This window comes from Carassius gibelio, chromosome A12 (assembly GCF_023724105.1).
Source record: "Carassius gibelio isolate Cgi1373 ecotype wild population from Czech Republic chromosome A12, carGib1.2-hapl.c, whole genome shotgun sequence".
In the NCBI taxonomy this organism is placed as follows: domain Eukaryota; kingdom Metazoa; phylum Chordata; class Actinopteri; order Cypriniformes; family Cyprinidae; genus Carassius; species Carassius gibelio.
In genome coordinates, this window is record NC_068382.1 from 9,701,247 (window position 1) to 9,833,746 (window position 132,500).

Genomic DNA, 132,500 nt, shown 5'->3' on the forward strand with positions numbered 1-132,500 from the left:
ATATAACTTTCTATTCATGAAAGAATACTGAAAAAATAAAATGCATCACGTTTTCCACTTTGTGTTTATTGTTTTGTGTTCAACACTGATAATCAGAAATGTCGAGCAGTAAATCATCATATTTTCATGATTTCTGAAGATCATGTGACACTGAAGACTGGAGGAATGATGATTGTATATGAATCTCTCTCTCATTTAAATGCAAAAGCAATATATCTGTCGAAGACCTGATGCCACTAACCAGGTTAGTTGTTCCTCAGAAACTCTACCAGGCAAAGCAAATTGAGATTTTGGAAAACTTGTAATTGTAATATGCATCTTTGAAACCATGCAAAAATTGAAGAAGAAGGATATTTCTCATTATTTTAGTGAGCAATGCCCCTAGACAACTGTTTTCTGTCATAAACAGCCACACATACAGACACACAGATGCAGTGTGCTCCAGCTGTGTGACCCTTGCACACAAAAGGTCAACGTCCTGTCCTTGTGGTCACCTGTTTTTTCAGCTTCCGTCAACATAATGATGTAATTGGCCCACTGACCCCAAAATTAACCTTTGACCCATGTTGCCTGACATAACAGAACCATCACCTGAAATCCCATGACCTTCTTTCTGCTCAGGAAGTGATGTTTCTATTTTAGGAGGCCAAATGAGGCCAAGATGTTTTCTTGGTACTGATATACACTGATAGTATATATATTAAAAGAATAGTTCAGCAAAGAAATACAATTCTGTGATTGTTTACTGACCTTAATGTTGTTCTAAATCAGTATGATGTTCTTTACGTGGAACACAAAAGAAGATATTTTTAAGAATGTTCACGCTGCTCTTTTGGTTATAATGCACAATGCAAAATTGGATTGTGTGCATTTTCAAATTGGATTATTTGAGATATAAGAGAAGGACTTTTTACAAAAACAAAGAGCAATTCAATTTCATTTAGAGAATGAATAACATTTGTTTAGATTTTTTCACATTTTCATTTATTTATTTATTTGTGACAAGTGACAAATAAAGGACAAATAAAATGTATGTAAATGTTTTTTCTTTTTTATTATTATTATTATTATGCAAACTCTGCAACAAATCGAAAACGCTGTTTGGAACAATAATGGCAATAAATAAATAAACTAGCATCATAAAGACAGAATACAGTGAAAAAAGCTTTTTTGACTAAGTGCTGTAATTGATTGCATGGATTATTCAAAGAAATGCTGCAAATAAATAAGCAGGATCTTAAATGAACATCTCAGAATTGGATTTAATAACCAGTGGACTTCTAATAGGCGACTTGTGGATCCAATGACAAAACAGAGCAAGAGGACAATCCGAGCAATTTCAGGGTCTCGCTGATAATAATCCGAGCAGCATCAGCTTTCCGGCATGAGTTTCAGCAGAGCACAGCAAACAAAGCTTTCTTTGAACAGAGCTAGAGAGAAACTCTATAATCTCCGTCTTCCTTATTATAATCAGGGGCTGCTCTCGACTAAAGGAGACAATACTTTAAAATCATTATATGGAAACTAAATGCATTAAATCAAATAGAGAAATAAAAATAATATGTAAAAAAAAAAAATTATAATTAAATATAAAAAGAAAAAAGTGAAATAATAACAATAATAATAATAATAATAATAATAATAATAATAATAATAATAATAATAATAATAATAATAATTAATAATAATAAATAAATAAATAAATAAAATGTAGAAAAAGAAATGTCAAAAGTTTAATTAAGAGAAAAAATTAAAAATGTTACAAAATATGGAATGAGATAAATAAACAGAGAAAATATAAAATAATAATAATAATAATACAAATTACATAAATAAAAGGAAAATGTTAATAAATAAAAAGACATTTATTAAAATATAGAATGTAAAAGTAATGTAAAAAAAAAAGAAAGAAAGAAAAAGAATATAAAATAAATAAATACAGTCATGAACAATTTAATGTTAACAATCCTAAGCATTAGCATCAGTTTTCAGCATGAATTTCAGCACAACATGCCAAACTATTTATTTGAACAGAGCACATTCTTTATTATTATATTCATGGCCTTTTAAATGAAGAGAGGGTCTGAGAGGGCGTCCTGAACGCTCATTGTTTGTGTGTTTTGTGTTTTTGTTTGTGTTGCCTCTCTCAGTAAAACACCTCCACATAGGAACGGATGGATTATGGGATTTATCCGGGAGTCATTTCTTACCGAGTAACAGGACTTTGTGGCAGGCAGACAGGCAAAATTGCAGAGTGGTAGACGTTAAACGCTGGAAAATTAGGGAGGGGTAATACTATCCGCCCACTTACAAATGTCCGATAATCCGGTCCATGTGCAGGCCACTGAGGAGATACTCTCTCTTATAAGCCCTCTGTCAGTCCCAGCAGATCTTACAGCGTTTGGCATGGAACACAAAGTCACATGCAATTAAATTCACAATCCTGACAAAGCCTCTCTGGGGACGAGCAAACCACAAAACTGGGAAACTCCTATTTGTTTGGTTAGAAGCGAGCAATGCAAGCCGCGGTGATTCAGAGTGATGCAGCAGAAGTGAGTATTAGCCCTTTTAATCCAGGCTTTAAACGCTGGCCCTTCTTACATATGCAAGTGGAGGATAAAATCACATATAGCTGATGGCTGACTGCATCTCTTTATTAATCAAACATCTCTGACGTCAATCGCATGGAGGAATACCATCCAACAATGAGAAAGCATCAATCTGCAATCATTAAAAAGCCATGCTTATGTGATGATTTATGATGCTCATCTGTAATAACGTATGATAACACTTCTGCATGCTCTGTTACAGATTGTGTTGGTGTGGGATGAAACTAAATACGGTAGATGTTTGGCATCCCATAAGCCTTATCTTTATGCAAATATTGGTCAAATAAACTTTGCATATTCAGTGTGGCTACGGTTTGCTTTGAACATGAGCGGCAGCGACACTGCATTTGTTTTCATGTTTAGATAGATGCATGGAATATTAATTAATTCATACAGTATTTATGATGAAAATATTTTTATATGCACTTATGAAGTCAGGACTGTGAGATATAAACTTGAAAAAATGTTACATCTTTGAGTTTATATCTTGCAATTCTGACTTTATTTCTCAGTTTACATCTATATCAATAAAAATGTGTACTAGCCTCATAACTTTATGGTCATGGATGTCGTGCACAGCTAAGTAGAAGAGGCTTTGAAAGGTATGGAAATTATTTAAGTTATGAAAATTAAATAAATTAAAATGGTAAAATAAAGTAAAAAGTAGAAATAAATAAATAGACATATGCATGCATACATACGTAAAAAGAGAAGGTTAAAAATATATAAAATGTAAATAAAATGCATAAATAAAAAAAAAAAAAAAAAAAAAGTTAAATAAAACAAACAAACATGTTCAAAAGATGAAAAAGTTATACTATAAACTGTATGTGACCCTGGACCACACAACTAGTCAGTTTTACAAAACTGAGATGTATAGATCACCCGAAGCTGAATAAATGATCTCTCCAGTGATGTGTGGTTTGTTCGGAGGAGAATATCTGTCTGAGATGCAACTATTTGAAAATCTGGAATCTGAGGGAGGAAAAACATCTAAATATTGAGAAAATTATCCTTAAAGTTGTTCAGATTAATTCTTAGCAATGCATATTACTAAACATAAATTAAGTTTTGATATATTTACGGTAGGAGATTTACAAAATATCTTCATAGAACATGATCCTTTCTCAATAACCCTAATGATTTTTGGCATAAGAGAAAAATAGATAATTTTAATCTATACAATGTTTTTTTTTTTTTGGCTATTGCTACAAATAAACCCCAGAGACTTCAGACTGCTTTTGTGCTCCAGGGTCACATATAAACAGTAGATAAATAAAATGTTAAAAAAAAAAAAATTCAAATAAATAAGTTGAATAAAAATAAATAAATAAATAAATAAATACCATTTTTTTTTTAGGAATTTAATTAAAAATTTAGTAATTTTAGAAATGTAATTTTCTATACACCATCACTTGTACTTATAATTTGTTGTTTGTTTTAGATTCTGTCAGTACATTGTCTATGCAAACATATGCAAATATATATAACACACACAAAAAAAAAAAAAAAATGTAAAAAGCAAACAAACAAGCAGTGAAATATATAAATGTAAAACTAACAAAATAACTGCAGGCTTTTCTATCTGCATCTCTGGTATCTGGTCAGAGTCATTCATCACTAGTGACAGTCCCACACTGAAGTTAATGAGGTTTACACCAGAGATGCTGAAGATTCACTGAACTAGTTCAAAAACTGATTCACCAGTTCATTTATGACGTCACATATAAGAAATGATAATATTAGAGCTGATGTCTACAGTATATAAAGTGAACAAACTATTCTTAATCAACTCAGATGGCTTCTAAACACCTCTTCTTTGGGTGAACTACACTTTAAATCGCTTGAGTACATGATTAATTCCTCAGAGTAAGTACGGGTGTGTGTGTGTGTGTGTGTGTGTGTGTGTGTGTGTGTGTGTGTGTGTGCCGCCCATCATTTCTAGACGTCCGTCCCTCTAAACCACACTAAAGGCTGTGGGTCTGAAGCATGTAAATGCACACAGCGCTCCTAATATTTTCCAGCATGTGAACTTTTGTTTAGTTTGACACTGCTGGTATAATGTGTGTGCATGGTTTATTTTCATTTGGAAATTTCTCTGGCTTGTTGCTGGCATCGGGTTTTGGGATCTTTCCCCCCATTGCCACAAAGCTGACACAATTCACAATAACTAAGGAATGTGGTAATTATCCTGATCAATACTGCAATGTATGAGGTCGGTTTATGATTCAAATGTGCAGATGAAACCAAATCAGGGTTTTATCACAGTAAACGAAAACCGTAAAAAAAAAAAAAAAAAAAATCTTACTTGAACATTTGATTTAAAAAGTTATATATATTATATAAATAATCTTATTTTAAGTATATTTTCCAAGGCAACATTTCTTATTTCATTTAGTTTACCTTGATGAACTAAAAAAAAAAAAAAAGTAGATTTATTTAAAAGATTTATATATATATATATACTATAATAATAATAGTAATAATAATATGCCAAACACACATCTTAATGACTAAAACTTCAACTAAAATGTAAATTATTAATAAAAACTTGAAACTATAACTTTTTAAAAAGTTTTACCTCACAATTTTGACTTTTTACCTCAAAACTCAGTTTATATCTCACTATTTTGTCTTTTCGTCTTCACTACAAATTAAAAAAGGTAATTGTTCAGAAATTTTCAGTTTTGTATCAAAAAATTTCAAATTCTGCTTTTTTCTCCCTCTCTTTTTCTACTCAGAATAAGTATTTTATATCTGCCAATTCTGAGATTATTTCTACAGAAAAAAAAAAAAAAAAAGTCGTCAGAATTGTGAAATAAAAATCCACAATTATCTCTTTTTTTATTTTGTGGCAGAAAAAGATTCCATGTAAAATAAGTAAAATAAAAATGTAAAAAAGAAAATATAAAAAATCTCAGTGATACTAAAATGACGTTGACCCAAACAATCTTTAGTTGAAAAACAGAATTTTGTATCTTTTCCAAAATAAAAACTCAAAAAAAAATGAGAAAAGGGAAGAAGCGGAGTGAAGGTCTCTGTCAGAAAGGAAAGGGAATGACAGCGAGGACGACGGTGCTGGAGCTCACAGCTGTTTCTGGACGAGGAGAGACACGAGCGTTAGGTTAAGCTCATTTCCCACAGGCAGTGATTGCTATAGCAAATGTCTCTTAATGCAACTGAAGTCATGCGTGCTGGCCTCTGGATGGGTCAGACTGGGACTGAGAAACCAGCCGCTGTAAACACTGGGACTGATCAGTCGTGTGTGTGTGTGTGTGTGTGTGTGTGTGTGTGTGTGTGTGAGAGCACAGATAATCACATATTTTCCAAATGTCTGACATCACTCTCTGGATGCAGCCAGAATGAAGCTTAAAGGTATTTAATAGGAAAATTAATAAAAATGGGGTAAGACGCCTTCAGCATCTCAATCCAGAGACAAGAGAGAGAAAGAGAAGCGTTGGGAATGATAACTAAAAATAAAGAGAGAGAGAGAGAGAGAGAGAGAGAGAGAGGAGGGAAATCTGTAAATGACCAGCAGTGGTGAGCCGGGACAAAACTAACTTTGTTGAGCTCTGTGCATCATTATTGACACACACACACACACACACACACACACACACACACACACACACACACACACACACACAGTTATTCAGATTTATTAACTAATTTATAAAAATACTAACATTTTACATGTTTACAAGATAATTAACTCAATACTACTTGTATTATCTTATTAAAAAATACAACATGGGAACATTATGTTTTATATTGTATTTGTCATAAAAACAAATCTAATCAAGTATTAACTTGGATATTATGTGTAAATACAACAAATATTTCAAATACTTCACTCAATAAAAATAAAGAGTATATAATAAAAAAAATGCATTCCCCCAAATTTCTATTAAGTAAAATTAAGAAGAATATTAAAATGAAAGAATATTAAATTAATATTATTTGTGAACTCAAAAAATATTTGAAGCGCTTAATTTTACATGGAAAAAAAAATCCTAGATTGATGGGAAACCAAAGTTTTTTTACATTAAAAAAGTGAATGAATTACCTGTTGCATTTTATTCTATACAAATTACTAACTTGGATATTATGACTAAATTTAACAATTATTTGAGAATAAAATAAATACATAATTAATAATAATTCACAACTGACCCAACATGGGAACCAAGATTTTCAACTGAAAATAAAATAAAAATAGTGACAGGGATATTACATGTATTATATATATATATATATATATATATATATATATATATATATATATATATATATATATATGAGATCTTTCTGTTAATATAAAAAAGAATAAAATACAGTAAATAAATAAATAAATTGTGTGTCCCAACAACCAAGCTTAAAAAAAATAATAATAAAATAAAATAAAAATATTTTAAAACAAATATTTTTGATACTTAGATAATAAAGCATGATCAAGAAAGAAAGAAATAAACTAAAAGATAATGCTCTTGTTAGATTGATGATGCTCTGAGAAAAACCACAGAAAACGAAAGATGGGGGCCGACAGAGTGAATGTTTTGGAGCCGAGTCTGAGATTCAGACAAATATGATTCATGTGAATGAAGCGATTAATTAGTGAGAACACTGGCTTCTGATACAATCGCTTCAACCCCAACCCCCAAAACCTTTTCTCTCGTCCTTCACATCCGCATTTCCCTAATTAATTCAGCCGAGCACTAATTACAGAAGGCTTTTCCAAAACACAGTGAGGGGGAAGAAAGATAATCAAGTCCCATTGCTCTGCAGAAAAATGGCAAAAGAAAAGAGGAAGAATGTGGTTTCAGAGGAAGAGAGGTGGAAGAATCGAATAAACAAATCTGTTTGGTTGATTTCGAAGAGCAAATTGATATTCCTGTCCACAGCTCCTTTGACTCGGCTCTCTTTGATGAAGTTCTGAGGGACAGACGGCTGAGAGTGACATCACAGCGGCACAATGCATCGTGGGACGAGAGTCGTGGGGAGTCGGCCGTATGCAGATGAAGAGCGGTGCATCTCATTTACTCTTTCCCATGTTCTCAGTCAGCGCATCGTACCGTGTTTCCAACTTTCCTGGGAAACCCACAGCTTGAACGACTGTCACATACAGAGAACGAACCAACGTTTAGCTTTGTTTGGGTTTGATCGCGCTGCCAACATCAATGTGCTTCCATCTTTACAAAACATAACGGGATGCTTTCTAACAATGCACATTTTAGATTTAAATCTAAGATATATTTTAGATACTTGAATATTTTAAAACGATGATATTATTTTCCCAAATTAATTAATTAAGTAATTTGAATGTGTCCATCCAAACAGTAAATGTGTTTTTTTACAAAATTAAAGGGATAGCTGATCTACAAATGAACTTTGTCATCATTCATATCATTATTAAATATTTGAGATATTTTATTCAGTTTTTGAAAAATAGTGCTTGATTCTCCAAAGATGGGGAGGTTTTATACTGTGAAATGAATTGAAATTAAATAAAATAATAATAATAATAATAATAATAATAATAATAATAATAATAATAATAAACATTGCAACTTCTTTTTGATGAGAAGCAAGATTTTCTATTATATTTGTCAGAAAAGAAATACAATAAAATACAAATTAAAACGGTGACTTGGATATTACATGTAAGATGCTATTTCAGTTTTTTTTCTACACCAAATTTGTGTAATTCATCTAAAAATGTGAGATATTTAAGGTATTTGAGATATTTTACTCAATACCTAAAAAAGATCAAATGTGTCTCCAAACATGAGATTTTTGATTGTAAATAAAATAAAATAAAATAATTGGATATTTGTGTAAATTTAATAGTAAAATGTAACAGTAAATTACATGATTTAATCTGTACAATCTTAAAGGGACAGTTCGTATAAAAATGATCTCCTCCCAAATCTGTATAACTTAATTTCTTCTGTTGAACACAGAATAAGATATTTTGATGAATGTCTATTATTATTTTTTTATTTTGTTTTGTCCATACAGTCAAAGTTATTGAGGTCAAATGTTGTTTCAAATCTCACAGACGTTAATTGCATGAGCAGAAACATTCTTCAAAATATCACGTGTGTTTCACAGAAGAAATAAATTGACAGAGATTTGTAAAAGTCAGAATGAGGATTTAAGGGTGAAGTTTCCCTTTAACAGCTGCCTGTTATCATCTCTTTTTTCTCTGTCACACACAAACACACACACACACACACACACCAACACACACATACAAACACACCAAATCATGACGACCAAGTGCAGTGTTGTTGTTCAGAGCAACGCAGCATCTCAGAAAGCGCAAGTGAAGGGGAGCCTGTGATGTCATTGTTCTGGGGGCCCGACGAGGGGCCGTGTGTGTGTGTGTGTGTGTGCAATCAGATCCTACTGGAATGATGTCAGCTTTTGTTGCCCATCTCCATTCATTGGCCTGAATTGAGTCCTGAGGAGAGAAGTGTGAGAAACTGCAGGCTACGGTAGAGGACATGCTAACAGCGCCGCTATAAAGATGTCATCAACCTCCACAAATATCAGACGCTGGCCTTTAAACCTGTTCACTGCAATTGTGAACTTCATTTCTGAATGCAAAATGCAATACTAAAAGACGTGGTGAAATGTATGAACATTTAATTCACATAAAACATTTGCGCAAAAAGCGTGTGCTCAAGAGAATAACGTCTTCACCTCCTGGGAAACTGGTGTGAGGTATCAGTAATAAAGTATAAAAGTACATTAATTGCGCACAGATGGAATACCGTAACAAATGCTGTTGTTATCTTGCGTTCAGATGCATGATGTTTGAGAACGCAATCATGTGGAAAAGTTCATTTTACTTTACATTAGAAAACCTCCGCTCCCCATGTTGGGAAATTCAGATGATCTTTCTGAAATGTATTCAGTAAAGTGTTTCTGTCGTACTTTATAAACATATTTTCTTACAGAATAATTTCTCCAACTCTGAGTTATTATAGTTAACCAAAACTAAATCCATTAAAAAAGGAATACACACACATGCAAAGACACACACACACACACACACAATGCTTGTTGCTAAGGCATTATTTCTCATTTCAGTTTAACCTGATGTACTTAAAAAGACTAAAATAAAATCTAAACTAAAATTTAAATGAAAAACAGAAAATCGAAAAATAAAAACATTAAAATATAAATATAAATAAAAACTATGATTCTGCAGACAGTAATTGCACAGTGCTAAGAGCACAAAGCGTTCGGCGCAAGGGTTTGAAAATGAAGCTTAAGGTGCCTGATTTAAACAAACTCAAAAATGGATTTACCATGCATTTAGCGTTGATTTTAAGGGAATAATACAGTGATTTGCAAAGAAATAAAGAGCACAAAAATGTCCTGTTTAGCAAAGTCACTCTTTAATGTGATGCAAATATGCAATATATGAGACATTATTACATTTATTAGGATGAAGAATTGAATATTAGCAAACATGACCATGATCTGGTTATGACGTAAACATCTGTTTATAAAAATATTGTTTAAACTGCATTTTCCCTCATTTATCATCGTCTGCCAGTAGTTTGTGGGATGATGTCAACCTCCAAAATGACAACTGAGTGTAATGATGATCCACGTTGAATAAATGATGGGAACAGTTTGATTTATTGTGCTTCATCGACCAAGAATCCCAAACATTATGGTTGGTGAAAATGAATCAAAAGCCACAAATGATGCTTGTGTATATTACAAAGCCACCTACAAACATTGCAGCTCTGTTTGCAACGACAGTTCACCATAAAACCTTAGAAGATTCAACTAGAGAAGCATTCGACAAATACACTTCACTATGGTTTGCAATGATGTAGTGTTTGATGCAGAAGGCAAAACAAAGCCATACATGCTGACAAAATATAAAATTTTTTTTTTTATTAATAAATAAAATAGCATCGCAAATACACATAATATACAAATGACACAAACATTATCAGGAACAGTAGGTGTATAGCAGAAGCATTCAAGAAACTGAATTAACACACATAAAAATAAATCACTATATGCACTTCACTGTAGAAACGTTCCTACACTGATTCTTATTAAAGCAACTGTATTAAAGTTTTGGTTTTGTTGTTTTATTAACATTAAATGGACAGTTCACCTCCACATTTTTAATTCTGTCATCATTTATTCACTCTAAAGTTGTTTTAAATCTGATTGAATTTCTTCCGTTGCTTTGATGAAACCAAACAGTTGCTTTTGGGTGAACTCTCCCTTTAATGACATTCGGCAGCATTTTTAGTTCAATTAGTCTGCCGTCACTTTAACATATTGCATTGTCTAGTTTTCTGAGTTACTGCTACAATTCTCAATGCAGCATGAAAGATATACGATGGGGACATTTTCACACTCACAACAGAAAATCAAAATCCTGCCCTAAACTCAATAGCACAATCCTCTTTGGGTTTGGGTACGGGTGGATTAAGGGATCTAAAATACAGTCATGCAGAATAAGGCATTAATATGTGCTTTTTAAGTAGTAATAAATAGCCAATATGCTAGTAATATGCATGCTAATAAGCACGTAATTGATAGCCAGAATTGGTCCTTAAAATAAAGTGTTACCTTTCTTCAAAAGCAGATTTTTCGGACATTTGAATCACCCACGATCAAAAATCGGCAAATCGCACATCTCTAGTTGGGTTTCATTTGAATTTTATCGATTCTGATTCTGCTTATCGTTTAATAGTTTTGATTCCAATAAAGTAAAAGAAAAAGTCAAACGTTTAAATGTCAAACATATTTACTAAGCATTCCGTTGCAACATGAGCAAAAATCAGCAGCCTACAGAACACTTATGGTTTAAAAAAATTATACAACAGCAAAAAAACTATTAGACTAACATATTTCAAGCATTAAATTGTTAAAGAAAAGTAAAGGTTCAGTAATAAAATAGGAATAAACAAATCAATAAGCATTAGCATAAATACAACTGAATACATTTCAGGTACTGAACAAACGTTTAAAAACACTACATAGTTTTCTTTTCATAAATAAAATATAGATTAATCTGCATAAAAGTTAAAATATATTCAATAGAGATCAGTAGATGGTTTTCTTTTGTTCTTTGATTAACATTAACGACAGGCAGCATGTGTTTCTTAGGCTGCTGTCGATTTAACACCAAACACACATGGATCTAAAAAAGAAAAGAAAACAACTACAACAACAAAAACTGCTACACGTGCATTTTCTTTCTCATCTGTTTACGTTCACTTAAGACAAAAAACATCTGGGAACCTACACTGGGATCATGCTTCAGACATGTGCGCGGAACGCAAAACAGTGCACAATTTCTGTCCTGTCTTGTGTTCAAATGGATTAAAATCAGATTAAAATGTGAATGCAGTAATCATTAAGCATTAAGTGTTTGTGTGTGATGTTGCGGTGCTCGACCAGGACTCCCTGGTAGAAGAGATAGTGTCTCTCAATGGGATCTTCTTGGTTAAATAAGTGAATAAATAAATAAAAATACTACGGTTGGGTTTCTTGATATCAATCTTATTTGAAATGGGATGCAGGTGTTTTTTTTTTTTCAGCTATGGGAACTTTACATGCCCAGGAGTTGATTTTAATTAAAACGTGCAGATTTTCACCCTTGTATGCAATGTGCAGTTATAGAAAAATGTCATAATGCATTAAAACTGTATAACACATAACCATTTCAGGACAAAGAGTTAGAAGTAGAGTGGAAGAAACACCCACACATCCTCTACAGTCTCTCAAACGTGGGCTCACTTGCTGAGTTTCACACTGCAAGACTCTCACGCTCTGCACTGAAACAACCGCATAAGAGAAGGCCTTGTTCCAGTTGCACTTCTTTTGTCATGCTAACGGTAACCTTTTAAAGCTCAGTGACCACAGGTAGCATAGAGAAACAATGGCATACAGCAGCATCCTCCTCTAGAGTTACTGACCTGCCAGAATCCTCCTCTCCCACAGTCCTCGTCTTCCACTCTGCGGGTGCAAATAAAGCTGTCCAACTATGACATCACGGCTAGCCATTCGTTTTCTGTACATCACCATGGCAATGCGACCGTAACCGGCGAGATGGCAGCGACCGCAGAGATGAAAGACGGCATTAGCGCATCAGGATGGAGACATGCACTAAGATCTGTCAGATTTTCTTTTTAATTTGGCTTTTGCTTTTCAAATAAACTCTATTGAAAAGATCAGAGGAACTATGAAGAGTCATGCTGACCTCCTTCTTTACTGTGGACACTGTGGTCCTTCAGATCAGGACCAATACGGTTCTCCACCAATCAGTCAGGACAGTCTCATCACTCCATCTCTACCAGCTCTGACAGTTTAACATTAACAGCATGACAGATGGCAGAACAACAGCACATATTTTACTTGTTAATCTTGACGGCAACATTTTTTGACACAAAGTTTTATTTTTAATTCTAATTTATTACTGTGAGACGTCAAGCAAGTCATTTTATCTCTTTACTAAAAACAACACGCTTTTGCCATTGTGAGTTTTGCACCCATGTGTCCCATGAGTTCATTTCAATTTCAAAAATTCAGAAATGATGCTACAAAAGACCCCTGCACAAAACAAAAACAGCAGATGTACTGAATGAAAATGCGATTTCACTCTCTGACAGCAGGTGGCGCTTATGGAACTGCAGCATTACAGCTTCTGCACTTATAAACACTACTTTAATATGCATTATATGCATTATATGGAGGTAAGAGGAAAAGAAAGTGTCATTGAAACATTTCTGAAGACGGACAGATATATCATACAAACTCCCACATATTTGTCTTCCTATATTTTGAGCATCGCGAACAATGAGCTTGATCGGCCTGGTGCAGTATTTTCTTCTCACAGACTTCATAAAATGTACATACATTTTAAATTTTTTGAAAATGACTGTAATGCAGTTTGTGTGTAATTCTGGGTTTGATTACCGCACGCACCTCCTTCTGAATTGTTTACCTATGGCTGACTGTATTCCTCGTCTGACTGCGTTAACCAAACCGTGACATCCGTACCATGACCGTTTGGGATGAATAATTGTACCGTTACACCCTTAGTATGAAACAAAATCTCAGCATTCAAATTTTGTCTTTTTGTAAGTAATTCAATCAATAAATATAGTTTGTGGCTCCTTTAATGTGTGGTGACAGATCGCTGTTTCGCCTACATCACAAAATAAACGAATGAAAATTAGAAGGGATCTTGATTTCAACCATGGAAAGACGTTAGTACACCATTTGTTAAGTTCAAGTCCACCGTCTTTACTCTACTCTCGGCTGGTTTGTTTGTTGGACAGAATGGCAGATTCTGTGTTATGATTGGCCAGATCGCCTGTCAATCAAACATCTGGCGAACGGTCAATTCATTGATTTGTTAACGTCTGAATGAACCAGAAGTAGCTGTCGACTTTATTTCAGTAAAGTCATGCATTTCAGACTAAAACAGAACACCAAAATTGATGGTAAACATAGACGGGATGAATGAAAATGCAATTTCTATGCAACTCACTTGGAATTCATATTTGTTAAGTATTCAGTAACCAGTACAGTGATCCAGACCAGTACAGAACAAAATCCTTGTAGAAATTAAGGTAGAAATAAAGTGCACAGGTTGGTGGAGCGATGTAGGGATCAGGGCTGTAAATGTCAGACAGCTCAGAAGATGCTGCATTCTTTCCCTTGGGTTCACGGTTGGATGGACTTTATAGTCCTGGATCATCTGCTCTCCTGTGCTGAGTGAGATCAAGAGCGCTTGAGTGATAAATCCAGGCTCTGTAAATCTATACAGCTTTTATTTACTGTACAGATCCTCGATAATGCCATCCAGAGCATTCTGTGAGACCCGGTGTATGTGTTTATGTCAGAGAGTTTATTTGATGCAGGAATGTGATTTTTTTCCAGACAAATGTCACTCCATCTGAACAGATGACAGCATCCTGTAGCGTCCCATCGGATTTGGGCTGATGATGCATCTGAAACAAAACAGAAGAGGTCCAGTCAGAATTGTAGCATTGAATCATCAAGTGAAATGTCTGTAAAAGACATTTCGGTTTTGTTTGCACTGCACATATCATTTTATGTGAGAGATCACTTCCGGCGCTTTCTGCGCTTGCGCAGATTAAGCCAGAGCGTGCGCAAACGTTACACGACAATAGCAAGCATGCACGCCCTCAGATCACTTCAACATGGTTGTGTATAAGAGGTAAGAACGATATAAATACTGTTCGTTTTCTCACACAACCCGCTCGTTTCATGTCTTAGACCATCAATGTGTACTTACGATGGGGAACTGTTTAATTTGGACTTCTCTGTGCATGCTCTTTGAGGTGGTGACCATAGACCTCCATTGTATGAGTCACAGACAAGAACAGTTTGACCTAAAAATATCAAAATGGGAACTACTACTAAAGCTAAAACACACCAACATTTAATTTGAAAGTGTACTATCCTTTAAAAGTCATCATATCAGCCATACTGCTTTTTGATGAACCTTATAAACCCAATTAAATGTAGGGTAGGTGATTTCAGAGAGGCTAGCAATAGCAAAGCATAAGATCCCACCCTCCCTGCAAATCACTCTCCAAAGCCACACCTCCTCTGAAACACAAGAACTGAGGCTAACCAGCGACACGATGAGAGACAGCACCAACGCTGTCAGGTGACCTCAAGTCTTCTTCATCGGTGAGAAAATGTTACTGTAGAGAGCACATAATGTTACAGTAATAACACGGACTGAGAAATATGATTGGATGAACATTTATGGACCTACACCTTCCAAATATGACATAAATACATATAAATGCATGGTTTAGAGATGTGAAGAGACTTTCAACAAAACAAAAAAACTTGTTTGAACCAAATCACCTACCTTGCCTTTAATCTTACTACTACTACTACTACTACTACTACTACTACTACTACTACTACTCTGATACGAAAAGGGTCATGTCTCACCCCAACAATGCTCCAAAGCCGTCCAATCTTTCTCCGTCCGAGTCTGACATCAACAGAGCCTCCCTCTTTTATTCCGAACAGATGGAAAAACAAATAACAGATCCAGTGTGATTCTGAAGCCAAGCAGAACCAGCCCTCCACTCCCTGTGACATCTCTATCTAATCGCACTCTATCAACTCCTCTAATCGCTCCAAACAGAGGACGCTCTCGTATCCTGCCTATTTGGTATGTTATATACGCTACCATTCATAAGTTTGGGGACATTAAGATTTATGTATCGATTCATTTATTCGAAAAAAATATATATGTATAATATTTTTGGTGTTCCTGTAGCTCAAGTGGTAGAGCATTGCGTTATCAAGGTTGGGGGCTCGATTCCCCGGGAACACAGGATAAGTAAAAATTGTTAGCCGGAATGCACTGTAAGTCGCTTTGGATAAAAGCGTCTGCTAAATACATACATTTAATTAAATTTTTAATTATTATTTACTTTTATTCCGAAAGGATGCTTTCACACCCCTGGACTCATTATGCTGTGTTTCCACTTCCCCATGTTCTATGCGACCCAGTTTCTGTCTCCTGTGTTTGATTAATTGATTAGTTCTTCATTATCCTGTCTTTAAATACCACAGTCTTTCAGTTCAGTCGTGTCGGGTCTACCAGTTACAAGGTTGTACGTGTGTTTTCTTCCTGTGTTCCATGTCGGATATACCCCTGTGTTGGATTAATTAAAGACTCTCTCTCTTGATTATTATCGACTCCATGTTTATGGATCCTGTCCTTCGCCCTGATCCCCCTCCTCCTGTTTGAACAGGAAGGATGTTCCATCGAGGACCATACAAGGCAGTTCCTGTTGCTTGCCCATCTCACCACCTACCCGGACAACGAGCTCTGCGCATTCTATAATGCAAGCATCAAAACTGCGTGCAGAGTGCCGTCGTCTTAAGATGGTCCTCGGGAGGAAATCGCCGCATCCGTGGAGTGGACTCTGGTGAGAAACGTGTCACCTCTCACTTTTTTTGCCCAATGGAGGATCTCGCCAGGTCCACTCCGGACCCAGAGTCCAGCCCACCATCTCCCCGATGTGCAGAGCGCGTGCTCGAGCCCGCCGCGACTGACAAGCCATCGCAATACAGAGCGACAGAGCTTAGGAACGTCACGGAGCCAGTAGCCATGAACTGGTTAGGATGAACTGCCCCCTGTCCTCTCTCCGACGTCTCTGCTGGTCCCATCCAACCATCCTTCGTCCTTGGTGTCCTCGTCCAGTCCTGAGGGGGCTTCCAATTCTCCAGTACCTGATCCCCAGTCAAGCCCAGGATGGGTTCTTGTTCCTGAGTTAATCGCAGCCCCAGCGCTCGCTGAAGTGTCGGCTCCTAGAAAGTGCCCCCTTGTGGCCGCGATCCGTGTGCTCTGGCTTCTTTCAGAATAATTTTCACAAATGTGATATTTCACAAATATCACAAACAAAACTGGCCAAGTTTGGCTTGAAATGCAAGTTGCTCAATATTAACAGTTTTAACAGTTTTCTTTTATTATTAAACTGCAGCAACATCACACTTGCAAACATGCAGATAACCAGAACATCTTGTGATGTGTCAGATGTATAAACAAAGTGATATCTTATGATCATTAAAATCATTCTCATACTACACCCAGTAATCACGTTCATGTATAAATGCTTCATCACTAAACGCTCAGAATAACCAGTTATTGGCAGCATAATCATCTCTGTCCACATTCACATAAGTGCTACGTTTAGCCGATTCACCTTCACGCCCCACTGGCAGATGGTGTTTAATGCCTCGTTGATAAATTACAGTAATTTTACAGTAACTATCTTTTGTAAGAATGGACATTATTCCTGGAAACAAATGACTCACCTATGACTCATGAGGGGAAACGGCAAAAGTGGTTATCAGAGGGGGAAAATAATGTTTTTTTAAGAGAATGAGATGATTAAAAAGACAATGGACATGATTTGGAGGCCTGGCTGAGCCTTCTGGAGTCTCAGATGCCTTCTGATAGTCAAGGTAAATGGGAGATGATTAACAAAATCCGATGAATTCTTAAAAAAAAAAAAAAAAAATTAAATTGGAATTCTCTTTTTCAAGAAAAAACCATGTGAAGTAAAACTGGCACACATTAGCAAACTGCTCGCCCAACTGCAGGTCTTTGAAGAATGAAACCTTCCTGATGACGGTCTAACTATGGAAAACTATAGCAAGTAACATTTTAAAAACATGAATCAAGGACTTGGCTTTTGATGTCAAGAACCCCCAAATATGATGATTCCTTTGCAAGCGTAATATAATTATTGTTCAGATGATGAATGTTTGTTCCTCCGACCACTTACTAGTAAATATTTAGTCTGTTTTTATTTTAAATTCGTGACTTTAACTTCGGCGTTGAAAAGCAATTGTTGTTGTTTTAGAATGTATCATTTATATTTGAACCCCTTTTCCACATTATGTCCAGCCTGGTCTACATGGATACATTCAAATCTGGTTAAAGATTTACACAGTTGAAAATGTTTTATTAAAAGTGACATTTTGAAGTAAAAAAAAAACGGAAATATATTTTCTTGTAAAATGTACTCCATTAATCTTTCAATTTACAACTTGAAAAAAATAAATAAATAAAATAAAAATAATAATAGAAAAGAACATATATAAATATATATAATATATAGATAGCATTGCTATCACACCATCTGAATGACCCTAAAATATTCTTACATATCCATATAATTTAGAGTTTACAATAATTCAGCACAAATATAAAAAAAATAAATAAATAGATATATAAAATCTTTAAAATCATACCCTCTAAGACTCCCAAAACAGCCAGTCAAACATCATCTCACTGAAAGCTCATTTCCTCACTGTCCTCTTTAATAATGTTTGTCTGATATGATGCAGTGCTGATGTACGTGAGCTGATGTAACTCTGATGAGGCTGTGTGTGTGTGTGTGTTTCATCAGTTTCCATTTATCAACTTTATTAAAATGCTCTTCCACAAACTGACATTCTTAAGTGGGCTGCATCTTGGGATAGCGATGTGTAGGACAACAGGGTGTTGGGATATGAGGGTGTGTTAAGTGAATTTAATAAAGATTACACTAAAAAAATTTACAAGCTTTATACCAATAACCAACCAATATAATGTGGACCACAGCAACAGCAAGAACCAGCTATCGCATTTGTATGCGTCCATGCATATCCTTCTATGAAAACATTATTTAAAATATCTAAGTGATTAATACATTTTTATAATATAATATAATATAATATAATATAATATAATATAATATAATATTTTTAAATTATATTTATTTACATTATATAATGGCATATCACAAATTCACTTTATAGAATTATTAAATTGTATTATTTCAGATTTTAAAATTGCATAATAAAAATTAATTTGCATCCAGTGCTCCTGAAAGTCTATAAAGTGCCCATCTAATTAATAATTTATAATATACTGTATACTACTAACAAAATTATTTTAGGCAAAAAAAAAAAAAAACTACAAAAAATGTCTAAAGATTTTAAATTATATTATTTTTATATTATAAATATGCATTTCACAAGTTAATTTGAATCCTAAACGGTTACAAAAAGATCCAATCTCATTAATAATATAATATAATATAATATAATATAATATAATATAATATAATATAATATAATATAATATAATAATTTTAGATCAAATTATATTATATTATTTTATATTATACAATTGCACATCATAAATTCATTTGCATCCAGGGCTCCTGAAAGGCTGAAAAAGAGCCCATCTCGTTATTAACACAGAAAACCTGCTGACATATATCTTGAAATCTAGTGTAAATAAAATACTTCCACATCACATACATGTGATGTTTACTCGATGTTGATTACAAAAAAGAAAAAAATGTGGAAAATGTATAACTTATTTTGTGTAACATGTATTGAACTTGTTTCCTGACCCTTTAAAAACATCGCGTGATGAAGCTCGAGAATATTGAGAACATTGTTAAAGCCCAAGAAGTTTGTGGTTCACTGGAATCACATAATGAATTGATTGGGATCAATCAAGAAAGAGCGTGTGCTAATGCCGTCTGCTACAGCGAGATCTCATACAAATGGAAATTAACTACATTTTTTATACATGCCATACAGTAGGAGAAACCAACCCAAGACAGCATTAAAAGATAGGGTATATAGTGATATATCCTGATGGCACTGCACCAGACTAGATCCCAGAGCGCAGGAAAGCAAGCATTGAGAGCATTGTGTTGGTCTTGTGCTCTGTGATTAAAGGCAGACCCGTTGGCTTTAAATCAAGCTTCCAGCCCAGCAGGCCATTACTGTAGGAGCTGTGGACAGATGCTGCCAACACAGATCGAGCTGGCAGGAGGCAGGGATGCCAGCCTGTTAACTGTCCCGAGGAGCTGTAGGCACGTAACGCTCTGGAGGCCTGGGGAAACTTCAAAAAAGCATTGAGGGGAGAGGGGTGTTAGCACTAGAAAGAGTAATGCGTATTGTATAGCTAAGACTGCTTTGGGGGGGGTGCGCTGTTATACTATTTTGCACATTTTGTACAGAATCAACCTTTTAACTGTTTAGATGAATGATAAGAAACTTAATTCTTGCACCAATATCTATCTCAATTCCTTCGTAAAGGAAAAAAATATATATATATATATATTGAGGTCTTATGAAGCGAAACGATCAGTCTGTGCAAGAAACTGAACATTAAAACCTGTCATTTTTATTTAGCAGAGCTGCAATTAACAGGCACATGAACAAAGATCTCATTAGATACACTAAATATAACCAGTGCACACAATTTACTCTAAATTAAATCTAGAAAACGTACTTTACATAGAAATGTAAAATGTATGTTTTTTAGCAATAGGTTTCTATACGCATTCTTGTAACACTACAAAAAAGACACCATAAATGCTTCAAAAGCTAATCGTAAATCATTCTATTGAATCAATGCATATAAAATATTAGTCTGAATTTATGATTAATGAATCCGATGAATCAAATAATAAAAAGTAGCTTTACTGCAGAAGCAACAGTTTTATGAAAGCAGCTGAATTACCATCATGCTACTCAAAGTACTGTTAGTTAGCTATTCACTGGTTCTGTCTTTGTTGTAACTCACTGTATTAATTCCCCCCAGCAGCACATGGAAAACACAACAGTCTTTATATGCTACAGTATCTGTTTAGCTCATGTCTCGTAGAAATCTTCATTACCTCAACTGTCATATGGGAGCTGCTGCTATTTAAGGTGACAGGTAGGAAGCATGCAATCACAGAAACAATCGTGTGCCAGACAGCATTCTAATGAGGAGGAAGTCGTCTGTCTGAGCTAATGTTTCCAGGCCAGAAGAACTATCTGTAGAGATTGTTTAAAATAAATTATACCCCAAATGATGTTACGTTGGTTGTTGTTCATATTGTGGCAGTTCGGAAATTAAATGTCTGGTGGATGGATCTAAAAAGTTAATCGTGTTTGAAAATGAAGTACCACCTACACTAAACCCAAGTCTAAACCTATCCAATAGTGTTAACAAAACCAAACATGAGATTAAAACACATTTGCTGAAGCAACTATGTCATTTTATCGTGAACGTGAGCGTTTCACATCACTAGAGCAATGCTGTACCGGGTGCGCAATCGAGCAAGTTTACTACGTCGGAAAAACCAAACAAACAGAGCTGCTTATGTAATGAAAACATCAAAATGTAAAATTAGTTTGCAAATAATAAACTATGGAACAAGTATATTAAACTCAGAACATTGTGCAAAATCAGCCTTTATTAATCAATGATCTGCCCTTGTAAACATAATTTGTGTGAAAAGGAACAAAAGTTGTTGGTGTTTGACTGCCATTGGTGATCATTTCAGTTTGAAACTGCAATGAATTTTATGTATAGGTATGTTTTGCAAAAAAAAATGAATAGAGACACATTTTTCCAATAAGTTGGGGTTGCAAATATCTCTTCTTAGTTTTTGCTTACACTAGCAGCTTGGCAGTAAGCGCCTTCAAATTTCGCCAAAAGACAGTATCTTAGCAAGCAGCATAAATAAGTTTCCGACCTTTTGAAACAGATCTCGCATTGGGAGTGCATCTATGATGCCTCACTAGGTTTTGGAACAGATCAAGCCTCTCTTGGCGATCCTCTCAGCTTGGTAAAAAAACATTTCAAAGATCATGTAATTGGCAAAGCGAACCCTATCCCACTGCACACGTGCGCCAGTTCGTCCACATGGCGAGATCTTGAGTGCGGAGCGTTAGCAAGAGTTTATCCCAGATCGGGTTTTAATGTTAGAGGCTTGCATGGAAAGTGAAGGAGGTGGGGGTAAGAAACAGCTCTGTGGGAGTCTTTTACAATTAGTAACCATTCCACACATCTGGAAACATCAGTCACAGGGGAATTATCTCTTGCTTCTGGGAACAGACCTTGCAGGCCAACCGCATATGTTTTCCAAATGCACATGCGCACAGACACACACACACACACACACACACACAAATACATAACTGCTAGTCAGCCTGACATAAAGTCATATTTAAGTAGATTTAATTAAACATGTTTTCAAATAGTTTAGGGATTTATAAATATATATGTTGCATACAAATTTACTCATCTTTTTTTTTTTGGCAAGGCCACTAAAAATATTGCATGTGCAAACTTTCTCTTACTTACACACAGCACAGACAAATATCAACATATTATAAGTCTGTTTTTCCCAGAAATGTGTGTAAAATTAAGCAAAAAGGCCATAATTACTTTTACTATCCAGTCCTCTTTTAATCCAATTTTCAAATGATAAAAATCTGGTGCCATGATGTTTCTGATATTATGCAGAGTGGGGCTGAGGCATTCAAGCCTTTTCATTAAAAGTTAATTAAGAGTGTTTATTTATTTCCATTTGGCTCCAAACAGAAGAGATTTGAATCAGGAACCAATTAATTTAAAAGCCTAATGATACTGCAAATTAAAAGCAGCGTTGCGCTCAAAGATCTTATAAAAGGGCCACATACGAAATATGAGGGGAAGATAAATGTACTTCTGGGGCAACATCAATCCTGCTAGCTGACCGATATCCTCTAAACATGTCCAGCAAGTGTAGAAGGACTCGTTCGCCCCACTAGAGATCGACCTTTAACCTAAATCCTAAAATGTGGAATGTTTCGATACACAATCAAGGCCAAAACTGAATGTTGCACAGGATTATGCAATCTGATCTAAAAAGAGTCAAATCTTTTACATGCTCCCACTCTCTTCTTTTCCAAACCCAAGCCAGAGGCTCCACATGAGAACAGATCAGTCCCAATGAAACTCTCCCCTCGGAACGCTGCGTGTGTGTGTGTGTGTGTGTGTGTGTGTGTGTGTGTTTTACTGGACCGGGATAAAGCCTATTCTCAGTATGCATGTAAATGAGTGGGTCGAATTCCAGGCCCAGGGATTTGTTGGAGACACAAGGGTAAGGCCTGGCCAGGACTGTGTCAATAATTCAACCCCGACCACAAGGTCTGTCTTCCGCCTCCCAACTGCCTGTTTAAGACTGTTCGCTCATTCTGTCCGCCATAACAAACAGACAGGGTGAGAAGTGCAAAAACACATACAAAAGTGAATTAACACATATGTGGAGAATCACATCAACAAACATTGATTGCCTTATACTCGAATGCCTTTTTAAGGACGAAAAATGTGGAATGAATTGTCTCACGTTGACTTTTTTTTTATGCCAACCCCAAAAACATAAACACATTCCCACATATACACACCACAATACCTCGTTTTAATTACTTGAATCAAACAAAATTAGACAAGGACAAAGAAGGTGGTCTGCAAAAAAAAAAAAAAAAAAAAAAAAAATTCAACTGAAGACATGTTTCTGTTCCTAATAATATAATATAATATAATATAATATAATATAAATCATGTTATATAGTATAGATGTTACTGCTACTGATCTGAGGCCAGCGTTACTTAGCACAAAGTTTTAACCATTTAAGAGATTCTACCCAAGACTAACTAATTAGCATCTAAGGGCAAATACAACTAAATGACAATAAACAAAACAAACCAAAACACAACACAAAGCATAAAATGTCACAAAACAGGAATAACAAGAAGGAAAACTAAAACATCACAAAACACATGGAACGAATTATAACAAAACAACACAAAACATCAAACAAAAAATATGAAACAACAATACAGGAAAGTAAAAACATGAAAAAAGAGACTAAAAAAAGTTTATAACACATGAAATGAAACCAACAACACGTGAAATTAAATAAAGCATAACACATACCAGGAAAAAAATACAAATACAAATAATTGCAAAACATAAAAATTAAACATAGTGTGTCAAACAAACAAACCAACACAAAACAACACACACAACTAAACAAAATATAAAAAGAAAATAAAAAAACAAGAAACAAAACATTCAACAAAACAACACAAAACAGTATAACATGAAACATAAAAAAAAAACAATTAAACAAAACCAAACCAAAACAAACAACGAAACAATTCTGAATTCTATTCTACAGACACACCAAATTAAGTTTCATGTTATTTACATAACATGTATCTTTAAAGTACTAATATGCAGCCTTTAAGTGTAAATAAAGTATGAAGTAGTAACGTCCAGCCACAGGGACATCAGCTGTACCATTATCTTCTGAGAGTGGAGTGGACTAACATGCATCTACACATCTGGATCGAGTGTTTGTCTCAACAAATTGAGTTAAATGAAAAGGTTTAATATTTAATATGACACACGATTCACTCTGGAAGGACGAAAGGCACCCTGCAGTTAGATTAATATCCCCTCCAGTGTACAGTGAAGGCTTCTTGACAATGCAGTCTGTGAAAACATGTGTAATGCAAGTACAAAAACACATGTGTGTCATCTGTCAATCACACATATGGACAGAAGCAGTACATACACAGATGCACGCTCTTGCAGGTCAGTGTCAAGTGCAATTTCTTTCTATGTCTAGACTAAATACATATTTTGTACACGTGCATGCATGCACGCTCTAACATTAGGCCCAAAGCAACCCGACTGCTGAAACTAGATCCAGTAAGGTGCAAGAACGTTTTCCTGGGGGCGCCCAGATGAATAAGCAAATAAGCTAATGTGGACTAAAGCACAGAGTTCAGACACACGTCTCCATATACCACAAATAAACTCTTCTCCGTTACCGCAGCGAGGCAGGTAGGGAGGTCTAGCAGTTGTTGGGGATGTCTGTTCTCCCTTTGAGCGCCCGGATCAATGACTATCCCTCTTTGCTCTGTTTGGCTTGGAGTCCGTCTCTGGACTGCAGATGCTGATGAGACCTGGCTTTCAGCTGGACCCACAAACCTGCAGGAAACTAACAGGCCCTCCTCGCTGCTCAAATCATGTGTATCATGAGCTTTTGTTGTCTTAAACCCAAGTTGACAGGTTTTATTTAACTTCTTGTCATATACACAAATCCATTTGGTCAAAATCCTAGATAAAAAGTAAATTTCACCAATGTGCTAAACCAAAACATGGTGTCCTTACTCAATATTTGTGCCTATTGTGAATGTGCAAAACAGGAAACCCCAAATCTCACACACACACACAAAAAAATCATAATTAAAAGAAATTTGAAATATTTGTGTTTTCAGTGACAGACTGGCATAGTCACAAAGCTGAGCTCAAATTTATGCAAATGAGCCAGAATACTGCTATGACTGGAAGAAAATAAGTTGTTTTTTTTTTTTTGGTTATATCCATTACTTTATTAAAAATACAAAAATAATTTTTGTAAAATAAATCAAATTAAAAAGTGGTTATTTTACCCAGTTCCACATTTAATTAATTGCAATTTACTGAATGATAAGCTTTGCTGGGATGGGTGATATGACTGAAATCTTTATATTCACAATATGAGTAATGTCATAAGATTGTTATTTTTCTGTGTGCGTAAGGTTCTTTAAATGCAAAAAAAAAATAAAAAAAATAATAAAATAAAATACTAATAATTCTCTAAGTGTACAAAAAAAAAAAAATGCCCCCAAAAAACGTTTACTAAAATATGTTTCAAAAGATAGTTAATAAAGTTATATTTATATAGTAAGTATATTTTCTTTTTCTATATATATATATATATATATATATATATATATATATATATATATATATATATATATATATATATATATATATAAATTAAAAATAAAAAAAGTTAACAAATGATTTTAAATTGTATTTTGTCCTTCATATATTTTGGTCGAAGAAAATTAGGGGTGTCCATGGTTAACCGATTAACCGTTAAAAATTGCATAACCGAGTGAAACATTTTGCTCGGTTAAGTGACGTCAATGGCGTGCATTGAATTTAGTTGTAATACATTTTTGCACCACTAGAGCGCCAGAGCGCTCCCAGACATTTGTAATGTCCACAAGAAGAAGTCATTTTTCTAATATGAAGCGGGCAAAGAAAAGTACAGCGTTGGAGCACTTTAAGATTGAGAGTGACGGGGCAAAATGCAAGTATTGCAATACATTGCTTAGATATACTTCAGGTACAACATCGTTGTTGTAATCTCAACAGCCAACACCCGGGCATCATTAGGCCGGCGACACACTTGATGCGTGGCGTGTCTGTTTTTAATTCGGCTCCCATGTTAACAGGTTAGAGCTTGCCGACTGCCTGCGTGAGACGCGCAGCTCAATGCGTGCATGCTAGAAATAGAACCGACGTATCGTTGGAAGCGTTTACAGTCAAAATATAATAGGAAAATATGTTTATATGTCATTTTGTACACAAATACATATGAATTAATGACATTTTGATATTTGAAAGTCTATAGGTTGACAAATTCAGATATAAATGTAATTAAAATAAATAAATAAATAATTATCGATTTTCAAATATTGTACCTGTCAAACATAGTCAAAGCCTTAGCGAGGCGGCCGCGGAGCCCGCTTGTTACCTTCGCCTAAACACGGAAAGTTACATAACTATTACTAGAGCCTGTTCCTTTATAACACAGCCAAAGGTCGGTGTATATTTGCTTTATACATTTTAGGCTTATTCTCAAATTCAGATTGTGTTAGGGGGCGGGATTATTAGGCAGTTTTAATAGGACAATTTGACCGGAGAGATTAAATTTTGTCGGACATTTCATTTTTTTTTTTCGGCCAATGTCCGGCAATTACCGGACAACGGAAACCCTGGCGCACACTATGGTTAACCGAGTATTAACCGCTAAGGGCCTCGGTTAACGGTTAATGAAAAACTTGAAAACGTGCAGCCCTAAAGAAAATACATTCATGTCACATCTGATGAAAACCTCAGAAATATCTAAAAATATATATATATATTTTGTTGCGCCTCACAACAAATTATATATATATATATATAAATAAAAGAAGCTATGTTTTTAAAATCTAAATATTTTGTAATAACAATATACACTACTTGTCAGTAATTTGGGGTCAGTAATTTTTTTTCTTTCTTCTTTTTAAATAAAATCAATACTTTTATTCAGCAAGGATGTGTTAAATTGATAAAAAGTGATAGTAAAGAAAATGTATTATTAGAATATATATTATTAGAATTTTTATTATAATATTTATATTATTATTTTATTTTTATAAATGCAGTACTTTTTAACCTTTTATTGATCAAGTATATTAGACAGCAGAACTGTTTCCAACACTCATAATAAATCAGAATATTAGAATGATTTCTAAATGATCATGTGATCGACTGATGTTACATGTGACACTGAAGCTGGAGGAATGATGTTGAAAATTCAGCTTTGCATCACAGGAATAAATTATTTCTTTAAAGTATATTCAAATAGAAAACTATTATTTTAAGTTGTAATAATATTTCACAATATTACTGTTTTTTCAGTATTTTAGATCAAATAAATGCAGGCTTGATGAACAGAAGAAAGTTATTTCAAAAACATTAAAAATAGTAATGTTTCCAAACTTTTGGTCAGTACTATATATATATAATATTTTGCCCACCCTAACCCAAACTCCACATGAGGAGCTTGCGAGGTTAACTGAGACACACAGAGTCACTAAAATCAACCACACTTGTCAGACAAAATGTAAAAGCGATCAAACGTCATAAACAGAAGGTCACACTTCCCGAGAATTGTCTCTACAGTTTAGATCACAGAAGGCCACATCTTTCTCTCCTTCTCTCAACTCGAGCATCGCACACTTTCATTGGCAGGACCTGTGTAATGCATCTGAGTTTCTAGTCAGCATGTGTCTTTAAACAGACAGGCAGACGGGGAGAGAAGGAAAGAGAAGTATACGTTAGAAAGGACAAGAACATTGCGTAGGAGGAAAACGGAGGCCAGAATCCCACTTATAGCCAGACTCATTACCATCCAACAAATGCAAACGCTTCCAGTGAGATCCTTCCCTTCTCTTTGTTTTAGAGAAAATCTCCTGCCAGGCCACTTTTTTTACTGTTGGCATACGTGCCCATTTGGACCAAAAAAGGTTAGTCTTTTAAAACACCTAATCCTTTCCAAATCACACTTCACCAGCTATCCATCTCACACTTACAGCTTTCCATCCCATCCCTTCTCTCCATTTCCTCTCACATTTCTGCCGTTGTCGTATCTCCAGGCAAAAGCTGGATTTCAACATGTCAGATATATGATGCTCCGCAGAAGATCTGTCAGGACGCTCTTTCCCACTGAGATCTGAATCACCAGGAAGAGAGAGAACGGAGAAGAGGGAATTGAAACAGCTTGCATTAATAATCATTGGGAACGTCCCATCCTGAACCCTTTCTAACAAAAAGCAGTCATGTCTATCCATTTTGTCTTTCCCTTTCTGTTATATTACCTCCCAGTCTTTACTCTCACTTTCTATATGGACTGTAAATACTTGCATTTAATTAACATCTAAATTAATGATAACACTGTCAAAATGAACCAATAACTAGGACCTAAAACTTGCTTTGACTAATTTTTATTGTAAAGCACTTTATGAATCCTTGTCTGTGTAAGGTGCAACTGTACATAAATACATTTTTACTTACTTACTAAAACATTTGCCATATTTTGAAAATGTACAGACCATACTGCCTAATATAAATTATAACAAATAAGCAAATCAAGAATTATTGATTATTCATAATTATCCAATTATTATTATTATTATTATTATTATTATTATTATATGAAAAGATAAATTAAATGTTTCTTTAATAATGTTTGCTTAATAATAATAATAATAATTATTATTATTATTATTATTATCATTATACACTATATATATATATATATATATATATATATATATATATATATATATATATATATATATATATATATATATATATATATATATATGTAGCCCTGGTAAAATGAACAATATTAATTGTTGCTCACAATATTAATAACTTTTGTTTGTTAGTTTTTTTCTTTAAATAAAGTTCTGAAATCGATATAGTTTGTGTGAATTGGACACAGCAAAAACGTGGCTTCAATGCAAGTTTATCTAACTTGATGTGTTCACCTGTGTTCAGCTCGAAGCCTGATTTGTGTTGTAACATGCCTATCATCTAAGAGAAAAATGTGATTGGTGGAAGGGTTGAACGTGGGGCGGGGGAGTTTTTTCTTTGGAACGTTCGGGAGAGAGAAAAAAAGATCTGCTGAGATGTGCACGCTGAGTGTTGCTCGCTGTTTCTTTAAGTTATGCTTTTGTTTAAAGTGTAGTTTTTCTCTCGTCACCGTTACGAACTGAAGCATCGAGGGACTGTCGAGATCGCACACCATTATGTGCGTTTAATGAGTCAAGTTACTTTCAGTTTGTGTGCTGCGTTTGTTCATCGCGGGAGGATGGATCATTAACCAGAGACTGAAGCCCTTGGACAATGCTAGATTTCCTCATCTAGTCAAGTTCCTAAGACGCTCGTTGTTTTGCTGACAACGTTGGAGAAGCATTCTCATCTATCTACTCATCTGCTCCGTTCTCTTCTGCTCCTCGCGGATCAATCGGACTGAGTTACACTGAAGGATCGCTACAGGTTCGTAAGTACATTGTTTATACTTGCTCATCCGAGTGAAGGGGCATTTTGTTTAATGCCACAACGCTCCCAAGCACCGTCCAGGCCTGCAACCAGTGTTTTTTTTTGTTTGTTTTTTGCCAGTTTCGGTTGACATTGAGTCTGGGCCCAGTGAATACCGTTGCTGAACATTGAACGAGAATAGTATTTAATTAAGAGAAAACACTCGCTTAATGTTTGTGTTTGAACTATAGGGTAAACATTGTACCAATGAGTGTTTAGAACTATGAATATTGAGTGAATACCACGGTCGAATATTTGTGTGAACAAGTTTAAGTGATTATAATTTTATTTTTATTTTATTTTTTTCCTTTTTTTTCCATATTTGAATGCTGTAGGAAAAAATCATTAGAGTTGTGAGATTTTTCCCACGAAATCTGTCTTGTGTACATTTCTGGAAGGCTTAATTGTTTTACTTTTATGTTTAAAAGCTAATACATCTCCAGGGTTACATTGTTAGTTGAAATAAGACAAGTAAATTCACATTTTGAAGAATGTAATTTTATTTTCATTTAATTCATACTGATGCAAGTTTTCCTCACATTTATTTAAATTGATCACATTTCATTAGGCTTAAAGAAAATTAAAGGATCCATTTTGTTAATTCTCAGTCTTTTTGTTTGTTTAATTACAGATCACAGAGACAGGTGAAGTAATCTATCCATAGAGCTGGTTGAAATTAGATCAGTTTATAGAGATATCCTACGAACCCAGAGCCCTCTTCCTCCGTAAAGTGAAGAGAGTGCTACATATAAATTGGAGGCACCGCTGGGATCCTTTTCTTTTCTTTAGCCAGATTTGTCTATTTTTTCCCCTTTTTTTTATTTTATATATATATTTTTTTCCCTTGAAAGGAACAATTTTTGTAGTATGGATTCTCAATCAGAATTGTTGATCGCTGAGTTGATTGAATGGTGTGATGAGTCACGTGTAGACCCCTCTCACGCTTTAGTCCTTAGTGGTGTACTGAGTGGCACTGAGGTAGCAGACATTGAAAATGCTGTTCAGACAGTGAAAGCCTTTGGGAGGGTGCGGGCCAGGGCTGAAAAATATAATTCAAAGCTGGATTGTAATTTAGTGCTATGTGAGTGCCGTGAGACTTTAGATCCGGATCACACTCCCTCTGAGATTATGCCGCTAGGAGGGGGAGCCCCCTGGAGAACAATTTTACTTACCCACTCAGTGAGTACCCCTCAGACATTTTCTTCCAAACTTCAAAAGTTGATGAGGGAAGAAGGCAAAACTATGGCTGATGTAAAGACTCTTTTCTCTAGTGAGCCTATGCAAGGCAGCTCCCCTGATAGTATCATCAGAGCAGTTGGAGACCTACTAGAGAAAACAATGAGGCCTAGTAGCGACAATAATGCGTTTCGGCGTTTGCGGACCTTTTCTGGGATTGTCCCTACTCCCCCTGGGGAAGAGAGTCTAGAGCACTGGCTAGCACAGGCCTACTTGATGGTTGAGGAGTGTAACTGTTCCAACAGGGAGAAGCGCACCAGAATTGTTGAAAGCCTGAAAGGTCCTGCTTTGGATATCATTCAGGCGGTTAGGCTAAATAACAGGGATGCAGATGCCCTAGAGTATTTAACAGCACTGGAGAATGCGTTTGGCACCCCTGAGTCTGGGGAGGATCTGTATTTTGCCTTCAGGTCTATGCATCAACAGCCCAGTGAAAAACTTTCAGACTTTTTACAGAGGTTAGAAAGAGCTCTCAGAAAGGTTTTGCAAAGAGGAGGTATATCTTCTCAACGTACTGACCAAGCTAGACTTGAACAGCTTGTGCGAGGTTCTTCTGAGTCTGACTTGACTTTGGTACACCTCCGTCTAAGGGAGAGAAGAGAAAAACCTCCTACCTTTTTGCAGTTGTTAAATGAGATTAGGGAGGAAGAAGAATATGAGGCCTCTCGACGTAAATTGAATCCTGCTGTTAGACAAGTTCAAGCTAGGGAAATAAAGTCAAAACCCTCTGAGATACAAGAGTTAAAAGCTGACATAAAAGTTTTGCATAACCGGTTTGGGGAACTAACCAAAAAGCGAGAAGCAGAAAATGAGCAAAAGACTGGAACTCTCAAAAACAGTTTTAGTTCGGTTATGGAAAGTAATGTTGAAGCTTTGCAGAAACAGGTGCTTCAGCTTCAAGAACAAGTCAGCGTATTAACCATTTCACATGGTACTTCAGTGTTGAAAGAGTGTCGAAAGAAGGATGATAAGAGACATTTGAGTCAAAATCGTAAGTCTCAGCCTTCAAATAGTTCCTCTGAGTTCTTTTGTTACCGATGTGGTGAGGATGGTCACTTTGCCACCAAGTGTACCTCTCCTGAAAATTCATCCAGGGTCATTCAGAAACTGATCCGTGCACTTCGTAAAAGTAAAGGGGACAGAGAACCAGAAGGAAAACCCTCTTCCTCTGTGGATAATTGCTCTGTTAGACGAGGAGCAGTAGACTTTTGTAAGCCCAACTCTGTACCAGAAGGTTTAGTTGGCCCGTGTCCTTTTGCTAATGTGACTATTGAAAGTCAGCCATGCAAAGCACTTCTTGATAGTGGCTCTCGTGTCACAATCGTGTTTGAGAGTTGGTATAAGCAGCACATTCCTCACATTCCAATTCTACCACTTACTGACCTTGCTATATGGGGTCTTAGTGATTCTACTTACCCTTATAGGGGATTTGTATCAGTTGATGTGGGATTCTGTACTTCTGAGGGGGTGGAGAAAGAGAGAATTTCGCTGTTGGCATTAGTGTGTCCGGATCCCAAGAGCCCTGATTCTGTGCCAGTTATTCTTGGTACCAATACTCCCAAACTTCGAGAGTTGCTGGCTCAGTGTAAAGAGTTAGACAATGGGGGTATTATTCGATCTTTAAGAATCTCACCTTATGACTTGGTAACTAGAGAACAGCCCCTGCCATCCTGCCCCCTAGCGCAGGGGGATACTGTAGGATTTGTGAAGTGGCAGGGTCCAGGACCATTGGCCATTCCTCCTCATAGCACTGGCTATGCTGTTTGTCAGGTGAAACAAGTCCAGCCGTTAGGTAATAACATTTTGATAGTGGAGATTTCTGAAGATAGCAAGCTTCCTGGGGGTGTGCTAGTGCCTTCCCTGGTTATGACTCCCTCCAGTCTGGATGTAAATAACTTTGTGTTACCATTGCGCAACGAGACTCAAAAGGAAACTGCCATTCCAGTGGGTACTCTTCTTGCCCAGATGTATACTGTGGACATAGCCACTGTACCACAGACATCAAAATCCTCACAAACATTTGTAGACCCTCAACTGTTCAACTTTGGAAGTTCACCTATCCCTGAAGCCTGGAAAGCACGTCTGGTTAAAAAGCTGTCAGAAAGAGCCAGGGTTTTCTCTCTGGATGAATGGGATGTGGGGCTAGCCAGGAATGTCGAACACCACATAAGACTGAGTGATTCTAAGCCATTCCGAGAGCGGTCGAGGCGTATTGTGCCTGCTGACATTGATGATGTTCGCCGTCATCTACAAGAGCTTTTAGCGGCTGGAATAATCAAAGAATCCCGTAGCCCTTATGCTTCCCCTATCGTCATCGTTAGAAAGAAAAATGGACGTGTGCGGATGTGCATTGATTATCGCACATTAAACTCCAGAACCATTCCAGATCAATACACTATGCCACGTATTGATGATGCCCTTGATTGTCTGACAGGAAGCAAATGGTTTTCTGTTCTTGACTTGAGGAGCGGATATTACCAAATTGCGATGTCAGAAAAAGATAAAGAAAAGACAGCATTCATTTGTCCACTTGGTTTTTATCAGTTTGAACGAATGCCGCAGGGGGTTACTGGAGCCCCCGCGACATTCCAGCGGCTTATGGAGGCCACAGTTGGAGATATGAATTTGTTGCAATGTCTGGTGTACTTGGATGACCTCATTGTGTTTGGAAAGACACTGGAGGAGCATGAGGAGCGCCTTTTAAAGGTGTTGGATAGACTGGAGGAAAGTGGTCTTAAATTATCACTTGAGAAGTGCCAGTTTTGTCAAGCACAGGTAAAATACGTAGGCCACATTGTGTCAGCTGAAGGGGTCTCAACTGACCCTGAGAAGGTCAGGGCGGTATTGAATTGGAAGAAACCTACCAACCTCAAGTTATTACGATCCTTCCTTGGTTTCTGCGGTTATTATCGGCGTTTTATCGCTAATTATTCCTCCATCGTCAGACCGTTAACTGAGTTGACCAAAGGTTACCCTCCAGCAAATAAGAAAGGCAAAGCTGGTCCTCTCGAAAAGCATCACTATTTCAGGGAGTCCGATTCTTTTGGTAGCCGTTGGGATCAAGCTTGTGATGAGTCTTTTACCAATATCATACAATGCCTCACAAGCGCTCCAGTGCTAGCTTTTTCTGACCCAAGCAAACCCTATATTTTGCATGTGGACGCGAGTCTAGATGGGTTGGGTGCTGTGCTTAATCAAGAATATCCAGAAGGACTCCGTCCCGTAGCGTTTGCCAGTCGGAAATTGAGTCGTTCTGAGCGCAATTATCCCATACATCAGCTTGAGTTTCTTGCCTTGAAATGGGCCATAGTAGATAAGTTTCATGATTATCTCTATGGTGCCAAGTTTACGGTGAGAACGGATAATAATCCCCTCACGTATGTGCTGACAACGGCAAAGCTCAATGCTACCGGCCATCGGTGGTTAGCCGCATTAACCGCTTACGACTTCAACATTCAGTACAAGCCTGGCAAAAGTAATGTTGATGCTGACCTGTTATCCAGGCATGCTCTAGAATTTCAGGAGGATTGGGAGGACATACCACCATCCGGTGTAAAGGCTCTTTGTCGTCAGATTGGTGTTACTGAGACTGATGTTTCCACCAGGTTTATTGATCAGTTGGGTGCTCCTCCTGATGCAATCCCTGATGTTTTTTCTTTTGCCTCCCAACTTGAAATGGGTCCGTTGGAGCAGTTAAGTCGGAAAGACTTGATTGAAGCTCAGAGGGCTGATCCAGCTATTGGTCCGGTGTTGAAAGGGATGGAGACCGGCACACCCATTTCAGATTTAAAAACTAAAAACCCTGAGGTTTCTCTACTACAGAGGGAGAGCCCTAAGATTCAAGTAAAGGATGGACTTTTATATAGAGTTGTGCAGAGATTAGACAAAAGGGTGTGTCAGTTGGTAATGCCTGGCAAATATCGATCTATGGTTCTAAGAGCCATGCATGATGATATAGGTCACTTTGGAACTGAACGTACCCTGGAGCTCATTAAAGACCGGTTTTACTGGCCCCGAATGGGTTTTGAAATCACACAGTACATTAAAACTTGTGGCAGGTGTGTGGCTAGAAAAACCTTGCCCCAAAGATCTGCACCTTTGCAACATATCACAAGTAAAGGCCCTTTGGACCTGGTGTGTATAGACTTTTTGTCGATAGATCCTGATGCGAAAGGTACCTCAAATGTGTTGGTTGTCACTGACCACTTCACGCGATATGCACAAGCCTTTACTACAAAAGATCAAAAGGCTTTAACAGTTGCAAAAGTGTTGTTCGAGAAATTTTTTGTACATTACGGACTGCCAGCTCGAATTCATTCTGACCAAGGGCGTGATTTTGAAAGCAGAGTGATCAAAGATCTGCTGGGAATGCTTGGTGTCCGTAAGTCAAGAACGTCTCCATACCATCCGCAAGGGGATGCACAACCCGAAAGGTTCAACCGCACATTGTTGTCTATGTTGGGAACCCTTGATTCAGACAAAAAGTCTAAATGGAGTCAACACATAAGCCAGCTTGTACATGCATATAATTGCACCCAAAATGATGCCACTGGGTTTTCCCCCTATTTTTTAATGTTTGGAAGAGAGGCGAGGTTACCCATTGATCTGTGCTTTGGTATATCCCCACATGGCGAAGATGAGGTAAAATACCACCAGTATGTAGACCAGATGAAGCACGAGTTGAAGAGTGCATATCAACTGGCAACCTCGGCAGCTATTAAGAACCATCAGAGGAATAAGAGACTTTATGATGCTAGGGTCAGAAATCAAACTCTTGAAGTGAATGATAGAGTGTTAATACGTAACTTAGGGATCCCGGGCAAACACAAATTAAAAGACAGGTGGAATCCTTTACCTTACCAGGTGATTGGGAAACTTCCCAACTTGCCTGTGTATCGTGTAAAGCCAGAACAGGGTCCAGGTGTTGTAAAGACACTGCACCGTGACCACCTTTTGCCCATTGGTTACATGGTGAGATTGCCGATGATAAGCCAGGGACCAACTAAGAGACAAAGACCAGTGACACGAGCATCTCAGGGTGAAAAGATTGAAGAGACAAATGATCAGTATTCGAAGGTACAAAACATTTGTGAGGGCTGGGCCTCTGAATCGGACGACGAGGGTCGTTGTACTTCGCCTCAGTTTACTTTTGAGCATTCAGGGTTGAGAGACAGATTGTCTAAACCTAGTAATAACTTATCTGTGCAAAATGAAACTGCTCCGGCTGATGCCTCGGTTCCTGATGTACCTGGGGAAGAAGACAGACAAGATGAGTTAGTTCAGAGAGAAGCAGAAATTCCTTTTTCACCTGTCCATGAGCCTGGGGTGGACTCAGGGCTAGAGGGGGGAGACGTCCCTTCTTCTAGTGTCATGGATGGGGATGAGGAATCTGCTTGTGAACGTAGAGCAAAGAGGAAAGTAAAACCTGTCATCCGCCTTAGCTATGATGAACCTGGAAAGCCGACAGATCAACCAGTAACAATAATACATAGAGGTATGATCATTCAGATCTCTTAGAATTGAGTAATAAGAGGTTCTTACTGTGCATTGCATTCAGATGACTTGATGCAAGTTTTTAAATCATAGTAATGTCTATGTAACACATGCAGAGTTGGAGTCTGATGGGGACATCCAGACCTTTTAGGAGGGGGAGGATGTAGCCCTGGTAAAATGAACAATATTAATTGTTGCTCACAATATTAATAACTTTTGTTTGTTAGTTTTTTTCTTTAAATAAAGTTCTGAAATCGATATAGTTTGTGTGAATTGGACACAGCAAAAACGTGGCTTCAATGCAAGTTTATCTAACTTGATGTGTTCACCTGTGTTCAGCTCGAAGCCTGATTTGTGTTGTAACATGCCTATCATCTAAGAGAAAAATGTGATTGGTGGAAGGGTTGAACGTGGGGCGGGGGAGTTTTTTCTTTGGAACGTTCGGGAGAGAGAAAAAAAGATCTGCTGAGATGTGCACGCTGAGTGTTGCTCGCTGTTTCTTTAAGTTATGCTTTTGTTTAAAGTGTAGTTTTTCTCTCGTCACCGTTACGAACTGAAGCATCGAGGGACTGTCGAGATCGCACACCATTATGTGCGTTTAATGAGTCAAGTTACTTTCAGTTTGTGTGCTGCGTTTGTTCATCGCGGGAGGATGGATCATTAACCAGAGACTGAAGCCCTTGGACAATGCTAGATTTCCTCATCTAGTCAAGTTCCTAAGACGCTCGTTGTTTTGCTGACAACGTTGGAGAAGCATTCTCATCTATCTACTCATCTGCTCCGTTCTCTTCTGCTCCTCGCGGATCAATCGGACTGAGTTACACTGAAGGATCGCTACAGGTTCGTAAGTACATTGTTTATACTTGCTCATCCGAGTGAAGGGGCATTTTGTTTAATGCCACAACGCTCCCAAGCACCGTCCAGGCCTGCAACCAGTGTTTTTTTTTGTTTGTTTTTTGCCAGTTTCGGTTGACATTGAGTCTGGGCCCAGTGAATACCGTTGCTGAACATTGAACGAGAATAGTATTTAATTAAGAGAAAACACTCGCTTAATGTTTGTGTTTGAACTATAGGGTAAACATTGTACCAATGAGTGTTTAGAACTATGAATATTGAGTGAATACCACGGTCGAATATTTGTGTGAACAAGTTTAAGTGATTATAATTTTATTTTTATTTTATTTTTTTCCTTTTTTTTCCATATTTGAATGCTGTAGGAAAAAATCATTAGAGTTGTGAGATTTTTCCCACGAAATCTGTCTTGTGTACATTTCTGGAAGGCTTAATTGTTTTACTTTTATGTTTAAAAGCTAATACATCTCCAGGGTTACATTGTTAGTTGAAATAAGACAAGTAAATTCACATTTTGAAGAATGTAATTTTATTTTCATTTAATTCATACTGATGCAAGTTTTCCTCACATTTATTTAAATTGATCACATTTCATTAGGCTTAAAGAAAATTAAAGGATCCATTTTGTTAATTCTCAGTCTTTTTGTTTGTTTAATTACAGATCACAGAGACAGGTGAAGTAATCTATCCATAGAGCTGGTTGAAATTAGATCAGTTTATAGAGATATCCTACGAACCCAGAGCCCTCTTCCTCCGTAAAGTGAAGAGAGTGCTACATATATATATATACAATCCTGATTCATGACTAATAACAAAATATTATATAATAATAATTATTATTTTTATTATTATTATTATTATTATTATTATTATTAACTATCATATATATATATATATATATATATATATATATATATATATATATATATAATTATTATTTTTTTATTAGTATTAGTATTATTATTATTATATGAAAAGATAAATTAAATGTTTCTTTAATAATGTTTACTTAATAATAATAATAATAATAATAATAATTTATTATTATTATTATCATTATACACTATATATATATATATATATATATATATATATATATATATATATATATATATATATATATATATATATAATCCTGATAATTCATGACTAATAACAAAATATTATATAATAATAATAATTATTATTATTATTAACTATCATATATATATATATATATAGACACACACACACACACACATCTTTTTAATTTCGTTTTAAACATTAAACCACAGATCTTTTTTACTTTTACAGGGAAAATCTCTTTTAAAATGCTTTCTTGAAAACACATTTACAAACCATTCTCATTACAAACATGAGAACTGCAACAGAGTCGCACTTGTTGATCTGTTGTAATTAAATAGCATTTGTTTTACCTTTCCATCTTACTCAAACCCCTTACAAACCCTAACCTCGCTCCTAAATCCAACCATACCTTAAACTCATTAGTAGTAAATGTGGGAACTTTCCAGAACAACATTGTAAATCCACAGACGTGTAGGTTTTTAATGTTAGTAAACAGTAGTTAAAGTCACCTCATATAAAGTGTGACCGAATCTTTAGTCTTTCCTCCTTATGTTTCCAAGTCTGACTGATGCAGTGCTTAGCGCTCATTAGTAATAGTTCTATCCTAAAATGAACAAGCTGTCCTTTACTCTGACCTAAATTTAGACTTTTTCCTCTAGTAAAAATGTACGCGCTACAGAACATCGCTGAAACCCACGTCACTGCTTACGAGGTGCGAGGGCCGCTCCCGCAACACGAGCATCTCGCTCCTGGAGACGTCAGAAAACAGAAATAAAACCCGATGGAACATTTCTTTCCACTGGCTGCTAGAAGGGTGAGGACATGGAGTAGCAGGTGACTATCGTTCCTGCAGCGCCAGATCAAGTGTTCCATGACTCACAATTAGATATAAAAGTGCTAAAATATCCATTTCCCAAATACCGTTTACGATTATTCTCGTAAATAATAAAATCGAGTACGGGCAAAGTGCTCTCAAGCAAAAATCTGCCATGTATCAATGGTGACAAATACATGGTAAATGTCAAACAACATTGAAGTAAAGCAGTGAATCACATCAGTGTCGTATTGAATGCAGTATTGAAGGCTTGCGCCACTCAGTCTGCCTGGCTGCGCCGCTGGAAGTACAATTATCTGAAAGCATCGAAGGGATTGAGTGGGTGACTAACGGGCCGCTAACAGACGGAAGGGGGAATAAGTAGCGTAACAGAGGGGAAGAAAGCGAGGGAATCCTCGGTCACGGCTCAGAGGAGCGGAGGAAAGGGCCAAGGCGCGCAGGTTAGTCATTACAGCTGCCAAACAGCTACCACCAATCCTGGATGGACAGTGGCAGGCGTGAAAGAGCGGAAAGAGCAAGAAATGGATGACTATTGCTCAGCAGTTGCTGAAAAACCAAGGCCTTCAGAAAAACTAAATCTTGTTATTTTGAGTGAGTGGGGTAAAGACAGACTGAAATGACTCCTTTTATTATTGTTTCAGCCTTGTTTCAGAACCACATTCAACATTGCATTATGAAAATCAAATACAAAAGATATAAATGACATGTATATGATCCTAAATAATAGTAATAATAATGTATTTTACTACAACTGTCTAACACTGGCATCACTTCTACCACAACCAAGAGTTAAGTCATTCAAAAGCTAACAAACGTATTTCTTTGCGAAAGAAAACCAAAGTCACATCTTTGCATGAATGTAGACATAAATAAAATATAGTGAAAGCCATTACTGCGTTTGCATAGAAAATATTTTATTGTGTATCGTTTCCAGGTAAGTTGTAATTTTGCCAAATTATGCAAAACGTGAGAAGAAAAAAAAAACATTATTGTGTGTATTTACATAAAATGCTAGCTGTTTAAAATGATGTAAAAATACATCATTTGAAAAGTGGCAATAAATAACTACATTTTAAAAATAATAGATGAAACAAACAAAATAAATAAATAAAAATTACTAAAAAAAATAAATGAAAATTACTAAAAATGACAAATATTTAAAATAAATAAATTAAAATAACGATAAAAAAAACAACAACAAACAAACAAAGAATAAATATGTAAGTCAGGCAGGCGGTCTGAGTGATTCTCTGAAACTGGAGTCAATCAAGAGAACAACAGAAAAATATTTAATTGTTCGTAGCATAAAAAGACGATGACGAAGGAAGCCAATTTATTAAAAAAAAATACCACGATTTGAGGTGTAGTGAGAATGTTTGCAATTTTCACGAAAATCTTCTTTGACTTATTCTTTGTAGGTCGAAGGAACTGTTATATAAACCAATAAAGAAATGATAAATAAATAGTCTCGTTGTTTCTCTGACATGGAGCCTTGGCACAATGCAATCTAGAAGAGCAGGAAGCTCACGCCAGAGTCAGTCAACAAAACAGTGGGGGAAAAGCCCTTGCACATACAAATACACATACAAAACCACTCCAGACTCATTGAGCGACGTCATCAATTGATATTGGACCCCGAGAGACGGCGAGTAGAGTTCCAGTACGGAGCAGAGCCCTGCTGCTAATGCATTGGACGGATCGTTCCGCCCTGGATCCTGCTGCACTCAGTGGCTGCTAAAAGACATCCAGAGCGGGATAAATGAACAGAGCGGGAGAGAGGCTGGCATCCTGGTCCAAATACTACTTTTCTTGGAGCGCCTTCAAAAACTGCAGTGCTTTTCCCTCCGAAGATTTTCTAAAACTCCTAGCTGTTTTCTTTGCATGCAGTTTTTGCCAAAGAGTTAATTATAATAATCACACTAGTATTAGTTGACGTCAATACGAATAACATCTAAAGATGATTGGTGTAAATCACTTCTATAATGCCTCCGGTGCGGAGCGATTGGATGCAGTTCGTGTTCCTTCCTTTAATAATCCAGTGGAAAACAAGTGGAAACGAGTTTATACAAGACAAAGACAAAGTCAAAGGACCTGGTTCTGATTCATTTTTCCCCACATGTAAAAGTCAAGACAGATTTGCCATAGGAGGCATGTTATGGTTTCATGTGTGTCTGCTGACCGCTAGTGAGATGAGTCTTGACAAGGTAGGGCCGCGGTGATTTGTTATGGTATTTAAACAAGAAACTTCTTTGACGAGTCATGGAAGAGAATACAACGCAAGAGACAACGCGGCTTTTCCACCTTCGCCCTCCAAAGTGTGGCTGACAATAACTATTACGTCCAAATTAATTCATACAGTATAATAAAATGTCAAGCAGCTAGCATGACTTTCATGAGAGGCATTATAGCTTGTAAGGCTTAGTTCTCTGAAATGTATTCAAGAAGCTTTATTAAAAAGGGGTGTGCAATATGATGATTTTTAATCGTGAAGCACAATCTGCTTTTGAAGAAATATCGTAGTATCGCACTACAGCGCACATTCACGTAGATTCACATCAAATGTTAACTCAACGGTAGAGTCACACACTCATAAGACACTACACTTCACAATCACAAAAGTACATTATTTGCATGTGCTTTAAAGGGGTCATGAACTGCATGTTCTCTGAGGTTCACTTATAATGTTACTGTGATTTTTTTATGAAAAGAAAAAAAACTATTTAGAAGTAATAGGCTATTTTCTATCTCATGACTCGCAAGTAAACGCCCACTGCTGTGATTGGCTAATAATTTCACTTATTAAAATAACAAATGTGCGCTGCTGTGATGTACTCTGAAAACAGCATGGGTCATTTGGGTAAACTCTGAAAACAAAGGCTTTCTTTAAAACTCTATGGAGAAAATTAATGAGAAAGTATTTTCTGAAAACATGACAAAAAAGTGGGCGGGACCCTCTATTAATGCACAAATATTTGACTGCAGAATGCGAAGACCAATTCAGAATCATGTATACAGGTCAACAAGATATAAGAGTTTGCATTATAAAGATACTTAAAATGGGGGAAAAACATAAATTATTAAAACTTAATAGAGATTTAAGGATTAACCGCGAGCCGGTTGAAAATCACTCCAAATATGTGATGATTCAAATCGGTTAAGATGCGAAACAAAACACGATTCAGTTAGGAGCTGGAGTTTATATGAATGTATGTCTGAGGGGAACTTACTGTCTTTAGAAAAGTTTAGATGCTATTTCTTCGTAACATAATTTAGATTTTTGGGTGAACTAACTAGGGATGCACGATAATATCGGCACAACATCGGTATCGGCCGATAAAAGCTTAAAATGACCATCATCGGTATCGGCCGATATGAATATTTCTGCCAATGAGCCAAACCGATATTCTCCAAGTGAAATAATTGACCTGTTTTTCAGATGTGAATGTCTGTCTACATTTGTAAAATAATACATTTATGGTAGAATCAGTACAGAAGAGATACATGGATTTCTCTTGAGTAAAATTAAAGTTTAAATATATCAGGCGAAAAATTTGTATATATATCGATATCGGTATCGGCATCAGCCAAAATTATTTTGAAAATATCGGCATATCTAATATCGGCCAAAATCCAATATCGTGCATCCCTAGAACTAACCCTTTAAGATTGTTTTAAGTTTGTACATAAAGAAATTATTAATTCAATTCATTCATCACAAGACCTGTACTGGCAAATGACGACTTCTCACCGGTGATTCCCGATGGTTTTAGAAGACAGTTACTCCTCGTCGCCCCCTTGTTGTTTCAAAGAAGAGTACAACGGCGAATGTGACAAGTATAAAATCCTCGTCCATTTGGGAAGGTTGCGCTAGCAGTCACCGGAGCCAGGCGAAATTATAAATCCTGCTTAACTTTGTTTGTTGTCGTCTTCTAAATAATGTGTGAAAGCGGCTTGAGGAAGTGACGTTGCCTGCGTCTGCGCCGTGTGACCTGATGCAGCCCTTGAAGTGAGACACAGGAAACACAAATACTGCAAAATAATAATAACACAACTAAACGAGAAAAATAGTTATATTATTTAGTTAGTCAATGAAAATGAGACATCACAGCAGAATTTTTTTATAAACCACATTTAGTCTCGTTTTTATTCGTCAACAATTTTGCATTATACACACACACACATATATATATATATATATAAAATTAAAAAAAAAAAATACAGAAATCTAACCTTTCATTGCAGTAAACAATTCAAAGTGTTCAAATGTGAAAGTGAAAATGTAATTATGACACATATAATTAATTTGTATTTTTAAATATGATTCAAAAATGATTAATTATTAATTCATAAATAATAACTTTGATATTTAAAGAGACTTGTTTACCCTGACACACAGTCATGAGGGGTCTGCAAAGGTCCATCTCTATGACATCATTTCCTGTTTGATTGGTTTTTGTGGTAGTGCTTTAAGAACCTCAAGAAATTATAAAAGACTGTGCCAAGAAATACTAAAATATTGTGCCAAACTACTTTTCATCCAAGTGAGTGCATTTTATATTTCCATGTTTTAATAATAGAGCATTCATGTTAACTTAAAGATATGAACCTGATTGACTCTCTATCTATCTCTATCTGACACTGCTTGTTTCTCTCATGCATCAAACACAAATAATACAAAAGCTCACTTCAGAATGACATAAAAATACACTGTACATCTGACTGAGATTGGTCACAGCACACAGACACACTAACAGAAGACTACAAAAGTGTGTATTTGGGTATTTCTGTGCCAGCATCACAGCAGAAGAAACCTATTACAAGTAACTCTAAAGACAACAACAACATCATCACTGACAGAATCCATGATGCCTAACACCATAATACAGACTCCGATTACGCCTTCTGACAGATCACACAATCAAGAGGTTCTTGTGCTCGTCTTTGAAGGATTGCGTCTTAAATCCCAGGCACAGCTGGTACTGCAGCGCTGTGGCACCCCGTCGCCAATTAAGACCCAAAACAAACGACAGAATCTGCCTTTTACGAGCTGTGATTTGAGTCCTGACCTTCTTCCAGCTTTGCCATCCATAATCACAACAACAACTTTAAACAGAACCAACAGATCTTTCATGTGCCGTTTTACAGCTTTTTTTTACAGTGATGGAGAGGAAAATCCAATAATGCGGGTTCTTCTGTTTTGATGAGCTGATGTTTGATGGGAAAATATGCCGTGGCGATCAAGTTCACTTGCATCTTATGTGGCTTGAGTGCCTTTGCTTCTCTAATGTGTGTGTATTTAAACTGTGGTCACATATATGTACTTGTGGCTGTGCACGCATGGATTTGCAAAGAAGAAACTGGTACTTGCAAAGGAAAGTGCCCGACAATGTTACTACCAAGAAGCTAGTGTAGCCTTGTGTGCATTCTGGCATTAACGTGGATGAGCTGAAGAGTGAGAAGCTGGGCTTGGATTTGCAAAGCTAGTGACACTCAAAGTCAGCATGCACATCATTAAAACAATCCTTATGGTATTATTCCAGGCGCTACATACTGTGCACCCCTTACAGGAACATAAGAGACGGCGATTGGAGGAAACAAAGGGAGTTCCTGCTTTTGAACTGATCGTGATCGATAATGTGGCTGAGATGGAGCACACTGCAGGAGCTGATGTCATCAAAGAGCTCGGAGCCCATGCTAACCGGGATTTCCTTCGGCCAATCCCCCCCGGAGCTCATGGGACAGCACAGGCCATCTGCTCCATTTAATACTGCTCAGCATTACCTAACACAAGCCATAACGTCACAGGCACACGTCAAGAGATGATGCAAGGGTGGTTTAGAGGTGCACACCAGTGAAGCATGTAGCCGGAACATGATTTATACAAGGGTTTCTGGATACCCTGATAATAATGAGAAATAGAATTTAATTAACATTTGAGCCACAATGGTTTATAGTATATCACAGCAAATATCTGTATTTTCTCCTGATCACTTATTCAAAAACATTAGGGGGGGGGGGGGGGGGTGCTATTTCATGCATACTGAGTTTTTAACACTGTTAAAGAGTTGGATTCCCATGCTAAACATGGACAAAGTTTCAAAAATTAAGTTGTACGTTTGAAGGAGTATTTCTGTTCCAAAAAAACCTCTTCCGGTTTGTCACAAGTTTCGGAAAGTTTTTTTTCGAGTATGGCTCTGTGTGACGTTAGATGGAGCGGAATTTCCTTATATGTGTCCTGAGGCACTTCTGCCGGAAGAGAGCGCGCTCCCGTATAGCAGAGCACTGAGAGCACAACAGACTTCACTGATCAGAGCGAGAGCGTCGACAAAAGTCACAAAAGAAGTGTGTTTTTGGTTGCCAGGACAAGACAACCCTGCACAGATTACCAAAAGAGAAACAGCATTAAGGGACCAGTGGATGGAGTTTATTTTTACAGAGCATCAACGGAGTTGTGTTTGTGTTTGTGTTTGTTCCCTGCATTTCGAAGATGCTTGTTTCACAAACAAGGCCCAGTTTGACGCCGGATTTGCGTATCGTTTATTTCTTAAGGATGATGCAGTCCCAACGAAAAAGGGTCACGATCATGTGTTGGAACCGCAGGCGGTGAGTAAAACTGCTTCAAATATCTCAGTGTTGTTAACTTAGCTATCGGCGCGTAAGCACATCAAGTAAAAAACATGCGATGTTGTCATCAAACTGCACTTTCCACATGTACAACTTAAAATAAAAAAAAAAGACGACAAAGTGGAACTTAGTCATTTTCCAAAACTGCTAAGCAAATATATACAGTTTTAGTACATACCACATAAAGAAGCCTTTGCTGATGCTGCTCTTGTTCAGTTTCAGCCTCTGGATCTGATTCTGGATCATAAATAAACGCTGAATCTGACTGTTAGCCATGGTTTGTTTTGGTTGGTTTTTTCCTCACGGTAATGTCACAGCTTCCAAACGCTCTCAACGCAAAAGCCTACTGGCGCTCGTGATTCTTTAGCTCCGCCCACACGTCACGCCTCCAGCCGGTCGTGTTTTTCCGGGAAAAATCGGTACAGACTATCTTTCTCTTATGAATATAATAAAACTAAAGACTTTTTGGAGTTATGAAGGATGCAGTACTACTCTATAGGTACTCAAGATTAACAGGATATTGAGTGAAAACGAGCATTTCACCCCCCCTTTAAAAAAAATAATATGATCAGTAAGTCATGGCAACTTATTACTTTAACTCTTCCAAATACTGTTTTTTTTGTTTGTTTGTTTGTTTGTTTGTTATTTGAAATTGGGATGACTTGTAGAAACAAGTTGATTTTATTTATTTATTTTATAATTTTTTTCACAATGTGAAAAAGGGTATGAAAACCCTGACTAACATCTTTTGTGTTTGACAGAAAAAAAAAAATTCGAATAATATTACAGGTTGGGATCAACATGAATAAATGATGAAAGAACATTTATTTTTAGTTGAACTGATTTGAAGAATCAGCAGAAGGAGTTATAGCATAATCGAGAGCACAAATGAACACAAATGAATGGCTTTCATGTTTACAGTTTGTATGTGTCTGTATGCAGCGCTACACGGCTAGAGCTGTACAGATCCCTCTCTCTCCATTATTACCCCAGTGCTTTTACACAAAAGCCTCTCATTAATGGATCTCGCAGTTCCAAGTGGTCAAGCGCCAGTGCTAAGACGGGAGGAAGTGCATTCCATCACCAATGGTTCTTGGCAAAGCTGTAAGCTACTTACTGAGGGCCCTTCTCATGCCCTGCGCGCTGTAACTCTACGCTGCACACTGCGGGAGCCGACTGCACTGATGTCCGCTGGACTAACATAGACAGGACATCTCACTTAAAGAGACGGTTCATGCAATCATCATTTACTCACACTCATCCTGCTGCAAACTCATATGACTTCTACCGTGCAACACAAAAGGTGAATTCAAATGATGTTCTTTTGTATTCAATGGAAGAAAATGTCACATGGGTTTGGAGCAACATCTTCAGCACATCTTCAGCCTCCGATACGGCTGCAACACAGCTCTGGTTTAGGGGTTAAGCTGAAGCACATGCAGAGAGCATCTACAGATGGATCCCATTCCCTCTGACACACACACACAGAGTAATTTAAGGTCAGTGGAGACCATATTAATACGGTTGGCCAGTAACAGGATGGACATATTGAGATACTTATGTAGTGCTTTACAAGAGACTGCTGCAGCAGGCATGAAGACTTCTGTTCATCTCTCTCTTTGCAGTCTTTCATTTACAGCTTTTTGCCAAGATCGATTAAGTCTTTTTTGTTTTTGTTTTTTTACTTTTTGTTACTTTGGATACATCGAATACGGAGGAAACATCAGTCCGAATTTTAATATTAATGCATCCTTAATTACAACAAATAAAAAAAAGAAAAAAAAGAAAGAAAACTGTTCAACATTTAATAACTCAAGGACAAACATACAGCATGACTAATGGATATTCATCTCGAGATGTACTGTACTAAAGATTACATTCAACATTTTTTTTTTAAAGATTAAATTTAAGTGAGCATTAAATATTAGTAAAGGTAATCTAACTTGAATAAAAGGGAAATAAGCATATACATTTAAACATCCAGTATCAGCCAAAACATGTCCAATGTGGAATGATACTGATAGATTGAAAAAGTGGAAAGAATCTAAACCTAGTAGTAATGCACGGGAACGTTTTTTATTTTTTTAGGGTTAGGGTTAGGGTTAGGGTAACCCTCACCTATAAATAAAATAAATTGCTGGATCAACACTCGTTATAACACAGAAAACATCATGGTTGTTTGGTTTCTGCCAATTTTAAGATATAGCTCATTGTCTAGCACTGATTTGAAGGGATAGAAAATTATGGCAAAGAGTTAACCCTTATTTATGTTTTTGCAAGTTGTGCATAAAGTAGTAATTTGCAATGCTCAGTATCAGTCTTTAAAATCACAAAGCAAAACGCAAATAAAATACATAAGAAGTTATACAGCCCACTAGAACCTGGAACTGCATTAAACTCTTGCTACCACTTCCCATAAATCATCTTGATATTTAGTTACCAATTCATGCATTTATCCACTGACCTGTATGAAATCCTGGGACTGACAGTTACAGTAGAAGTTATCAAAATACAGTTTATTTGAGCCCTGGAATAGATTAGCATGAATTGAGCAGTCTTTAGTATCAGTCCTCAACTCCCTACAGTAATCTTTCACTGACATTGAAATGCAGAACATGTTCAGATTCCTTCGTTAAAGCCAAACTCTACATGTGTAGGCCTTTATTTTCTCTTGTTCTGAAATAACCAAATGCCGTGTTTCTATGTCGCTAGGGTTTGTGTGGACTGTTCTGTGGACACCGTGACCACCTTTGTGAACATCAGGCCTGTTTGTGGTGGTTTAGACACAAGCCTCCTGCCAAAATCTGTTCCTGCTCTTTTTCTTTTTCATTCCACTTGGCAGATAAATGTACATCTGCGCTGACTGAGCGACGCTCACGACTGGAGCTGCTCAAAATCCAGCTTCGATTATGTTTATCTTTTCTTGATCTTCTCATGTGTCTGTTCCAGCTGAAACAATCAAGAGCTTTGCTTAGCGGTTGCTGAACATTCAGAAGGACACTGTGTAATAGCTTTTCCACTGTCTTTTGGTACACACTTTGGTATCTTAGTGTGTGGCTCGGTGACTACACGATGTGGATATGGAGCCACAGACAAACATTCACGAAATGTGCACACGTGTTTTTATATACATGGTTTATAACGCAGAATCAGAAACTGTTTACTTCTGCAACCTGATAAGCAAAAAAAATTATAATAATAAAAATAAAAAAAACATTAAAGTTTGGTATAAGTAGATAGACACACACACACACAATAAAAAAAAGTAGTGCATAAAATAAACACTTAAATGTATATTTTGGATGCTTTCTTTCAACTAGTCGGAAACAACATGTAACGAAAAGATAAATTTCCCAAAAGCTCAAAAATTGACCAATGCATGAAAAAAAAAGCTTTCATTAGATGTCAAATTCCAATCATTTCCAACCCAGCAGCTCCATCTAAGCTTCCAAGAAACTTAACTCTAAATCAATCAAACAAATTGCTTTGTAAAACTCTTACATTTATACAATGGCAACTAATAGTCTAACCTGTGTAAAAGCAATGAAACCTAATTTATAGTGGCAACTTTTCCAAACCAGTTTCAAATGTTTTCATGAAAGTGCAATTATTATATATAATATGCTAATTAAATATTACTTTTCTGTAAAATGTATGCTACTTTATTAAAATGTACTGTAGTGCTATACTTTTTTGTTCTTAAGAAGAGCTTGCCAAAATAGGTAAATTAGAATCAGTTTTTTTTATCTATTTATTTTTCATTTGTGTATTACATATGAATTACATTACAGTCAATGAATTAAAAATAAAGCTACATTATAAAACTTACCCAAGATCAGTTAAAACCATTAAATACCTGTTCACATGGGTTCACCAGATCAGCGCCATCTAGCAGTGAACCTTTGGAAATGTTATATGTTTTGCAACCAAGGCTCAAAACTGATGAATCCAACCCTTGTTTACTAAAATCACAAAAAAAGACCTGTCTGTTACTAAAACAAGGTTTAACCCATATATACACATATATAATCCAACCAAAGTTCTGAATTAATAAAGTAAAAAATATAGTAAAAATAGCTTGAGAGCAAATCTCGTAACTCCATTGGACACTTGTCTCGTAACTCCGCCTCTTCTCCACACCGCGGGAGCTTCGCAGCATAATCAAGACTGAGAGTCACAATGAATCGGAGGTAAATATCCTCAAAACAATGGTTATTCATGATTCAGTTATATTAATTATATAATAACAGTTTATATATATATTTTAACAGTTTTATTTCGAAGTAATGGTAGTGCTAAGGGGTCAAGTATCATTTCTGAGGATGCTAGATTTGTATTTCTGCTAGGTCTAGCATTGGACGGTAGCTATCTTGTTGACTGAAATCTTCCATGGTTGTGTTTCTGACGAGGATAATGAATTTAATGCACAAAAATAGCATGCTGTTGATTTAGTTTCCACTATACATTGGTTTTGTTGTCATGTTTGGTGAGGTAACTAACGCGATTTGCATAGGGCTTAAAAAAAAATCTTAACCACAGCTATTTCTGGGACACGTATGACGCTAGACAATCTACTGCAATGCAGATTAAACCCTGTGCATTGCAGATAAAACAGGATTCTATCTTACAATGTCAAGGCATAATTTAGGAAAACGATCAATTGAATTTTATTCATTTTATTTTTCTTGTCTGTGTCAGATGCGGCCTCTTTTCAGACCACCTGAAGATCAAAGAGCTGAAATTCAAACACCCCCAAGACCTGAAGGAAGTCATCCCAAAAGACTTATAAACAGATTTTATGACAATTTGCTTCACTAGCTGAATATAGGATGCAGTATTAACACAGTCAATATGATGGCAATGTTATCTGTGTTACACTTGAATTAAATTGGATGTTTTGGATACCAGCATTAAATTGTTTTTATTATTATTTTATTGATTAAGTTAAACTGCCTAACGTTACTTATAGACTATGCCTCTCTTGGCACTGTGCATGTAAAACAACCCAAGTAGCAAGTTTTTTATTTATGGGAGAAAAAAAGGCATGTCTATTGGCGCCAAGTAAGTCTCTTTGGATACAATAACAAGTGAAAATAGTTAGGTTAGATACATGCTTCGGTGCAGAAGGAAGCCCTTGAGCCTCGAACGTAAATTGGCGAGTAGATTAGGCAAATGACCGCCTATTAGACATCTTAATCAGCTCATCGTTTTTTTGTATTGCATCACTTATAGCTCTCAAATCTTTAAAATAGAGTTTAGGAAGATGTATGTAACCACAGTCGTTAGCTTTGGTTAACTATTGAAGCCTTTTCTCTTGTCCAAAGCATCAATGCGATTGCCAATTTTGCGTGCAGATTAATTTCCGCCTATTAGACAGCCTAGACAGTTTATTGTTTTATTTTGGTATTGCATCACTTTAAAATAGATTTAAGGAAGATGTAACCACAATAATTTGCTTTGATTAGCTAGTAAAGCCTTGTCTTTTGTCAAAAGGCTCAAAGTGACCGCAGACTTTGATGAACACTGCTGGCAGCAGCGACGTCTGTGTCCGTCTCATTCTTATCAATAAGGCCGTAATCTCCCTGCTCCCAAGTCATAAAACTCCTATCTCCGATAAAACATGATTTTGGGGAAATGTTGTGTTAATGTTGGTATACAACAGTAAATGATAGCAATATAAGGTATAATACCAACTTTAACAATACAATAAAATAATGCAGTTTTTTTAAATTTCCTGAAAAATAATGATTTCGGAGATACGTGGATTCCACCCGACAGCGACGATATGGTACTTTAATGCTGGGAGGCATAACAACGCAGTAGTGGAACCAAGTGCAGGCTTTTATTAGAATCGTGGTCAAAACGAGCAGTTTCAAACAAGAGCAAAGAGGTATAACCCAGGGAGAGACAAAAGAGTAATCCACAAAATAGGCGAAGGTCGGGGCAGGCAGCAAACAATAAGAAATAAGAAACCGTCTAGGGTAAAAAACAAGGCACATTAATTAATGGATAACCTGGTTATAAATAGGGCAAGACTGATGAAGGAAACAAGACACAAGTGAATGCAATAAGTGATGATGAGTCCTAAAAAAACCCTGGTCGGAGAGACCTGGGTTCGAATCCACTGAGACACCAATGTGTCCCTGAGCAAGACACTTAACCCCTAGTTGCTCCAGAGGCGTGCGACCTCTGACATATATAGCACTTGTAAGTCGCTTTGGATAAAAGCGTCAGCTAAATGAATAAATGTAAATGTAATGTAAATGTAAAAAAGAAAATGGGAAATGTTTTCAGTGATCGTGGCAAGAGTTCACAGCTGGAGATTGTGACAAGTACATTAAATGTAACCAAATTTCTCATTCGTCTTCTTTTTTTTATTTTTATTTTTACATATTTTGAAAGTTAAACCCTGAGCTTAGCAGGCTTCTTAACCTACTAGCTTAGCATAAATGTAATGTTTAATTATGCATTTAATGCATAAGTGTTTTTGTTTGATCAGGAATTACAAACAGCGACCCCTCTGGGGTCGTCAAACCCCAGTCAAATCAACTTTGTTCATGACTTGTTTCCCCTCCTTTTGCAGTTTTTAAATTCTACTTTAATTTAAAGTTAATCCATTTTTAGCTTCCCTTTTGCTCTTTTCGGCAAGACACTGCTGCCATGACAGCATGAAAACACTGAGCAGTAGGGTTTGTGGGAATGTGTGTTATCTGTACGGGAGTGTGGCGTGGAGCCCGTGGGATCTCCTGCTCTTCTATCTCCCATTCCAACCACACTATGTACAAAGACCTTGAAGTTTACTGGTTGCCAAGCAATGATAATATTCATAATTATTCTTCTTGCTTAAGCTGCTATGATTCATGTCGGGTTCACTGTAAATGGCTGCGTAATTGCACATTGCCGTTCCAGACTTAAGAGGTGCTGAGTTCTGCTGGGTTGATATGCTATCGCTATTTGCATGGCCACTTTGGTTAGAAATATGAGCCTCATTCCAAGAATGCAGTCCGAGCTCAAATAAATACACTGTAGCATATCATTCATACTAAATCAGGGTCGATGGCCTGAACCGCACCACATGACACCGTAACCAGTGTTTTGATGAGTGAGCTCGACGAGAAGTGCTTACAAATGTCCTTGATAATAAGAGCTTGTGATATAATATAAATATCAGAGTTAAACGTATCAGGCTTTTGTTTCTTTGCACAGAGAATATTTTTATAGAAACCACTGTGGTTTTATGCCACAAAGGCCAGAGAGCCATTTAGGAACAGAGAAATAAACTCCAGACTATTCCAAGCATACATCTGCATTAAGGAACCCACAGAGAGGAAAGGTGGTGTAAAACACACTGAATTGTCATGGTTATAGATTCTATTAAAGGTAAGACAAACTGAAGGAGGTAATGGCGAGCGTTCAGAGCAAGTTCTGCTAAACAGGGCTGCACAATTAATGGAATTATGGATGCCACAATTATTTAATCGTTCAAAGTGGCAATTAATCGTTAAAAGTCCACTTAAATTATTCTGACTGCTTAAGATGGGTTTTGTACCTTCTACATGTTATCATAAGGTTTTTTTTTTTTCATTATTTTAATTTTAGTTTTAGGATAACATTATAATACCATTCCTTAGAGGTGCTCCGATCACGATCGGCCGATCGTTATGCGTATCTCCTCAGTAAAGCCGGTTTTCTAATCAGCGGTTAATTCCATCAGGTGCGTGATTTCACATAGAGCAGCTGCTACTACACAGAGCCGTTGTTAATAGAGAAGATGCGCAAATCACGTTAATTTTCAGCGTTTATTGGCCCATCTTCTCAGTTAACAACGGCTCTGTGTAGTAACAGCTGCTCTATGTGAAATCACGCACCTGATGGAATTAACCGCTGATTAGAAAACCGGCTTTACTGACGAGATGCGCATTAACGATCGGCCGATCGTGATCGGAGCACCCCTACCATTCCTATTTTTACTGTTTTCATAATTTAAAGAAGAAACCAATCTGATGTATAGTTGAGGCTTAATACTAAAGGAGAGTACTAAAGGTTTTTCAGCTAGAGTGTTTTCAGCACGCAGTGTCAACGATGATATAAACAATAATGTCAACGTAAATTGTGATAATTGTAATTAATAATTGCAATTACAGTTTCAAGGGAATAATCAATAATTATATTTCTGTCATAATCATGCAGCCCTTCTGCTAAGCTCTGCAAGTGAGTATCCTAGTAAAGTATATGGTTCTTAAGTGAACATGAACAGCTGAGAAAGAAACGTGTGACGCAATGTGTCAAGAAACAATAGAACCCATTATAATCAGTGATATTGTCTAGACAGGATGCACCGCACCATGGCGCGACAGGACAAGACAAGATGGATTAGGCCCTTGATTGATTGATTGATTAATTTTTTAGAACTTTATGTAGCTTTAAATACAATTTTGAATTATTTTACTTAGTTGCTTTTTTAAATACATATTATAAATCCTATTGTGAAACATACATCCATGTATAGGATTAATTTTGTTTTGTGTTTTATTTGACCTCAAAATGTTTAAATCAAAATGGGATATTCCAGTGAAAATGATAGATTCCGATGTGTGTAAACTAGGGCTGGGAAAACGCATCGAGGTCATTGATGACATTGACGCAAAAAATACGTAGATACAAAATATGCTCATCGATTCGTCGACCTGTTTTTATTTCTCTAAAAAACGTTTGCAAAACAATTACCTTATGTGGGCTGAATATACGCGATGGCCAGATCAACATTCTGTCCAACGTTATATAACCAATCCAGAGGTTTTTCTGCATTGATCTTTTTTTTTTTTTGGCAGCTGTCAAAGCCTTATTTGATTTCGGTGCCTGACAGGGCGCACGAGAGAGAGCCCCAGCTGCGCGCGCACACTCACAGTCTTCAAACAACACGAGCGCTTCTTGCTCTCTCTCTCCCTTGTGCATATTAATCAAAATCATTAAACACGATATAAAAAGGGCGAAACACCAAAGTTTCACGTGCGATCGCGCACTCACAGTCTTCAAACTACACGAGCGCTCTCTCTCTCTCTCTCTCTCTCTCTCTCTCTCTCTCTCTCTCTCTCTCTCTCTTTCTCTCCCTTGTGCATATTAACCAAAATCATTAAACACGATAGAAAAAGTGCGGAACGCCAAAGTTTCACGTGGAGCATTCAGAGATTTTTTTTTCTCCATGACAGGCTGCTGGCTCCCACTGTTATTTTTTTTTTATTTTTTTATTTTGGAAAAGCACTCTCTGTATTAGCTTAAAGCCCTCAAGTTTACATTGGTTACTGTATTCTTTCAATTGCTCTAAACAAGTATTTTGGGTGACCTTTTTATTGAATGCTAGACATCAAGTTGTTGTTATTTTCATCTGAAAGAATAGCTTTTTTCAGTAAGCTAGGCCCTATGTGTTCAGTAAGCTTGTTGCAGTACGCTATGTGTTTTCAAGGCTTCAAGGTTTTATTGAATGCTATCTCTATACAAGTGCAAAGTAATGCATTCTTAGTCAGTCTTTTATATTGTAATTTTAAGAGCAATAAACATATATTGCAATGTTAAGGAATTCATGTTTTTTTCATTCAGATATGTAAATCAACATGTGTAAATTGTTAGTAGTCAATTAATGGGGAGATCGAAATTGAATCGGTGTGAAAATATTGATCGTTAGATTAATCGATGCATCGAAAAAATAATCGCTAGATTAATCGTCTAAAAAATAATCGTTTATCCCAGCCCTAGTGTAAACCTACCAAAACATCGCTATAGATTTTATTTCTTGTACACTTAAATATCTGCTGTCCAAACTTCCTCTCCATGCAGTTTATCATGCCATTTTCTATAAAAAGTTATGCACCAAAACCAAGCGAACTGCACCCATTTAAACAGACACCATGATTTCAATCAAACCAGACCAATCAAAATGACTCAAAATAACATCTCAGGAGTGTATCTCTGAGAAAGGCCAGGCCAGGATAGAGTGCATTAGCTTGGAGATAATGGGGTCTGTTTGCTTGTTTGCTCATTTCTAGAGTGAATTCGAGAGAACTTTTCCCATAATGTCAAAGAATGGTCAAAGACCAGTGCTCCCCGCTGACCACTAACTCACACACTGGACTTTGGGGCCAGTTTTGTCAGAAAGCATGACTTCATAGCCATGGCAGCGTGGCAAAGGTCTAGCAGAGCTTTAAGCCTGGATAAACAACCCAGTGGGAATACCTCTCCTTCCTCTGTTTTTTCAGCTCATGCATTTGTTACTACTCATTCCCACTCGATCAAGCAACAATGTGCATGCTGTCAAACCAGTTTTGGGCAGTCAGTTCTCCACAGCTGATTGGCATGGCAATCGAAAAAATGGTGCACCAAGGATGGGAAAGATAATTTTTGGGTAATAATAACAGATCTTGATCTTAATTAATTACAGTGACATGAAATGTTTGCATTGGGTTGAATGAAAACAAAACATACAATTTGGGTTCTCATTATGTACTCTATTTACAGGAAGTTCCAAAATCCAGTCCGACTGAAAGCATAGGCTTTGTGGACTCTCACCGAGATCAAAGGAGGAAAGTGTAAAGTCTTTCAGATATCTCTCCAGATGAATTCCTACTGAGGTGAGGAGCACCCGACTGTCAGCAACACTTCAGGAGAACAGGACAAAACACACAGCAACTCAAATTATACAGAAATGTCAGAAATGTTTAAGTCCACACAACTTCTTATGTAATATTCAAGAGGCAAATTGTATTTTGCGCTTCATTGGAGATGCATTAGAACAAAGGTTTAAATGCAAGATATCGAGATACTATCCAGATGTTGTGTTAAGATGATGTTCAACATTAGCACACAATGTATAAAATACTTTAATGCTACTGTGTTTTGTGTGTTTTTGGAACTTGAAAGCCTCATCTAAACAACAGCACAGTTTTTAAACCTTCCACAAGAAAAATATATACCTATCATATAGGTTTGGAAAGACCAAGGTTAGAAAAATAATGGCAGAAAATCAATCTTTCAGTGAACGACCTCTTTAATGGTTATGTCAGCCATCATGGATGTATGGAGTGATTCTGGGATAATACAGAAATATGCTAAAACCACACTGCTGGAACGAGTCCTTCCTGGGTTTAGAGTTGAGATTAAAGAGAATATAATAGGATTTACTGAAAGATCATTCTGCTAAACACTGCCTGGTAGTCATGGAGAAATATCACAAATATAAATGTCCTACATCATGGTCCTGAGCCAAATCCTCTGGACTCTTCTCTCACCTGAAACAATCAATCCAAGTCTGTTTTGATGACACACTTCATCACTGCAGACACACACACGCACATATATACTTTTCCCTGACGTATATTTCCAGTAAATTACTCTGCCTAGCCAGTAAAACAATAAACTTGGTAGCTACCAAGCTTTTTTTACATTATTTTTATTTCTTACAAAAAACATCCTTAGGACATATGAAATCTGAACTTTTTGGAAAAAGGCAAAGACTGTCAAAGGAGAAGTAGCTCAGGTTTGGCTGATAGCTTCATCATGTTTTCCCACCATGTTCGACTTGATCCGGTGAACTATTTTAACGTACAAACTATTTTCATGTCCATCCATCAAACTTAATGAGAGCGAGTGACTTTCAGAGCGCAGGAACCAGAATTTCATCAGTTGTCCATTAGCTCTTTTAGCCCGCTCTATGGTTTCACCTCTTTTTGTGTCTTTGAGAGGAGAAACTACAAAAAAAAGACACTTTCCCAGATTCCCATATTTGACATCTATCCTGATGGCTCTAAACATGCTTGGACTCAAAACCCAACATAGTACAAAGATTGTTTCATGCACAATGTTAGTTATTAAAAAAACACAATGCCCATCATTGCTACCAAATGTGATGAAGCGAGCTCACCATCTCGCCTTAGGGAGGACAATGTGAGTCTGTGAAGGGATGTAAAATGAGAGCTTTCGTGCAAGGTTTTATTTACTTACAGTGCCCAAAATATAGTCCATCGTAGGACTGGGTGTTTTTTCCTATTTTATCGATTCATTCAAATGTAATGCTTTGCCATTATTTTATTAAGGAATCACGATTTTGAATAGAAATATTACCAAACGTTAGAATTAGACACTCTGACAAAATGGCAATTATTAACACATGTGTTGACAAAGATGTTAAGCGGGCAGTGGAATAGGAAGAAAAAGATGGAAGTTTGGAGTTTAAGTTCTTTTAATTCGGGTGCCAAATTTTTAGAAAGCCGTTAAAAATCTGGATCAAAATAGCGAAAAAAAAAAATGAGAATCAGTCAAACACTGCACAGTGAAGTTTACATACAGGTGCCCAAACAGACAAAGGTGTGTGTGTGTGTGTGTATAAATATATAAATCACAGACACTAGTCCATTTCACAGTCTGATTAATTATACGATTTGAAAAAGTTTTACATTTATTCATCCATCCATTTTTTTCCATGACATTCCACATTACAATGTATATACCATTATTATGACTGGACTTTGCAAGTCTATGCATTCTCTACATCAAAGACATTCTAGGGCACTACTTTAGAGAGAGAGAGAGAGAGAGAGAAAGAGAGTAATAGTAGTAACAAGGTAATAATGAATGGTTGCAAATACAGGTATGTTTGGCCACCAAGGGAGAAAACACCTCACATACCTGAGCTTCAATGTATGTGGTCCATTATACTCTCTGAAATGTCACCCTTGCTCTCTCCCTCTCTCTCTCACACACACACACACACACACACACACACACACACATTCATGTTGGGAGAAGAAGCATGATAAAGCAAACTGCTTCCCTGCTAAAAACAACTGCTTAGCTGAGATCTTTCCAAGCGCTTTTTCTGCTGATCCCCAAAGACTGTGAGAGAGTGAGACCTTATTTACTGCTTTACATCTCCACCACAATCCCTTAAACTGATCAAATAAAGCAGGAGCCGCTCTTAACTCAGTCATATCAGTTCAGAGCATATTTCTGTCTGCTCCCGATGCACGCAAAACATTTTACTTGTTATTCTTATGTCCGTGTGTGTGTCAAGCCTCTCTGTGGCTCTTTGCATGTTGTATATTGTTGTGTATCAACCTTTCAATTTGTGAAACCGCAGGCAATATATAACGCTACACTACATTCCATTCGGAATTTCCAGCATCCTACATGGAAAAGTCCTGTTGAACAGACACATGATCAACTTGGAAACTTGTACGGAAATTCCCAACTCCGATGCTGTCTGTATGATGTTACACGGATACGACGCACCTGGGGAAGATGTTCACACTCAACGATAAATATTAACTTTTAAACAAAGCTCAAATATTCTACGATAAAAACAGAGTGTGAAGATGAAATGTGTAGTTTCTGCAAAGCATCCACAAACAGAAATGAAAAAAATTATATAACCACAACTGAAAGTAATTAATTGATTAATTCTTGCCATATGACGATGGTCGGAAAACCAAGTAATTCCACACCAAATTGTCAACAAAATCATTGAGCTGATTTAATGACAGCTAAAACCCCAAAACCAGTTTAATGAGCATTTAACGATGTTGGTGGGTTTTTTTTGGTCATAATTGGTTTTTGGATAAATACCTAAAATAAGATCTGTGTTTTTTTTCTTTTTCAAGTTTTAATCTATGAAATAAAATACAAATAAATGCATAATATAAGATACTCACTAGAGCGTTTTTACAGTGTATAAATTGCGTTCTGGCAAAATATTCTTACTCAAATCTTCCAACATGTCCATTTTAAATTAAGATTAAATTAAGATAAAATAAATAGAGTATTTGTAGGATGCTTAGTGGTAACACTGCAGTCATGTAGTAATTTTCTTATAGCTTGTCTTTAGCTATTTATTTCGAGTGATTGCATTTAGACTTCAACATTGAAGATTTTGACTTTTAAGCAAGAAGCTTTGAGAGGGATCGCTGTATTTTGATTATAGTCATGGCTAAAAAGGTACTGATAAAAAGTTAAGAACAGTATTACTAGATTGCAGATAGTTAGCATAGCTAAAATACTGTACCAACCAATCAGAAGCCAAGGCTGGAACTTTCCAGTTTTGAACAACTATGAACATCTTCACGGTCGGCAGTCAATGATGGTAGTGGGCATAACCCATAAAAAGCTAGTTTAATGTCATCTGAGACATGAACACAGCTCACACAGCCTCAGGTCAGAGGTCGATTGTGAAACGCTTTCACTCTGACACACAAAAGAGAACCGTCACTCTACAAGATTAACATTTTTAATTCCCAACGAAAATATGAAACAAATATGATTGCATGCTGCTAGAAGTCAATGTCAGGAAAAGGTGCTGATGCAGCACTAGTGTTGTCAAATGATAGATTTGTCTGTACACAGGAAGTGAAATGTTTTAAATGGTTTCGATACTCATTTTCTGCAGTATTTATACACCAATTCCAGCTGTGCTTTGTCACGCTCTCTCTTTTCAGAGTGTATTTTAATTAAAGAAGCACTGCATGTTTCAGAGTGAAGAGCGGCACAGTGTTCATTTACACACTAGCAGCGCATGATCTGCTGTTTTTATAGCAAATACAGCTAAATGCATGTTTAACATTTGTTTAACAAGTTTTAACATTAAAATAAGGGTTTAACATCTGCCTGTGAAGCTAAGAAGACATAAGCATTTTAATCCTACTCCTGCAAAGTTAAGCACAATAATTAATAAACATGTTTTGTTGTAGTATTTTACATTGCTTTTGTATTACAATAGTAATATTTCTGTTATTATTATTATTATTATTATTATTATTATTATTATTATACAAGATATTAAGACAAGTACTTTGATTTAAAATTAAGTAAAATAATTACTAAAATACTAATATAATTAGATTTACATTGCAACTGCATTGCAAAAGCAATATTTATGTCTTGGAAATAAATAAAACTAAATGATTGGCATACTGTTATTATTATTATAAATAATAATAATAATAATAATAATAATAATAATAATAATAATAATAATAATAATAGTTGTTGTTTTTATATTAAGACAAGTATTGGGATTTAAAATAAGTAAAATAATTAATTAATTAACTAATAATATACTTATATTTACAATGCAACATACATGCAATATTTCTGTCTTGAAAAAAAAATTAAATGAATGGCATATTTTATTATTATTACTACAAATAATCAATAATTATTACTCAACTGAGAGATTTGAGTATTTTGACAACACTAGGCAGCACCTTTATTCATTTTGAATATTAAAACAACACAGAAGCGCTGGAAACAGCAGGTTTCTCTTCGAATCCTACAGAAAGACCGAAATAGACCGAATACAAGAGGAAGCGCTCTTTTTTTTGCCCTCGTTTCTTTTTTTGGTAGTGCGATGGCACGAGGACAAAGGACGGTCTCCTTTCCGTCTGTCAACGGGTCATTTACAGGAACAGAGAAAGATCCGTTATCGCCCGGTGACTCTTTTGATTGCATCCAAAGCAAACATGGCTCTCTTTCAGGACGCCGGTTTTTCTGAGGACGACATTTTTTGAGCTCTGGAAGCACGTCCGCTCCCCTCGTCACCTCCCTCTCGGATCCGCTCCCGGAGAGCTCCTCAAATCACTGCGCATGGAAGAAACCTGGAACGGATCAGCTAAAGCTTACATACATTTGCCATTTCATCTGCACGGTGCAGGAACTGTTGAGTAACGAGTTGCATAATCTTCGCTGGCTTCTCCCATAGATGCACGACGTCAAAGCACATGAAGACCACGCTGTCCTCAAATGCTACTAGATTTAGCATTGAGGATTCACATTTATTTTGGTCTGCTGTGGTTCCTCCTGCTGGTGGCTCTTTCCGTGGGAAGTGTCTTGATTCGGGGCTCCTGTCCCACTGTGGATTATTTCCGTTCCAGCTATTGATGACGGCTCCGAAACAGCAGGCAGAGGAGCTGAATCCTCGTTTAGTTATCACTCTATACTCCTTTTGGGCCCACCTCAATATTCATTAGCAAAGCCCGGCCGCCAAGATCTAGTTAGCTGTTGTGTTTCTGCATGCGGAGGAGGAATACCAAATCATATGAATATATTCAAATACATCTTTCCGAGCTAAAACCACTCAATCCCATGACAAACGCTTGCAGGAGCCAGTTTTGGGGCATTCTGGGAAACGGCGGTGCAGTCGTACAGCAACACGTACAGGATCTAGCGGCCGCTGCCAGCCAGTCCTCATCCAAAACATAAACAAAGGAACATTATGTCTGTCAGCCTACGCTGAAACATAAACAGCAATTTATCTCATCCACATGGGAATACGCATATTCTTTTATACCTCCAAATTGCTTTCCTTTCTGACCTGCAAGCAACCGAAACAGGATGTGATAGATCAAGCCTGAAAAACCTGAAAATAGTGATCATTTGAAGGCCAATTTTTACTTGTTTTTTTTAGTGTGGTGATGATCCATTTTTTGAAAAATGTCAAATTTTTACTAGACTCAGATTAATATCAGTTCAAGAGATCGTTGGGCACTTTTTAATTGTTGAATACAGTTGAGAAAGTTTAAAGTCATTTGATGTGTTTAGGGTTTGGCGAGATTTTTTATGTTGTTGAAATTAGACACTTCTGCTCTCCAAGGCTGCATTTATTTGATAAATACAGTAATCAATATACAGTAAAAATGGTGAAATAATTTTAGAATTTAAAATAACTGTTTTCTATGTGAATATATTGTAAACTGTAATTTATTTCTGTGATGCTCCGCTGTATTTTCAGCATCATTCCGCCAGTCTTCAGTGTCACATGATCTTCAGAAATCATGAAAATATGATGATTTACTGCTCAAGAAACATTTCTGATTATCATCAATGTTGAAAATGGTTTTTGCTGTGCATATTTTTGTAACAAGTTTAAAAGAACAGCATTTATTTGAAATTTGTGTAGCATTATGTCTTTTCTGTCACTTTTGATCCAGTTAATACATCTTTTTCTTTCCGAAAATAAATAAATAAATAAATAAATCTTACTAATGGGAATCTCTTGAATGCAATTGTAATTTTCATACTAGGTTAAAAACAGTACAGATGGTTTTAGATGAAATTGGACAGGTTTAATTTGATCTCACTCAAGCTGGTTTAATGTGAAGACAGAAGAAGATGAACGTCTTTTATTACTGTTGCTTTAAGCACAGAGCTCTTCAAGGAGAGACCATCACATTTGCATCTCTTCATCTTCCAGCCAGACAGCATCATGACCCCAAACCAGCCTCGTTCCAATGTTTATCACATGTTTCATCCTCCAGCGCTGATTGTCTTCCACAGTTTAAATGAACAAGCAGAAAGACCAACATCAAAGCAAATGGAAACCACGCTGTCCTCAGGAAGCTGAATGGGTTTAACATTTGAAACTTCTGCTGCCAAGGTATGAACCGGAGCTGATCGAGAACTTTATTCTGGAGAAGGAGACATGATTGGACATGGACAACATAAATGAAAAGTAAACAAATAATAAATTACACATACACCAACTTTTAAAAGTTTGGGCTCTGTAAGATTTTTAAAAGAAATTAATATGTGAATTCAGCAAGAATGCAATAAATTGATCAAAAGTGGCAGTGAAGATGTTAATAAATGTTCTAAAAGATTTCGATAAAAAAAAAAAAAAAAATGCTGTTTTTTGAAATATCATGAAAATAAAATGCATCACATTTTCCAGAAAAATAACGTGCATCACAACTGTTTTCAACATTGATAATAACCAGAAATGTGAAACTGAAGACTGGAGTAATGATGCTGAAAATTCAGCTTTGTATAATTTGTAAATTATACAATGTATTTCTACACTTCAGGAAGACCAGATTAGACGGCCTTGAGAAGTCAGGCTGTGGTTTGTACAAACACATTCTCACTCTCAACTCGTCACATATTAACCCTTTGTCGTGTAGGGTACTCCATTGCTTTCAATTGTTTGCCTTATGCGCCAGATCAAAATGCCTTTAATGGTTTGCACGCATTTGGAAAAATATATATTTTTTATATAAATTATACTAACCCTCTAAACCTACACACTTCTGAACAATATAAAGCATGCAACAGGCAAATAACAGTACAGTCACAGGTATTTATTGCAAAAACTGACCATAAAAAAAGGATTGCACTCCAAATCTTCTGAAGCCATACGATATATTTATGCGAAGAACAGATTAAATCATAAGGTTTTAATCGCTGAAAAAGGTTCCGCTCAGAAGACATGGAATATTAATACTTCTGGAATAAATGTACTGTAGTTGTGTCTGCCTGTTAAATCCTGTGTTTTAAATTGACAAAAGGATAGGTTTAAGGTTAGGGGTTGGATTAAATGCTCATAAATGTGTAAAAAGTGTAATGTAAATGAAATTGTTGTGACTTTACATTGGAAAATCTCACCCCAACATATACGCGATGATGGCAAAATTATTACCCAATATATATAATTGTATCATGATGTTAAATCCCAATGCCTTTTGAATTTTGCATGAGGCTAAAGTGTTCTTATTTAAAGCAATGGACGACGCTAAAGGGTCCTGACCGTGTGAAGAGTGAGAATGTGTTGTTTGCAACTCTGTAACTTTATAAACTAAGCAATGTGCTGAAGGAGTAAAACAACAATCAGTAAAGCACGTTCTTGCTCAAAGGGAAATTTCACTCAGGAAGGGAATAATGAAGGATGCATTGGTAGAAACATGTCTTTAGCGAAGTAGCATCTATATCTCAGGTCTCAGGATTGGATTATTTTGATTTCGGACTCTTTTCAATCGGGAGCATCCACATTAAGCAACGATGTGCCATTCTCTTTGATCTGGACATGTTTTATGAAGTTACAAGGAAAAATGTGACATAAATTCCACATCCATTTATTATTTACATATGGCGGGTTGCCGTAAAGAAACATTGATTGCTAAAAATGGTTCTTTGTGTTCGAGTTTAGGGTTCTTTATAACACCAATGAATTGTATACAACACTTTAAAAGAACAGTTCTTTATGAAACCTATTTCTATAGAACCTGTTTTTGTAACTGCTATTGTTACAACCCTAATCTGTTACCCTAAACGTGTCTATTGGATTTGAAACCAGTTGATGTTGAAGGTAGGAAGAGTCCCTTAATGTTCAAATGAAACCCACACCACAATCCACGGCAGGATTAAACCCTGATTCCTGCAAGCATGACAAATCAAACTTTAAGCCATTTATCAGGGTCACTTCTATGTAAGATGCTTGGAGAACAAGTGTGAATTGTTCACGATAATAGGTTCAAACTGTGAGCAGTGTGGGTAAAAAAAGAAAGCTTAACCCCAATCCAACCTAAAGAGACTTTTCACTGAAATGCCGCACCAAAAAAAACTGCAACTCAAGACTTTTTCCAGAACCAACAACGATGTTCAGAAATCATGATATTTACAGAACATTCCAGACTTTCAGGGAGACAGATGTGTCACATGCACGGATGCGATCTTGTTCTACATCAACCTCACACACACACACACACACACGCACACACACACACACACAGAGAGAGAGACAGAGTGGTTAACAACGCTACAAAAAATAAAATCCAAAACAACACAAGAATTCATGGGCTCTCAGGAATGAGTATCCAAATTCCTCACCCAAGGCTGGACGGGACGCCAGAAGGGGGGCAACACGTAATCACATGATTTGCATTGTTTCATTTGCTTCGAATAGAGCTTTTGGATCTTTTTTATCCTCCAGTGGCCTCAGCAAAGCCAGTTTCAGTGTAAATTAGTGTTTAGTCCGAGCAAACTCGAGCTCAAGAACATGGATTGGTTTTTAGGGAAAGAGATTGCAAACCAAAAATGGACCAATCAGCTACAGTCTTGCAGGTGGTATTGGTGGGCGGGACATTCTCATTCTACAGAGCATCTGATTGGACAATAATCAGTGCAGTGCATAATGAGTCATGGACACTTGGGTCTGCTTGTCTGGAGGAGGAGAACGACTGTCTATTTTATTTTTAGCTGCTGAAAGTTAAGCCTATTTTTATACTTTCACACAAACTGCATGAAAAAAGTAAAAGTGTGTGCAGTATCAGGACATAATAAAAGAACCATCTGGTCCTTGGCACGACTTTAAATTTGGAAAATAAAACCTCAGCCGAACAATAGCACATGACATATCACACACTGTCTTTATTTAGTCAACAAATCATTTTCTGCATTACTTTATCAGTCTCTCACATCGTTCTGGAGGATTTCTGGCCCACTCATTGCTCCAGTTCATTGAGGTTTGTAGGCATTTGTTCATGCACAGATCTCTTCCAACAGCACTTCAGTCAGGACTTTGACTGGACGGCTGCAACACCTTCTTTCTTTTCTTCTTCAGCCGTTCTGTTGTAGATTTGCTGGTGTATGCAATGGTGTAACAATTACTACACACCGCTTCAGTGTAAACTTCTGTACAAACTCATTAGTCTTTGTGAAGAGACGTTTCATTGGTCGCTACAACAGGATGTAATCTAAAGCAGCGTTTTAATTACAGACACCGCTGAAGACGGACGAACTTGAGTCAAGTGTGAAAACGGCCGATAAACAACTGTATTCAAGTGTCAAACAACTACAAAATCAGCTGATGCGGAATTAAATCTTTCGTATTTTGTATTTGCAGCAGGTTTTAGGGGGAAATCTGACGAGTTCTTCAAATTATGCTCTTATTATATCTCTTAAAATGTATGCATAATTAAATATGACATTATACTATCCATCCATCTACAGTACATTCTTTGTAAACTAAATTCTGCATTTTACTCATTGTATCACACCATGAACAATAGAAAGACAAACTGTATATATTTGAGAAAATTAATGTATTCACAATTACGATAAAGCATGCTCATGCTCTGATTAGATTTTGCTCAACTTTAAAAACTACAGGACTATGAAGACAGATTACATCGTGCCGTACAAATCAACATATTTAATAAGAAAGTCCAAATATCCAAAGTGAACCCAACTTGCTTTTGGACAAGAGCTCAGCAATAAACATTCTCCAGACTGAATTCATTTGGTGCATGCAGACTAAACCGGTCTGAAGGTTTACGTTTGTTTAAGATCCTCCCGAAAGCGTTCACCACCATGAAGGAGACAGAACGCTCTCGTATAATTGACTTCGGAGGGTTTTATACGAGCCGTGATTCCGTTGTTCCGTCACACATCTATAGCATAGGGATCTATAGCAGCAAATGAGTTCCAGAGACAATGATTTGATGATATTTCTGGCACGAGGATCAGTGGAGAAGCACACAAAGCGAAGTGGCCCAATTAGCGGGCGTTTAGCTGGAGGCGGAGCTCTGAAAGAGGGGGGGTCGGCTCCCCAGAGGAACGGTTGTCATGGTTACTAGCGTGTCACGAGGGCCATTTCTCTTTCACGCTTTCATTCTCCGTTCTGTTCTCCCTCTCAATCACCACGACAATTAGACACAAAAACACAAGTCTCGCTCCCTCTCTTTCTCCAAGGCCAAACGCTCAGTTTCAGTCCCTGGAGGCTGGACTAAGCAGAAAGTGTGTTTTTTATGAACGCTGAGCCGAAGTGGAAAGAAAACTTTGAATGTTCTTTTCATTGTTTGTTTTCTTACCCTCACAGTTTCTCCCCTCCTTTAAGTCGATCGGCTCTTTTTGTCTAGAGTTACATAACGATGCCATCCATCCCCATTAAGAGGTGTTGCTTCCTAAAGCGACCTTCGGGGGAACAGAACATGTGGAGTGTTTGTGCGATGCTTTTGGAGTTTCTGTACTTACTGTAATGTTGTGACGCATGCATGTGACACATAAATGTCTTTAGATGGGGCGTCAAAAGTGTTGGAAGTTAAGTTGCATCTGTAAAGAAGACATTTGGACGAGCTCAGATCACTGCTGACAACTATTTCTGAAGGGAGAGTAACTAAAACTTGTTAAAAGTCGCTTAAATGTAGCTCATTAGCATATTCATGACATCATCCATTCAAATGTGCATTCTGCCTAGTGTCAGCCCTTAATATTTGTCGTACCTGTCCTTCTGTCTGCTCAAATGCTGTACTGTATTTGAAACCGAATTCCCAATACATTCCCAGTCATTTAAGTCTGGAAAAGGTATACGATTTTCAATTAAAAGTATTTTATTGGCATGATTGTGTTTGCATACAATATTATCAAAAGACCTTCCTTGGAAGACCATTTCCACCACTGAATAAAAAAAACAAATAAATACATGCAAAAACATTTTTTTTTTTTTTTTTTTTTGCAATCACAAGCTTCTCAGAACTGCATCATATAAATTATCAAATCATAAAAAGACAAACTTGCACCTGCGAGTTCTAAGGTTAGAATTTCAGGACATCACAAACTCACAATTCTGACTTTGTATTTGTTTTTGTTATTTTACAAAATCGCATCAATTCACAGAAGGCCTTTATTCACCCCCGGATCCATGAGGGGCACTTTTTATGATGGATGGATGCACTTTATTGGACTCCTTTTCGACTATTGGGAAAAAAAAAACACATGTTCATTGCCATTAAAATCCTGGAAGAGCCATGTGATTTTTTTTTTTTTATTATTTTTTTTTACATAAGTCTGAAAGAAGAAAGTCATATACACCTAGGATGGCTTGAGGGTGAGGAAATCATGGAGCAGTTAACATTTTTGGTTGAAGTATCACTTTAACTAAAACTCACGTCCAAGCGGTTTGAAAGCTGCTCTTCTCCACTGCTATATCTTGATTTATAACAGCAATGTCATCTGACAAAGATTTACATCTAAAATTATCACTCAGAGAGAGTTTGTGTGTGTTTAATTTGTCAAGTAAAGGGTGACTGTTTTAATAAGTACTGCATTTTCTTTACTCGTCTTATTTTTGTATTTGCAATCAATACGGCCTATGTGCGTAGTCACACTTTATTCCTTTCTTCAAAACTAACAATTACACGATTAAAACTGATCTTGAAAAACTGAGGGACCATATCTCTATATTAAACTTGTAAAATGTTAAGTTGGTCGCAGTGCCATGCACTTAATGCCTCATCTGTGGTCATTCTTCAGTAAGGTTCATTAGTTAACATTAGTTAATTACATTAGTTAACATGTGTAAATAACAAACAATAATGAACTATTTTTCCACAGAATTAACTAATCTTAATGCTGGATGTGTTTCAGGTTTTGTCTTCTCCAGATGTTCACTGATGGACTGGAGTGCTGTGGATTATTGGGATGTTTTTATCAGACTCTCATTCTGACGGCACCCATTCACTGCAGTTGGAACTATAAACTCTTTTGAAGAAAGAAACAATTCTCTCAAGTGTAGGTGGTTATACTAGTTCCATCATGTTGAAGGTTTGCATGACTTCATCTATCTGGACCTTTATTTAGACTCTACCTGCTACATTTAGTCCCTCACTGGATACATGAGCCACTCAAAAAAAAAAATTTAAAAAAATGCATGAAAATAAAAATAAAAAGATGCTCCGTGGGAATCAATTAATGGCTCATTTTATACTTGGTTATTGTAAAAATGAATAGTTGCACACCTGCAGCAAAGATTCTGGAGATTTTACTTATTAACTTCTTCCTGTAGGAACTATTTCTCAGCAGAATGCTGTCAGATTACATTACACACGAGTTGGAAATACCCTTTGAAAGACTGTAAACATCACGATCCTTCTCCAATAGTTTGAAGAACACCTGACATCCTAGAAGCAGATCTAGCCGGCTGACACACACACACACACACACACACCCCTGTAGTCCAAAGCCTAATCCTATTAAAGCAGAACTAGGTATTACTGAGATCTAAAACCAGTCCGCTCTCACAAAGCTGCTAACGAATCAAGACTCACATCCAAAGCCTTCTGGACAAAAGGTTAAAACCAAAGATTTATAATAAAGTTCAGTTTGAACACTACCCTTCAAGTGACTGATGAAATATCGAACAATAATCAGCATTTAAGGCATAAAATTAGAAGTGTTTTTTTTTTTTTTTTTTTATAATCTCTTTTAATTAAATAAATACATAAACATGCATAATAAAATCTCTATAGGTTACAGATCCCACCACTAGCCTGAAGAGGGCATTAAATGCATTTATTTAGAGTGTAGTAGCAGATTTGTAACAAGTTGCATGCATCCAAGGAAGGTAGTTATTATTATTAATATTATATTATTAATTGTTGTTGTGAAATATTTCAAGCAGGATTAAAGAAGTCTGTCCACACTGGTCAAATGCCATGTAATAACTGAATCTCTATTTGGTGTTTGCCAGTCTATTAGTCTAAATGTGTGACTGATGGCCACTGTCAGGCTCACATCTGCACGTTGTTTCAGCATGACTGCTGAGCGTACACTAAAACACTGTAATCCAGAGGATTCGGAGGCATGATTAAGATATGACTTCATATGGTTGAAGAAACTTGATACATGCAAACACAAAAGACCGAGACGGCCCACAGTTTGTCTCGACGCTTAACACCGCTGAGGAGAGACAGATTTGGTCAGATGTGATCTACTGGTGTCATGTGTTTAATTATTTTCTAAGACACTGAGATGAAGTCAGATGTACGAACTTGTGGCTTGTGCACAGCCTCCTGATCAAATGGTTTTATTAATAGAGCACTGCTGCCATCTTCTGGCAACAGACACTGCAGAAAGTCAGAAAATAATAGGCCCTAGTGTGCAAATTAGATTTTTTTTTATTATTATTCATTTCTCACAGGTGTTTTACTCATGCTCTAAAATATGCATTGCATTTAGGGTTAAAGAACATGTGCATAACTTAAGTATTATCCTGGCAGAAAATCAACAGTGCCTCTTTTTTAATTACAGTTTAAATTCCATTTGAAACCGTACAAACTGCACAATAATAAATATTTTAAATAGCATGATGCTGCATCACACGTCGTCGTCTGGTTGCATGTTTAATCCTTATGTTGTGACAAAAACACTTCAAATAATCTGGTGCTTTCGGTCAGTAGTGACCGCCAGGTTTCTAAAACTGCTTGTAAATCTCTCATTCTGATGTATTATCACCAAAACATCATTCGATTCCTTCCATTAGCACAGGTTTTGAATTTCTTTTTGAAACTGGTTGGTTGTAAGGCTTCATTTGTGCATCAATGCACCAAAGTGCATGAGCGAATGAAATAATAAGTGCATGGACTAAGAAATATGAAGCTTTTTAAAACATTTTAAAGAGTCCAAATGGAAAATATTAGAGAGACTATTCATATTCTTCAAACCATGCATGGTGACATGATTCATATTAGTCTTTAAAACCGTGTCCTAATGATCAGTATCAGCTCATTAGAAGCCCACAGTGCTGGCACAGTTGTGATGTTTGGAAAAATGAACCACTGATGTTCAACATCTTCTGAGGGCATTAGTTCAAGAAAGTCCTCATGATTAATAATCATGTGTACTAAAATAATGAGAGCAAATCGTATCGTGTTGCCCACAACACCATCGGATATAAAATAGTCATGAAAAGTGCATATAGCCGAGCAGAACTACAGCACAACATAAGCAAAATATATCAACAGTCAAATGTTCATTTATGGCTCAAATTATGATGGATCAAATTAAATGCGGTCATTGTCACACATTCACTATATCTATGGCAGGAAAATACCCAGAAATCCCACCATATACTGAGTCCCACTCCGTCAGTACTTGCACATCAATGAAGTGCCCATTCAAACCCAATAAGCAGAAAAAAAAAATAATAAATAATACAAATCCCAAACAGTGTAAGTGCTATCCGACTACCAGCAGATGGAGACAAACACAGTGGAGAAGCACCATCCTAAATTAAATCAAGACAAATGACTGAAAGAGACCAGCAGAGACCAGCAGAACTCAGTGTGCAAACTCAACAGACTTGATCCACTGCCCTACACTTGAACTCTAACACTTCTGCTCTCATCCAATCAGCGAGTGAGACCGACTGGACCAATCAGAGGACAGACGCACCTGCTGCCAGCCAATCACTGGGCTCTTCTTACAGTACAGATCAACTACTACAAGATGTGCTTTCTATTAGTTCAGAAGTGCTTCTTCTATTCTTCTATAACCGTCCAGAAAAAGTTTCTATATTTACTAATTTAAGTGCATTCGTTTTGGCATTGTTTACTGTCTTATAGAGAGACAAAAGAGTCCTCTTTAATTTCTTAAAGTAAAAGTATAAATTAAATGTATAAACGTTGATTTGTGAGAATGGAAGCAAATAGACGAAATAATAATTTCCCTCGTCAGCAATATACACCTTTATACCAGACCTATAACATTGAAAATATGAATCTTAAACACTCAAAAAGTGTTTGTGTGTGCGTTTAGGCATTTATATGTGTCACACTATATGGGGTAAGTTGTCACAATGCACACTGTCATTTTACAGACTATTAGATTAATAATTTTGAAAAAATAATTTGGGGCAAAATTGTTAAATTATGAAACACAAGATTTAAAACTGATTCAATTACCCACCTTCACAAGAGAATGTGTCAGCTATAACAAACACATTTTATTTATTTATTAGTTTACGTATGTATTTATTCAGAATTATTTGAAGTGAGTTGATAGCACAGATCTGCTGGAGAAAACACACGCAATTCATATTTTGATTCAAACTTCTATACACATCCTCATCTGACAGGCTGTACCTCGCTTAACAAATCTTACACATGAAGACATATGTGCAGCTCATGTGCAGCGCAAACACATCCATCACATGCCACAGGTGTGGAAAATAAAAATTAAAATCAGAGCTCGCGCGAGGACACATTGCGCAGGTGCATCTCATCCCATCACTGCGCTACAGGACACAAAGTTAGTTTCATCTAGAGCCATTGAAACAATGCCACAGTTACGCTTTCAGGACGACAGTCTTGTTCTAGCATGTCTTTTAGGATGCAATAATGCTCTTACCTCGGCAAAGCAGCGATGTTCTCTATCCACTGCTCCAGCGAGAGAGAGTCCCTTTAGAGAGAGCTTGAAGTCCAGTGATCCATAAATAGTCCCATATCCCGATAGCCCCACATTTCTCCACCAAACACGAACTCTCCTTCAGACAGGACTCGATTAAAGTGGCGCGAGTGCATTAAAGGCGCGTCTACATCCTAATAGTAATGTTATTTATTACTCGCGCGCACCTAACGCGTTAAACACTAAAGACAATCCACATCCACTCCAACAAACCAAAACATAGTCCCAGACTTAAAGTCGGCATTATTCCACGTCGCCTGAATCTGCTGCTGCTGCTGATGATGAGAGAGAGCTTCGCAGCGTCCGAAGTGAGAAGTTCAAGCTCTGGAAGTTCCCAAACTCAACAAGTGCGCCCTTCATTCCACAGGCGCGCACACGCGCTCAGAGCAGCGCCGCTGCATCATGGGAATTGTAGTTTGATCCAAATATGTTTTATAGATTATTTTATACATGCTACATAATATCGAATGCTTTATAAGATTTTATTAAATATCTGTATGTCTAATATTAATGATGTGTTTGTTTTTTGAAATTGTATTAGAATGTTTAAGGCTTAATGCAGTTTTTATGAGGTCAACCTCTTGGAATTTGGACCTTAAAAATGTATTTGCACAGCAGGATCATTTAAATGAACTAGCAAAAGAAAGAAAAAAAGGAAAAAATAATTCACTCTGTTGTCAATAATGTGTCATTGTAAGATGAGACTGAAATGATCCAAACATATAATGCAGTGCTGATTGAAAGATGAAGAAACAAACGCTCCTCAAAAGATCCTGAGGATCAGATTTGAGACTCTAAAACATGATTGATGGAGAATCAAGTAAAGCTGAGCTGCTTCAGTCCAGAAAGAGTTCATCTCTGCAGGTATTCTGACCTTTACTTGATCACAATCACTTAAGATTTGACACCAGAAGCTGGACGCTTGTACAATTACACTAAAAGAACATTTGCTTTATTATTCAGATGTATAAATGCATATTTAGGATTTATTATATTTTAAGATTGACATATACTGTATTCTGTTTGACAGAATTATTCCCTTCATAACACTTCATATTGAAATAAATCTGTAAGAGTTGGTGCATATGCGGTCAAAAGCAAAGATTTATGAAATAATACACACTCCCCCACACACATACTTCTTTGGTTGGTGAGCTTGTCCAAGATGCATTACTGCATGACCGGGAGGCCGACTATTAAACACAAAGACATTGTGAGCCGTCTCTCTACGCATTCCTTCACACATGCCATAACCAAAACCACTTCAGTGCCACAGATTTGCATGACTGCAGCCAAATATTCCAGATTTTTGTGAAAAATACAACAAAAAGGCCTCTTTCTTCATGATCTAGGTCAGGGTGATGAAGGCGACAGTTGTTGTGTGCCATTTATTCAGCTTTTTTTGGCTTTCTACACTAGTGGTCTCTTTTAAAATACAATCTTAGTCATTTTGGATTATTAATAATATGCAACTTCCAAGACAGAGTCAGTTTTGTTAAACGCAATAACCAGCTCCAGTCCTGAGTTGACCTGAGTTCAGAACAGAGCTCTATTGACTCAACAAAAGACAGATGAAGGGTGATTCGGTGGAAGCAGCTGGTCGGTCTCCATCCTGTTCAAAGACTTAGGCATTGACATAGTAATCTTTTAACTATAAGGCTTAGAAGGTATATGGGAATGTCTTCTTTGGTTGCCCTATAGAATAATACAACAAAGTGGTGGACGAAGAAGCCCATGTGCAGTTAGTGGAGGAGCACAGAAATGAGATGAAGAAAAGCATTTCAAAAAGTTCAGATGGCTAAATATAAATCTAACTCTGTGTGCATTGTAAAAAGATTTCACATAAATGCACAGGAGTAACATGTTGTTGTACAGTAGATTAACCACTTTGCAAGAGGAAACCACAAGATTAACGGCCACTCCAAGTGCAAAACATTGGGTTTCTTCCAAATTCTCATGTACTATTTGGACTGAAACACTTCCTGCTTCATTGACACTTTGAGAACAAAACAGGGTCTGAGGTAATTATCATCCAGAAATGTTCAAATGTCAACCTTAGCAATTAAAACATGCTGTGCTCATTTTCTATGGAGGTTGCTATTTTTACAAACATGTTACCAACCTTTGGGACAGATTTGTGTGATTCTATCTATCATTTTAGCAATTAATAATAATAAAAAAATATTATATATATATAAAAAAAGAAAAAAGCCCTAAGCTTTCATTGCCAGTTTGGGACCAGATATTGCCTATAAATTAAAGAAGCATAACACATAACAGTAACGTAACAGTACAGTAACACCATAACATAACGTAACGTAACAGTAATGTAACAGTAACGTGAGGTAACGTGTTGTAACAGTAACATAAAACCATAACATAATGTAACATTACAGTAATGTAACAGTAACGTGAGGTAATGTGTTGTAACAGTAACATAAAACCATAACATAATGTAACGTTACAGTACATAACATAACCGTAACCGTAACAGTAACATTATGTAATGTAACATAACATTAACGTAACACCATAACATAATGTAACCATAATGTAACAGTAACGTAACGTAACAGTAATGTAACACCAAAACATAACTTAACCATAATGTAACAGTGACGTAACATTGCATGACATATAACGTAACGTAACATAACGTAACGTAACGTAATGTAACGTAACGTAACGTTATTCTTGGATAACAGAGTTGAATTGTTGAGTTTGATTGAAATATAATTACAGTCAAGAATGTCAATATCCAGCATTTGATGCAAAACCACACTGTAAAAAATTATCGAAATTTTTAATAGAAAAATATGTTCCCTTGCCATATACGGTCAAAACCTGTAATAAATCAAACAGGACATTTTAGTTTTGGAAGTGAAAAAGAACAAGTTTATAGTAAAAAAAAAAAAAAAAAAATGTAATACCCAGAATTCCCTGTGTGATGATTTGGATTGTTTTTTTTTTTTGTTGTTGTTGTTGTTTTTTTTACTTTCTTCTATTATTTTTCTGTCTTATAAATTTTTATGTTTTAATAACGTCATATGTTGTTAAAATAATGTTTACTGCATTATTTATTAATTTTTTTTATTTTATTTTTTTTTGTGTTATGTTGGTGTTGTATTTGTGTGAATAGCATTGTGCAACTTCTATGCATTAGCACCTCCTGGGGCCCGTTTCTGAAAGGAGGTTAAGTAAAAACTCTGATTAGGTTAACCCTGAAATAAGGTACTCAGAATGGGAGGTTTGTCAAACCCGAGAAATCAGGGTAAGTCAAGCCCGTTTCTGAAAGAGAGCTAACTTATACTCAAGAGTCAGTTACCATGGTAACTTCCTCAATGAACCTAAGCTGGTCAGGAGCAGGTTTTCTTCTGTAAAACCAGAAGAAGTTTCTTTCGGTCTCCTCCCCCTTTTTAAACACTTCCTTGAAGTGAAAAATGCTCTTCTTACTAAGTGTTTTTTTTTTTCTTTTCTTTTTTTTTCCCAAGTACAAATATAAAAAAATCATAAAATAAAGATTGATTTTCTATATAAGAAAATGTTATAAGATACTTAGTCTTGTTTCCTGGGGGGATCTAAATTAAGTGTATTTTACTTAAGTAAAATTATATAATATATATGTTGTATAATGTATAACAATACTGAGGTGCAAATGTATCTGCCAGTATAAGGTATAACTAGCATCTAATTATTATTTACACTTAGCATGTTGCAAAGAACTGCTACTTTTACATGATAAATAGAATATATCACGATTTTCACTGTGCATTTTTTTTCTGTAAATAGCATCTAGAGCTAATAGGATCTATCGCTAAGAAAGTATGTTAATAACGTTTTGCCAGTTTTCACCTGTGATATTATAACACTGAGAAGAATTATATTTGTATCGAGTCTGAAGTCTGCAGACGGCGTTTTGGCGGGAGCTGTTGCCATGGTGAAACGTAATATCGGCGCTCCATTGATAATGGCTTTTTATAGTTGTGGAGCACGCGCTTAACTCAGAGTCAGTCAATGTAGAGTTGATTAAACCAACTCATTTCAGCTGTTCTGTAACCCAAAACTCCCAACGAAGTTTCCCATCTCAGGGTAAGTCAACTCAGAGTTGGTTGAACCTCCTTAGTGAAACAGGCCCCTGATCTCGGGGAAATGCGTTTTGATTCATCATGTGGCTTTCTCTTTATCACCTGTCTCTGTCAGTGTATTGTAAAGTTTCAAAACAGATTCTACTACTTCAGTAGGTTGGTATTTTAACATTATATAATTTTATGAAATGTTTTTTAACTGTAAATTTAAGTTTATTTGTTTAATGCTGCTGCGTCATTTTACTGTAAAGTTATTACGAAGTTCTTTTTTGACTATAGATTTTTGTAGCTACTTTTCTTTATATGTGAAAAGTATTCAGTGTATGTTAGATAACAGTGATTCGAGATACTAAATGCAGCTGTTACTCTTTAGATATTTTAAGCCGACATGATGTAAGTCCATGTGTGCATTTACAGTTTAAATGATAAAGAGAAGCAAGCAGGTTGATAGGACTGATATCTACCTTAAACCTTAAATGTCATGGCACATGATTTCCTGCCAAGAGACAGCGGATGAAAACTAGCCATTGGCTAAATTTATAAATTTATAAATAATTGAAAACTGTAAACTGCTCTTACACAAAGTGAGCCTCAAAAACAACAGCAAAACAAAAGCTGAATAATTTAGAAAATCAGTTTATTACCACTTTCTCCCTATTTAAGCAATGAAACAAAACAAACAAGTATTTCACACACAGAACAGAACAAATGAACACAAATGGGTTGTACAGTGTCATCACTTTACATCATTTGTGAGTCAGGTGTGAAGTTTCCCCTAAATTCTACCTTACCCCTTGTTGCATACAATCTGTAAATATCAGCAATAATAATAATAAAAAAAACACTTACAGTAAATTAATTTGAAAGTTATAAGATGACTGGAAAGACTTCAAAAACAACTGATTTATTTAATTGGTATTGCTTTTCATTCAAATGAGTGCACAACAATATCCAGAACATGTGGTCTTTAAATTAATGAACAGAAACTCTCAGACACACACACACACACACACGCACACACACAGACACACACACACACAAGTGCACACACACACACACACACACGTGCATACACACACGCACAAACACGCACACACACACACCCTGAAACAACCCCCTAAGTCATTTATTCAAGTTTGAATCATGTTCAAGTATTTTCAACTTTCAATTAATCTTTCAGCTCTGTTTAATTAAATCCGTGAGTCATTCATAAAATTATGGAAGCCCATTTCAGCCACTGAATATTAAAAAAATAAAAAAAGTTAATAGAAACTTATTTTTCTCATAATTCTGCTCTTTTTTTCTGACTTCATTTCCCAGAATTGTGACTTTATATCATAATTCTTAATTTTTCTACAATTGTGAGATACAAAGTCACAATTATCTTTTAATTTTTTTATGCAGTGGCAGACATGGGCTCCCATATAAAACAAATAAAACAACACAAAAAAAAAATTACATAAAATACATTAAGTAGAAAAATATTCCATTGATTATTAATAAACCTAAACACCGAGAAAAAAGGCTGCTTTGGTCACTTTTTTTCAGTGCAGTCAGCTGACATTCGAAGACTCGTCCAATGAAAAGACTCAGCCAAGCCCCACATCCAGTGACATCATCACGATGAAGCCCAGAATGGACGTCCATGAGGCCAGTTTCCCGTTCCCGCTGTGAAGGAAACACACATTCAGTGGCACGTGAACATCTGTTGTCTTGTTTCCGGTGCTGCTGCTCACCTGACTTGGGCTTCAGGAATGATGTCATCGACCACCACATACACCATGGCTCCTGCAGCGAAGGCCAGAGCGTACGGTAGCAACGGCTCCGCCAGCACCACGGCAACGGCCCCTAGCAACCCCGCTAGAGGCTCCACCATCCCGCTCAGCTGCCCGTACCTGTGACACACACACACACACACACACACACACACACACACACACTGATCACCACAGCACTTTGAACTACAGTGAATTAACAGGTTTTAGAGCGTCTCAGAAATCAATCAAGACACATAAGGAATTAATTTAGACAAATAGATCATAATAACTGTTTATGATTGTGGCATCCTACTGTACATAAGCAGCTTCCTTCTAAGACAGCATGCTAAATAATAGACTAGTAGTTTACCAATATATCGCAAGGGCTAATATATACTGGCAGAATTTTGGCTTCGAATTACATTTTTTCAAATTTCGAATATTTTTACATTTTATTTAATATTTTTATTTTTATTATTATTTTTATGTTTGGCCTATAAATGTCAGAAGCAAGACTTAAACAGTAATTTATATTTTTATTATCTTTTTTTTTTTTCTGTTTGGCCAACAAGTGTTGAAAGTAGGACATCAACAGTTTTTTTTTTTCTTTTTTTTTTATGTAGTTTTTCAGTTTGGCCAATAAGTGTCAGAAGCTGGAATTATTATTATTATATTAATTATTATTATTTTTAATTAAATATTTCTGTTTTTGAAGTGTTTCTTTTTCTCTTCTTCCTGTTTTTTTTATTTGGCCAATTAGTGTCAGAAGTGGGACTTAAACAGTAATAATTGTATTTATTTTTATTATTATTATTATTATTATTATTATTATTAATAATAATAATTTCTATTTTGGATTATGTTCTATTCTGTTTGACCAATGAGTGTTGGAAACAGGATTTATTATTTTTATTATTAGTATTATTATAATTATTTTTTTATTATTATTATTTTATTTATTTATTATTAAGATTTTCTGTTTGGCCAATACATGTCGAAAGCGAGACATGAGCAGTAATTATTAGTAATTACTAGAAAATACTATAATACTTTCTCATATACTTTCAGCATTCAAGAAATATGCATTTATACAATTTAAGTTTAAAATTCTTTAAATATCTAATAAATAATTCAATCCACAAACCTTTGGAAAACTTTGGCAAATCCAACTATTAGGTATTATGTTTGTCCAAATGATGGTGTTTAAACCGCTCGGAGCAGCCTTTGTATTGGAAGTGTAACACCTTAAAACGTGGTCCATGCAGGCAGCTCACTAGGTTGTGTATGTGAATGTGTATCGGTCTGGACTCACCAAAAGGATCGCCATGTGGAAAACCCAGAACCCCGCAATGGGAGACTCACAGCAAGGCCTTCTGGAAAGTTCTGAATGCCAATGCCTATAGCCAAATTTCTGAAAGAAACAGACATCATCGCCAAATCAGTTCCCAACGGAGAGCACACACAGATCGGTTCTGACACTCTGTAACTTTTCAACTCTCTTAACTTCACACATTATCTCAGCGAGAGATTTAGCAGCGCAGACCGCGCCAAGCACGAGAAACGACTGCTGACTAAAGCTCTCCGTCTGAATCAGATGAAGGCTTTCACACGGGTGTGTCGTACCATAAGACCATGAGAAAAACGGGTTATGGATGGGGCACGAACTACATCTGGAATCACGCTGTTGTGTTTGGATAATCCTGCATGAAAGTTTCTCACACAAGCCAAGATGGTGACTATAAAACGGCTCATGAGTGTGTCAGCAGACATTCACTCAAACCAGAGTGTAAGAACAACACTTGGTTATGGAGGATGACTTTGCTTTGCTCTGGGGAGCTGTGGGAAGGTGCTGTTTCTCTCCAGAGGTGGTCTTGCCCTACACTTCTCCACATCGTAAAGCAGGCGTCCTCTAGAAGTTCCAGGGACCTCATGTGCTCACAAAGCAAGAAAAGCTGCTCTGTTTTGACTCCCCTTTACTCCACCCCAACACTCTTTCACTGCCTCCTTCAATCTCTCCTGCTGTACGATGTGTGCTGGCATGAGCTCAGGGTCCTGCCCCCAGAGAAGTCAGATTAATGACAGCTAGTCACGGAAAGGCTTACAGCGCTCGTCTAATGCTGGAGACTTTGAGGGAGAACGGACTCTTGTAAACCCGTTCTGACATGCAACACAAAATCAAAGTAGTTTAACAAAAATTAATGCACATGCATGAGGACTAGAACGGTCAGCGAGAGAAAAAATGCCATTGAACTGTTATTAAAGTGGTCCAAGTAGCTCTTCTTCTAAAGCAGTACTGTAACTTTAGGACTGTTGCTTCAACACAATCACATGGCAATTCTGAACTATTCACTGAATTGGAAGCTGATTCGCATGAATTCATACAATGTCGTTCATACAACTTCAAGAACATCCTGGCCATTCTTTTCAATGTAATGCATGTGAACGAGGAGCAGGACTTTAAAGCTCCATAAAAAAAAAAAAAAAAGAACAAGTAAAAATCACCACAAAAATATTACTAAAATGGTCCAAATTGCTCTTCCTCCAAGTCTTCTGAAGCAATGCTGTAAATGTTGGACTGTTCCTTCAAGGCAGCCACATGCAATTAGACACTATTTTCTTTTTGGCAATTTGGTGGCTAATTCGTATTAAATCTCATTTGTAAGTTTTGCATGCATTGAAGAACATTCTAGACATTATTTTCAATGTAATGCATGTTAATGAGGACTAGAACTATCAAGAAAACTAACACAAACTATTATTAAAGTGTCCATATGGCTCTTTTTTTATGGAAATGTATAACTATTTTACTCGTTCACATGCATGTCTGCTCTCTTCAACATAATGCATGTGAACGAGGACTAAAACTTTCAAGCTCCAAAACACCAAAAGAGCACCATTAAACTATTAATACAGTTGTCCAAATGGCTTTGGTCCATTTCTCCAACACAGTCTCTTGGCATTCTGTCAGTATTTTTTTTTTTTTTTTTTTTTTTTTTTTTTGGCAAATTTGGTTGCTAATCTGAATTTGTTCAATCTCATTCATTCATTTTAATACAATTTGCTGGAGTGGGATTTTAAGCCAATGGGATTTCATGGTGGGTGGGGCTATAGGATGCAATGCAATAGACATTAATATAGTTTGTATTACTGGTCACAATGCATTGTGTCTGGTTAGGTGTATCTAATTTCCTAGTTCAGACCAAAAATAATGTGAAAAGTGAAACATTCAAGTTATGATCAACTAGCATTAGCAGCAGATCTTTTCTTCCACATTGTGATTGTTACGAGGAAAGGTAGGGCGGGGACTCGGTTCTGTGCATCAGTTGTTGATTGGATGGATGCATAAAGGGGCGGAGTTATTAAAAAAAACAATACAGAAGTCCCATATGTGTCACCAATGAGAAGTCTGTCGTTTTACCAGATGATCAAGATTTTTGGCCTTTCAAAAACGTTGCATGAATGTACATAAACAGTTTTATTTATTTAAAATGTAAATGCTCATGAATTAAAGCCTTCCGAGCATGAGAAATATAAATTCAGTCAATCATGTGAGTTTTGACTGGCAGTGTAGAAACTATGACATATTGATTTAACATTATGAGGTCAATTTTTATGGATTTTGCATGGATGAATCATTCACACTGAAGTCCCTGAGATGCATTTAGAAAATAGATGAAGTGGTTTTCCATTTCCTGTTGAATTGAGAGAGGAAGAGAAATGAAGAACGGATGAGAGGACAGGAGAGACTGTGGTGTGGCATAATGAAAGAGTTTTTGGAGAAGGGTGAAGTGAACTCACTCACCCAACTGAAGAGTCCACGGCCTAATGTTCACACAGAGTGGAAACAACAGCCCTTCTCACCATTTCAGAAACAAGTTTTCCCATCCCCAGGAATTCTTCTCTGGCATATTTCACTCCTCTGAGGCAGGTCTATTTCTGCGCGTCTATTCACCCACCTCTGAGGACAGGCTTCAGTAACCGCAAGCTCTCCGCAGTAACACAGGGTGGAGATCTTAAAATCTACAATGTCATTCCAGCACGACCCTTTCTTAGCTCAGTACACAAGTTTAAAGCAAAGGGAAATGTGTGTTTGTGATACAGTGTGTGTCTGGGCTGACGTCTGTATTAAAACAAACAGGAAAAGCATAAAGGGAAACATTCCAGCGTTATTGCAAAAGCATGAAGAAGCCTCCATTGAGAGGGAAGACAGTGGCTCCAGTGTCTGACCACAGAGCTCCTCTCTGGGCACAAAGGGCCTTTGGTGCCCCCCTTCTCCATCCATGGGGGTCTGCCCTGAATGGGCATCTGTGTGTCGGGAAGAGCATAGGGATCTGGGCGAAATGAGGGAAAATCCCCAAAACCATCTGCACCAATCACTACGGCTTTCCAGCGATCTTTGACCTGCTTTTCACTCACAACTGTGGGAAAATATACCTAAACACAGCCCCTGGTTTGCCTCAGTCGATCGGCCATGTGATCTCCTGGCTCAAAACAATATTTCACTCAATAGTGCAGACTCAGTCAATTATATATAACATATACAGTCCTATGTTAATTAATTTATCTTCTCTTTCATTAAAGGTTACACACACATACACACAAAAAAGTAGCATTTTAAAAATATTGCAGCTTTTTCTGTATTTTTTATCAAATAAATGCAGCCTTAGTGAGCAGAAAAGGTTTCTTTAAACAAATAAATCTTACTAATACCAAACTTTTGAACAACAGTGTATATATGAATTATTTATAAAAAATGTAAGTATTACAAATTCAAGACTATAATCTAAATGTAGCAACAGATTTTTTTTAAAGTAGCACAGATCTCAACGCAAAATAATTACCAGATAAAATGGCCTTTCAATAAAAAAATACATTTTCATACAAAAATGTAAATGTAAGAATTTAATCTAAATTAATTTTAACTCAATTTTTTTTTTTTTTTAGGTAAATGTTTTAAGCTAGAAACATGTCTGTACATTATAGCTGCATTACAGGAGATGCATAATTTTATGCTCTAAAATACTTCTTAATTGCAAATGTTGACAACCCTTTACACTGCAAGTAAATCACTCGCATATGCGACTAAATCTTCACTCTGGGTGACTAAATTATGTACAATATTAGCCTATATTAGCCTTATAAATTAAGAGAGAGGAAGAACTGATGCAATACATGATAACGATATTCTTTGTTGTAGTTTCCTGTCAATTGTTTTTTTCCTGCTTTTAAAAACTGCCCGGTTTCCTGGAAGTGGGCGGGACTAAAGTGCAAACGGCATTCTCATTGGCTGGTGCTCACCAGCTGTTTTGATTTCAGCAAATCAGTTAGAGCGAATACACACAACCTGATTAATATTCATGAATCCAGGAGCTCAATAATCATTAGTTTGTTTCATATTGTTCTTATTAATAGAATTCATATCAACATTATCTCATCAGTATTTCTGTTAGTTTTTTCCCAATTATTTTTACAGAAACACAGAATGACCAAAAAAAAAAAAAATCACCACCACCAGTCCTAAGTTTTAGTTAAAATGGATAATATGCATACATGGTTATCAAGTTTTAATTCTAAATACTAAAGTTATATCATTAAATAATACTTGATTGTCATATTATAATGCTTTACTGACTGATGCTAAGAGTTGTACTTTCAGATATAAAAAAAAAAACTGTGCCATTTTACAAAACATGCACACACACACACACACACACACCTTAATAAAGTGTACATAGAGGGTTGGTTGATGACAAGACAATTTATACAAGTACCAGTTAAAAAGTGGATTTAGATATATCGGCCAACATATCAGATATTACATTACATTTATTCATTTAGCAGACGCTTTTATCCAAAGCGACTTACAGATGAAGACAGTGGAAGCAATCAAAAACAACAACAAAAAAAGCAATGATGTTGGCTTTAATAATTAAAGAATTATCGGTATCGGTATCGGCCAAAAAACTTTCATATCTTTATCACATCCCTACTTTATTACATATTATTTTCTTCTTGTGTGCACTGCATGGATATTAATGCAAACTTTTACTGGTGAGCGTGAGATGGTGATCCCGATGTTTGTGCTGGTTTGTCATTTCCTATTAGTGTATTTCAAAGAAGGCAGAGTGCAGAGCTTTGCTTATTCATAGTTACCAAAAGATTTTAAGTCACTGCCACCAGGCAGATATTTCCTAACTAGGCAAGACGTGTACACGTAGAGTTTCTATACACTCAAAGAGAGAAAGATCAAAAACTGCAAAACTGTTAATTAGTTATACATTTTGATAACATCTGCAATATATAAAGTTCTACATGTATGCAAGTGATATTCACAGTCATGTGAAATGTCTAATTGCGACTGGTGCAATGGACTTTTATTTTTACAAGAAATAGACTAAAAGGTAATATATATATATATCCTATGAATTTAGAGATATTTTGCAAGCATTTAGAGGCGTATTTCATAGCACTAGCCATAACCTCTGATTATTGTTTGAGCTTTAACTAAGCCATTAAATAGCTGTATACCTTTTATACAGACACAATCTATCCCATAACAGATCTACAACTTCCAGCACTGCAATGCAGAATCTCTCTCTCTCAGACTGTTATAAAAGCAGCTTTGAGAATGGCAGGTGCGTCTTTGACGGAGCCAGACAGAAAGTTGGATTGTGGGTCATATTTTACCGGCATGTATAAATACACACACACACACACACACACACACACACACAGAGCCAAGCCCAGCTAAACTTAATCTGAATGAAGTCCAAACTCTGATTAACAGCATTTGCTCACAGAAAAAAAACTTTACTGTTGCGAGCAGACCCAGATGCACATGTTTAGCCCTGATTTTTAGGAACAAATCTACACAATTACGTACATGAGGCATTCATATTGGTGATGAATTGGATTCTTTTATGATGGTGAAATCATCAAATGCTGTCGACATGGAAAAAACTGACAAATAATATAAGAGGGCAACAGAGGGTTGAAGAACCCAGCAGATGCTGCCATACATACAGTAACTCCATAAAACAAGAGAATAAAAGCGATCGTGAGAATTGAGTTCTTCCAATCCCTTAAGGTCTTTTAAAGCCCTTATCAAGGGAGTGAGATGAGAGACGGCAAAATGAAAGCACAGGGAGGAGGAAATGGAGGGATGTGGAGAAAGAGGGCGAGCGATGGATGAGAGGATGAGAGACAGAGAGCCGGAGAACAGGGGCCCTATGTTTTTTGAGATTCAAAGCACAATGTGCTCTTTGAGGACTGCTGAGAATAACATTTAGATAGAGAGCCATCAGTCCAGCTTCTCTCTCTCTCTGCTTTCTTTTCTCACTACATCACATTTTCACTAAATATTTTCACAGCTTGCATATACAGAACACTTTCAGCACACAGTTCTCCTCATAAGTTTAGGTTCCACTTATAAAATCTGCAATACTTGATCATTAGAAATAAATAAATGAATAAGAGGTCATTAAAATTGTAAAATGCAAATAATGTTTTCAATAAGTGAAAGTAATGTTACTCATAAGTTAATATGTTTATTATAAAACGGATAGCTCTGGTCCTTAATTGTGATTGGCTAAATTACTCAACAAACAATTGCATTACACTTGATTTGCTCCGTTTTAAATCCATTCTACTTATATTGAATAACTGCTTTATAAAAGCAATAACCTGGCTGGAGAACAGTGCAAGATGATATGTAAACATGCACATATTAATGAGCCTTTTTTGGGATCATGTACATGTGTGTGAAAAGTGTCTAGTGCACATTAGGGGTGACCCCCGAATAGTCGAGGAATCGATGCTTTGATTCGAGGACCTGATTCGACTACCAATCTAACAGTCGAATATTCGCGGGCTCTTATGATTATGCCATTTTGGCTATAATGTCTGATTTCACATAGAAGTACCGGTTTTCTCCCAATAAGTTAATATAGAGCCTATCATGATAAAGCTGTAAGAATCTGAAAAGAAAGAAATATTTTTAGAGTTTTTCTGCCATGTTTCTACACATCGTTTCCTGAAAAACACGTCCACAAAAGTAGTTCGCATTCAGAGCCCTGCAGATCTGTTCATGTGCATCCGGGCCCTTTTTGCAAATAGCCTATAAGTCTTAATATTAACGTAATGGGGTATAAATAACGACTGTATATGAAATTATGAGTTGAATCCCGTTGATTACAAACTTGCTATCAAATGGTCTGGTCATCTTCAGCGTGCACAGCTCAAAACAGAAACGACTTTTTCTCTAGACAAAGAATTTCATGCAGCAACAACCTGAATAAAACAAAACCAAAAACTCCAGCCGGCTTATTCCCAAAAGATTTATAGGGGAAAAGAAAACGAGAAACGTGTCCAATACACAAAAACAATGTGTGTTTAGCAGAACTGGTGCAATTTAGTGGCGCAGATAAACAACCTGCTTTACTGCAACTAAAGCAAAACTACGGATTCGGAGAAATATGGAAGAAATGTAAAGAAATGTGTAGCATCCATTATTGAAAAACTGCATGCATTTGTCATTTCAGACATTCAGGCATAATGAGAGAGAGAGACATTAGCAAGTTTTGGGAACGTTTTGAAGCTGTGACACTGACACATGAAGCGTGATGAGGATTGATTTCCAGACTCCATCTACTGCTCCTTTCAGTCTTATAAATATGATACACAACAGGAACATTTAGAAACAGCTATTTGTTTAGTCAAAAGCAGCGTACTGTGTGATGTTAAGGCTTTTTACTGTTCTAGAGACATTATTCTGAAAGAGCAGACACTGATGCAATGATCGTGTCTGAATGCATGTGGAAAGATGCTGATGTGCTAATTAGAAGATCATTTTCAGGTCATTAGTGTTGCATACTTAAAGTTTGGGAATGGGTGATTTCATAAGCAATATTAAAATAAATCATAAATGCAGGCCTCGTTTGTTTGAAGAGGTCATGACCTTCATCCACAACTGCATCACCTTTGAACCGAAATATCCTAAAGGCAAATCAGCAGATTTCTATCCGGGCAACAAACATGAAAGTACGTCAAAACAATGATAAACTCTGACAAAACAGGAACATACATTGTGCTTCTTTCGCTTAAATCATGTAAAGATAAATAAATAATAACTTTTAATTATATGAAGATTGTGTTACAATCACTTAAAACTATATTATATATGTATAAATTATACATATTTATCTTTATTCAAGCTAAAAAAGTTAATCAGCGACTAAAACAGTCAAAGGATCTTTCTTTTTCTTGTGTTCTTTGATTTACATCAATGACAGACACAAATAAATAGTTAACAATTAATAAAAGAAGGAAAATTAAATCAGTAGTAGATTTGATAGATTTTATCCAACATATCTAGTACTTCTCAAATCAAGAAATAAATTCAGAACAATGGAGTTGCAATCCATGTTTAAAGAGTCAGATTCGAAATAAAATAAAAAATAAAGTATTAAACGGACGAACACAACTCATTAAACTGTTTCGAGTGTTTGCTGCTAAGCTGTTAGCATGTGTGTTTGGTTAAACAGTCGACACAATACAGTAAATCTAGCTTAATTAAAACGATTAAGGCTTGATCCATGCTTTGCATAATTTTTCACTAAACAATCAATAAAGAGTATTATTTCCATGCACCAATAAAGCACTGATCAATCAATAAATCAGTCACAACTAAAATAGCTTAATAACTTAATAGATTTTAATAAAATATTCTAATTCATAAATACTTCAAGTACTAAATAGAATAATGATGAAAACCAATCAAAACACAGAATCGATTAATTAAAACATTCAATAAAATGAATCAAACATTCCAAATATTTCAGATGAGTGACTACATTAAAATATTCTCTAATAAGAACTAGTTTCAAAATTAGACATAACCATAAATCAAGTGAGTTTCACATTCGAGGATATCGCTGGAGGGAATGATCTTGCTCTGAGCGTGCAGATCTATTCCTATTAAAGCGAACTTATTCACTCTTTAGATGTGACGCTGTATTATAATTTGCACGTGGACGACTGATGTAAGTATGATTCAGGGTTTGACAGAAACACCTCCAGCAGAGACGCAGGAGGAAACATGTTATTCCAGCGGAGTTCGTCACATCTAGCTCTAGAAATAAAATAAACTTCTTGTAAAATGTTTTGACAACTTTTAGGTCACGTCATCTCCGCTGCTAAATGTAAAGAGGAGTGAGCCGGTGATATTCAGTGATGTTAGTAGCACACTTTTACCAACTAGTGTTATTATACATTTAAAACTAAAACCATTAAATAAAAAAATAAAAAAAACATATATATATATATATATATATATATATATATATATATAGCCTTAATATATATATTAAGTTAACATAATTAAATAACACTAAACAAAAAAACAAAAAAACTATAGACATAAATAAATAATAAATAAATAATTCACCAGCACTAACTAATATTTAAGTAAAAAAAGAAAAGAAACCTAAACGCTATATAGACGAATCAATGAATCAACAGCAAAAAAATATTTTTTAAATTACAAAGAAAATACTAAAAATAAAATTAAAGAGAAAATAAAATAAAAAAATATATTAAAACTAAATAAACTAAATCTAATAAAAAATACATACTATATAGACAAACCATAAAAAAAATTAATAATTAAAAAAAAAACATAAAATGACTAACATTATAGAGAAAATACAAAATAACCTAAATAAATAAATCTTAAATCAATAAAACTAAACAATAAAATAAAATTGCAACAATATTATTACAACCAACCAATATAAAATATACTAATTAAAATATAATTTAAAATGGTAACAAAATCTGTAATAGCATTTTAATGTTACTAAAAATGACACTGATCATAACATACACCCGACTCTAAGAAAAAGCTGAGCTGGAATATAGATGCACGTCTGTCTTAAACGCATCCGCTCAGAAACACATGCTCCGTTCCTTCAAACGCTGCCTACATTTGAGCTACAAAAAACCCTCCCAGTTTCTTTGAAGAGTCTCTGAGCATCTGGTTTTAACAGTCCACTTGAGTTTGTGGGAACTGGGGAATGCAAGGACTGGGAGAGGAGCGCCGGGAAAGAGGGAAGAAACAGAAGAGTGGCTTTCCCTGGAAAACAAATAGACTTTTGTTTCAGAGCAGAGAGAGAGAGAGAGAGAGAGAGAGAGCCTGTCTGTCTGTCTTCAGCGGCTCACGCTGGAGAAAAAAACCGCTCCAGAAACGGGAAAAACACAGCTATAGTGCTCCAGTGCTCCGAGGTCCAGACCACCTTCTCTCCGGATGATGGAGAAATAATGTTAGCAAGAGCAAAGACAGCTTGTGCATACCTGTCCATTCTGAAAATATAAAGGTTTAGGATGTAATTCTTGGTAAAACTATGACGTCATGTTTATCAAACATGGTTTTCGGGAAACCGCTGACTGAACCGTCTCTTACGTCTGTGATTATCATTTGTTAAGGGTTTCTGATGTGGAGACCAAACATTTGGAAAGTTTTAGTTGGTTAATGAACGGAAAACACCATCTGATGTGGCTGTGGATTTGGGCCAGCTCACCTTAATTACCAAACACTAATCACACTAATGTAAACGAGTCCTCTTCCCAGAAATCCCTTCAAAGAGGTTCCTCCAAACAACAAACTGAAGGATGCCTCCAAAACCTCCCGCAAAACCCCCTCAGAAGACATCATTTAGAAAGTAAAACCCACAATCAATTGGTTTCTTTATTTCTTTTTCTCTTTCTCTTTCTTTCTTTCGTGAGCACAAATGCAACATAATAAGAAGTTGCAATTATCTTTTCTATTTATTTTAGAATTGTTTATAGCTTGCAATTCTGAGAAATGTCTTTTTTTCTTTCTTTCTTGAAGACTTTGTGTTCTTCAGCGCTAATGCAACACAATAAAGAATGAACATTATGTGTGTAACTGATGCTAGATTTTATGATGACAGATTTGCTCATTCTCATGCCGCCACCAAAAAAAAAACTAAAAAAAAAATGTATTTATTAAATTTCAACCACAAAAAAAAGAGTAACTGTAACTTTTTCATCTCACAATTATGAAATGAAAAGCAATTGCCTAAAAAAAGGCTGAATTGAGATAAAATGTATGTGTGTGTGTGTGTATATATATATATATATATATATATATATATATATATATATATATATATTATTCTTTTTTTTTTTTTTTTTACCCCATGGAGGATTTTTTTTATCTCAGAATTAAAAAAAAAAAAAAAAAAAAAAAAAAAAAAAAAACATTAAAAATTGCAAGAAAAATGTTGGAACTGTGTGTAATAAAAAGCCGAAATTATTACTTTTTTTTTTTTTTTTTTGTGACGGAAACAAAAATATTTGTCTCATAAATAAAGCTAAAATATATTATATTATTATTATTATTATTTCATCCAATTAATTTTAGAGTTTATTTTTCAAAAACATGAATAATGCATTATTAATAATAATAACTAGGATGCTTTAATGAAAATCTCCTGCTTCATTATCACCCAGTGTTTTATAAATATATCCAGCTTTACCTGCTTGATTGTTTATATTAGTCTCCATCTCTAATCTGCTGAAGACATGAAGACATCAAGATACTATGAACACCAACACATGGTTTCCTGTGAAAAGCGTGCTTCAAAACCGACTCTACTCTCTGCTCGGTTGTTTTTGGGCTGACAAAGGCCTCTTTCATATGCTGTATCATAAGTTCAGCAGTCCACAGAAATCTGCTGCCTGTGTTTACTTACTGAACAGACCGTGTATCTATTCATCCATCTGTCTCTGTGCTTTTAATCATGACCGAATCGAGCTCTCGCTCCTCTAGAGAGCACCAACCCTCAGCTGTCAGTGCTGATGTAAGACTAATACAAAACTCTCCCTACGGAGAAACACACACAGATACTAAATAAAGACACGTATTCTTTCACAACATCTGCAAGCTTTAGCTCACATCTGGACGGGGTCTCACACACACACACACACACACACACACATTGAGACCTACAGTGGAGTCCAGGTGCTTCTCAGTATGATGTGAACACTTGTTCGCTCGCTCCAACCCTGTCTGGCTGGATTCACACATTTAAACACACTGTCCCGGGAACATGGATTTTACCATGTGCATGAGAAGGATCACAACTACACGCTCTTTGTGTGTGTGTGTGTGTGTGTGTGTGTGTGTGTGTGTGTGTGAGATCTCACAATACCAGTTTGGTCCACTAGGTGACAGCAGCACACAATACTGTCAGAAAACACTGCATGTGCTCTTTAAAGAAATAACTCGCCCTAAAATGAACCTTCTGTCACCATTTCCTCAGTTTGACAGAGACCAATTAAGCAGAATACGACACTTTCAACTTTTAATAAAAGAAGCATTGCCTCGTTTCATTTTTAGTCGTTGAATATAATTTGAGCATTGCAAAAAAAAAAAAAAAAATGTTTTCTTCCTCAGCATTTTTGTTTTCCAGTACAAAAATCGACACATTCTTAAATCAAGATATGTTTACTTCAGAAGGAAAAAGAGGTTTGTTTCTGGAAAAAATACTAATGTATCAGAATTAAGCAAGTTTTTGCATTAAACAAGAAAATAAGATAGTTAATGGGGTCAGAAAAATAATATATTAAAAACAATTAAAAATTATAATAAATCCCACTTACAGAAACTTTATATTTTTTTTTTAAATGGAAGCCCTAAAAAATTATAACAAAAAAGGGTTAAAATTTAATCTAAAAAAGCATAAAAAAGGATTGGTAATTGAGACTTTTTTTAATCTCACAATAAGTTTTTTTTTCAACATTTTTACATTTTGAATGTAGAATTGCACAAAAAAACATTTAAACTTGCATTTTAAAAAAATAATTCTGAGTTTATATCTTGCAATTTTGAGAGAAAAAAGTCTGAACTGTAAGTCTTTTTTTAATGCCGTGGTGGAAACAGAAACAGATTTATTTCCATGCATTTCTCAGAAAACAAGACCATTATTTTGCTTCTCAAGTACATGTTTCTTGACATAAGAATGTTTATATATTTGTAAGACAAGACTAAGACTGCCGAGTAAGAATTTATTAATGTATTTTTTGTTTTGCATTGGGGCAGTCTGTGAGACGTAGACAATAAAGAGAGATACAACTTGTGTTCTGAGTTACTGTCCAGATCCCGGGTCACTCTGACCTCATTATCTTTCAGATTCTGTCTTTATTCAGCTCTTCTTCTGGCCTCATCTTAGATTCGCTTCTACTGATGTGTAAAACACAAAATGAGAAGTTCTGCACTTCTTCAATCAACAAAAGCGTGGTGATTTATACGGAAAAGTAAAAACGATGACTTGCTCACTGTATTCTTCTGAATGCAGCTTTTTAAAGAAGAACAGACTCACATTCAGGCTGATGAGCTGTTAAGTTATTGACTGAAAATCTCTTTATGGTTGACTTTTATTATGTTTCCCGTCTGCTTTTATGCACAAGAGAAGCTCAGACATCCCGCTCAACATCACAAAGTATAATCATGCATGTTGGAGTGATATCGGCTGAGGAAATGTTTGATTTTGGATGCACTTTCCTCTTAATGGTGTTCAGGTCTTACCTGGCGCTTTCAAACGTAGCTGAGGGAGTTTTCCCAATCGCTCCAAAGCCCACGCCAACAGCCAGACCCTCTGAAACACAGAAAACACACACCTGCTTACACTTCACAGGACAGAACTCAAGAAGGAGTGCATTTACACTCGTCAGATGTCCTCTGAAGGAAGTTTGTGAGATGTTAGCCAGGCTCGATCTAATGAGAGGCTGCACAGACGCTCATCTGTCTGGAAACTGTCTGCTTCTTGGGTCACTGTGGCTTAGAAATGAATCTGCGGGGCATCCTGAAGATACTCCTTTCCTTATTAAAGAGCCACAGCCATTAAAGGGAGTCCTGCGCTCATTTACTCATCAGAGGACGCTTTAAAGAATGGTTCAACCATTTCTGTTCCATATAAAGTCAATGGGGTCCAAAGTTGTTTAGAATGTAACATTCATAAATATATGTAAACAAAATATGTTAACTTTGCGAAATCTTACAATGACTGTAAATTTAATAGTGAATTATGCAATGGTGAAAACCTGTTAATTGGTTAACTTTTAATACTCTATTCGGTAAAACACTGTAAGAGATCATAATCATAATCATAATAATAATAATAATAATAATAATGGATGTAATGGGACATGTTTCTTTTTTTTTTTTTTTTTTTTTGACACTCCCAGATTTGGACACTTTTCACATTTGATGGCTTTTCCTGTTTTTTTCTTACAGGAAAAACTCCTGCAGTAACAGTATAGGTGTGTGTGTGTGTGTGTGTGTGTGTGTGTGTGTGTAAATATGTTAATTCATAACCATCACTCAGATAAATCAGGTCAATCTCATCTTTAGCCAGCAAATTAATTCTGGGCTCAGAGGAAATTGAGGATATGTAAATGCATCTGATATCAAATCAACACGGCATTAAATCAGAGACAATTCTGAAGTAAACACTTAAAGAGACAGTTCAGCTTGTCTTTCAAAATCTAAATGCACATCAGTAAAGCATCTGAGGTGAAGCTGCAGATAATACATTATTTCAACAAGAAGAGGCCATGTTGAAAGTCTTCACGTCTTTTTTTTTTATTTTATTTTTTTAAGAAATTAATATTTTTATTGAGCAAGGACAAATAAGACAGTGTTACAAAAGTTTTCTGTTTTAAATAAATGTTCAAAAAATCCAGAAAGATAAAATGCATCACGGTTTCCACAAAACTATTGTTCAGCACAACTGTTTTCAAATCAGAAATGTTTCTCGCATATCTTCATGATTTCTGAAGATCATGTGACACTGAAGACTGGAGGAATGATGCTGAAAATCCCTGAATGAACGACCAGTCCATCACAAGGCCCACAAAATATTTTTTTATTGAATTTCCCTTTCCTCTGATATAGCGTGAGGTGAAAATGTTTTTCCTAACCATAATCAATGGCACAGTTTAACTTCATGTGGCTCAACTTACCCTCTCTCTAGGCTCAAATTGAGACAAGAGACCACCATTTTTTTTGGAAAGCCATATTTTGAAAGCAGTTTACTTCAGATCAAAAGTGATTATTTCCAAGGATGTACCAAATCCTGAAATGTATGTTCATATTTAAGTTGAACCCATTACTGTCTAGTGCTCGCTTTAAACACACAGCAAATAAAAACTGTCTAAAAGCACCCCACTCTCCCCTATGCACATTTAGATTTATATGCATATTTTAATGTAGTTTATTTGCTTTTCGTTATTTTAATACTTCTGATATTTTATTTTATTTTATTTCAGTTATTTATTTAATTATTTTTTTCTCAGTTAATGGTTATAACCCTGGCATTAAGCTTCTTCAAAAAATAAAAAAAATAAAAAAAATAAAAAAAAAATAGAAAAAACTAATTATTATTATTTATTTTTTTCACAAACAGCATTTGGGTTATTTTATCTTATCTCACATTGCTATATAAATTAAAAGCAATTCTGCACATTTCCTCCCACGATTAGCAGAACATGTAATAGATAAATAAATAAACGTGTAGACCTATATTTGATGTTTTAGTCTGTCCTCACACACATAGCATGTGATGAAATATAAAGCCTGATAGTTCAGGCCAGTTTTAAAGACACTTGTTATTGCAGCCCACTGCAGAGCTCACGAACAGCACGATAAGATTCCCCAGAAATCACATTGTTCTTGTTTGAAACACACTTCAGGCTAAAACTGCAGGTGAACCCACATTTCCAGACGTCTGCATGTTAACCACATCACCACCGCTGCTCTGAGACGTGCAACGCAACGCTAAACGCTCTCAAGCTGTACGCAGAGATTCATTACAAACGTCTCCTCTAGCTGATCTATATTCCACCTCCATCCATAAAACACATCTTCCCATCATCACTCACACGCTTTAGAAGACGTCCTATCTCTCCATCCGAATAACACCCTGAGGACCAAACCTCGATCACAAAACAGACATTATGACTTGAAATCTGGAGAAATGCTCGACTTTAAATCAGTCATTAAAAGACGAGATGAATGACTTCAAATGTCTAGAAGTAAAAGCAGATGCTGGGTTGCATGTGTGCAATATTTGTGCTTAATAAAATATGACGGCTGATTTGTCATCTGATGTGATGTTTCATTTATTTTAATAAGTGAGTCTTGCACATCATTAATGGACAAACTGTGCCTCGGGATTCCCATCACAATCAATGAACCGAAAGAAATCTTATTTTCCCAAAAAAAAAAAAAAAAAAAAAAAAAAAAAAACTCACTCACATCTACTTTGCAGTGACACAGATTAAATGAATCCATTTTGGACCATTCAGATTTTTACACTATAACGACCTTTACCTAGAAATGCATTATCTTGTATTGGATTGACTAAAAATACTCAATATTAAACGCCTTTTTACATTCCTGTTTCATACAAACAGGAAATCACAAATACACTATAATTTTATACATAACTGATGGTTTTCTGTCACAGAATTTACAGTTTTTTTTGTTGTGTTTGGTTTTTTTAATGCGAGTGTACTTGTTTACACTTTAAATATGTGATTTGTTTAATAAAGATCTTTTTGAAAATGTGCTTTTATATTTTTCGGAGATAATGTGAGTCTCGGGGCATCAGTGGGTGAAAGATAGAAATGTCATCTAATATAACAATATTAGAGTTAAAAGTTATTGGGAGGAAAAAAACACAACTAAAACAACCATTATATATATATATTAATATATATACACATTTACATAAATTTGGATGCTTAAATATATAGCTGTAAATTATATATTTCACTTTTAATACATAAAACAAGGTTGAACATGGTGAAATACAATGCAACAAGAAAACCAAGTGTTTAAGCTTCCAAAGCACACAGACACATGATCAACAAACATAAGATGCATGACAACACAGCAGCATTAAATGCCCAAAAGACGTTCCCTGCAGAGCCCTGAGATGAATCTGAAAGCCATGACAGCAGGAGAACACTCAATAAAATACTGCTTCAAATGCACATTAATAATCGCTCGCAACATATACGCGTCTGCATTTATAAAACATTAATGTCTAGCTGTCAGTGCACAAAAACAAGATGTAGTCGATGCACAGGATCAATATATGATGAGTTGCAAAGTCTCTCACACACATCAGTGTAATAAAGTGTCTGGTAGTCAAACACCTACAGTGTGTGTGTGTGTGTTATTTGAGCTCTGGGATGCACTAGTGGCTTCATGCATGCATGCTAGAGATTAGACAGCACTGCTTGATTACACACAGGAGACACCACTGCAAATAACTGAACACTTTATGACCATCTCACTTTATGCTCATCTCTGACAGCAAACCGATGGCGAGCAGAGGAAGGGACTGGTGCAATTTCGCCCGCAGCCAAAAGAGCAAATATAATTTTCTTTTCCTGAGCGCAATCTATATATTGAATCAGGGTTGGTTTGCTCTCAAAGGACCGTCTGTTTGCTTTCAGATTAGTTGTGATATCTTTGCAGAAGGGCTTTTTTATGCTTTGTTCATAAAATGATTTTTGTAAGAAGTTGTCAGAAGGGAAGTGCTAAGATATCCTCCAGCAAGATCGTGATGCTGACCGTATTTCACAAGGTTATTCAGTGCATTTAGTTGCACTTAACTTAATGAACTGCAGGGGAATATGAAAATCAGCACAGTGTTTCCCCAACCACACACACACACACACACACACTTAAGGCCATTGATCTGCACGGTTAACCTAATAATGTCTTCATGTAACAATGAATTCCATTGGATTGTTATTACACTACATCATTCCTATTTGATGCTCTCACAATGCCTGTGTGTCTGTGTGCATGTCAAAAAACACAAGGCTTATGTAAGTGACTAATGTTAGTGTCATTTATTGGCCTTTGCATGTAAAAAAAAAATAATAATAATCAACACAATTATTGCATGTTTAAAAATAAATTCTAAAAGTCGGTAATACATCTGCCAGACTGCATCACAACAGAAGCATCTGGGTGATTTGTAAACTGCTCAAATCCTCTTTAAGTCTTGATGCATGATGCATGCGTGAGATCAGGCTCGAGATGTAAAGAAAGGATGAAGAGGATTTAACAGGAGTGGATGTTACAGTGTCTCACAGAAAGGTGAAGAAGATTTGCATCTGTGACTCCGTATTAAACACAAATCCGATAAACTTGAAATTGTTATATGAATAAGGCTTTTAGAATAAGGCTTACAACATGTGCCGAGTTCTTGTATTAATGTTGGTTAAATAGGATTTTGTTTTAAAATATATTAATATGAATTGTTTAATGATAGTTGCACCACACAATTTACATCCATATTTACAGCTTTAATTTTAAACAATTTTTATTATTACTTTTTTATAGATTGAGGGTTTATTTGAATTGCATTTAAACTGTTATGCATTTTGCATGACACACTTTTAACATAAAAATAATAAACTTAATTTGATGCATGTTTGACAGGTCAGATATTTAATAAACTAAATGCGTTTTAAATACACAGTAACCAGGTTTATATATTTATTATCAAAAAAATTTTTTTTTTTTTTAGTAAATGATTGAACGGCTAGCCATATTTTAACAATGTTCATACTTTTAAACTTAACAAATCTATCTGCAGACATTTGACTTCCACACTGTGAATAAAAGCTCAATATATATATATATATTAACAAGGCTTAAATATAAGATATGTATATTTGCATTGCATATACAATTCTGCTGTTACTAATCAATGTGGATATAAATGCATTTTGAACATAATGATTATTTAAATAAAATCAAATAGGTGCAAATAGCTGTTAATAAACTACGGCATGATTTATTTATTTGAGATCTGGTTTATGCACAACTGACGAATATGCATCAACTTAAGTAGAAATCCAAATGCATGGAGATTTAAAATGCAATTTAGATATTAATATCTTAAATGTAGGCCTAGATGCTTCATTTAGGCTCTTTACCTTGACACGCTGTTAAAAGTGGTACATTTCGCTTTGTTTCTAGTAGAAAAACAGACTTCTGGGAGAGAAAATAAACAGAAAGCAACAGAAGGAGCAATGAGAAGCGAGATACAGACTCAACAAAGCCTGCTGGGGTTTCACTGCTGCTTAAGAAACAGCAAAGGAATCAGTGCCATCAGGAGGAGAAGCACTCAACTCAATCTTATCAAACATCCAGAAATCCACATGTGTTATCTCCACCAACTCGCACCAGAGCTTCATTAACACGTCACTAGAGCCTTGTGGCTTTGCAATCAAGATCTGAGGTTAGAAAGAGCCACAAAGAGCTGAGGTTGAGCTCCAAAACCGCCAAATGTCTCTGTCTGATCCTAATAGCACATCCCAGGATTGTTCGAGGAGATGTTGCTCTGTTTGAGTCTCTTCAGAGTGCTTCCCATCTTTGATGTGACAAAGAAGAAGAGGAAAGTGTGTGCTAATCAGGAAGTAGTGAGCAGCTTGTGTACCGTTCTCTCACATGCTCAGAAACCAGAAGAAATGGTAGTGCATTGAACACTGAAGAAAGTGACGGGAGGTCAGCCACATCTTCATTAAAATGGAAAATAAGGTGAAAAATAATAACTTCTTCAGATCATCCTGTCAGCACCTGTCCTGGATGTTGAATATAAATGCTCATGCAATTCCATTCACATTCCTCTTTCAAAGAAGAAAACTGCAATGAAGTGCATGAAACCACAGATCCCTACATCTCTGAACGGGCAACACACAACTCAAACTGACCCGAAATGACTCTGATGACCTGCTGACTTGATTTGGCTCGTGCTGCGAGGGACATTTACGGTAACAGGACCAGCACTACTGCACGACCACAATCAAGACTGATGAGAGACCGCATCTCAACTCTGTTAAGTGTGATGGGTTAACTTTCTGGCTTTGCCAAGGAATATTTTCTGCAATTTTGAGGAGGCACACTGTGAAGGTAACCTACAGAGATCACTGACGAAGTGCCTTTAAAGAAACGGAGGCTTGAAGTCCCATTGATGCTGCATCTATCTAAAAAAAAAAAATAATAATTATGCTGATTTGCAAAAAGACCTCATACTACCAAATTTGGTGATGCTAAATTTAATCAATATAAAAATTCCATTAGAGATATATATATATTTTTTTTTTTTTTGACAAAATACTTCATGTAAATGGTATAGTGCTTATGCACTTACTGTATTAAAATAACAAAAAGTATAAAAATGTATCATATGAGTTATAATATGCAGAGGAGTAGGAAAATATGGCCAAATACTGCATTTAATGTAAAATAATTTGGTCAAATACTGCATTTAATGAAAAAAAATAATAATAATTGAGAAAAGTTTATAAAAGGTAAAAAAAATTAAAAAAAAAATATTCTCAAAATCTGTAACTATCTGTTACTGTTTGTAAGTAATGAAACACCCACATATTTAGCAGAAATCATCTGGATCACGTTTGCATTTTTAAAATTTCTTTTTTCCTGTCTCTGGCCATAATTTTAACCTAGAAATCAGAATTAGGCATAAATAATGTCTTCAGACTCATTCACAGATGTGAAAACAGGCTGAGAACTGAACAAATAGTCAAAAACAGACTGGAATCATGACTTTGTGACAGTTTTTCTGCTGATTATTGATAATACAAGACCTTTTCACCACAAATGCTACAAAATGAGTCATATTTTGTAAGAAAATTATGACATGCTCAAGCAAAACAGACACTATTGTTTGGAATCAGCGATCTAGAATTAGTAAGAAACAAGTATTGAATTCAGTTAATATGTTGCAGGGCAGCGCGTTCTCAGCTTTAAAAAAAAGGTTAATTATTTCACATTGCATGCAATTTAGCATCCACTTAAAATTAGCTGAAAAGATGCCAAAATACTTATGTAGATTTGGACAATAAAAAGCATTTAACAGTGGAGGTAATCACCTTTTAAAGCTCTAATGTGCTGCTCACATCACTCAAGAGAACTAACAGTGCTACAGCAGCTACAGGTGCATTCTTCTCTCATTCTGACCTTTTCAAGATCAAATCTGGGCCAAAAGCACTTTAGATCCCACATCAGAGACCCGAGGGGAAAGGTCAGCTCATCATAATGTCACGGGACAAGCTGAATACAACTACACATGACTGAGACGGAGCTGGTGTGTGCCGAAAACCAAGACAGTTGAACTAATTAAGGGGGAAAAGAAGTTGAAGTCCAGCACATTCCACTGGGCTCGACTCGAAAATAAAATAAAATCATAAAAAAAGGAAATATTATTACAATTTAAAACAGCAGTTTTCTATGGGAATATCTGTTAAAGTGTAATTTATTTCTGTGGTGCTCCGCTGTATTTTCAGCATCATTCCTCCAGTCTTCAGTGTCTTCAGAAATCATGAAAATATACTGATTTAGTGCTCAATAAACATTTTCGATTATTATCAGTGCTTAAAACACACACTATTATGTGTGGAAACTGTGACACATTTTATTTTTCAGGATTCACAGATGAATAGAAAGTTTAAAAGAACAGCATTTATTTCAAAAAGAAATATGTTGTAACATTGTAAAAGGTCTGCACAGGCACTTTTGATTAATTTAATGCATCCTCGCTGGATAAAAGCATTAATTTCTTCCAAAATAAAAGACTGCAAACTTGTCCCCTCGTTCTGATGATTCATTATGAACAACCCTTGACAATATGTCCATTTATGAGAGTCTGCTGGCTCAAAAAAAAAAAAAAAGAAAAGCACATTCAGGCTCAGAGTCACTGTGTAATTAAGTGTGGAAAACATCTTGTGTTACATAGTTTCACTCTTGTTTGTAGGTCGTCCAGCAGAAGTCAAGACGTCTGGGAGAAGTGTGCCTCATTTCAAGGGCTGTGAGACGCACATCGTGGATATTTGAGACATTAATGCACGACATACGGCACTCAGACTACATGTCATCTACATTCACCTCACTGCTCAGGAACGATGAAAGCAGAGCAAAGAGATCGGAGGCCGAATGATTAACAAATGCATCAGGGAGAAGCGGCGTCTCAGTGATGTGATCAAGTGCTGCCGAAAGCGCCGCTGATAAAGAGGACAATAAAGGCAGCATGGTGAAAATGCAAAGGAGAAGATGAAAAGCACTGGAGCTGGAGGAAAGAGACTTTTAAAATGTCTTAAAAGCGGCAGAGTTTCAGCAGACGGGAGCCACATGTCATTTAACTACAAATATTGAATATCCGTAATTATTACAAAGTTGGTTGTGAATATACAATCACAGTAAGAGTCTGTGATCCTGGAATAGACCGGTGTCAGACTGCATCTTGTTTTAAATGAGCCTCGGTTCACCTGTCCATTAATGTATAAACTCTTTTATAAAAAAAAGCTTGTTGAACACAGGTGTCCTGATCGAAAGCCTGTCGCTTTGTCAGCATGAAAATAAACATATGCAACTCATGTTTCAGTGTGGGATCAAATCACCGTTTGAAGCGCCTGTCATGGGAAAAGGTCACATGCAGATACGAATAATTATGCGACAATGCTTTCTCATAGGATTATGCCACACAGGCTCATGAATGATAGTGAGATGGATAATGTTGAGTCATTGCTGACTTCAAACCCAGAAGAAAATCACTCCACAAAAACCTGAATTAAACTACCAGGAAGTTGAGACGCATAGAGAGATGTGTTATAGAAAAGCCTCAATAATAGAGGAATATAAGGTGAAACGAGGAGAGACTAACCAGGAATGTTGTGTATGGTGATGGCCAGGATCAGCAGTACAATTCGCCTCCAGCTGCTTCCTGTTTGACCGCTCACTTCCTGTGCTTTAGGACTCACGTCTTGCTCCTCTGTGTGGCCGGTGTTGGGACCCCTGCGTCTTTGATACACCTCTCCATTCTCGATTTTATCTAAGAGCAACAGAAACTGCATGTCAAACATCTTCTCAAATGCACTGTTTTGGAGAACAACACATTTTAATTTGCACATCTATAAAATAATGAATTAGTCAGTATATTAATCACACTATCTCAACAGGGCTGCAAACCTGATAGAAAATGAAATGGCATTGAAACGGCTGATAAAATGGGACCTCTCGAGGTTGACCAGCAAGATTTTCTAACGCAATTTCTTTCACAGACCGTTGAAGTGAAGTCACAGACAGATGGATTGATTGATAGATATTATTCATAAAGATAGCGTAAAACGTCATGTATGTAACCATAGTTCCCTGAGAAGGGAATGAGACACTGCATCCTCTAGGGTCATTATGGGGAACGCTTTCAGTTTGACTGGTGTCTGAAGCATATATCTAAAAATGACAATAATACTGGCTGGGGACAGCCTTTGCTGTCAGGAGGGCGCCAGGAGAACACATCATCCACTTCTTCGCTGAAGTTTGCATCCGAAGCAAGACTAGGAAACTAACGCAGTGTCTCATTCCCTTCTCAAGAAACCATGCTTGTTACCTTAGACGTACCCTTCTGTAGGAACTTTGAACTGCGTCTTCTAGGGTCACTATGGGGAATGGTATACCCCCACTACCATGTTGAGGGGAGTGCACACCAGAAAACCAAGGTCGAGCACTAAGTACCAACTCTACCATAGCCATGGGAGTTGCCCCAAAGAAAATCTTCACGGCTGTCAGTGACATTATCCCATTCGGCCAAGGGCCTGAGCTACATACACTAAAAGAAATTACCTGTTAAGGGCTGGGCTGAAAAGCTCAAGGCTTGGAATCAGAAGAAAGAGATTCATTTAAGGGGATACGGCTAGGTGTCTAAAAGAACCACACTGGACTCTGTCCTGTCACCTGGTTAGCATGCACACTTACCACAATGTGGCATTTAGAAAGTGCACAGAAGATTAGCGTGTGCACTTACCATAGCATGGGTTTAGAAAGATTCTGAAGCATCTGCTCACAGATGCCCAGAAGTCCTCAGACACTCAATCATGAGCGCCAGGCTCAAAGACAACCCTCTGAGGTGAGGGGAACAATGCCTGACTTGACCCGGATAGAGGCAAGCAGCAAGTGGCCCAACTACCTGATGTCACAGCCACGGAGCTCAAGAGCAGAGGGGAGGAACCCAGCTCGACCGAAGTGACCAATAGCTCAGGGTAGAGGACCTAACTCTCGAGTCAAGAGGAGGACTCACCCAATCTGCCCAGGACCAGCAAGTTTAAACGGCCCCTCCCACAGTGAGTGGAGCACAGCCATGTCCGGGACCAGATAGATTGCAAATGGGACATCAGAAATGGGATCCTGGTAAAACGGCATCACACATTTCTAAGGGAATAACAGGGTCCCATCTTAAAGGCAACTGACTACGGAGGGGGGCCCTTACAGCACATACTGGGATCAACGTAAAGCTGACCTTCAAAGAGAGGGGAGTGCTTCTCACCTCTGCCAGAAGGGGGCGCTTGATTAAAAGAGGTAACAAAGCAGGACATGATAAGAGACAGTCCACTGGAGCAGCTGGACAATACAACCAGACCTGATAGAATCTGAAGAAATAGCAAGAGCCAATAACCATGAATGCGTATTAAGCTTACTGCTCCTCAAAGCAGGAAGCACAAAAGAGGGGTTTCCACAGAAACACAAATCCCTCTTACATCAGGGAACGTAGTGTACTCCAGCCCACTCCGCAGAGGGGTGATTATTGGTTCAACCATAAGGGCAGTGTGACAGCGAGGACCTCCGGAACAGACCGTCTATGGAGTGGTGAGATCCTCAATAAATGTACATTTTTCATGTTCAGAAGAAGCGAGCAGCCCTGTCGTGTGAAAATGCAAACAGGTTTGTGTAAGTTAACTGCTCAGTGGAAAGAAAGAGAAGTTACAGTTTTTCATGTGTCTAATAGACATGAACAGGTTTTTTGAAAAAACATCTATGGCCTATTAAACATGTCTACTCTTCATGCTCTGTTAACTATGGTTCCACTAATAATAAACATATTACATAAAGCATTCATATTTGTCCATGCCCATGTTAATAGGATTAAAAACTTGAAGGCGCGGTTTCACAAACGGGGCTTATCTTAAGACAGGACTAGGCCTTAGTTAAATTAAGATATTTAAGCAACTTTTACAAAAATGCCTTAGAAGAAAATGTTACATGTGTGCATCTTGAGAGAACGATGAGATGGACATATTTTCAGATATGCCAGAGCAAGATATTTTCAGTTGAGACAGCTCAAACATGTTTTTTAGTCTGGGACTAGCTTAAGCCTTGTCTGTGAAACCATTATTAGTATTAATTTAAGGTACATTTAGAACAGATAAAAATGTGCGATTAAGTTGCGATTATTCACGAATTGACAATCATGTGATTAATTGTGATTATATTTTTTTATTGACTGACAGCTTTAAGTTAAAATGACTAAAATAAAATTTAGGCTTATGCTGGTAACTCATCAATGGACTTTCCTCGTCAATATAGGCTATATTTTTTCACTAATTCAAGTTTTTATATGAATGAACCTCTCAAGGGAACTGATTGTCTTCAGAAAAGTTTCATTTGCATTTTAATTTTCCCTGATAAGGTATAATTTATGAGCTGAGCTGCTTTGTTTACCGTTACTGGGGAAACCACTGTATTTCTGATGTTCCAAAAGCACCTCCTACTGGCAGAGAATGAATGTGCATTTTTAATAATGCAGTCTGCAGTTTTTGTTCAGACCAATTTGAAAATTCACCCACATAAGTCCGTTTTAGATAATATAATAATTTATTCTTTAGACTCATACCTAAAAATGGTTTAAATGTTAAATTGTGAGGTTTATCGTTTTATAATTTATTTAGTTTTTTGTTAAAACTTGTATTTCAAAGGCAAATCAATTGCTATTTCGTGGTCTACAACATGAAATAATGAAAGTTTCTGCTAAATGAATAAATGTAAATGTAAATTAAAGAATCCCATAATAACATGTACATAAAAGAAATTTAGAAACATTGGACACAACATTGTAGCATGATTGTGCAGCAGCAAGCATCACAACAAAAAAGGAAAAAATAAAAGGAATAATAAAAGGAAAAAAATTAAAATGCTATATAGTCATTTTATTAACAAAATTATATATTATATAAACTTACTTGTTTTATGTAGAACACATATATTTTACATATACATTTTTATATGTAATATACATATATTAGGGATGCACCGGATCCAGATTTTTTGGGTTCGGACGAATACCGAATCCACTGTTTAAGGTTCGGCCGAATCCGAAACCGAATACCGAATCCTACTCACATCCTTATTCCATTAACACAGTAAAACACATTAATGAAGTAAACAACGTCCAAAGCAATGTATTATTTATTTATTTATTTTTTTTTAACTGTAAAATATATATATGTATATATGAAAAAAGTAAACTATAGAAAAATAATAATAATTTCAGCAGTTTTTCTACAGTAGACAATAGTGACAAGATTCAGATCAATTCAGTTCAATGCTGATTGAATTAATTTCAAAGACCTTGAAAGTGGAGGAAAAAAAAAAAAAAACTTTTATGTGTGTGTTCCAGGCCTTGTTTGAATACCTTGCTAATGAAATGTGCCAATGAATTGATCCAATCAAACACAAAGTGCAACATAAACTATCAACTAATCAGTTGTTGCTGAGTTCAATACAGCCAATAAATCATTACTGTAGTCTCATTACTGTAGTCGACTTGTTTTCCCACAATCAATATGAAGACACTGCTAATAATCAGCAGTATGTAAAAGAACAAACGCCTCTTTTCAAAGCTGACCTGAGCTTTTATCTCCTCAAGGAACTCTCAAATCTCACTTTATTTATCACCGCTTTTATCGCCACTTAAAAGCCAATTGTCAAATCATTTATTTCCTTTAATCACTATAAAAAGAAGGGAAAAAATTAGGCCAGCAGTGCATCTAAAAGTCCACCAATTACCCGTCACTTTGGAGCGCAATTATGAATACATATGGTGAGAATTAACAGATAGAAGACAATGACACTGATGACCCTCTATTGTCCTCTCTGAAACGCGTCTCTCCCAACCACACACACAATCTCATAATGAATGCAGATTACTTGGGCTTAAAGCACATCCCTCATGTGTGATTGCTGGAGCACACACAGTAAAAGACTGTGGAAGATTTTCAGATGAGAGCTGAGGTGTTCACATGTGGAATAAGAAACAACATCCCATGTGAATTAATTATGAGGGACGGACAACAAGTCAAGGCTAAACCTGCTTCATGAATGTTAACGCTGTCACAGCATGGCCAGATATAATAGTCCAGTATCAAAATTTCCTCTGCACTGAAAGTTTTTTCTTTTCAATATATGTTGCATAGCCATACAATTTCATGCATTTCATGAATATTCACTGAGAAATTATAATTAATGAATACAAATAAAAATACAATTAATAAATACAATTAATAAAGATTATTAATAAAAACAGAATTAATAAAATAAATATATAAATAGAAATGTGGCACATTAGGTTCCATTTTGTTTAATAATTAAACTGGAGCAAATATGTCGCACAGCCATAAAATGTAACAAGCAATGCACATTTAATGGATATTCATTGAGAAAAAAATTAATAATTTGGCACTTTTATTTGTATTTTCTTTCATAATTCAAATGTAACAATCAATGTGCATTTAATGAATATTAATTGAGAAATAAAATAAAATAATAAACGTGGCACTTTTGTTTGGATTTTATTTCATAATTCAAATGTAGCAAGTAACGTGCGTTTCATTCATATTTATTGAGAAATTATATAATTAATTATAAAAAAAATAATAATAATTTAAATAAAATAATAATTACCAGAGAAAATATGCTGCACAGCGATACAATGCAACATACCTTGTGCATTTTAATAAATAAACATTAAGAAATTATAGAAATAATTATTTTAGAAAATAGAACAGATGCAATTTCAGCCTCAGTGAGTCTTAGCTTAGTCTTGTTTTCATTAATAAGATACAGGGTTGTTATCATTAACCAGAAGTCAATCAAATAAAGAAAAAAAAAGAATGAATATTATATATTATAAATATATATATATTTAACTGGAGCAGAAAGCATGCACAGATGAGCGATAGAGAATATATTCACACTGATAGCTGAATTAATTGCAGGTTCTTAGATAAAATCCATAGATGAAAGTCTCCAATTACTAAAAATGTGTTGTACATTTTACACAAACCCCACACTCACTGAGTCACAACAGCACAACTTGAAAAGCATCCAGTGAATCCATGCAAACACAGGCCTGAAACTGTCCACATCACTTTAACATCATATAAGAGAGTGGCATAAACAAAACAAACAAACAAGCATATCTTCAACTCAAACATATTTTTATTTAAAGGTCAGAACGGCGTGCTAGAGAAGTCCATCAAACTCTCTCCACAGGCATGCAGTTTTTCTGTTGATTACTGATCGTCTGCTAATACGTGTTCTGCAGCTACATCCCATATCACGGACTGATTTACATAACAGGAGGCTCAAATCTGTCTTCAGCAATCAGTCATAAGACCTTTTCAAAGCAAATTATACCTCTGCACAATATGCTATAAAGAGAAAGAGGAGTACGTGACCGTTTAATAACTTGAAAAATGTGAAAAACAACAGTTTTATTTTTTATTAGAGATGGGGGACCAATTATTAAAATTTCAGTTTTATTCAAGTTCAGACTGAGAAAATTAGAATGCAGCCAATACTTTAACTCACTGACACATGAAGATAAGGATGTCATCGACTGGGTAGAATCTGGTTGACAAGCAGTATATATCTGGATGTCATCAGCATAACAGTGGTAGTTAAAACCACGATGACAAATCATTTGGCCAAGAGGCTGAATATAGAGGATGAATAATAATGGTCCGAGAACTGAGCCCTGGGGAACTCCTTGTTTGAGCAAGGCACTAGGAGATTTGGATGCTTATGCTGTCAAACACACTAGAGCTTGATTCACTGCGATGATTTTACCCAAAACAAAGCAGGAGACATCAGCACCCTCTACTTGCCGGATATGACCCACTGGGGCACTTTAACCCAATTTAGGCTCATTTTAAAGCCAATATAAATCACATGCACTTTTACATAAACACCCACACACCTACAGCCCATCATACGTAGGAGATCTATAGAAAGGAAACCATGCATTCTCCTTTACATCTGTACAGTATATCAAACATCTCTGTCCATCCACAATCATATGATGAATATGAGGAAGCACTAAAAACTAAATTCTGACTTTCAGTGTTCTGCGAGCTTTAATATGTTAGTTGACATTCAAACAATATAATAGATTATATAATTAAATAAGTGAACAATTATAATACTTATAACAAATTATTATTTTTTAACTATTATATTTAATATTACAAAATATAATATTTAATGCAATAAAATATAACTGATAATTTAATGTGACAGTTACTGACGTCATTTTTTATAAATACATTAAGACATGTTATGCCCATCATATAATAATAATAATAAAACTTAAAAAATATTTAAACCATTTTACTTCTTGTGACATTTATTTTGTATTAAATATATAAATACATTATGTGCCCATTATATTATAAAATATAAATATTATATAAAATGTGTATTATCTTAAAAACCTTTGCAATATTTATATATATAAATACATAAATATATTGCATGTCCAGTACATTATATGATATAACTTATATATTAAAAATACTATTACATGTGAAGATTTTTTAATAAGCAAATAAATACATGACATTGTATTACATAACTTAAATATTATAAATATTTTTTACTTCATGTGACAGTTATTTCATTTTAATACATATTTAAATATACAAGAAGACCATTATATTTCATAACTTAACTAATATTTTAGTTAATTTGAGTTATTTTATCTCCATGTAGCAGTACTTGAAAAAAGAAAAGAAAAATTATTTGAAAAGCCTTTGAATTGTCATTAAACTCTAAAAAAATAATCATTTTTAATATCTTATATCCCCCAAATCACATAATAGAGACATAAAATGTTTGCTTTTAATATTATATTTATTAATGTATTTTTATTAATTATATATACATTAATGTATAAAACACAAACTATAACTATTTAAAGATTCATCAGCAATTAAAGACAACCTCTGTCTGACAGAATCTTTTAATTTTTTAGAAATAAAAAATGAAAAAATGCGAAAGGCATCCATCCCAAAATAGCAGTCATCATAACACAGCGTGCTTGTGGAAATTCATTGTTTCCATCTAATATCCCTATCTTCACGTCACCATAGAAACACTCAGCCATCAGTCGCAGTCAAACCCAAGCCAACACACAGCTTGCATAACCAAGCTTACATTCATACTGTATATTCATCATGTGTCTAAGCGTGCATATTCACAGAATCACACCAGCAGCATATGCACTCCATAATGCAGCACCAAACACACCGCACACGCTGCTTTGACCTCAGCTCACCTCATCTGCAGTTTATGAAACAAGCACACATTCATCAGAGCTGCTCTCGAGCTTTCAGCTCTGTAGTTACTAAACTAAAATACATACGAATCTAATACGAATCTAAAAGAAAAAAAGGAGGGTTTGATGCATGGTACTGTATGAAACATGCTTAAACTCTCTTACTTTTAATAATTTACCTTTTTAATCAACAATACGGTTGGTTATACATCAAGTCATCCCCTAAAAATGTTTTATTTAATTTCAAATCATTTAAATAACCAGCTAATATTCATTAAGAATATAGACAACACATGCATTAATGTAATTGTCTATTTGCAATATGTTTAATCTGTTCTATATCTATTTCTATTTATTTAAAAATAACATTAATTATTAATTTGCCACTTCTATGAATCAGTTACTTAAAAAAAACAAAACAAATTCCTTTACTCTTACTCTAATATATCTATCACGATACACTAATGATTCATTATTACTTAAATCAAAATTATATTTAATAATACAAAACAAAATAACCTCACATGATGTTTCTCTGTGCCATTTACTGCTTTCAGACAATAATGTTTGTCGTTAATCATTTCTGTGCATGCTGCATAATATAATGCCGAAATACACAATAATAGGTTTTACATTTTAAAAAGTAGATTAAAATAAATCATGATTGTTTTCTAAAGTATGTTTTCATGGGTGTTAGTCGCTTCATTTTTGTTGGAAGAAAAAACAACTGTCACATTGTTTTAAGGACAGAAGGTGAACGCTGGGAATGCATGGATAATAACATTGATAATAATCAGAAATGTTTCTTAAGCAGCAAATCATCATATTTTCATGATTTCTGAAGATCATGTGACTGAAGACTGGAGGAATGATGCTGAAAATTCAGCTGCACATCACAGAAATAAATTATATTTCAAAGTATATTAAATTGGAAAACCATTATTTTAAATTGTAATTATATTTCACAATATTACTGTATTTTTTTCTGATCAAATAAATGCAGACCTGATGAGCAGAAGAGACTTTTATAAAAAAAAAAAAAAAAATACAAATCCCAGATCCAGAGCTGTTTGATTTCAATTAATAAGTGTTTCTTCAGAGGGACTTCATATTAAATACCCAATAAATCAATGAACATTGCATGTACTGTATCAATATTAGCATATAGGCTTTTTAAGTTATCAGGATCAGAAGAAAAATAATAAAAGTAATAAAGCATAAATGTTACATATACATTTTGTTACATTAATGTTGCACGTCTTCCGGTTCCAGACATTCAGCAGAAGTGAGAACGTTTTATTACAGATGTGCGCACTTTATTTCACGTCTTCTGAACTGTACACAACAAACACCCGCTTACCCCCATTGAAAGGCTTGGAAGAGCCAGGACCATTTTTTATATAACTTTATTTGAGGAATAGATGATGGATGAATTTTCATTATCGGGTGAACTAACCCTTTAATGCGTTTTAAGCCTGATTAAAGTAAACAAGCTTATCTTTGATATTTCAGTGCAACTGACCATGAAAGCCATTCTCTGTGGGATAAACTAGAACAAAAACTTCTCATACTGAAATAACCCACTCATTTTAATTCTATAATGTCTATACAGATGTACAGAACCAGGCTTTTCTTTTATCGCAATAACTAGACTTCTTCAGAAAAGCAGCATTATTATTTTGAAGATCTATTATTTGATTGGCAACATTGTTCGGTCTTTTTTATATCTCTAGTAATGCGATGATACTACATGCACTTTTTGAACAAGAACAAAGTATTGGATTAGACGATGCTTTTAACGCATTGAGAAATACATGCCTATGGTGATCATTCCTGCAATAAAAATGATTTTGCGTTATGCAAAACTTTGAAATGTTTGATTAAATTAAGAATTGCAAACATATTTTTAACTACAAGTTAAATATGCAAATTTCATTACCTAATCAAATACGTATTGATTTGCATAAATTTCCATAATTAATCTGAACACTGGACAAAGTCAGACATTTTACAGGTTTTACAGAGGGGATTTTGGATTTCCTTTCCATAAATCAGAAAATACTGTCAGCAGACAGAAAAATAATATGTATTTCACCATGTTTTTAGGGGGGAATAACTGTTGTATGTGTTCTAAATCCCCTTTGTATGTTTATAGTGGAAGGACTTTTATTATGAATGTGTGCCGCTAGTTGACCTGAGTTCTGCTATTCCGCTTTACTTTCACTTTCACAAGCCGCTTGCTCCGCTCTTTCATCAGGTGTTAATGTGTGTGATTAAAAGTAAATGTATTTAATTATTCCAGATTATAAGTCACTGGTGTTTATTTCGTTGTTGTGTTTAAATATTCAGCTCGTGTAATAGAACCTTACATTGTTTAGAATGTTACCATATTTAAGATATAACGTGATTTAAATGCGTATGCTCGCTACTGTTAATCCTCTCATGTAGATTACTGTATAAAGTGTCAGTAGCAAGTTGTTAGTTACATGTCTATAATTTATATTTAGCAGATTTATTCGGTTTATTCCAGAAAGACCACATTTAACACTTTGTGGGCATAAGTTGTATAATATCCAATCTAATTGGAGCAATGATGTGCCATCAGCTGTGAACAGTTAAATACTTCACATAAAGAGTTGAACAGTGCCCTGTCTCCTGTTGCACTTCTTGGAGTCCCGTGGTGGATTGGCATCAACACTTCTACCGATCTATTAGTCTCGTCCGTTGAGCTGGATGCTATATTCACCGTGGTGCCCAGGATGGTCCTAACATTGTGCTGCTGACAACCTCTCACGAGCAAACATATCCTACTCCTAGTTTGAAAGTTTGTGTGTACCTGAAAGTAGTTCAATTGCTTCTGTGAGGAGGCAAGAGGTCTATTTCGACCTACGCTATCCTAGACGCTGGTTCTCAGTGGAGTATTATCCTTTCTGCAGCAGTCCAGCAGTTAGGAACTGAGGGAAGAGAAGAGATTATGGCCCTTGGCACCGTCTGACATGACTTCACAGAATTGAAGGGGCAGTCGATTGACCTGCTGCTTTCTCCACAGTCAAGACCAGAGGAGAAGCACAGTCTTACAGGTCTCTTCACCGTGCCTCACACTAACAGAGCAAACCTACCTCGCCAAGAGGCTTTAGTGATAATATCACAATCCCATTCCATCTTTTGTTAGGGGTCCAACCTCTTGATAGGGGTCCAACCTCTAATTTTAATCAGGTATGATTATCCGGCTTTGATTACCCCAAAGGAGCCCATCAGATTGGGACCAGTCACTGTACGCATGCACCTCGGCTGGTTGGTTCCTCCAGGGACCAGAAGGATTGCTCCCACATCAGGTACCTTCCTCGCAGTGTTTGTTCACTTCTCTTACACCACTGTGAGACCCTATCTTTCAACATGTTGAGCAACTCTTGCACCTTGATGTCCTACCGTCTCTCAATGACAAAGTGATGATTCTGCCTAAACAGAGGGTACTATGGAATCCATTCTGTCCAGCATCAAGAACCCTGAGAAGGACCTGATTAGAGACCCTGAGAGGGCTAAAGTGTACGAAGCTGAAATACAGAAGCTCCTTGACTCAGGGTATGTCATCAGGCTATCACCAGAAGGCCAGCAGGTAGACGAGGAGTTGTGGTTCACACCAAAGCATAACGGCAAATACAGGTTGGTCTTCAATTGTTCCTTTGCATATCAAGGTGTCTCTCATAACCAGCAGTTGCTTCCAAATCCTACCCTCTCTGCTTGGAGTCCTTCTGCGGTACAGGCAGTGTGTAGTCGCCATCAGTGGGGATATACATGGTATGTTCCACCAAGAGACTCCAACCAGAGGACAGACCCCTTCTGAGGTCTGTCAATTGGGAGGAATTTGGAGGAACATGCGCAGAAAGGACTTGTACGTCTATGAATGGCAATTCAAGCTCCTGATCGGTTAACGTGGCACGAAAGTTCGCCAAAGTTTAGTTTGTTCAACTTTAATTCGCACCGCAGTTTGGCTATTCACCTCTTTGCATTGACTTAACATGTAAATCACTCACGCTTAACGTTTCATTCGCGTGTGCTGTGAACGCACCATTAGCATCTAGGGCTTCGAGATCGAGCAGCGGGCCACGAATGTCTCCTCTGATGTCAGGTGTCCCAACACCTCCCATCTAAGTCTCGTTCAGAGAACATCGAATTGTGCTTACCGCAAAATAATATGTCGATATGTTGATTCCTCGAATAACCCGGCGGACGATATTGGGATACCGTGATTTAAATGCGTATGCTCGCTACTGTTAATCCTTATACATATATATTTTCATATATATTTTACAGACATATATTTTCAACAATCAATCAGATTTTACGTTTATGACTAGAGTTATTTAACAGGAAAACTGTTCCAGGTCCATCAAGCAACACACGTCCTACTTGGCATTCGTGAAGACTGTGTGTTTACAAACAGCGCTGCTCTGCGTCTGCGAAACCCTGCTGTCGGTGCAATGTGAAAGACGTGCATGCGCTGAACGCAGCCAAGTTAGGATGGACTCTATAATGTGGTCTATTCAGGCCTGCTGTGTTTCCTGGCAAACGCTCGGCGGATGAGCTCCACCTCCATCTTCACCTTCAAATACTATCTCACATAACAAGCAGGAGCCTCACAAAAAACAGCAGCAGGAGAATAAACAGCAGATCCCATTATAAACACTGACGCAGAGAGAGGAAGAGGTGCAACGCAGACGAAAGTGTGATAGCAGGATTTGCTCGTCATTCAGGGAGGCCAGCTTAAATAATTAAACTGTGTTTTTATGTTTTTGTGTTTTTCTTTTGCATTTAAAACAGTCATAATTTAGTTTTCCATAACCATCTCACTGAGCATTAGAAGAAAAAGGATTGTTTTTGGCTGCTGTGCCTTTAATATTTCAGCTGCATGTAAACACATTTTTCACATTTGGATTGAAGAACGATGCTTCCGTTATGGACTGTGGGACTGTTGTCAGATTTAATTTAGTTTTTAACAGCTACAAAATTCAATAACAGCCTGCTAGATTCTGAAACACACAGTACCATTGTGTGTGTGTGTGTGTGTGTGTGTGTGTGTAATGACATGGGTATGACACAGGTATTACAAGGAGAGGGTGACTTATGAGGACATAACCCATGTCCCCATTTTTCAAAACACTTATAAATCATACAGAATGAGTTTTTTTGAGAAAGTAAAAATGCACAAAGTTTCCTGTGAGGGTTACATTATTTTAAATGCGATAATTGATAATTTTATATATATATATATATATATATATATATATATATATATATATATATATATATATATATATATATACAGTATAACATTATTATTATTATTATGCATTTCCATCTGCCTTTCCAGATCTTGTAAAAATGTAACTAGACAGCTCATCAGATGGGAGAAATCAGCAAACTTTCAATCTTTTGCATATAACACATGATGGCCAAAGGCAAACATTGCTCATTTCCCCAAGACATTATACTAACTGATCCTACATAAATGCATCACATTCATAAGCACAGATAAAGCACAGTCCTGCTCACAGGGCCCCTGCAGCACTGCACACCCTCACTGTCTCACAACAGACACTGAATCAGCTGCTGGAACAAGAGAAACGTGCAGTGCTGAGAAACACTGGCCAGAACAAGACCTGCTATACTTTCCACAACAGAAGCATGAAAACAAACAGTTTGCATTGGTTTTATCTTTATATGATGTTAGAAAAGGCAAGCAGACATCTTCACTTGTATAGCCCACATTTCTCTCTCGTTTTGATCCGAACTGATGGATGCTGTGTACAGTGATGGCTGGAAAGGAAAAGCACCCACAGGAAATCACTCAATGAGAAACACTTTCCATGAAACCTCTATATGAAAATTCATTCTAAAGGTATTACAACAGAATTTTTTTTTTTTTTTTTTTGCACTTCATCTGATTTTGTGGTATTTAGTCAGTAAAAAAAAATGTAAACATGATTAGAAAAAGTTCAATTTTTTTTTTTTCATTCTAAAATTACATCTACATTTATCCGACTAGTTGTAATAGATCTGGCTTTTGTGTATTGGATTAAAAAATATATATATATATCAAGTTTTAACTTAAATACTTTATTCATTAAAAATTACATCTACTCTTTTTTTCTAATATTTTTATTATATTTTATATAGAAATATATTGTGAGTAGCTAAGAGAGAAATAAAATTTCTGGTAGAATGAAATCCTCTCAAATTTCTAAATATTAAAGAATAAATATTAATATTATTTCTAATATAATTAGAATTAATAATATAGATAATTTGATTATAAATACAGTAGAATGCTAAAATATATTTTTTTGTCTTTATTTGTGTGTGCATAACATATACAATATATGTGCATATAAAACAGATTATGATGCAATAAGTCATTTTGTATACCTTCATAATTCATTGCATATATAACCTTCATGGAAACTGTTAGCGGATTTATTCTTGTTTGAGATCAATCAAGAGAAGCCAGTTTGAGAGAAAGCAGCTGATCACAGTCTTTCAAAAGCAGCACAGGAGTAAGCAGAAGATTAGATAGCTTCCCAGAAAAACACCATTAATATTGACCCCTTTGTGTTATTGTGTGCAAGCACGGAACCTTTGCAAAGCTGAGGGTGAATTTAATTTATTTTTATGGCTTTAATGAAGAAACAGCATGCACACACACACACACACATGCAGCTCTCTTTAAGCATGTGATGTGGTCAGTGCGATGTAATCTGCCTTCAGAGCGTCACTATCGGCCTCATTTCACTCACGTCAGCACACACACACAAACACACACACACGCACACACACACACACACACACACACACACACACACCAGAGATTCTCCCTCACTTACACTGATCTGAGACCAGCAAACCTCTGAGATATGAGCACATGCAATGCAATATAAACCATGATTTCTTTGGTTTTCTAGCAATAAATATAATAATAATAAAAGTAAAGTATACAAAATTAATCAAAGCAAATGCAAACTGTAGGTGCTAGTCATTTTAGGATGAATGTTATAAAACAAAATCAGAAAATGAAATATTAATCCTTTTTTTCTTACAATAATTTGAATGGTTGAGTTGAGCTTAATGAATAAATGAATAACAAAATAAATAAATAATACCATAAATAATGGCAAAAAATAAATAATTTCTTTATTTGTTTACTTATTTGCTAAAGTAACCATAACATAGCACTAAAATAATTTAATAATTTAAATGTAGTTATTATTGTTTTGATGTTCTTAAACAGTTTAAAAACGACTTCTATTTAAAGTAAGTAATTAAATTATTAAATTTTGTATTATTATTATTACTTAACTACTTAAAGTAATCATATTTTATTTATTGAAATAAATTAAATTATTTAAGCACTGTTTGGCTGTCCATAAATTAATAAATGACTAGTGCGTTCCCACAGGACTGCATTACTGTGGGCAATAATTGCTGATAATCATGATATTCACAAAACCCCAGTGAGTCATTTTAATCCTGTGTGAAAATGGTTTAATCAGCAGCTGATTACAATCATGGAATTATTATATAAGAGTGATAATGCCATTAACCATAGCAAAAATGTCATAATTACACTAAACTGACATCCCATTTAGTCAATTAGCTCATTTAATCCTATATTTTTTTTTTCTTTCTTGTATGTGTGTGTGTGTGTGTGTGTGTGTGTGTGCGTGCTATCTCAGTTATCAGAAGCTGACTGAGGATACGGCAGTTTCACAGGCTGAACTTTCATTCGTTTGTCATGTAATATGCTCACAGTCGTTTAGTTTGGTTAATTAGACTGTGTGGATTGTGCCTCAGGAATTACAGCTGCAGACATTTAACAATGGTCCCAAGGCCAGAAGAATCCAGTTATGGGTTTTCTTTCTATAAAGAGAGTTAATAAAATCATGGCTTTCATGATTGTCACTTGAACCACACTTCCCTTTCAGTCAGTCACTCTCAACGTCACATCAGATGACAGACGAATTGGGATATCACTTAGATAGACCAATCTACTTTGAGTGTAAACTAAATGAGCCAATGCACATTGGCATGCGATTATTGTTTCCAGCTGCCTCTAATCACAGCCTGATTATAAATAGGCAGCAGGTGCAGAGCATATTCAGATTTTCTCTTCATAACCAAGCGGTTCTATCATTCTGATCCTGATCTCATGCTTTGAGTCTGCAAGACGAGTAAAGCACGCACTGTGAGGGCTCTTGTTTGGTGGTTTTACCGTGTTGAGTGGGTTGGACACAGCAGGTTGCACCATCCCCTGTGTGTGATGCAGGCAGCCATCTCCCTGGTGCGCTTCAGCACACTAAAAGAGCAGTTTGTCTAAAAGAGCATTCACGGGTGGAACGTGAAAAGATGTCTTTCCATCCATGCGTTTCTGGTTGCGGTTGTTACATGGCACTGGGTGATTGTCACGATCGCTGCCTGAGGAAGGATCTACTGACTCAGAGAAGGGGCACTCTGTGGCACCCGCGTCCAGACCACTGGAAGCTTCATGTCAGGTCACTGGATGGGACATCGATGTTTTAGGTGACCTATCCCAAGAGGTAGTTGACACCATCACTTCAGTGAGATCACTGTCTACGAGACACGCTTACACTTTGAAGTGGAACCTGTTCATCTAATGGTGTTCTTCACACCGAGAAGGCCCCTAAAGATGCTCAATCAGTGTCATGCTGTCCTTTCTGCAACAAGTGTTGGAGCGAAGGCGGTCTCCCTCCACCCTTAACGTTCATGTTGCTACCATCACTGCTAACCACGACCCCATGGAAGGGAAGTGGTTGGGGAAGCATGACCTGATCATCAGGTTTCTTAGAGGGGCCAGGAGGCTAAATCCTCCACGGCCCCTCTCTTTACCATCATGGGAACTGGCTCTAGTGCTCACGGCACTACAGCACGACTTATTTGAGCCTTTGCAGACAGTTGAGCTGAAGCTTCTGTCGATGAGGTTCCTGCTCCTGTTTGCAATGGTCTTCATCAAGAGGTCAGGGGCCCAGAACACATTTTTTGGTGAACGATTTGTGCCTAGAGTCCGGGCCGGCTGATTCCCAGTTAACCCTGAGGCCCGGCTATGTGCCCAAGGTTCCCACTATGAGAATTAAGATGTTACGTAGACAGGACACAAAGCTTCAGGACCTCAGATCAGCTCTTTGTCTGTCATGGAGCCCATCAGAAGGGGAAAGTTGTCTACAAGCAGATGATGGCCCACTGGATAGTGGATGTCATCACCCAGGCTTATCAGGCACAGGGTGTGCTCTGACCATTCAGATTTCAGAGTATTCAGCACTAGGCCCTCACTCAATGAATCTGCAAGAACCAGTAGAGGGCTGGGTTCTTTATTTAGAGACCTAAGTGGATCCCATATGTGTAAAGTCCACGGTATAGCCTCAGAGCCAGTGTTTACCCGGCAGACTTCTGTCAATTCTAAGAGGGTTACAATCACCTCCAATCTGTTCCAAGTGGAGCGGTCTTATCCAGTTTTAATAAGTAGGTAGTGCCATAGTAGCATTAGCTGGTCTTCTTGTTCTGAGCCTTGGCCTGCACCAGAAAATATGGCACAGGTGGCTTTCACAGGATAATGGAAGGGACAGTCGCTGTGGCCTTTTGGTAGGGATCCCAATTTGTTTGTCATCCAACGGGACATCGAGAGTAACCGACTGAATGGGAACGTCTCGTTACGTAAAGTAATTAGTTTACACTTGAAGTAGATCAGTCTATCGAAGCGATATAGAAATTTGTCGATCATCCGATGTGACATCTTCATTTTTTTTTTTTTCATTTTCATTTAATTTCATTTAATGGGTCTCTCCCGCCTCCATAATGCAAAAGGAGAAAATACTTCAAATTAAATAATAATAATAATAAATATGGTTAATCTTTTCTTACATGGCTGCAGTTTCTTGTGAAAATATTTTTTAAAGGTTATATTTTACTTTTATATTTTTCTTTTCTACTTTTAATTTTATAAATATATATATTGTTTAGACTATATTGTTTATCATAAATATATTTGCAATAAAACAACATAAATACAGAATATTTTACTTTTTTACATTTAATAGGGTCAAACTGTTGTAGAACATTTAAAAAGTATAACTTTTAAATTTAGAGAATATTATAAAATAAAAAATAAAAAAATGTACTTCCATTGCAGCTACATTTATTATATTAAGATTGTTAAAACAACACATACATATAAATGTTAAATCAGCCAAACATCCTTGAGTTGTGCATATATCTGATCCGCCCGAGTTCTGTTCATGATGGTAAATTGCAAAAGTTATATTGCAATATCTCCATAAATGTTGCATTAAGCATCGTTTGAGAAAACCATTTGTTCCTTCTGCACTCTATTCATGTCAAAGCAGTTTAAAGAGCCCCACCACCAGCCCTCTGTAGTGCACACTACAGCAAAGAGACTTAAGACCAGCAACACTGTCTCAGAAGAACAGATACGCAATCAATAATTGAGAGAGGACACAAATTAAATTATAATTATAAAGAAGAAAAAAATAAGTGTGTTTGTGTATATGAATCTGAAACACTGCCGCAAAACCTAGTGAACTTGATCTTCAACAGAGCATCATTATAACAGCCAGTGACACACAGTTTATTCACTAACATTATTTACTCTCACGCTGCTCCACACCCAGAAGCATCTCTCATTAAACATTAGTTTGACTTCAGAAGGTTTAAATTACAGCACAAGTGAGATGTTGATTACTTTTAAAGTGTTTACACTACATGATGTTTTTGTATTACCTTTATACACAACAGTGCTGTATTTTGTGTTTTTCATATAACATACAATGTACAGCTTACACTTCTGGCATGAAGAAAAATGAGAGAAATTCATTTCTGGAGTAAATGATCACATTAAAGGGATATTTATTATTTATCAAAGTAAATCTTCCTCACATGCAGCTGATTGCAATGCATTTCATAACTCATTAGTGTTTAGAGCTTTGCTTTAATTCAGCAAGGACGCTTTCAATTAATCATAAGTGACATTAAAGACAATGTTACTTTATAATGTTACAAAGTATCTCTATTTTAAAATAAATGCTGTTCTTTTGAACTTTCTATCCTTCAAAGAGTATTGAAAGATAAAATGTATCAGCTTCTAAAACAAATATTCATCAGCATGTTTTCAACATTAAAAACACTGAGCAGCAAAGCATCATATTTTCATGATTTCTGAAGATCATGTGACACTGAAGACTGGAGGAATGATGCTGAAAATACAGCGAAGCATCACATAAATAAATTGCAGCTTACAATACATTCACATAGAAAACAGCTGTTTAACATTCTAATAATATTTTATATTATTTCTGTATTTTTAATTAAATAAATGCAGCTCTGGTGAGCAGAAGAGACTGAAAGCTTTACACACTGTGTGCCAATAATGCCACAAATAATGTTTTGGGTAGGCAAGTCACTAGGTTTCAAGACAGAACCAATGATGAAGAGGGAGTGTGATTTGTAAAAAGCGTCAGGAGGGTGATTGAGAGCCAGAGAGCCATCAGTGTGTGAGAGTGAGAGTAAAACTGTGGGATGGTGAAGAAGAGCTTGCCTGAGTGAACTCCTGCTCTACCTATCCTGATGGACAGATGCTCCTCCTCCTCCGACAGGCCGGCCAGCGAGCTCTTCTTCTTCTCTTTGGCCTGTTTGGCATCAGACGGCAGCACCAGAGCCATATGAGGATCCGGCCCCACACCCTGAAAAAATAATCATTAAATGATTGATATGAATGATACGGACACATTGCAAATGGTAAGCCATTACTGTGTGAGTTCTGACTCCCAACCAGGGGATACAACTGGAGAGATTTCAATTGTTTCATAAGTAAATAAATGTATCAGTTTACTGAAGTAACCATAATTTATTTACTGAAATACCTTAATAAATTTATTTAAATAAGAAGTGTTTTATTTCAGTATTGTCTTGATGTTCAAACAGTTTCTTCAGTAAATAAATTATTTTTAGTTCATCCATTCATTTGTATTTATTTATTACTTAATCATATTTTATGCAATGAAATAAATTAATCAATTAAGTAATTTATTTTAGAATTGTTTGAATGTTTGCACCCAGTTACTTGATTAATTAATACATTTATTAATTAACCATGATTTTTTTTAAATAAATTAATACATTAATTTTAGTCATTTTTGAATGTTCACACACTGTTATTTTAACTTTTTTATTTATTTATTTATTTAAAGTGAGCATCAATTATTTATTCAAATAAATTAATAAATTAAGTAAGTTATTTTCTTATTGTTTTGCTGTTCAAGCATGGATGCTTAAATAAATGAATAAATAAATAATGTTATATTATCTATACCTATCTATCTATCTACTTAGAGTAACCATTATTGCTTAAAATAAATTAATAAATTAAAAGTAATTTATTTTAGTATTGTTTTGATGTTAATAAACATATGCTTAAGCGAATGAATGAATGAATAAATAGCATGATTTTATGTATTTACTTAACTTTTACCATGACTTTCAAATAATATAATCCTTTTCTTTTGAAATTGTTTTAAATACGTAAATAAATAAACAAAATGTAATTACTTGTAGAGATACGAAATGGTCATGTGATGATTTCAAAGATGATTTCTCAGATGAGAATGCAGCGTTTCCCTGCGCAATCATCATTACTCACACGTATTTGACTGCTGAATCTGACCAATCAGAATCAAGTGTTCCAGAGAGCCATGTATTAACAATAAAACAACTTCAGTGAGATCTCATGCCAATGTGGTTCAGTCTGTGATATCGACCCATATGTTTGTCTTTCTTTCGAAAACACAAGCACGGTGAAATTGCACGCATCCATTTCAGAGCCGGCATTATTAAAGTCCCTCGGGCTGTTGCATTCGCTCTGAATAAGTAAACGCACAGAGAGAGATGTGACATTAAGAAGCCACAGGCTAATAACACAAACAGAAATGCTGCTAGCCGAATACTGGACGACAGGCTAATAAATGTTTCATTCACAACACACCTCTCAATACGGTAATCATGTGAACGATATAATGATAAATCTCACTGTACAGATGATTGAGTGACACGAATGCTTATTTCCACTCGACAAAAAAACTTTTGACGAATTGACGTGACTTTATTGAATGTTCTGCTACAAGTAACATTCACTTCAAAGCAAGCGACTGTAATAACATTGTCATCTTGTGTTCAGACCGAGATAGAGGTAAGAGGCAAACCATGTGGAGTTAAGTGCTTACGAGCATCCAACAACACATCTTTAGCGTCCATTAGAGCCGAGAGAGACCTTACTTGTATTGATTGTTTGCTCTTTATGGCTAAAATTTAACATCACCTAAAAGTGTCAGAAAAACTGAGGCTTTTTCATCTGTTAGCTGCTCACTAAACCGGTTACAACAGCTTGACCAAACTGAGAGACGAGCTTAAAACAACTAAAACCAGCACAAAAAAAATAAATAATAATAATAATGTATTTATATATATATTTTTTTTTCTTTTTTTAAGTAAATTTATGAACGATATTTTTAATTTCTGAAAATTAATTATGGAAAAAAAGTATTATTTTGATTTTCGCACATGGTTAAATAAATTAATAAATGACTGTTTTATTGTTTATTTACTTAAGTAGCTAATTTATTTAATTTAATTAATAAAGTAATTAATTTTAGAATTGTTTTGATGTTCCCACATGGGTAAATTAATAAATAAATAAATAAATGAATTTAAGTAGCTCCAATTTATTTGTTGAAATAAATTGCAGAAAATGTATTTTAGTATTGTTTTGATCTTCATATATGGTTAAATGAATAAATAAATGCATTTTATTTACTTAAGTACCAAAAGTTTGTTTATTGATATAAATTAATAATGTGATTTATTTTAGTATTTTTAAATAAATAAATAAACTACTTTATTAAATAAAATAAATTAAAATAAGTTATTTTTTTATTGTTTGATGTTTTATATAAATAAATAAATGATTGGAATTGATCTTCATAAACGGTAAAAGTACAGAGACGAAACAGTGAGACAGAATGTAATCACAACAACAACGAAAATACTAATTAGATAATACTAAGAAATGGTCATTATTCAGAAATATCTGACCAAGGAATAATTTTTAATATGTTCAAAATAAACAAATATGTATTATTATTAATATTATTATCATTATTATTATTTGTTTCGTACAAAAAATAAATGAAATAAAGTTCATAATATACAAGCATTCCTCTGACTGATGCATAATAATAAATGCAATGCAATCATTCATCATCAATCAAACAAAATCATGTAATCAGTCGCCTCAGAGCAGCAACAAATCTGTGAGCGTTTTGGCTCATATAGGACGAGCATTTGTGCAATAACCCGGAAACAAATCATAGGACTGCATATAAATATTACATGCAGAGACTTTTAAGAAACTTAAGAAATATATCACACAATTTCAGCAGAGAAGAAAGCGTGTGACCTCCAGCAGAATAACATCACTCCTTATTCCAGAAGAAACATGATGCTAAACACTGATGTGTGTGTCTTAGAAAAGTGCTGATGTACAAGCTATTAACCTCTTTCACTTCAGAGATGAGATCCAGCCAATCTCATTCAGCTCCGACCCTCCCAACACACACAACACACAGTCGCACAAATAAATGCAGCCTTGGTGAGCAGAAGAAACATGAAATAATAATGAATTATTCCAAACTTGAGCAGTAGTGCATCCGTATACTAGCATATAAATGGCCAAGTTTGTCTATGCATGTGAGGCAATAGAGTTTGATTAAATACCTGCAATTTATTAATCTCATCTGACGTCCTCAGAAAGTTTATTATAACGATTGCATTGTCAAATGAGATGCACGCCATGTTCTCAAACAAGAAACTTTATCACTGAAATAACATGCATGCACATGCCCTTTCCACTGTTTCCAAAACAGTTTCCACAAGTTTTTTTTAAGCATGTCATTTTCCACTTTATGCACAAGATATAAATGAAGGGTATAGGTATGCTAATCAGACTAACTATCTGGGTAACATCTACAAATTTGTGCATGTGAAAACCACACAAAAAAATGGCCATAGAGCCGAATGTCCAGTACTTCACAGAAACACGCATGAGGAACAGAATGACTGCTCAGTTTCATCACAGGCAGTGCATCTGTGCATGTGTCAGTGTGCAAGAACTGCATCATGTTTGTCATCCTCTGGCCTTTGTTTGTGGGTAAGTTACGAGCGCTGACGTATGCAATCGATCCAAATGAGCAAGCCGTTATCAGGATTTATGGAGGATGCACACACGGGTGATAAATAATCACTGACCGCTCTTATCAGGGCTCTATACACCAGATGACACAGCTCTCCCAATGGGACGATTAACAGCCTTGCTGCTGCTGCTGCTGATCTCTCTGGAGTCATTCTTTAATGCATCATATCATGAAAAATACATTGATCTTTTGAAATAAATGAGTTTCATATACTATGGTAAGCATACAAAGTATTAGATAATGTGATGAACAACTTGAGGACTGACTTCATAAATCCACTATAATCATCTGGGGAATAGAGGGTTAAAAAGCTGCTGCATGCTGTAAGTTACATTGTTACATCAGTAGGTGGCAACAAATGGCTGTCAATAAGTGAGTCATTGAATCACTCATTCAACCGATTTGGTGAAAAACGCATTCGTTCAGAAACAAAACAAGTGACTCCTTGTGAGTTAGTCATTGAATCATTCCTTCAAACACTCTATTCAACATCACTGATTCGTTCAGGAATAAAGCAAGTAATGCTTCATGACCGAGTCACTGATTCATTCACTCAAACGGTTGTTAAAATACACTGATTCATTCAGGAATAAATAAACAAGTTACAGTCTTTATGAGTGAGTCACTGATTCATTAACTCAAACAGTTGTTAAAATGCACTGATTCATTCAGGAATAAATAAACAAGTTACAGTCTTTATGAGTGAGTCACTGATTCATTAACTCAAACAGTTGTTAAAATGCACTGATTCATTCAGTAATAAATAAACAAGTTACAGTCTTAATGAGTGAGTCAATGATTCATTCACTCAATAAGTTGTTAAAATATACTGATTCATTCAGTAATAAATAAACAAGTTAGAGTCTTTATGAGTGAGTCAATGATTCATTCACTCAATAAGTTGTTAAAATATACTGATTCATTCAGTAATAAATAAACAAGTTAGAGTCTTTATGAGTGAGTCAATGATTCATTCACTCAAACAGTTGTTAAAATATACTGATTCATTCATGAATAAATAAACAAGTTACAGTCTTTATGAGTGAGTCACTGATTCATTCACTCAAACAGTTGTTAAAATATACTGATTCATTCAGTAATAAATAAACAAGTTAGAGTCTTTATGAGTGAGTCAATGATTCATTCACTCAAACAGTTGTTAAAATATACTGATTCATTCATGAATAAATAAACAAGTTACAGTCTTTATGAGTGAGTCACTGATTCATTCACTCAAACAGTTGTTAAAATATACTGATTCATTCATGAATAAATAAACAAGTTACAGTCTTTATGAGTGAGTCACTGATTCATTCACTCGAACAGTTGTTAAAATATACTGATTCATTCAGGAATAAATAAACAAGTAACAGTCTTTATGAGTGAGTCACTGATTCATTAACTCTAACCATTATTCAGGAAAGAAACAAATAACTGTCTTCATGAACAAGCCACAAAATCATTTACTCAAATAGTAATGCAAAAAAACAATATGTGACTCATTATAAATGAATCTTTCCCTTAAATTATTTGTCAAAAAACACTGAATATTCAAGAGCTAAACAAGTAACTGCATGAGTGAGTCACTGAATCATTTATTCAAATGATTCATTCAAAAACACATATTCGTTCAGAAAAGCAGGCAAGAGTCAGTGAATCATTCCCTTGAACGACTGATTCAAAAACTGATTCATTCTCAGAATAAAACGAATCACCGTCTTAGAGCAAGTCATTGAATTATACCATCCAAATGATTCATACAACAATGATTCATTCAGGAAAGAAAGAAGTAACTGTCTTTTTGAACGATTCAGTGAATCTGTCAACTTTGTGTTCAAAACACTATTTTAAAAAAATATGAACTCTTGTATAAAACCATTTTCACTCAATTGAAATAACTTTTCTTATTACAGTTATAACTGGGTGACTTTATTTTTGATGCAAGCTAATGAATAACTATTCCATCTAAGTAAATGATTGAAAGAGCACAGCAGCAAAGTGCATGTGTGTGTGTGCATGTGTGTGTGTGTGTGTGTGTGTGTGTAAGAACTGGGATTTCACAAGCTCCTGCAGATCTGCTGAAGAAAAGAGTCAGAAGTTACCATTGAGGGCACAGAACTAGTGCTGTTTTATGGCTTTTAAGGAACAGTGCTCATCTATTTACAGAAACACTTCATGCACATCCATATCCACTCAAATATGTGCCTTCAGATCGGCCTGTAATTGAAATAACGGCTCATCACGGAGTCCTGCTCCAATCAGCTCAAAGCCTCGTTCATTATCTGTGTGTTATAATGAGATCTGCTTGATTAGAGAGTCTCCACAGCTGGGCTCCTGAACACTGACAGATGTGCACGGGATAATGTGTGCCTTATGAGAGCTTCACAGAGACCGATCCAACAAATAAAGACAGATTTCACGTTGTTATAGATCATTATTGGAGCTCAGAACATCTATTAGACAACATTATCATTCACAGGTGAAAAGTAAAGGTGCTACATTACGCCTGAGTGGAAATACTTCTGTTTTCTGTTCCTCATTATATTACTTTCTCATTCTAATTTCATGCATTTAAAAAAAAAATTATAATAATTACTTTATTTGCATTACAATCTACCATCTACTGATCAAGCATGATTTGACAATGATCTGAGAATCCAAATTGAATTTTGGCTTTATACTAAAGCGAACGGCACAATTTATTTCATTATTTCACTATTGCATTATTTCAATATCTTGCATTTATTATGTTAACTAACTTTTTTTTCCCTCCAGTTTTTAATTAGATCTTCAATCTCAGTTATATCAATTCCACCTTTGGATGCATTTGCACTGAATTTCCCCCAAATATCTTGAAATAATGTAGTAATAATTAGATTTTGAAGCTTAAACTTTTGAATCCCAGTTATTTCACTTTGGATGTGTTTGCACTGATGGGTCAATCTCCCCAAAATAGCTCAAATTTCACCCTTTTTTTCAACCTTTTTTTTTTTCAAGTTACAATTTAATTTGAAATCCTAGTTTTTCATTTGACCTTTGGATGCCGTTGCATATAGAAATCTCCCCAAAATAGCTCGCATTTCATACCAAAAACAAAAATAAGGACCTTCTCAGAGATTCAATCAAATAAATTGATAAGCAAAGAGTTGCAAAAGAAAGCTCATTTGAAGTCTCTATCCATCACGGAGTCCAAAGGTAGACAGAAGGCATTAGGAATCATCCAAAAACAGGAAATATGTTGACCTGTTCAGAGTACATTACACAGTGTGCCAGATCTTCAAGATATTAACCTCCAACCCATCTTCTCTTTCAACACCAACCAATCTCAATCTCGCCATATCGAATTTCCAATCTCAAACATGTTATGCATCTGTTCCCTTTTCCAAGACTCCTCTCCACCTTACAAATCTATTTCAGCGTCTATTTTTTTGAGTTCAACCTCAAAACAGACCCCACTCCAGATACTAATTTCTCAGATCTGGAAGGACTTCTAATGGATTTTGTTGAACATGGAGACATACGACCCAAATATCAGATTCAGTTCTGGGCTTTAGCTCTAAGCCTCCAGACCTAATAAAACCATTGATACACAAACCAGTCTTAACAATCTGCACAAGTCTTTCATTATTCAGATTATTCAGACTCAGGCTGTTGATACTGAAGCCAGTGTTGTGTGCAAAAAGCCGCCTGTGATTGGAAATATGCCATCGGTAACCAAAAACATTTCAGTTTCATCAGTCAGGAGAATTCATTATTCACTGTCCAAAGAGGTGCATGTCCTGTTAAACTGCAATATATTTAGAGCACATGTACAAAATGATGCATATTATTTAAGAAAACAAATGATAGCTCATAGCATTAAATTGTAAAACATGGGGAACTGGGTTCATTTTTGCATAAATAAAAATACATGCAAAATGTAAAATACATGGGTTATAATATATACCGAAATTTATTTTATTTAAAAAAAAACAAAAATTACAATGTCAAGTAATATCACATATTCTATGCAAACGTATTTATATTTTAGCTATTTTATTTAATTTTATTTTTATTACTTTATTTTATATTAAAAATATGGCATCAAATATTAAATATTCCATGCAAATGAATAATTTTTGATATTAAATTAAATGTACAATTATATTATATAAACAGACCTTTGATTAAATGAAGATAATTACATAAATAAATAGTGAATTAAAATTGCAAATGAGATTAATTCTATGAGATTGTTTATCTACTTATTTATTTATTTATTTATTTATTTATTTATTTTAAAAAGATGCAACGAAATACTATGAATGCAAACGAATTCAATCAATTAGCTTACAGGCTATGATGAACAATAAAGGTGTTTAAAATCTAATTCACTGAATTCTTAAATAATAACATCATGAATTTGTAATACTTATTTAATGCACTAATAAACACACAAACATGCAAATGGAAGCTTCTTGAAAATTTCACTCCAATTCCAAATAAAATTTCAAAGCCACATAACCCAGCAGACTGAAATAATAAACTTCTAATATCTAAAACTTGACTAAAAAGTGACTATTTAAACTCAAACTGTTCCGATGAAAGGTCAAGATTAATAAAAGCACAGCCATTCAATACATGTGCTGAGGAACTTTAAAGGTCAAAGGGGTCATCTTTCCTCATCTTACACTGCTATATAAGACAGCATGTTAAATATAGCTGCAATATATACGCAATTCCCATAAACCTAGATGCTTTTTCTGCCTGACCTTTCCACATTAAGATGCTCATAAGTGGAAAAATCAAAACAGAGGCTTGCAAAGCACTTCGAAGAGTCTCAGGAGACATCCATGTCATTGCAAAAGGCTCCTCAACACAAAGTAAAAGCTATCAGCAGAAGAATAAAGACGGTTTTGTGTTATCTGGGCAGCAGGGTAATGAGGAGTTACTGAATGCAGAAAAGAGCAGGTGAGCTCAGATGGACGGCTTGTTTAAATATGTCTAAAAGATTGAAAGAAGCTCAAGAAAGAGTAAACCAAAGCCAATGCTGCAGCAGAGAAGCTCATGTTAATGCTGCTTCATGACGCACTGTTTTTGCTGTTTATATGCGTCTATGATGCCATTTTCATGCTAATATATTCATGCACGCCAGCACTGCTTGGGGAATCATCAGTCTTTACAGAAGCTGGTTGACAGCGCTGGCTAAGAGTCACAGTGATGTTACTGAGCACGGATTTCAATAGGTGCCATTCAAAAGACTAAAATAATTAAAAGAGACAATTACAGGATTCGCACCAGATCAAGCCCCACAACAACACTGGAACAGCTTTCTGACAATTATGCAAATATGCAAATATGTGCACTTTAGAAGTAAACAAACCAGATTTTAGTGTCCAATCAGATTCAGTGATGCTCCGCAGGTTCTTTTGTTCACTTCTATTAATATATGTGATTATATAAAATATCTAAAAATGAATATATAAAATTCATTATATTAAATATACAAATTAATTAAACTATATGATTTATATGACATATTATATTAATTATATGATTATTATGATTAAAATTGAATAATTAAACATGAAAATTACATAAAATGTTTGTGTTCTATTCACATAAAATTAATATAGAGGATTTTATATTGTATATTTTTTGTATTATTTTATTGTATATTTTTAAATAATACAAAATATATAATTTAAATATAAATTTATTAAATTGTAACAAAATAATTTAATAAAAAAAGGTTTCTAATATATATATACACACACACACACACACACACACACACACACACACACTTTAATTTGTAACTTACTGTATATTAAAATCTAAACTAAAATACATTAATAAATACTAATTAATATAACATGATAATAATTTATATAATATATGATATCATATGAATTTAACTGATTTAAAATTATATTCATTATTATTTATATTTATGGCAATATTTATCTTATTTTTTTTTTACATTTTTTATAATATATATATATATATATATATATATATATATATATATTTAAAATATCAAATAAAATATATATGTTTATATATATATAAACCTGTTTGTTTTTTTGTTTTTTTCTTTAAGTATTTCTGTCCTGTAACATGCACCTTGTTCTGCAATTCTAGCAGAGCGACAGATGAAACTAAGAAGAGTGGACAGCAGGTGAGCTTCATCTGAACTTATTGTGTCACACAAACAGGGTGAGATTGGGTCAAGCAGCCCAACAGCTACTGCCTCATATCACTGATGCACGATAAAGTTTCATCAGTTTGACCTCTGACCCCAGGCGACCAGTGGCATGAAATAGAGCTCCAATAAGCCCGTGTGCGCTTGAGGAGAAAACAGCGTGACAACCAACCAGTCAGTTAAACTGCAGACATGCTGTTATTAATCTCAGATGGCACATCTACCGATCGACTGAAAACCACATGCACAAAGAAATCTGATGCACCGTGGGCAGCTCTAAACGTCATGCTACTTTACACTCATGTTCACATTCAACTTCAATTACAAAAGCTGTAATAGATGCAGTTCAATTGGGCATTTTCTGGTCCTCATCCAGAATACGCCACATGGTCTCTTCAACCTGTTGATGTGAAATCAGGCAGTGATGAAGGAGCAGGGCATTTCATTAATCACTACAGGACAGACTCTCTCGAGTCCCCCTTAAATATGAGCATCAGGACAACAAACCATGTCTTGAGTGAAGCTCCTTGTGCTCCTTCAGGTCTGGCACTGGCTCCCTAAAGTTACACAGCTTATTTAACCACCTGCACACGCACATCAACATGTCCAAGGCATCAAAAACAGCCTGAACATGCATGTTACTACAGCAAGACCTCTAACTAATGCAGTTCTTGCTCACAAACGCACACCGGCAAAGCTCGTGGCAAATCTGCTCAGAAAACCAGCAATTTTCCCCCACTTTCCCGCTCTCCTGCAGCTATTTTTATCCCCGTGTGAATGAGGATTCGTGAGGGTGGGCCGTGTGGGTCTCGCCGCTCCTGTGGCGACAGAAAAGAG

At 35.8% G+C, this 132,500-nt stretch overlaps 1 protein-coding gene and 2 long non-coding RNA genes across 5 annotated transcripts in view; 1 reads left to right on the plus strand and 2 right to left on the minus strand.

Moving 5' to 3' along the window:
* Positions 1-14,021: 14,021 nt before the first annotated feature.
* Positions 14,022-73,343, minus strand: LOC128025746 (uncharacterized). Its single transcript, XR_008186212.1, has 2 exons — positions 72,744-73,343; positions 14,022-14,611 (listed from the first exon to the last, which is right to left on the minus strand). It is a non-coding gene; the product is annotated as an uncharacterized LOC128025746 (long non-coding RNA).
* On the plus strand, positions 28,994-37,913 carry LOC128025753 (uncharacterized). The gene is made up of 2 exons (XR_008186220.1): positions 28,994-29,756; positions 37,367-37,913. It is a non-coding gene; the product is annotated as an uncharacterized LOC128025753 (long non-coding RNA).
* A 4,162-nt stretch (positions 73,344-77,505) lies between the features above and the next one.
* Positions 77,506-132,500, minus strand: part of LOC128025729 (zinc transporter ZIP11) — an 87,110-nt gene continuing 32,115 nt past the window's right edge. For 2 of the 3 annotated variants that reach the window (XM_052612264.1, XM_052612265.1), the window contains exons 5-10: positions 121,774-121,918; positions 102,432-102,599; positions 93,251-93,320; positions 79,955-80,053; positions 78,622-78,780; positions 77,506-78,553 (exon numbers count right to left, since the gene is read on the minus strand). In XM_052612264.1, coding sequence (XP_052468224.1) covers positions 78,475-78,553; positions 78,622-78,780; positions 79,955-80,053; positions 93,251-93,320; positions 102,432-102,599; positions 121,774-121,918 — 720 coding nt within the window. In that variant the 3' untranslated portion in view covers positions 77,506-78,474. The remainder of the gene's footprint in view (positions 78,554-78,621; positions 78,781-79,954; positions 80,054-93,250; positions 93,321-102,431; positions 102,600-121,773; positions 121,919-132,500) is intronic. The other variant, XM_052612266.1, reaches the window with a different exon arrangement.